General features: G+C 40.5%; 1 protein-coding gene across 1 annotated transcript; it reads left to right on the top strand.

Moving 5' to 3' along the window:
* Positions 1-56,301: 56,301 nt before the first annotated feature.
* ttc34 (tetratricopeptide repeat domain 34) lies at positions 56,302-132,068 on the top strand. The gene is made up of 8 exons (XM_072244853.1): positions 56,302-56,473; positions 70,998-72,660; positions 77,451-77,676; positions 89,255-89,447; positions 103,580-103,746; positions 106,661-106,931; positions 112,055-112,269; positions 130,548-132,068. The coding sequence occupies exons 2-8, from the start codon at positions 71,048-71,050 to the stop codon at positions 131,067-131,069; spliced, it is 3,207 nt and encodes a 1,068-aa protein (XP_072100954.1). The 5' UTR covers positions 56,302-56,473; positions 70,998-71,047; the 3' UTR covers positions 131,070-132,068.
* Positions 132,069-144,179: the final 12,111 nt, after the last annotated feature.

Genomic DNA, 144,179 nt, shown 5'->3' with positions numbered 1-144,179 from the left:
AATTAAGAATAACTAAGTGAATACAATATCAAGAGGATTAATGTGTCTTGGGGAAAGAACTTATACTGTGAGATTTATCTTTGGCGGCAGCATTGACAGCAATGAGAATGAAAATTAAGCCAAGTGTAGGATGTGCATCTTATGTCCCAGTTCAAATTAAGTATATTATCAAGTACTTATACATCATGAAATACTCAGAATCAGAATCAGAATCAAGTTTATTATCACCGGTATGTGACGTGAAATTTATTAACTTAGCAGCAGCAGTTCAATGCAATACAAAATCTAGTAGAGAGAAAATTAATAATAATAATAATAAATAATCAAGTAAATCAATTACATTTATTGAATAGATTTTTAAAAATGTGCAAAAACAGAAATACTGTATATTAAAAAAAAGTGAGAAGGTGTTCAAAGCTTCAATGTCCATTTAGGAATCAGATGGTAGAGGGGAAGAAGCTGTTCCTGAATCGCTGAGTGTGTGCCTTCAGGCTTCTGTACCTCCTAACTGATGGTAACAGTGAGAAAAGGGCATGCCCTGGGTGCTGGAGGTCCTTAATAATGGACGCTGCCTTTCTGAGACACCGCTCCCTAAAGATGTCCCGGGTACTTTGTAGGCCAGTGCCCAAGATGGAGCCGACTAGATTTACAACCTTCTGCAGCTTCTTTCGGTTCATTTTGCAGGCATTCATAGTTGAACAAAGAAATACAATAACAGTTCCCGAATGAGTGACACAATAGCATAGCAACTGGCATAATGCTTTAAAGCACCAGCGATCAGAGTTCAATTCCTGCGCAGTCTGTAAAAACTATGTGTACTTTCACTGTGACTGCGTGGGTTTCCTCCCATATTCCAAAGACGTTTGGGTTTGTTGGGTAGTTGATCACTAGGGTGTACTTGGGCAGTGCAGACTCGTGGGGCTGAAAGGGTCTGTTACCAAGCTGTAACCCTAAATAAATACACTAATGAAAATGACATACAAACAAACACTGACAAGCAACCAATGTGCCAAAAAAGAGAAACTGCAAATACAAAATGACACAAACCATAGTAATAAATAAGTAAATAAATAATACTGAGAACATGAGTTGTAGAGTCCTTGAAAGTGAGCCCATAGGTTGTGCTTAGTGATCAGTTCAGAGTTGTGATGAGTGAAGCTGTCCACACTGGTTCAAGAGCCTGATGGTCAAAGGGTAGCAATTGTTCCTGAACCTGGTGGTATGCAACCTTAGGCCCAGAAATTAGTTTTAATGTATTAGACTAGTCCCACCATCATCTTTACAAAGCTACATAGAAAAGTAATAAAGATGGAAAAAAAAATTGAAACATCATCTTCTCTTGTTCAGAGGAACTTACAAGCTACTAATGATAGGGTCTGCTGAGCAGCAAGCTGTTCCACAATCCTGCTTGTCATTCTCGATACGAATCAGACTAGAAAATACAGGCCACTTTGGCATTGTAGTCAGCATATAGTTTCTTTTGCTCAGTTCATTAAAAAGCATTCAATTGTGGGCCCTGCTGTTTGAGTTAAACATCGCTCAGTCTCTTGTATTGTATCGGACGACATGCCAGCCTTTTGCTCTTCAATCCAGTGAGTATCAACAAAATAGGCAGGCATTGTCCGCCTGTCAGCTCTCTATTCAGATTGCAGTGGATGGAGATATGCACAAGTCATGACCGATGCACTTTCAATCTGTCACTGGAGCCACAGGGATTCACCTCGGCCTCTGCACTACACTACATCTTTAACATTCAACACTCACCAGCACAATCATCCGATGTCTTGCAAGCACACACCTGGTAATTTATCCTCATTATGTATTAGGCCTAACCTTTCAATGCCCAATCTTTGTTACTGTGCAAATGAACTGTTAATATTGAGCCACGATTTGGCTTAATGGGCAGACAGCGGGCTGAGGAGAGAAGGCAAATGCTATTAATTCTATCACTCCCATTCCTCACTGGTAAACACCATTTAACAGCATCATAATAGACAATAGACAATAGACAATAGGTGCAGAAGTAGACCATTCGGCCCTTCGAGCCTGCACCACCATTCTGAGATCATGGCTGATCATCTACTATCAATACCCGGTTCCTGCCTTATCCCCATAACCCTTGATTTCCCCTATCCATAAGATACCTATCTAGCTCCTTCTTGAAAGCATCCAGAGAATTGGCCTCCACCGCCTTCTGAGGCAGCGCGTTCCACACCTCCACAACTCTCTGGGAGAAGAAGTTCCTCCTCAACTCTGTCCTAAATGACCTACCCCTTATCCTTAAACCATGCCCTCTAGTACTGGACTCTCCCAGCATCTGGAACATATTTCCTGCCTCTATCTTGTCCAATCCCTTAATAATCTTGTATGTCTCAATCAGATCCCCCCTCAATCTCCTTAATTCCAGCGTGTATAAGCCCAGTCTCTCTAACCTCTCTGAGTAAGACAGTCCGGACATCCCAGGAATTAACCTAGTGAACCTACGCTGCACCTCCTCCACAGCCAGGATGTCCTTCCTTAATCCTGGAGACCAAAACCATAAGTTCAGGGTTTGGTGAATGCTGCACTCCCTGCAGTCAAACAGGGGAGTATATCAAGAAGGCTGAGAGATGCCAGAGAGATTCACCTTCATAACTAAAGGAGGAAAATTAAAATGAAGTCCTTATGGTGAGTGGAGACAATGGGCTGATGTTTAACTTTTTGAAATTCTTGTAAAGCCTCGTTTTGGGGTGGGTAGTTTCACTGCCCAGTTAATGTCAATGCTTTTATTAATGTCATTTCTAAATGGGATTTGGCTGAGACAGCTAGCTTCGTGCAAACTTCAGTGTACTGATTTTACTTTGCGAACGTTGCCATACTAGGATTATACAGCAGCGTCTCTCCCACCATTTCTGGTATTGGAACCTGCTCATTGTATGTTTGCACAACAGGCAAGGCACAATTTACATTGCTTACTCTAGCTTACCTTCTGGTAAGGTCACCCGTGGCAGTAAGGTTAAGAGGGAGGATCCAGACAAAGAGCGATCCAACCAAGATTTCAGCAGTGGAGCTGGCAGAAGATGACGCCAAATCACAATGATAGTGAAAGTGGAGGAAGGTTGCAGTCCCCAGTCACCTTGTATTCTATGCTACTGGACCCTGACCCCGATATGTCAAGGACCATGTGGTGATTCCTGTGCATCAGCATCCCCATGTTAAACAAAGAAACGCATAGGCATTCTCCATTAAGGGAATCCACCTGAACATTCTGAATTAAGACATCCACCAATAGACACCCCTTCGGAGTACATCATACTCAGCTCGAGTGGTCACACCACCTTGCACTACGACTTACAGATGTTCAATAAGTAATTGAAGTCAACTAGAAAACGTGGGACCAGAGTGACATAGATCCAAACCCTTTTGATTTGGGAACATATCTTTTTTGCTGATTCAGCATCTTGAAACTCACCTTCCAATACCCTGTTTCACAAGTCTGTAGCAACTCAAGGTAGCTCACCATTAACTCCTCCTGGACAATAAATTGTCAACTGACAATTTGTGTTCCGTTCAGGTCGCCTCATTGTAGGTGAGATCCGAAAGCTTTGGAGAGGGTGTGAAGGAGATTTACCAGGATGCTGCCTGGATTAGAGAGCATGTCTTGTGGGGTAGGCTGAGCGAGCTAGGGCTTTTCTCTTTGGAGTGAAGGAGGATGAGAGGTGACAATGGAGGTATACAAGATGATAAGAGATGTAGATCAAATGGACAACCAGAGACTGTTACCCAGGGCAGAAATGGCTAACGCCAGGGGACATATATTTTAGGGTGATTGGAGGAAGGTATAGGGAAGATGTTAGAGCTGTGTATTTTACACTGGGAGTCACTGGTGTGTGGAGCGCCCTGTCGGGAATGGTGGTGGGAGCAGAAGTATTAAGGATATTTGAGAAACTCTGGGATACGCACATGGATGATGGTGTTATGGTGGGTGGGAAGAAGTGCTGTGAAGGAGGAAAGGGTTGGATCAATCTTGGAATGGGTTGAATGGGCGGTTTAGCACAACTTTATTACCGAAAGGCCTGGACTGTGCTGTAGTGTACTATGTTCTACATAATTATTCCTGGCCTTTCCAATGAAGGTTATATGTCATGAATATATACTAGAAAGATAGAAGCAAATTTGAAATTGATCATAAATGGTCTGATGCCAACACAATGGTTCTTCCTCATTTCCTCAATTTATTGACGTACCCTTTTTTCATCTATCATACTTTATATATCATATCCCAGTTAATTCTCTTTCATACATCCCTTTCTCGTGTTTTGTTGTTGTCAGTAGAGAGAAAGAAATATATATTGATTCTCAATCACCTACTTTGCTCCAGTCCCAGACCCCGCTGTAAATATGCAAGAGAGGTGAAGCTGCAGCGTTGCTTTGACTTATTGCAACATTGTCATGTTATCATGGTAAAGGAAACCACAACATAAGTTCATGTGATTAAAGGGCAAAGCCACTACCTTCCCTGGAGGAGCAAACACAGGAATCACCAAACCTGAAAAGGGGAAATAAAGATTGTTATTTGTGACTGAATCTTAAATATCACCCACAGTGCTGGACTGTGCACCGAGTGCAGAACTACATGTGGCATTAATAAGTTTCATTGAAGCTTCATGCAACTCCATTTTATCAGTCCACTTACTCCCATCCTTTCCAGAACTCCCAACTGATATTAAGACCAAAAGACCGTAAGACATGGGAGCAGAATTAGGCCATTCAGCCCAATGAGATTGCTCCATCAGTTGATTTATAATCCCTCTCTACCCCATTCTCCTGCCTTCTTGCCATAATCTTTGTTTCCTTTACTAATCAAGAACCTATCAACTTCCACCTTAGATATACCCAATCTCTTAGCCTCCGCAGCCGGCTGTGGAAATGAATGCCACAGATTCACCACACTCTGGCTAAAGAAATTCTTTCTCATCTCTTTCCTAAAGGGCTGCCCTTCTGTTCTGAGGAAGTGCCCTCTACTCATAGACTTTCCCACTATGGCAAACATCCTCTCCATGTCCACTCTAACTAGGACCTTTGATATCCGCTAGGTTTAGCGTGAGATGTGTAAGGGTTTCTTCTTTTATGTTACTGCTAGGGTGAATAAAATGGCTTCTCTGTACTGTTAACTGCAGAGACAGTGGTTCTCTATAGCAGTATGTTTGGATTATAATTAGTGATAATGGGACTTGTATTCATTTGTTAACCAATTGAGATAGATGTTATTCTCTCTGTCTGTGTGAAAGCTGTTAGTTTGCGCAGGCTTCGGGGAAGAAGGCGCGAAGAGGATGAAGAGAGAAGGTGTAGCTTGAGGAGATGGTTGCCGGACCCACTGGGCCTGGGCTCGGGGCGGGAGCCCAGGGGTCGACGGCGGGCGTAGGAGGATCAGCGGAAGGGAATCCATGAGCTCCAACGTTTGTGCACTGGACATGTTTATGAGATTATTGGCGCCGTTTATTTGTTTTCCTTTTCTTTTGTTTCTCTACTAACCCCATACTTAAATATAAAATCTTAATCGTTCAACTGCACATTGTAGACTGAATGTTATTTCGGGGTACTGATGTTACACAGGGAACACAACACACAGCATCCACACAAACTTGATTACCCAGTTTGGCGGGGCCAAAGGCTCTCCCCCTAGACAGAAGTGAGCTGAGCGAGCCTGAGGCTTACCAGGGGGCTACAGATGCATAGATTGAGTAAATGCACACAGTACTTTTCCCCAGAGGAAAGGAATCAAAAACTAAAAGGCATAGGTTTAATGTGGGATGGGGGAGTGGTCAGGGCACAATTGGAAATATCCTCTACCCATACACTTAATCTAAGCTTTCAATATTCAGTAGCTTTCAATAAGATCCCCATCATTCTTCTAAATATTTTGCCTTTCACCCTTAACCTATGACCTCTAGTTCGAGTCTCACCCAGCCTCTTTGGGAAAAGCCTGCTTGCATTTACCCTATATATAGCCCTCATAATTTTATATACCGCTATCAATTCCCCCTCATTCACTTCAGGGAAAAAAGTCCGAGCCTATTCAACCTTTCCCTCTAACTCAGGTCCTCAAGTCCAGGCTACAGCCTTGGAAATTTTCTCTGCACTTTTCCAAGCTTTTTGGTATCTTTCCTATCGGTAGGTGACCAGAACTTCACAGAATACTCCAAATTTGGACTAACCAATGTTTTTGATACCATACAGCTTCAACATAATGTTCTATCTCCTGTGCTCAATACTTTAATTAATAAAGTCCAATGTACCAAAAGCTCTCTATCTACCCGTAATGCCACTTTTATGGAATTATGAATCTGCATTTCCAGATCCCTTTGTTCCACCACACTCTTCAGTGATCTACCATTCATTGTGTAGTCACTCTAGTTGGTCCTCCCAACATGCAACACCTCACACTTGACTTGCATTAAATCTCACCTGCCATTTTTCAGCCCAGTTTTCAAGTTGGTCCGGATCCTACTGCAAGATTTGATAGCCTTCGCCACTGTCTGCACCCAACCCAATCTTGGTGTCATCTGCAAACTTCCTGATTCAGTTTACCATATTAATGTCCAAATCATGAACATAAATGACAAACAACAATGCAGTTAGCTCAAATAATGGCACATCATTAGACACAAGCCTTCAGGTAGAAAAGCAACCATCTATTATCACTCTCTAGCTTCTCCTAAGCCAATACTGAATCTAATTCATTGAATTTCCACTGAAATACAGCACTTGTGGAGCATTTCCTCAAAATTGTACATAATTGGCTAATATTTGGAGTAGTACTTTAGTCCACAGCTTTCTGCTTCTGAGTTGAGACCGCTAATGCAGAGCTAGGAGGTCTCCTAATGAAAGGCCATCAGATTCCATTTCTTTGTCTAAAGGCTGACACCTGATTTGGAGTGTGGAAGATGCTAGCCCAATAAGAGCCAGAGCACCAAGGAATTGGACAGAAAGATGATTTTTTTTTTAAGAGTGAACACCATAAAGGGGACCAAAATCTTTCCCTGTCTGCTGTCCCATTTGCTATTCAGATACTTTCATCCCAAAAAAAGGTTTCAGGACCATTTTAATCCTTTCACTGTACGTTTTCTGCCAAGCTGACGGTAATTCATAACTACGGAAGTAAATTAAGACAAAATGGTTTCCTTTCAATTAAGTGTGCAGTAGCCTCAAGTAACCAGCTGTAATTCTATTTAATGAAAAAATTAAATTATTCTCTCCACTTCATTGCCTTTTGTGACACACACAGAGCGTGTGTTCATTAAATGAAGTGGATTTATTTAATCCCCCCAAAAAAAACGCCTTATTTTGTATGATAAAAGTAAAGCACTGGTAATGAATTAAATGTACAGTTGATTACTCCTGGAGGATAATCAAATGCGTTCTTAAAAGTATCGATCCGACAAGTTGGCAGGCAGATTTATGAAACAAATCGATAGCATTAAAATTCTTGTCAGTGTAACAAATCTTTCATAAGGTAATTACATATTGGGAGAAAACACTGTGTAAATGCGTGGATGAGTAAATATAAGTCTCAGTCACAGCTGTGAGTCGACTTCTCAACAAGGCAGGGGATAACTATTGTTGAAAGTGTTAGTCCACCTTTTGGCGGCACTGAGGGATAGCTTTTCAACCATTTGCCCATGTAGGTATTCCATCCAAACATGAAGAGTTTAGGTTCAGACTGTAAAAAAAACAGGTTAGGATGTACCAAAGTTTCCTTTTTGTAGATATAAACTCATACTGAATGTATGTTTGTGGTCCTCCGCTGCTGCAGTGCATCCATTTCAAGGTTCAACGTGTTGTGCATTTGGAGATGCTCTTCTGCACACCCCTGTTGTAACGTATTGTTATTTCAGTTACTGTTGCCTTCCTGTCAGCTTAAACCAGTCTGACCTCTTCCATTAACAAGGCATTTTTGCCCACAGAACAGATGCTTACTGGATGCCTTTTCTTGTTTTTGCATCATTCTCTGTAAACTCTGTTGTGTGTGAAACTATCATTAGATTAGCAATATCTGAGGTATTCAAACTACCCCATCTGGCACCAACAATCATTCCACAGTCAAAGTCACTTACATCACATTTCTTCCCCATTCTGATGTTTGGTTTGAACAACAATGGAATCTCTTGATCATGCCTGTATGCTTTTATGCATTGATTTCCTGCTACATGATTGGCTTATTAGAAATTTACATTAATGAGCAGGTGTATAGTTGTACCTAATAAAGTAACCACTGAGTCTGGTGTCTTCCAGTAAATTTGAATAGACTTTCTCCAGCCTCATTCAAATGAGAAAAGCAGATTTTAGATGTCAAGGTTTATATTTGTCTATTATATAGAAAATACCTAACAGATGTATTGGTATCTCTATATAAAGTGCCTAATTTAAAGGTATTATTTTCTGTGTTGTCTGTATTAATTGTTTACAATGTGTTCAGATGAAGGATGTTGGCCTGAAATGACAACCATTCAGCTCCCTGACCGACTGAGTTCCTCCGAAAGTTTGTTTTTCGCTGTCAGCATCTTCTATTTACCTGTATGACATGATGTCCAAAGTTCAAAGTTCAAAGCAAATTTATTATCAAATACATATATGTCACCATATACAATATTGAGATTCAGTTTCTTGCAGGCATATTCAATAAATCCATAAGAGAATAATAACAATAATAGAATCAATGAAGGACCACTCCAACTTGGGCATTCAACCGGTGTGCAAAAGACTACAAACTATGCAAATACAAACAGAAAGAAATAATAATAATAATAATAAATAGCAATAAATATCAAGACCATGAGGTGGAGAGTCCTTGAAAATGAGTCCATAGATTGTGGGAACATTTCAATGATGGGGCAAAAGAAGTTGAGAGAAGTTACCCCCATTAGTGCAGGAACCTGATGGTTGAGGGGTAATAACTATTCCTGAACCTAGTTGTGTGAGTCCTGAAGCTCCTGCATCTTCTTTCTGAGGTAGCAGTGAAAAGAGAGCACGTCCTGGGTGGTTGGGGTCCTAATGATAGATGCTGCTTTTCTGCAACAGTATTTCCTGTAGATGTGGTCAATGATGGGAGGGCTTTACCTGTGATGGACTGGGCCATATCCACTACTTTTTATAGGATTTTCCGTTCAAGGGCATTGATGCTTCCACACCAGGCTGTGATGCAGACAGTCAATATACTCTCCACCACACATCTATAGAAGTTTGATGTCATAATTTCAGGACATCCTTAAAGGAACAAAAATAATACATTGTGCTCATTGGATTAAACAACATAAGTAGTGCATAGCAGACCTTATTCATAGAAAATCGCTTCGGAAAGCCTTATTTATTGCAGAAGTTTTAACATGTTGGGGAATAGAAGTCAAGAGGGAATTTGTGATGATAACTTTGCACATAATTGCCTGTCACGTATCATATTGGACTAAAGGCTGTTCTTAGCTGGAGATGGGATGTAGAGACTTAGTATTAAAACTCAGCAATGTCTCCAATGATCTCATGGATAAGTGTCTAATGCTTATTTTGACATTGGTGTATTTCAGACAAGATCTGAAGGATCCCCATAATAGCAAATACTGACTAAATCACTGGGGAACACTAGCTGGATGAGTCTGGCTGTCTGGATAGCTAGATAGTCTTTCTGTTTGCAGTAAAGTATAAAAGCTGGTTTAAGTTGATGGACCTATTCCATACATAGCTCTCTGTGTTTCACTCGTACCCAGGAGAGAAACCCATGTTTCACTACAATTTTCCACAGCTTTTTGCTGACCTTCAGAGAAAATGGGGGACTATATTCTTTGGCATCTAGTGTAGTTCCTGTCATGTAACAGCTAATTCATTCAAACTGTCTTGCCTAATTCCACATGGACCTCAGAGACAAGGCTCAGTGTACGCATATTGTTGAATGTGATTCCTACAGTACATATGCTCTCATTCTGCTGACTGCCAGACCGTTACATTATAACAAACCATCTTTGTTTCATTCACTATCCAGCACTTCAACCAAACTTTCTAAATGGGAGGAAAGTCAAACTTTACCCTGAGAGTTGCTTATGAAATCACAAACGCACTTTTATGCTATTGGCTGAATTTTGTCCACAGTTCTTGTTCTCATTGTCCATTTCCCAAGGGTCATTTGTATTTTTTAAATAAATTGTTTCTTTGGCACAATGGGACAATTGAGGTAAAATAACAATTGATCGAAAAACCCAGGAGCCTTAAATATGCAATGGGTTAATTAACCATCCATGTGCTACTAAACCATGCAAATTGAAGGAATCCCCGGATCTAGACTGCTGATCATTGCCAAGTTACAGAACAGCTATGGACAGGCATCTGAGATGCAAGGCTGGTAAATGGGAAAAAATGTCCCTTGGGCTTTACAGAAGTGGGGCTATGGGGGTCATCAGCTGGGAAATAATTATATTAATTCCTTGACTACAACTCATACACGCAAAGGCCATTTTATTGGGTGCCTCCTTGGACAGGTACTTCGATAATAAGGGTATGGAGGGCTATGGTCCCAGTACAAGTTGTTAGGAATAGGCAGTTTAAATGGTTTAGGCATGGACTAGATGGGCCAAAGGGCCTGTTTCTGTGCTGTACTTTTCTATGACTCTGAATGTATGTCCATGGTCTTCTGCTGCAATAGCTCATCTACTTCAAGGTTCGACATGTTGTAATTTAGCATTATGAGGACATGTCGTCCTCTTTAAATGTATCATTTCTTAATGCACGCATTAAGAAATGATACATTATTTCCTCCGGTGTGATATCACAAAACACAGGACAGACCAAGACTGAAAAAACTGACAAAACCACGTAATTATAACATATAGTTACAACAGTGTACAATACCATAACTTGATGAAGAAGTCCGTGAGCACAATAAAGTTCAAAGTTTTTCAAATGTCCCACATCTCACGCAGACGGGAAAAGGAAGAAAAACTCTCCCTGCCATGCCAACCACAATCCGACTCTGAGTCATCGGAAAACTTCGAGCTCTGATCAGCCCTCCGACACCGAGTACTGAGCACCATCTCTGTCCGAACAATTCGACCTCCTTCTCGGTCACCAAAAGCAGGGAAGGCCAGGGATTTTGAGGCCTACCCTCCGAAAGATTCCCAACCACACAGTAACGACAGCAGCGGACGGGCGTTTCAGAAATTTCTCCAGATGTTTCTCTGTGCTTTCACGTCCATTCTCCATTAAACAGAATTGTCCACGGCCCCTATTTAACAGATACGATATCATTTCACCGGAGGGTTGCGCACGTGCAAGCGTGCCGCCATCTTCTCCTCCCGCCTATTAAAGATTTAAAGATGCACTTCTGCACACCACCGTTGTAACATGAGACTGAGTTACTGTCACCTTCCTGTCAGCTTGAATCACTCCCTGACCGCTCTCATTAACAAAGCATTTTCACCAACAGAACTGCCAGTCACTGTATGGTTTTATGTTTGTCATACCATTCTCTGTAAACTCTAGAAACTGTTGTGCATGAAAACCACAGGAGATCAGCAGTTTTTGAGATACTCAACCACTCCATCCAGCACCCAACAATCGTTCCACGCTCAAAGTCACTTAGATCACATTTCTTTCCCATTGTGATATTTGGTCTGAACAGCAGCTGAACCTCTTGACCATGTCTGCATGCTTTAATGCATTGAGTTGCTGCCATATGACTGGCTGATTAGATTTTGCATTAACAAACATGTATACCGAATGAACTGGCCACTGAGTGTTGGCTTTTCAATGATTTTTCCTCATTCTGATCTTAGCATCCTAGCAGATTCATTCAGTTCACTGGCGTTGTTTTCTTTCAGTGCCGTGGCAGATTGGCTACTTGAATCTTTGGAATTGTGGTGCAAACGAAATGAGACAAAGTACTGAAACCTTAGTTTGCAGCTGGTGATTATGTACTGAACAGTGATTTTTTTTTTACACTCAGTAGAGAAAAGTCTGTTAATTCCCTGCTCTGAAATTGTCTGTTTTATGAATGTTGTGGGTTGCACTAAAGTTTGAAGAAACTTGGCTCCTCCCAACAAACTGGAGATGACGTGAAGTCAGACTTCTGAACATTGGAACAGTTCTGTGCCCATCCCCAGTCTTTGTGGTTGTTCTGCCTGTAAAGTTAGCTTCATTTCAAGTGTGTAATCCATTTTGCATCACTTTTATGCACTTATAAGGAACACGTGTATAAACACTTCCTACTGAAATATTAAAAGGCATTATATACCATTAGAGTCTGTGTATCAAAATATATGGGGAACCTCACGACAGTGACACATTGTTTGACACCAGATAAAGACCTTCAGGGTCTGAATCCATACATTTTGCATTAAAGTTTAAGAACACTTTCTAACACTATGGCCTTGAAATTGAGCCCATTTGCACGCATTTTCCATCTCCTGGTCCTGCATATAAATGATTTTATTTATATGCTTTCTGTTTGTATTTGCACAGCATTCTTTAGTCCAAGTTGGTGCAGTCATTCGTTCATTCTATTACGATTATTATACTATTACAGATTTATTGAGTAAGCCCACAAGAAAATGAATCTCATGCTTGATATAAGGTGGCATATATGTACTTTGATAATAAATTTACTTTGAACTTTGAACTTTGATTTTATTTGAGGTAGATGATGCTAGCAATCATTTCCGAGTGAAATCATGACCATTAGGAAATCAGTTTGGGTACTTTCAGAATAATTACCTTTAGTCCCGGTAATGTTTTCACTAAGGTTAGTTGCTCATTTGATAACACCATCAATTGTACACAGCATACTTCACCTATTGCCAGTGGTAATTGGAACTTGTAGGCATGGCCTACGTTTAAACTCTCAAAAAGTCCAGTGCAGATCAAGCAGGTGAAAGGGCCTACACACTGACACTGATGATTTGCACCCTGCAACTGCTGGCCTCCCTTTTCATAGTTGGCATTATGGCAACTGTACCTAGACAGGCTAAAAGCCAAGACAGGGACATGCCAGTCCTAGCAGCAAAATCAGCTCTGGCGGTCTGGATGGATGAGATCAACAGAGAGATCCGACTGGCAGGAAGGTGGCTGGTGGAGAGCGAAGGGAATTACAAGGCACAGAGGAGGTCATTGTAGTTCACTGCCACCAAGAAAGACCCCAGTTGTGACAACTATGCTTACCACTGGACCTGGACTTCTGGGATTGAGAAAGTGGAACTGCCCCATTGTTATGGTTTTTCCACTTTAAATAGTCTGCCGCACAGGTTTCTTTGTGCAGAGCACATCCGAAGAACTGCACACATCTAATTGTCATCGGTGTGTGGACACCCAATTAATCAATCATTAGAGATGGCTCCCTCACTGCTTGATGTCTCCTCTGCCCTCCTGACTATCTACACCTCACAGGTAGCAAAGATTATTGTGCGTGGGACATCCAGATTATTCTGTCCCACTTTTATTGCAGTTTCCTTCACTGCCACGGCAGCCTTTGGAATAATTTTCTTCTGTTGCCACAGGAAGAGTTGCTTTAATGATGACATTCTTCTGAGGACACTGTATCCAACTTTAACACATGGTTCTGCTATATAACACTGATGTGATATTGTTCCTGTCATACTTTTGCCTATCTTGCCAAATTTTTTGCTGAGTGTTGAGTTGGGTATTAGCATCATGTACAGCAAATTTCAGTGCAATAAAAGAGCGTAAATTTGAAGCAAAGGATTTCTTAGGATTTTTTGTGAAAGTATTATTTTTCTGTCATGTTGAATTCTAAAAATCTGCAACTTCTTTCCAAAGGAGTGGCACGATAGCGTAACGGTTAGCACAACACTTTAGATCAGCCATCCATAAGATCGGGGTTTTGATTCCTACCGCTGTTTGTAAGGAATTTGTACATTCTTTCTGTGACCGTGGGGGTTTCCACAGGTTGCTCTGGTTGCCTCCACATTCCAAAGATGTAGATTAGGGTTAATAAAATAAAGCTAATAGGTCAAGTTGGATTGGCATCAGTTGGAGTCCTGATGTGTGCTGATGAAGGATCTTGGCCCAAAACATTGACTGTTAATCCTATCCATAGATTCTGCCTGACCTGCTGAGCTGCTCCAGTACATTGCTCTAGATCTCCAGCACCTGCAGTACCTCGTGTTTATCAATTGGAGTGTTTCAAACAAAAGGGTACGTGAGCCATCTTAAAGGCATCTAGCCTATTACATCAGGAGTTCACAATGTGACGTCCTTTATACTGGAGATATCAAACACAGAGACCAAATACAAAAACCAAACACACTTTGCAGAACACTGGCACTCCAAGAGCAAGGGTGATTCTGCATTTCTTGGTGTATGCCACTTTCATTCTCAATCCCACTGCGATTCTGACCTATTCTGACCTATGCAGCCTCCTCCATTGCTGTGGTGAAAGCAAATGTAAATTAGAAGAATAACATACCTTCTGAAAAGACACTTAGCAACTTTTGGAATGAACAATGAATTCTCCATCTTCAGTTGAACTACCCTCTCATTGTTTCCCATTATCATTATCACATACTTTTCCTATCCTGTTTTTTTAAAAATTCCTTGCTACATCGATTCCCTCGGAGGGGCCGCTGGTTCAAGTTATTTCCCTCAAAGGGGACATTGGATGTCAGTGCTCTTGGAGATGCTATCAAAATTCTGAGACGTGGATTGGACTGTAGTTCATATTAGTCTCTTTCAGTTCCATGTCTTTTTTCATGTTTTTGTCCATTCTTTCTTGTTGCTGATTGGCGGGCTGGGGGTTGGGTGATCTGTTAGTTTTTGTGCGAGGGAGGGGTGGGGGGGTTGAAGTTTGTGAGTTTTTGCTTATTTTTCATTGCGTGCAAGGGTGGATTGATGTCTTTCTTTCAACTACTTCTATGGTTCTGTATTTTGTTTCTATGTGGAGAAGACAAGTCTCAGTATTATGTTCTGCATATATACTTTGTTAATAAAAAGGACTATTGAACTTTTGAACCCTAACAGTTGATATTCCGACTCCTTATCACTTAATCTGTTTTAATCTGGCTTCCACCCTTTCTTCCAGCTCTGCTTTGAAAACTGTGAACCCTCCTTCCTGAAGAAGGGTCACTGAGCAGGAACATTAACATATTTCTCCTTCCACAGATGCTGCTTGACTGGCTGAGTTCTCCCTGCACTTGTGTTTTTGTTAAGCAAAAATAGAAATGAGCAATCAGCGTTGTCCTTTCCAGCAAGTCCACATCCATAGAAATAGATAAAACAATAGGTACGCCTTCACTCAAGCTGAATAATTTGGTTTCTATTTCCTGTAGTCAAGTGTCAATGGTATCAGAGAATGTAGTTCTTACAAACAAGGGTTTACAGATTTTACCCATGGAAATTATTTGTTCTACTACAAACTGTAGAACTCCCTAAATTGTGAACTTTTTGTCTCTCCAAACATTTAACTCACTTGTCAACATCACAGAATGGCATAAAGCAATGTCATTTCGTGAGTACACACACTTGTTTTTCACTTTAGATCATCCTGTCATCGTAATAGAGTTATTCCACACAGGTAAGTTGTTGGGCAGTTTCTTAGTGGACACCTGAGAGCACTATTAAAGGAATTATGGTCTTGTGGTCGGTCACAGAGCATGCCATTGATGTGTTGATGCAGTACTAACAGATACTTAGTTAAATCTGAATTATTAGTCCAGAACGACAATAACCACAAGACTAACAAGATCTTATCAGTGGTACAGGTTCACAGAAAAGGCAAGTTGGCCCATTGTACCTGCACAACCTGGCAATACTAATCCTACTCATTTGGTTGATAACCACATCCTATTATTTAAGGAACTATTTAATTCCCCTTTGAAAAGTATTGTTTGGGACATGGATATCAACATTCAACCCACATGTGTCAAGGTATTTTTAATTATTTTTAATTCTGGTGCTTTTTAATTCTTTTTGTTGTGTTCCGAAAAAAAAGTGCTCTCTTGTCTCAGACCGATGATCCAAAAGAAATAATCTCACTTTTTAACTCATCAGGACACTTCCTAACCTTGAAGACATCTATCAGAGCTTCTTTTGGTCGACTGAGACCCTACAGTTAAGAGTTCTGATACCCCCATCATGCCCAATTGCTCTCCCCCATGCTTCATTCCTCTAGCCTCCAAGTGAATCTCCACTGCTTACAACCTTCCAATCAAAGGACAGCAAAATATTGCACCCATAATATTTTCCAGTCCTGATGACAGGTTACTGACCTGAAACTTTAACTTATTTCCTCCTCCTGCCACTCACTGACATGTCAGGATTTTCAGCAGGTTCTGGTTATCTATCAGATTATGTGTGTGGCATTTCAAAGCAGCAACACTGTCAGTTCCTCCAAGACTATAAGGGACGACCACACCCTCTGGATTTTTACCCTTGTCAAAATCTATCGTTCCTTTATAGAAGATTCCCAAGTAATTTTAATCAATAATTTCAGTAACACCTCACCGGTTAAAGAATCCTTTTCTGCAGCTGATAACACAATGCAATCTATACAGCCAGGAAAAATAACCAAAATATAAAAGCCTGAAACATTTCTCCTCCTTTTCCTGACAACTTCAATGCACCAGTGCCCTCTGCAGGAGAGCCTAAATCACATTATTTAAAAATTCAGACCCACAGCTCACTTCAATATGTCCATGAGGTCCTACTTAGTATGTTGGCTACCAGAAAACTGGCAGTATCAAGCCGGCTGCTCCTTTATACACCCTAGCTCAACTTTTTTTGTGTTTTATTGAAGCCAATGAAAAGACAGATCAAACAGGTGACATCTGGCTGCTCTAATGTTGCCAGATTTCACTCAACTGACAACTGAAGGGAAAGATCCCTGGGGATTCAGCCCATTTTACTGTAGCAAAATGGGGAAATCACAATCAGAATCAGGCTTAATATCACTGGCATATGTCATGAAATTTGTTGGTTTGCAGCAGCAGTACATTGCAATTTGTTATCATCAAAACTATAAATTACAATAAGAAGTATATATAAAAATAAATTAGATTAAGTGGTGAAAAAAAGGGGGAAAATACTGAGGAAGTGTTCATGGTTTCATTGTCCATTCAGAAATTTGACGGTGGAGGGGAAGAACCTGTTCTGAAATGTTCAGGCTCCTATACCACCTCCCTGGTGGTGGCAATAAGAAGAGGGCATAGAACCATAGAAACTACAGCACAGAAACAGGCCTTTTGGCCCTTCTTGGCTGTGCCCTGAATGATAGGGATCCTGACTGATGGGGGTTGCCTTTTTGAGGCATTGTCTTTTGAAGGTGTCCTGGAAGCTGCAGAGGCTAGTGCTGCTGACGGAGCTGGCTGAGTTTACAATTTTCTGCCGCTTTTCCCCTCCGTACCAGATGATGATGAAGCAAATTAGAATGTGCTTCACGCTTCATGAGTAGAAATTTGTGCGTGTATTTGGTGACATACCAGTTCTCCTCAAACTCCTAATGAAACATAGCTGCTGTTGTGCCCTTCCTTGTAATTGAATCAATATGCTGGGCCGAGGATAGATCCTGGGAGACAAAGTCACTGGATATATTTAAAGCAGAGGTCAATAGGTTCTTGATTAGTCAGGGCATCAAAGGAGAAAGCAGGAGAATGGGTTTGAGGTGTATAATAAGTCAGCCATGATGGAATGGCAGAGCAGACCTGATGGGCTGAATGGCCTAATTTTGTTCATATCTCTTATGGTCTTATGGTCAGTACCAGGATGTTAACCTCCAAAGTATGGAAGTTATTAATTAATAAAACAACAAAAATCTTGACTTAGGCTGATGTTAACACTTCTAGATGAGGATCTACAAGAACAGATTAGAATCAGAACTTCACAATCTCACCCAGGTGTCAAAGTTCAGCATCACCACTAGCAGCCACATTCCTTTGTTACCATGCCTGAACTACACTGAACTGAGTCAAGGATACTTTGTCAAGGATGTCAGCATGACTTTGGACACAGAACATTTATGTGATTACCGTTTGCTCAGAACTTCCTGCCAGCAGCAGGCCAATTAGACGAACATCCGACCTGCTTGGAAAGGGTGAAATATCACTGCCAACTTGCTGCCCAAACAGGGCTGGTGGCAAAACCCACGCAGTAACAGGGCCAAGTGCAGTGTAGTATGGTGGGGAGGTGTAAAACAAGGGCCCACCAAACGGCTGGGAAAAAGGTCTATCAGAGTTGACTAAAAATCGTGAAATTATTCCCAATTTTCTAAGAAGGCTAAAGTGCCACAAGAACATTAAAGAACACATTTACCTAAATTAAACACTTAATCAAATTCAATTAATTCAAACAAGTTATTGGGGAAGGGGAATTAAAAACTAGAGAGTTTAAGGTTAGAGGGCAAAGATTTAAAAATGACCGGACAGCACCTTCTTCATAAAGAGGGTGGTGCGTACATGGAATGAGCTGCAGGGAAAGTAATTGATGCAAGTACTATATCGACATTTAAAAGATATTTGGATAAGTATATGGATAGGAAAGATTTAAAGCAGGGGTTCTCAACTTGGGGTCCATGGCATAGAAAAGGTTGGGACTCACTGTTTTAGAGGGATACAGGCCAAACACAGGCAAGTAGTACTAGCTTAGGTGGGTACCTTGGTTGGTATGGACAAAGAAACTGTTTCCATGCAGTACTATTCTGTCATTGTGCAAGATGTCCTTATACTCACCTTGTTCCCTCATCCTTTTTCCTTCCTGTTCAAATGAGTGGAGATGCCAGACTTGCACCTGATCTAGCCAGGCACAGGTTGAACAGGAAGATTCCTAGTGTAAGTACTGAGGGATTGCCTTTGCTCTCTACCATTGGATTCCAGGTGGAATTGAGTTAGGAAATTGTCCACAGATTTAGGATTTCTGTTTTCATATGGAAATGCTGAACTTGATGACACTTATGTGGAGATGTTCCAGCAGTTCCTCGCAAAACTGCTGTTCTCTTTTCATTTGTGATCCAAACTATTATTTCTCCTTTATTGTTTATCTTGGATTCCTTGAAGTTTCCTTTCACTTTCTAGGAAAGGGCAGCTGTGGAAATGGAACAGTTGGATTCTGGCTATCTTATTTAGTATGGCCAGCTTTGTACATTGGCTGCCAGGATTTAAAAAACAGCTCTCTTCAGCTGAGCTGTTCCTTTTTCATCTGCTTCTGAATTGCAGTATAAATTAAAATTGTTTTTTATTCTAACATTATTTCACATAAAATAATCATTCCAGTCATTAGCAATGTCCAGAGGGTAAAGCCAAAAGTCCAAGTCAAGAGTCCAGAGGTGGTAGCCTGAAGATTGTAGAGGCTCAAATGAGCCACATGGGCCTGGAACACCAGGATCAGACAGCCATGCGAGTCTGGAATACAAGGCCCAAAGGTCTAACCTGTGATCAGCAGGTGCTGGGATGAAGCCTGATGTTGGTGGGCAGATGTCTGCTACCCTAAGAGTACATAGCCAAGGACTGGAGGCCCAGAGGTGGTCTGTCCTGGGGCTGGAGGCTTCTCTGAAGGTGTCTAGGGGGGGAGATGGGAAAGAGGTTGTTTTGATGTTGTCACCTTGTTTTATTAGTTGTTGCTTGCATTGTTCTACAGCAAGTTGTAGGCATGCTATTTTGGCATCAGAATATGTGGCGAATCTTGCCTTTTATTTAAATTCCAGAATCATTTAATTGATTGAATTTAAGTTCCCAGTTACCTTGGTGAGCTTGATTTCTGGCTGCTATATCAACTACAGATCTTATCTCTTCCCGGTTATGAACTCCTGACTTAAGTACGGCCCATACATTAAACAAGGGATTGGGAGCCAGGAGGTTGGATTTGCCAGCTGCTGTGGGGCTGCAGACACCTTCTGCTGCCAGAAAATTCAGCTCACAGCTGCATTTCCAACTTGCAGACTGTTGAAGTTATAAACAATTCACACAAGTTGAACCCTGTAGTGACTTAGGGAGGTCCTGTCTTAGGCACTCACACTTTGGCTTTCACACTATGAGAATCCATCTTGGCATCCCAGAATCTACATTCTACAGATTTAGGATAGATTTCCCATATTGTATATCAATCTCTTCAAAACCAACTGTACCAGTGTGACTTTCTATTTCCCACACTCAACATCATTTCAGAGTAAGAACAGTATCAAACTGTGTCAAATTTAAGAGGGTTTCATGTTACACTATTGAGCTTAACAAAAACCAGACAAACTGCTTCAAATCATTTAACAATCTAACAATGGAGCAGAGTTAGCGCTGAGGGTCGAACTGAAGCTTGGTACCACCACCTCAAGGGCTCAGTGGGGGAGAAATACCGTATAAGGTTCTTCTGCTACAGGGGAGAGAGGAGCCGGGTTGGGTGTGGATAACTCTCAATTATTGTTACATCTCAATAATGCCACTTCAGGGGGGCACATCAGTGGCAAAAGTGCTATGGGCTTTAAGAACTGTAAGTGGACACTATGTATAGGAATATTCTTATAGAATAGGGTTGAGAGAGATAATAAATCGGCCAAAATAGATTGGCAGAGCAGACTCAATGGGCCAAATGACCTAACTTTGCTCATATATCCTAGTGTTATTTATTTATTATTATTGTTTCTTTCTTTTTGTATTTACAGAGTTTGTTGTCTTTTGCAAACTGAACACCCAAGATGGTGCGGTCTTTCATTAATTCTGTTATTGTTATTATTCTATGGATTTATTGAGTATGGCACAAGAAAATGAATCTCAGGGTTGTATATAGTGACAAATAGCATATAGTACTTTGATAATAAATTTATTTTGAACTTTGTCTATAGTAACACATTGTCTATGAAAGTAAGAATGAAAAAGGCATTGTACAGTTTATTCTTGTAAATAACTTCCAAGTTCAAGTTTATTGTCATCTGACTGTAGATATATACAATTAAATGAAGCAACATTCTTCCAGACCATGGTGCACCCACAAAGCATATCACACACAGCAGATAAACCAAAATATTATCATAAATAAGTTAATCAAATATAATTTAAAATGAATGTAGTGTGCGGAATAGGTAAACTGATTTGTTTATTATGAATAAAATTTATTTTGGTAAAAAAAATGCTTTCAACTCTCAAATATCCAGACTGTAACTAAACCACAGGTAAAAAGCACATAGACCAACTGTGCCCTGGAAATTAATTTAACATATCAGATACTGAACCAATCTGTTCATCCATATCCATACCTATCCTTACTATAAATTATCCATATGCTTTCCCATCTCTGTACTAAATCATCAATGTACTAAGCTACAATATGTATATGTTTGTTCAAATGATCTGTCCTATTCTATGCAATTTTATCCATATTAGCCTCCTATGGATGCGTAAACTGCATATTTTAAAATATTAAAATAATTTCATTTCTGTTTAAATGTTTTATTGAAAAATAAACATTAAACAACTGCCATTAGTCCCATTCTTTTCCATCATAATGACTTGCTTTTTAAGTCAACCTAGAAGTTAAAGCACACAGGCAGTGATTATCTTATTTCAAACTCAATTCCAGAGAGCTATAATTATAATTTTTCTGATGACATTTTGTGATAATATGGGAGGGAGGGAGGGGGCAACAACTGTCTTTGCCAAGTGCCGCTAACCCCGCATCCTAGCTATCAGATCTATTATCTGATTGTGATTTAGCCTGGAATTTGCTCTTGGGCAGAATGGGAATTTGCCCTAGAATTTATTCCCTTTTCAAAGCTTATTGATATTGGAGATTTGAGCAATCAATTATGAAAAGGCTTCATTATGGCCAATTGCATGGAGCTGGCAGAGAAATGAACTTACTTTGCATGATCCACTCGTGGCCTGACATGTAATGGAGCAGCGAGTTTTCAACAAATAAAACCATTGTTTTTGCATCTACCTTGTGCTGTATCAGAGAGGCTGGCTCCTTTAATTAGGCTGAACGATATCCCTTTGATTGCTGCCAAGATTGCCTCGTTCAAACCTGAAAGACAGCCTATTCATTTATTACCCAGAACTGGAGGCATCCTGTTCCTTCTGTTATTCATTATGATTAATACTTACTGATTCAGGCTGCCATTTGGTGCAGAGAGGAAGGGTTAATCTTAACTAGAGCTGCATTTAAATTAACTAGCTTACTGCAAAAAAAAACAAACTATCACAAGTAAGATCTCTACACAGTACAGGAGAGGCTAGTGCAGTCAGTTTAAAACTCTATATTGGCTTCAACAGAATGATATTGGGAGTGTAGATATCCAGCCATGACCAAGGCACTTTGACTAAATGACAGAGCTTATGGAGTGGGAATTGGACAGTGCCAGCCTACAAGTGCAGGCCTGGGCTCAAGCCAAGACTCCTGCATCAGCACAAGCAGGCTTGATCGAAATTGGGTCTCAGATCAGATTTAAGTTCAAGTGGTGAGTTGTGATATCTGCACCTGAGCAAAGCATCACACTTGATCTAGCGGCAATTGCAGGTAAGTCTTGGAAGAAGGATTACCATGGACAAGAGATAATGAGTAAATGGGGTGATTGCATCGAAGCTTACTTTTAGCTGGCTGGCATTGACTAAACCCTCGCCTAGTGTTTACCAATAACAAACATATGGTCCCTTCAATTAGTATTAGCCTCCAAGTAAGATACAAATAAGGCTAAATACTTGTTATAATCACCTGTATGGGACCTGTAAAGATTTAGAACTTGTATACTTTGCAATGGGATCAAAACCTGCAGAGATTAGATGTGGGTTATCCCGCTGCCAAATTCATAGACTTTTTAATTCATACCATCCTGCCCTCCAGATTCTCCAGAAGTCCTTCAAATTGCTTTGATTAGGAATAACAAAACCATTCTCACATGTAAGAGGGGCTCACAGACCTCTTAATTCATGCCAAACAGCCCTCCCAAGTCCTGATGAAGGGTCTCAGCCTGAAACGTCGACTGTTTACTCTTTTCCAAGAATGCTGCCTGTCTTGTTGTGTTCCACAAACATTTTGTGTGTGTAAGCATTTTAGTAGATAGGTTGAAAGAATTCTCCATAAAGAAGTCACCAAGGTGCTTGGACGGAGATGCCTGTGGCAACACACTAGTTATTGATTGCATTCCAAAATTGACCCATTAATCCCAACCCGGTTTTTCTTTTATGTATTCAATCCTTGCCAATGTATTACATCCATTTCCCTGCATTCTTAGCAGAGCAAGGGACTGGTTGATGCTCTTTCTTGGTAGAAATACACAGACTTGTGCGTCCTAGTGCTCACCAGGTCCTGTTAAACTATCATTCCAATGTACGCTGTCCTACATAAAGTTCAAAGTTCAAAGTCAATTATTATTATCAAAGTACATATATGTTGCCATATACAACCCTGAGATTCATTTTCTTGCGGATTTAAAAATTCTGAACCACATGCTCAAATCCTTCCACGGTTTCTACCATTATAACCATTTTTAGCACTATAAAGTTAAAAGAACTCGATATTCTTCCAAATATATCTTCTTTTCCAGCCCCCACTGTTGGCAGATGTGCTTTTGGTTATTTAATCTTTCAGCTCTTAAATTTTCCAATTCTCCATTACTCTCTTTATTTAATTTAGTTCTTAAAATATGTCTTTTACTTGTTTATAATGGTTAAAACTGAAGGTCAATTAGAAATTAAGTTCACAATTCAACTACCAACTATGGAAGGTATCCCACTGTGGTTATTGTCAACTGATCTACAGAGGTTTAATGAGCTGGGTGTGAAACCTCAGAAAGATTGAGAAATAAAATTAGAACCATTGAGGTTATGCATTTCTAACCATCTTGTCCAACTGGCAAAAGATAGCAGTAATTACTTCACAAGCAAGTAGCATTTGTGGTTTATATTAAGTACAGTTTATTAATTATACATGGACAATCATTTGGTGGACGTTATTTGGCAGACACTGCTCCAGGTTATTCTTTAGAATAGGGACTTTTCCTTAGTTTAGAGTAGGGATAATATATGAGGTTTGAAGTGTATTACAAACTGCTTTGCAGTAATTTTTTTTTAAAAAAGCTTTTGAAATTCAATCACTACTAATCAGTCAGAAAGTATAGTAGAGACGAGTTTATTAGGTACATCTATAGCCCATCCATTTCAAGGTTTGATGTGTTGTGCATTCAGAGATCCTCTTTTGCACACCACTGTTGTAACACATGGTTACTGTCACCATCCTATCAATTTCTGGCCATTCTCCTCTGACCTCACTCAATAACAAGTCAATTTCACCCACAGAACTGCTGCTTGTAGTGTATGTAATATTACAGTAATATTTGAGTAATATGGTAAATATATTGTTTGATTCAGCATTCTTTGCTTAAATAATTCATTACAGGTTATATGTAAAAGTATGTGAATGGCATACATAATTATTCCACCACACCATAAGTGCGTGCCTCACTAAAAGTAAAATCGAAGTAGACACATTTATCCCTGGTCCCATGTTCTTCTTTTGATTAGTTTTGGAGTCATAATACATAACACCTCTCACTGGATGTTTGTTTTTGGCTTGCACACCATTCTCTGTAAACTCTGAAGACTTCTGTGCATGAAAATCCCAGGAGATCAACAGTTTCTGAGATACTCAAACCACCCCATCTGGCACCAACAATCATTCCACAGTCAAAATTCCTTAGATCATATTTCTTCCCCATTCTGATGTTTGGTCAGAACCACAACACAACCTATTTACAATGTCTGCATGCTTTTATGCATTGAGTTGCTGCCACATTATTGGTTGGTAAGATATTTGCATTAATGAACAGGTGTACTGGTGTACCTGATAAAGAGGACACTAACTGTATATCCGTCAATAGCACAATTCGGTTTGGAATATTGGATAAGGATCACAAGTATTCCAAGTAGAGTTACGAGGTGAGCTATAATCCGTTAAACATGCAGGCAGAGTCTTGTTAGGCAGCTCTGTTTTCAACAAGATAATTTAATCTTTAGTTCAAAGTAATTTTATTATCAAAGTACAAATATGTCACCATATACAACCCTGAAATTCATTTTCTTGTGGGCATTCACAATAAACACAAGAAACACAACAGAATCAATGAAAGACCACACCCAAAAGGATGGACAACCAATGTGCAAAAGGCAACAGACTGTGTGAATGCAAAATACTAATAATTAAGTAATAAATATTGATAATATGAGATGAAGAGTCCTTGAAAGTGAGTCTATAGGTTGTGGGAACAGTTCAGTGAAGGGGTGAGTAAGTTTGTGGTTTCCTCCTTCTGAAATCAATAATGAACACATTGGTCTTGCTGATACTGAGTGAGAGATTGACCTAGTAGCACCATCAGCCAGATTTTCAATCTCCCTCCTATATGCTGATTTGTCACCACCCTTGATTTGGCCAATGACATTGGTGTCATCAGCAAACTTATCAGACTGGAGCTGTGTTTAGCCACACAGTCATAAGTGTAAAGTGAGCAGAGCACGAGGCTAAGCACACAGCCTTGTGGTGCACCTGTGTTGATGGAGACTGTAGAGGAGATGTTATTGCCAGACTGAACTGACTGTGGTCTGCAAGTGAGGAAATCGAGGATCTAGTTGCATAAGGAGGTATTGAGGCTTGGATCTTGAAACTTATTGATTAGTTTTGAGGGGAAGATACTATTGAATGCTGAGCTGTAATTGATAAAGAGCATGCTGATGTATGCACTTTTGCTGTCCAGATGTTCAGGGTTAAGTGAAGAGCAAATGAAATGGCATCTGCTATTGTCCTGATGAGACAGTAGGCAAATTGGAGTGTATCCAAGTCACTTCTCAGGCAGGAGATGATATGCTTCATCATCAACCTCTCAAAGCACTTCATCACAGTGGATGTAAGTGCTACTGGATGATAGTCATTGAGGCAGGTTACCATATTCCTCTTTGGCACTGATACAATTGAAGCCTATTGAAGCAAGTGGGTACCTCAGACTGCCAACGTGAGAGGTTATCGACATCAGTGAACATTCCAGCCAATTGATCAGCACAGGTCTTTAGTACAGGGCTGGATGCTTTCCATGGGTCCACCTTCCTGACGGATGCTCTCTCGTTTGCCTCAGAGACTGAAATCACAGAATCATTGGGGGCTTTGAGAGGTCATGAAGGTGCCTCCATATTTTGATGGTCAAAGTCAGCATAAAAGGCATTAAGCTGATCTGGGAGCAAAGCTTATGTCGCTTGGTTTCACTTGGTAGCATTCAAACTGTTGAGCATCCTGCAGTGATTCAAGTTTTGTCTGGAAGTGCTTCTTTGCATGTGAGATGGCTTTCCAGACATCATACCTGGACCTGTTGTGTCTTATTTGGTCACCAGACCTGAATGCCACTAATCTGACCTTCAGCAGATTGCAAATCTTGGGGTTCTTCCAGGGCATCTGGTTGGAGAAGACTCTGAATAATATTGTGGGGACACCCTTGTCTGTGACTGTTTTTACAAAGTCTGTGACAAACGTGGTGTATTCATTTAGATCCTCTGAGTCCTCGATCACGGTCCAGTGTACCGACTTGAACCAATCCTGTAGCTGCTCCTCTGCGTCCCACAACCGCAACCACTTTGTTGTTGTCCTTATCTTTAGAGCCATGTTCTTTAGCCTCCTCCTCTATGCAGGTAGGAGTTAGACAGCCAAGTGATCAGGTTTCCCAAAATGCAGTCTGGGCATGGAATGGTAGACATTCCTTACCATAATATACCTGTGATCTTGTGTGTTGGGACCCCTGATGCTGCAGGTGTTAAGTTGTTGATAATTGGACAGAGATTTCTTCAAACAAGCCTGATTGAGGTCCCCAGCAATGATTTGAAAGGGTAGTCTGTTTCTTGGTTGCTGATGATGGCACTCAGTACATCGAGCACCTACGTGATGTAGCCTTTGGTGGTATGTAAACTGCGGTCAGGATCACAGAGGAGAACTCTCTTGGTAATTGTCTGTGTTAATCATTAGAAGTTCCAGGTCAGGGGAACAAGAGTGTAGCAAGACTGTTGTGTCCAAGTACCACAAAGCGTTTACCATGAAACACAGCTGCCACCTTTTGCCTTCTCCGAATCAGCAGTCTAGTCCATTCAGTGCAGTGAGAAGCCTCAAGTCGTACAGATATATAAAGTATGTCAAGCATAAGCCATGTCTTCACGAAACACAGAACACAGCAATTCCTCATTTCCCTCTGATACAGCAAACTTGCCATTAGGTCCTCAACCTTGTTCTCCAATGGTTGTGCATTGGCTAACAAGATGCTGAATAGAGAGAGCTTCATCCTCCAATCTTTCAATCTAGCTTGGAGTCATCCCTTCCTCTCTCTCTTTTAGCCATGGCGATGTACATTGTTCTGCTTATAGGTGCCGTACATGCATTCTTGAGAGTTAAGTCCGCCAAGTCCTTCAGAAGATTGTGAAATTGTTTGTTCATGAAGACTGTTCAAAAGAATGTTACTTAAAGGAAAATCACAGGCTGCAGATTGCAGTGAGAATATTTCAAAAGTAGATTTGAAAATTTTGTGACTTGCCTGTAACATGTCACAGAGTTTCACTAGCGCCATATTTTACAATTTTTTGGCCAACTCTCGACAGCTACGGTAGGTGACTGGAAATTCAGATAATGCTGGATATACTCTGCAGATCTGTCAGCATCTGTGGTGAGGGAAACAGAGGTAATGTTGTAAATCAACAACTTTCATTCCTGAGCTGTTCATTTTGAATTATAATTGGTGAAGAGCACAGAGTTTATAATATAATTCAGCATTGATATTTGATATTTTTCTTTGAACAGGTTGGTTCCATGTTTGTTCTTTTTTCATGACTGTCTGTGGGGAAGATATATCTTAGGGTTGTATAATACATACATACTTTGATAATAAATGTACTTTGAAATCTTTTGTGCTAATCATTAAGGATTAAGGATTAGCGATATAAGATTTAATATATAAAATATGAAATTATTAGATTTTATCGAATTATTTGAACAAAGAGGAGTTAGCTGTAACAGAATAGCTGTAGTTAATATGTATTCTATGTAATAAATGATTGATTTATCTTTGGATTCAGTGACCTCTAAGCATTTCTCTCAATTGCTCAACATGCCAGGATGATATATATGCCCTGTGTCTATAGCCCATACATAAAACTTCTAATTATCTGCTAAAATACAGGATTCTGCAATTATTATTTAAATGATGTTGCAGTGAAAGCTTTGTGGGTTGAGGCTTAGTCAGCCATCTTGTCACCTCAGCTCTATGCTGAGGATTTAACATGAGCAGCCATGCTGATCTGCTTAATTTTATGCATGCTAATGTATCACTGTGCTTTGCAATTTCTTGTAAAAATGATTAAGCTGCTAATTAAAGCTGTTTATAACTTGTTTCTCCCGATCTAAGCCATCAGCCTCCATGATAATTAACATGCAAATTACCTCGGGGGAAAAAGTCACAGGGGTCCTCCGCTCTCAAGGATCGGCAAACTGATTTAATTATTGCCTGAATACCAAAACATCACAATTATGAATGGTGGCATTTATTTTAATGGGCAATCAGATTATTATCCAAATGACATTTTGGGAAAGAAAACTTTTTTTTAATTTTAATTTTTATAGCTAGTGGCTATGATGATGAAGTTACATCAAACATTGTGATGTGCAATTTGCTTTATCCAATGATGATAAAATTGGTAGTACTAATAATTGAGCCTTAGATAACATCCAAAGGGCAGACCTTGATTGAGATTAAAGACAACACAGCTACATTTGGAATGAAAGGCACTTAACACTCCTCAGGCAGAAAAAAAACTATCCAAAGGTTGAAAATGATATCAAGCCCTATCAACGAAACTGATAAACTCTGGAAGTAATTGTGGCCTGTGATAATGTTTGAGTATTTTTGTTTAAGTTTCTTGCTGTTTATGAATCCCAGTACTGAATAAAATAAAAACATGACTGATTATTTTTGAACTTTGCAAAGTCTGTTTTCTCTGGTCTTCATTTACATATTACATGTTGAAATTAAAATCTAAAGAATTCAACTTTAATCAGCCTTCAATCTGTGTGTGATTCCTAAATATGCGGGAGGAGAAGATGGCGGTGTGATGCAGCGTGCGCAGCTCTCCAGTGAAATGATATCGTATTTGTTAAATAGGGTACCGTGCACAATTCTGATTTGATGGAGACAGCCATGAGAAGCACAAAGAAACATCTGGAGAAACTTCTGAAATGCCCGGTTCGCTGCTGCTGCTACTGTGCGATCAAGAATCTCCGGAGGGAAGGCCCCAAAATCCTCGGCTTTGCCTGCTGCTGGCAGCCGGGGCTGGGGTCGAAGCGCTTGGCAGAGATGGTGCTCAGTGCTCAGTGTCAGAGGGCTGGCCGGAGGCTCGAAGTTTTTGGACAACTCAGAGTCGGACTGTGGTCAGGCATGGCAGGGAGAGTTTTCTTCCTTTTCCCGTCTGAGTGAGATGTGGGACTTCCGAGAGACTTTGAACTTTTTTTTACCGTGCCCATGGCCTGTTCTTCATCAAGTTATGGTATTGCTTGATCTGTTGTAACTATATGTTATAATTATGTGGTTTTTGTCAGTTTTTCAGTCTTGGTCTGTCCTGTGTTTCTGTGATATCACACCGGAGGAATATTGTATCATTTCTTAATACATGCATTACTAAATGACAGTAAAAGAGGACTGCATGTCCTCATAATTTAATCTAATATGCATCAGAGAAGGATACTGTAATGTAGCTTCAGTGCTTGTAAAAAGCAGTAGAGATGTAGCCAAGTCATAAATCAGAAACAGACTCAACACAAATTCAGTAAAGCCAGGGATTGATACCAAACTCAAGAGACAAATACTTTTGAGATTCCCAAGCACATTGAAACAAATGTATCCCTATAAAAAACTGTATAAAAATCCATCAGCTAACTTCTTTAATGTCTTTTTACAGCACATTACGGCAAAAGCCAGATCTAATCTACAATGCTAAAAATGCAAAAACTGACTTCAACTTATAAGAGTCCAACCCAATCTCATCACAATGCTCTTTAAGTGGCTGAGAAACATACACCGAGGCACTGGAAATACAGGATTACTGAACATTTGGGAAATGAGTGTATAGAATAATTAGACTCAGCAGCATAAAAACAAGCCTCTTGGCTTGACCAGTCTATGTTTATGTGCCAAACACAAGTCTCCTCCCACCATTTCTCGTCAACTACAAACTTCATCTCATCCTACCTGGCTGGCCTTTCACTTTTATCTTTCTCAAATACTTATCTAGATTTTCTTTAATTTAATCATTGTGTTTGCATCAGATATTTCCTTTGGCACTCTCTCCTTCAGAACTTTCTCCAGAATTCTTAAATGGGTTTATTGTATCTTTCATATGTTCTAGGTTCATACTTTCAGTCCCTCACATTACTGGAGCCATCTTATGAAACTCTATTTTTGGTTTATCATACCGTATGATGCCTTTAAATACCGCCATTGGATCACATCTCAGCCATCCCTTTCCTAGGGGAAAGAGCCCCAGTCTGTTCCTCAGTTCCTGTTGTTTTCTGGTACCATCAAAAGCCCAGGTTAAAACAAAACCTTCTGCCTTACAGAATCAGATAAAGTTCACCTTAGGCTGCATCTCTTTATAGCACATTATTTATTTTTCTCAAACAAATAACTTGAGCAGAACTTAATACTGACCTTGAATAAGATGAAGGTTAATACATTTGAATAAAAATATAAGGATGAATGAAAGTAATGGTAACTTCCAGATTAACTGTTTTTGTTTAATGGTCACTGGGGACCCAAGTCACCCCAACCGCAAATTGTTCTAACTGCTACCCATCCGGGAAATGGTACCAAGGCATAAAAGCCAGGACCAACAGGCTCCAGGACAGCTTCTTCCACCAGGCCATCAGACTGATTAATTCATGCTTGATACAAATATAGTTCTATGTTATATTGACTGTCCTGTTGTACATACTATTTATTATAAATTACTATAAATTTCACATTCCACATTTAGATGGAGACGTAACATAAAGATGTTCACTCCTCCTGTATATGAAGGATGTAAGTAATAAAGTCAATTCAAATTCAAATTCAACTTGATTGAAGGGCAGTGTCATTTGTATTCTTCTACTTCAGTCAAAAGGTCATTCTTCATGTGAATCTACATTGTATTAGGTGGTTTTGATAGGAAGAGACAGAACATGAATGTTATATCTAATGTTATGCTCACCTGATGTCCACATTTTCTAGCAATGAAGATGAATCCCAGTGAGACTTCCCTCCTTAGGAAAGTCTGGGGCCTGAGGTCAATGGTCAATTCTTCACTGGTTGAGATCAACTGATTCTAGCTCCTTGGCATTTAGTGTCTCGGCAACTAGAAGAATTTTCATTAATATGTTTAATAAGACGATAGTATTTTCACCTCTGATTAAAAAAAGAGGGCGGTTTTGCAAATGCAATGTAGGTAATGATGAATGGGAGGGGTACCTCCAAATCAGAATCAGGGTTAATATCACCGACATATGTCATGAAATTAGTTGTTATATGGCAGCAGTACATGGCAATAAATAATAATAAAAATGAATTCCGGTAAGAAAGGGTGTGTGTGTGTGTGTGTGTGTGTGTGTGTGTGTGTGTGTGTGTGTTATATAAAAATTTTAAAAGTAGTGAGGTAGTTTTGTGGATTCAAAGTCCATTTAGAAGGCAGAAGCTGCTCCTGAATCTTTGACTGAAGGAATCTCTGATTTTGTGATGCCACATAAAGAAGCCTATGATGTCATCAAGCAAATGGATATGGTTCCAATGATGAAACAATCTTACTCAGTGAACATGCATTAATTCAGATTTCTATGTTGTAAGTCTCTGTAAACATCCTTGTTGGACTATCTCAATGGGATTGGCATTGGATTTTGGATCATGTAGATCCTCTCAGCAGGTGAGATAAATCCCTAATACAGACAGCAGTATATTTAAAGGTTATAAGAGTTAATTAGCATTAGCAAAGCTAGGCAAGTATTTTTACCTGAAGGGTGAAATTATAGTAAATTGAAGAAAAAATAGAAGAACATATCTTCAATGTGCAAATTAAATAGCTATTATGGAAACTATATAGATTACATAACTTCTCCAAAAACTTCAATGGATGGTATGAAGTGGATCTTAAATCCCTCATCTTTGTGACATATGTTCCATTCAGGGTTTTTGTTCATGTGCTCTGAGCTTGAAGTGTGAAATGGTAACATTTACCTGAGGAAAAATGGCAAGACATGGCAATTGGGTTCAAACTGGTAAGAAGCATAATCAGTTGGTATATATGGAAATTATGGTGCAAGCTTTATAACACCTGTTCTGAACAGAAGATTTACATGGAATAATTAAACTAGTGATGATGATTAAGAAGAAAGTCCACAAAGAAACTTATGCTCCTCTTCCACCTGTTCACGTGTATTCTTGCAGATGTCTCCTCCAGGATGTTCTTCTGCCCCATTCTCCTTCGCAGTTCACCTTACAGAGTTTACTTCTTTGATCAGATGAATCTAGTTGGATATCCGGAGTGAATTATGCTGTATTTAACTTCGGCATAGCACCAGGGGATTCACCGATGAGGTTCAGATGTTCCCATTTGCCAAAGGAGCCTAGGCTTCACTCATTTATCATAAGGACTTTTGTAAAAATAGGTTTCTCACATCAGTGGTTGTGTTTTCAGCTGTCAAGTCCTCAACTCCAGAAATCCTTCCCTAAATCCTACTTTTCCAATTGGATTCCCTATAGAGCAACATATTTAATTGAGCTTTTGGTCACCTCTCAAAATACATCTTCATGCATATTTTCATGCAGCTTAAATATGTTTGATTACATTCCTGTGAATGCCTGGGATATCTTTACCAGGTACTATATATAATGGAGGATAAAATCTACAGATGCTAGAAATCCAGGCAACACACACAAGATGCTGGAGGAACTCAGCAGGACAGGCAACATCTAGGGATAAAAGTACAGTCGACATTTTGGGCCGAGACCCTTCATCAGAACCAGTCCTGACTAGATATAAGGAATTTGCCTGTGTTGATCTTTGTAGCTATATTCTGAGGGCAGTTTCTGAGGAAAGACAAATTGAGTATAAAATAATGCTGGAGAAGTTGTGTTTACAAAGGAAATGTTGGTGGAAAATGCAGCAGATGTCAAATTTGAGAAATGTTCTTTGGCCTTCACAGAAGCATCTGACAGAATGCAAATCTGGTGGTAGCATGGAATAGAATATTCACCAACATTATTGGCGTGTAAAATAAGGCCCTCCTTTATGAATTTTGTTTTGAGATACAGGCATCATGTTGTTGGTCAATAGAAACACAGATTTTGTGTCCAATGAAACGATGCCAGATACAGTCCACTGTCTGGCTGCAGCTGACTGCTAAGAGCAAGATCTCAGGAGTCTGATACCCCTTTGAGAAAATTAAGTGAAGCCTCAAGTATGGGATTTCTTCAGGAATATGCAAAATTAGTAACAATATTATTTGTTAGAGTTCCCTTTGGATGCTCCTGTTTTAAGTAGAAGGAACGCTAATTGCGTGCAGGATAGTGAGATTCAAAGAGGAAATGGTTTAAGTAATGGTGTCGGTTTACTTAAAGGTTATGCTTGCTCATGGAGTGATACAGAGCACTACATTGTGGACATACTCTGATTAAAAACAAGAATGAAGAGTTTATCCTCTATGAGGAATTGAGGTAGAAAGATGTACTAAACACAAAAGCAGACTACATTAAGTGGAAGAAAACACTTCAACAAGAGGCATTCAAAATTTCTTTGCAACATTCACTGAGGAGGGCCTTCTGAATAAAAGGTCATCATCAACTTCTTCCCAGTTGGATGTTTGAAAGCTTTGCCTGTGTAAGAACTTCAGTGTTGGAACCTTTACTTTTCGATCTTATAATGGCACAGCAGGAGTCCATTTGCCCATAGGATCCATGCTGTGTCCCTAGGGAGGAATTTTATCAGTCCTATTCCCCTCCCTCCTTATTTCCATGTAACCCATGCTAGTTACTCCTTCTCACACATGTCTGTCAATTTCTCTTTGATTCTTTTTGCTGCTAATCTACACTAAGGGATATACAGCAACCAATTAACCTACCAACGCATCTTTGGCACGTAACAGGAAAATTGAACCTACCACCAAAATCCCATCATTCCAAAAGGGCCATTCTCTACAAGATCCTTTGGTCTATACTTACAGAATCATACAATTGTGGAATATTGACAATACAGAAGTTTGGGGTTAAATTTTGGCCCCTGGAGCTCAAATTTAATCCCGACTTTCTGTACTGTAGAAGGAACCATACTGACTGCTGGCATTTTAAGCAACACACACAAAATGCTGGAGGAACTCAGCAGGCCAGGCAGCATCTATGGAAAAGAGTAAACACTCAACGTTTTGGGCCAAGGCCCTTCATCAGGACTGGAGGAAACAGATGAACCTCATTCCATTTTTGATATGCATGGCACCTAATGCATGCCGAGGAGGATGTTTTCTCCCACTTCTCAAAGCTTTGGCCATTTGCTGTGATAGTAGATTCCACATGAGACTTCCCTGTTTGAGCTCAATTAGTGAAAATGTAAATGCAAATCAGATATTTGGAAGAATTTAGTTATTAAAGAGTGATGGATGGTTGCTAAAATTTGCCAGAGAAGATGAAAGGAGAAGAAAACAAAAAGAATATTGAAAATATGTTGGCAAATGAACAGGAAAATCCTAAAGAGTTCCCCAAAATTCATTTTATTAAACTTGCCACTTAAAAGTCTGATGACTGTGTGAATATAATGCAGCCAAAAATATAGGACATTATGTGACAATCTCAAAATGTCACTCATTTGAAACTTTACAGTACGTTTCCAAACTTCTATGCTGATGGAGCAACAGGACATAAAATCAATCCACAATTAATATAAATTTAATGAATTGAGTAACAAGTTTGATATGAAAATGAAATTATGTTGATTATGAGGAGACCAATGTTGTCACAGGTTGAGGAAAAATGTAAACACAAAAAAGTGTGTAGGTGCTAGAAATCCAAAGCAACACAGACAAAATTCGGGAGGAACTCAGCAGGTCAGGCACGATCTATGGATATGAATATACAATTAGTGTTTCGGGCCGAGACCCTTCTTCAGGACTGGAAAGAAAGGAGTAAGGGGATAGATGCTGCCTGACCTGCTGACTCCTCCAGCATTTTGTGTGTTGTTGAGGAGAAATATTTTGCAGCTTCTGTTAGACTCAGATATAGCACTCAAAGAACAATAATCAATAAAAAATAACATAATACTATACTGCAAATGAGAGAAACTTCGGTACATATAGATGTTAGTTAAGCTCAAAAAGATCCAGTCCTCATCAAATCAGAAAATTTATGATGCACATAAGGTCAATGCATTCTCTGCCCATCCAAAAAGGGGGCTCCTGCCTTGCAACACTAGTTCTACAGCACATCATAGCTCTCTGTATCCAAATATTATTGAGAATATCATCCTCTCCCACTCTTCCAAACAACTATCACCCAGTGGGTGAGAGAGTACTGCCTCTCCTACATTACTTAAAATCATGCTGTTGGATTTGATCTTCCAGTTCAAAGAAATACAATATGGCCTTGGTTACTCCACTCGTCCCATCATAATTTTATGGATATGATTTAAGATTTCCCTTGGCCTTCTCCGAAAAATACTTTCCTTATAGTTTTAGTTTTATAGTGCCAAAAATATCTTCATGAACATCCACTGCAACCTTTTCCATAATGTAATGACCATAATCGTGTGTGGCACTCAAGCTGCAGCCTAACTAGTGTTACATGCATTTCCAGCATAGCTCTCCTGTTCTTGCATTCTGTAACACAGATCAAAAAGAATAGTATCACACATGCCATGATTAAGCTGTTATCTATGGTGCCTATAAAAAGTATTCACCCCCCTCCCACCGGAAGTTTTCATGTTTTATTGTTTTACAATATTGAATCACAGTGGATTTCAAATAGGCTTTTTTTGACACTCATCAACAGAAAAAGACTCTTGTGTGAAAGTGAAAACAGATCTCTACAAATCTCTAAATTAATTACAAATATAAAACACAAAATAATTGATTGCATAAGTACTCACTGTCTTTAATATGACACACCAAATCATCACTGGTGCATCAAATTGGTATAAATGTCACATACTTAGTTAATGTATTCTAGCTATATATAAACCTGTGTGCAGTCAAGGTGTTTCAATTGATCGTAGTAAAAATATACTTGAAGTTCCAACTGGTGGTGAGTCAGTATCTTGGCAAACACTACACCATGAAGACAAAAGAACACTTCAAGCAACTCCATGAAAAGGTTATTGAAAAGCACAAGTCAGGAGCTGGATACAAGAAAATTTCCAAGTCACTGAGTATGCCGTGGAGTACAGTTAAGTTAATCATCAAGAAATGGAAAAAATATGGCAGAGCTGTAAATCTGCTGAGAGCAGGCCGTCCTCAAAAACTGAGTGACTGTGCAAGAAGGGACTAGTGAGGGAGGCCACCAAGAGACCTTTGACAACTCTAAAGGAGTTACAAACTTCAGTAGCTGAGATGGGGGAGACTGTGCATGCAACAGCTGTTGCTTGGGTACTTCACCAGTTGCAGCTTTATGGGAGAGTGGCAAGAAGAAAGCAACTGTTGAAAAGAACTCACATGAAATTTCAGCTAGAGTTTGGCAGTAGGCATGCAGGAGACCTTGAAGTCAGCTGTTACAAGGTTCCATGGTCTAATGAAACCAAAATTGAGCTTTGTGGCCAACAAACGGAATGCTATGTTTGGCATAAGCCAAACACTGCACATCATCAAAAACAAACCATCCCTACCATGAAGCATGGTGGTGGCTGCATCACGCTGTGAGAATGCTTCACTGCAGCAGGTCCTGGAAGGCTTGTGAAGATAGAGGGTAAAGTGAATGAAGCAAAATACAGGGAAATCCTGGAGAAACACCTGATGCAGTCTGTAAGAGAACTGTGACTTGGGAGAAGATTTGTTTTGCAGCAAGACAATAACCCCAAGCATAAAGCCAAGGCTGCACAGGAATGGCTTAACACAACAAAGTTAATATCCTGGAGTGGCAAAGTCAGAATCCAGACCTCAATCCAATTGAGAATTTGTGGCTGGACTTAAAGGGCTGTTCATTCACGATCCCCATGCAATCTGACAAAGCTCAAGCACCCTTGTAAGAATGGGGAAAAATTGAGTGTCCAGATGTGCAAAGCTGATAGAGACCTATCTACACAGACTCAAGACTGCAATTGCTGCCAAAGGTTCATCTACTAAATACTGACTTGAAGGCAGTGAATACAGAGGCAATTAATTATTTTATTTTATATCTGTAATTAATTTAGATCACTTTTTAGAGATCACTTTGACACAAAAAGACTCTTTATCTGTTGATCAGTGTCAAAAGTGCCAAATTAAATCCTCTGTGATTCAATGTTGTAAAACAATAAAATATGAAAACTTCTAACAGGGGTGAATCCTTCTTATAGGCACTGTACATTTAATACACTCAGGAATTCCCCTTTTGCTCCATATCACTCATTATCCTACCGATTATTGTATTTGTCTTTGCTTTGTGTTCCTTTCTCCGGTAAGATGGTGGCGCATTCAGTTACAGCAGCTTCTACGGGGTCAATCAAAGGTGCTACTGTCATATTTAAACGTATTCAGCAAGATCCTGCTGAATATTGACAACTTAAAGTACAGCGGCTGTACTCTTATCAGCGAGCAGCTTGCTGGTGGAGAAAATGAAGGAGCTGCATAACGTGCTACTGCCTGAGTCAAAAGAGGCATACAGTTTAATAGCAAGTGACTATCTTGGTCGCTTTTCTTGTGACCACGGCACACTTTTGGCCATTGTTAATGTGGAATGCCGCAAGTTCGATTCACTGATTTATTGGCTGAGAGCAGGAGTGGATGATGGGGGAGCTGCATGTCCTTGGTCATGGTGAGGGCTAGGCCTCAAGCCATGGTATTGCTTGTCTACAGCCACCAGGAGAGAGGCCTTGGAGCTGGCACGCTCCACCGGGCGGTTTGGCACAGCATCCGGACTGGAATTGGTTCTGCACCCCCTCCTCCAGTGTTCACTCAGCAAAAGGCAAGCTATACCGTGGTTGACTGTAAATTTCGGCCAGCATTCAGATGGTCTCCATAAGACCATGCGACACAGGAACAGAGTTAAGCCATTCAGCCTATCAAGTCTGCTTCACCATTCTTTCATGGCTGATCCGGGATTCCACTCAATCCCATACACCTGACTTCTCGCCATATCCTTTGATGCCCTGACCGATCAGAAAACGATAAACTTCCACCTTAAGTACACCCATAGACTTGGCCTCCACCACAGTCTGTGACAGAGCATTCCACAGATTCATCACTCTCTGGCTAAAAAACGTCCTCCTTACCTCTGTCCTAAAAGGGTCGCCTCTCAATTTTAAGGCTGTGTCCTTTAGTTCTAGATACCCCCACCATAGGAAACATCCTCTCCACATCCACCCTATCTAATCCTTTCAACATTCAGTAGATTTTGATGAGATCCCCCAGCATTCTTCTAAATGCAATGAATACAGGCCCAAAGCTGCCAAATGCTCCTCATACATTAACCCCTTTATTCCCAGAATCATCCTTGTGAACCTCCTCTGGATTCTCTCCAATGACAACACATCCTTTCTGAAATATGGGGCCCAAAACTGTTGACAATACTCCAAGTGCAGCTTGACTAGTGTCTTATAAAGGTACAGCATTATCTCCTTGCTTTTTATATTCTATTCCACTTGAAATAAATGCCAACATTGCAATTGCCTTCTTTACCACCGACTCAACCTGTAAATTAACCTTCTGGGAGTCTTGCACGAGGACTCCTAAGTCCCTCTGCACCTCTGATGTTTGAACTTTCTCCCCATTTAGATAATAGTTTGCACTATTGTTCATTTTATCAAAATGTATTATCATACATTCCCAACACTGTATTCCATATGCCACTTTTTGCCCATTCTTCCGATTTGTCTAAGTCCTGACACTACCTACCTCTCCAGCTATCTTCGTATTCATCGGCAAACTTTGCCACAAAGCCATCAATTCCATTATCCAAATCATTGACAAACAATGTGAAAAGTAGCGGTTCCAATACTGACTCCTGAGGAACACCACTAACTGCTGGCAGCCAACCAGAAAAGGCCCATTTTATTCCCACTCACTTCTTCCTGTCTGTCAGCCATTCCTTTATCCATGCCAGTATCTTTCCTGTAATGCCTCAAGCCTGACTCAGGGCCTCAAGCCGTGGTGTTGTCTGTTTACCACCACCGGGAGAGAGGCATTCCACCAGTGGCAGTGTAGTGCAGCATTCGGGCTGGAGTTGGTGCTGCCCCCCCCCCTCCTCAGTGTTCACTCAGCAGAACAATGGACTCAGTGTCTGGACTATATACATATATATTTTGTGTGATTGTGTTTTACTGATAGACGATCTGTGCTTGCTATCGTGTATGTGTGAGGAATAGGCCTGAAGCCGCAGTGTTCCTGTTTCCATCTGCCAGAGATAGTCATCAGTGTGCTCCACTGGGGTTGCTGTGGTGTGCTGTCCAGGCTGGAGTCAGTGCTGCCTTCCCCCTCCCCCACCCAGTGACGGAAGACAAGCTTTCTTGTGTTCGGTCTGCAGATTTTGGCAATTTTGGATGGCTTGAGTTTGGATTCTTTCTTTGAGTGGCTGTATCTTTCTATCTTACATGTGCTATGTGTGCTTTGTGCTGTGTGTGACTGTTGGTACTGTGTTTTGCAGCTTGACTCTAGAGTAAAGCTGACTTGTTTGGCTGTATTCATGTATGGTTGAATGACAATTAAAATTGAATTGAATTGTATTTCTTCACTGTCAATCTCAAGGCCAAGTTTTGTATCTTTGCAAATATTCATCCTGTAATTTGTTCAGAATTCATTTGATTGTGAAAATACAATATAAAAGTGTTACATGCTGTACATGCTCGTGTCATTACATGTAGATGTTTTATGAATTTTACCAAAGAAATGATAAATAAAATCACCATTAGCTGAATAAAGTACTGGCCAAAATCTAAACAGAAGCAGTGTGTTGCTGTCTGCTGCCTTTGCAGTGACTGACAGCAGATGTAGCTGATTGTTAGGAGTGTGAAAGGCTGTTGCCTGCTTATAGTGCTGGAAATGGTGGCCAGTCTCACTTCATGTGGATACGGTTTGACACTGCTAGCTGCTGCTGCGGCTTGGTATGGCGTGGTGTTAGTGTGGTATCCTATAGGTGGAAGTATTTTGCAGGACATCTGTTGCAGAGTTACACGATGGAGAATCAATAAGAGATTGGAATCCAGAGCAACCAAATGCTCAACCCGCTGAGTTCCTCCAGCAGATTGTTTATTGCTGCATAATGGAGAGGTGGGGTGAGGCGAGCACCCAGGAGGCTCCAGAAAAGGTAAACATGACTTTAGACTTGAATCATATCTTCAAGCAATGAGAGTTTGAAGTTATTGCAGAGAGAAACATAGTCATTACCAGATGCATTCACTGGGCCAGTTATCGCTACCTCAACATAAGACCATACATTGGAGCAGAATTAGTCCACGCAGCCCGTCAAGTCTGCTCTGCCATTCCATCGGGGCTGATTTATTATCCCTCTCAACCCTATTCTCCTGCCTTCTCCCCATATCCTTTGATGCCCTGACTAACCAAGAACCTATAAAGTCAAAGTCTGTCCCGAGCCTTTGTGACCCATCAGGCCGGTGCTTATGCTGGTTTCTGTGGCATGAAATGACTGAGAGTACGAGACTCCCCGCCCCCCCAACCCCAGATAGGGTGCCAGTCTATCGCGAGGTTAACCCCCAACATTTGCCAGTACCCATTTTCAGCTGGGTGGACTAGAGCAGTGAGTGGTTAAGTGCTCAAAGACACAACACACTGCCTTGGCTGAGACTCGAACCCACAACCTTCAGATCGTGAGCCCAATGCCATAACCACTTGGCCACACGCCACACTAAGAACCTATTAACCTCTGCTTTAAATATACTAAATGACTTGGCTTCCATAGCTCTCCTTGGCAATTAATTCCACAGATTCACCGCCCTCTGAGTGTCACAATGGGGGCGCTGGTAGTGGACCCAAATGCAAGACGCAGACATTGAAGTACTAGGAACACTAGGAATAGGACAAGGATGCAGGACCTGGGCTAGGACATGGACAAGAAACAGGGAAACCAGACAAGGAACTATGAACTAGGAGCCTGGGCTTGAACACCGAGCCAGAGACTGGACAAGGACCCAGAACCTGGGTCTTGCCTCAGGCTCGGGCCCCAGAACCAGGCAAGGACATAACATGACTGCAGGACTGGAAGCTGGGGTCTAGAGGCTTGAGGCTTGGAGATAGGCTTGGGGTCTTGAGGCTTGAGGCTTGGGGTCTTGGCTTGAAGACAGGCTTGGGGTCTTGAGGCTTCAGGCTTGGAGACAGGCTCAGGGTCTTGAGGCTTGAGGCTTGGAGACAGGCTTGAGGTCTTGAGGCTTGAGGCTTGAAGACCGGCTTGGGGTCTTGGGTCTTGGGTCTAGAGTACTTCGAGCTTGGGTATGGACTCCGAGCCAGAGACTGGGCAAGGACCCAGAACCTGGGACTTGACTCGGGCTCAGACTTCAGAACTAGGCGAGGACAAGACAAGGCTACAGGACTGGATATGGCTTGGGCGAGGAACTCCTGGGTAGGATGAGACATGAGGATAGGTAAAGGCACATGGACAGGACTTGGATAGAACTAGACTAGGCACGGACTGGACGAGGGCCTTCAGGAGCACGGAACACAGAGCCGGGACCCCTCCTTGGGAACAGGACATAGGGCCGGGACTCATACACAGAATGCTGAACATGAAGAGATGGATCCCAACACAAGGTGGCAGCAAACAACCGGACCCACCTAGCGAAGGCGAGGACACAGAGACAGTTCCCAACACTAGGTAGCGGCAAACAGCCGGACCTACCTAGCGAAGGCATGGACACAGAGAGACAATTCCACACAACGAAAGACAGTTCCTTATGTTGACCTAACAAGGCTCCGGTCTAGGCAGAGAGTCAGGTGAGGTATCCAGGCAGAGAGTCAGGCGAGGGGGGAAAGACAAGGAGGGGAACAGAACAGTCTAGCCGGGAATCCCTGGTTTGCAGAGGTATTTATGTTTCAGCCCCAAAACAAGAATCATGTCCCTACAACAGAAACTGGGGAAAACTGGAATAAGGAACTATGGACCGGACCGTGAACCAGAATACAGACTTCACGGACCGGACCATGACACTGACAGGAAGAAATTCCTTCTCATCTCTGTTTTGAATGTGTGCCCCTCTATTCTAAGGCTGTGCCCTCTGATGCTAGACTCACATATTGTAGGAAATATCCTCTCCACATCCACTCTATCTAGACCTTTCAATAGTTGGTAGATTCCAATGAGATTCCACCCCCCTCCCCATTCTTCTAAACTCCAGCACGTACAGGACCACAGCCACCAATGCTCTTCATATGTTAACCCTTACATTCCCAGAATAATTCTTATGAACCTCTTCCGGGCCGTCTCCAAAGCCAGCACATCCTTTCTGAGATAAAGGGCCCAAAACTGCTCACAGTCATCGAAGTGCATTCTGACCAAAACCTTATAAAGTCTCAGCATCACATCCTTACCCTTATATTCTAGTCCTCTTGAAATGAATGCTGACATCACATTTCCCTTCCTTACCACGAGCTCAAACTGCAAGTTAACCTTCAAGGAATCCTTCACATGTGCTGCCACCTCTTCTTCCTATGGTGATAATGCTTCATGATTGTATGAGACAGGAGTCAAGATAGTTATCCATGTCTTCCTTTCACTATTATTAAAACATAGTGACATACTCTTGGGTCAGCTATCACAATGTTGTTCTGTAACATTGTAAAGGGTTATAAGTGTAAAAAGATAAATGTTGATTGGAGGAAAGTACACCAAGATTATTTTAGCATGTGAGGATGGGTGAATGTTGTTGATTTTGGTTAATTAGCTTTGAGATTATTTGGGAAGAAAAATCAAACGGTATCTTAAATCAATGGGGTTGAATTTGTAATTGTGTACTTTGTTATGGGGAGCGGAAGTAGATTAATCATTTCAACAACTTTTTCTTCCTACAGCTTTTTAATATTTTTAAAATAGGTTGGTATGTGTAGTCCTTTTAATTAAATTAATGACAAGGACAAGAATCCACTAACAGCCATGTTTATTTACAGGTGGAAAAGATGGGAAGTTAAAATTACAGTGGTGGACAGCATCATCGGTGCCACGAATACCAAAAGGATCATGAGTCCCCTTCCAATTTTCTACCTTTATGCTTTGTATCAGTTGCCATACCTCAGAGCCATAAGAGTTAAAATGTTAAATTCTCCCAAGTTTAAACACCAAGCAGTCGTAGGAGTGCGTGAAGGTCAACCATTCACAGCAATGTGCAATCTCAGCAAGGTTAAATCTGAATCAGGCTCCTTTGATGTTGAGTGGGAGCGAAACACAGATGGCTACACCTTGGAGAGGGTCCTGCATCACTTCTTCAGTCCTAATGAGGAAGTAGTCCAATATCTAACTGAGAAAGTCAAATCAAGAGTACGTGGCAGCTATCTCAATGCAAGTTTCTCCGTTTTGAAGATTGATCCAGTATTGCTTGAGGACAGCGGGAAATACTTCTGCTCCATCAATGGAGTAAAGAGCCTCACTACTATTCTCATTGTTTGTATACCATTCAAAGATATTTTCATAGACTATGAACCCAAAGAAGTTGAAGAAGGATCTAATATGTCAATAAATTGTGCAGCTAAGGAAGGGTACCCTGAACCTTACGTTCAGTGGATTGCTGCAGGTAATGACATTTCACAAAAGGCAGTCACTGTGATGGAGGAACTACCCAACAAAACATTTGACGTGAAAAGTTCTGTTGTAGTCAGTGTCCAGAAGGGTGTAAGATATGTCTGCAGCATTTGGAATAAGTACATTGAAAATTTATTGGTAGACTGGGTTTTACCTTTGCCAAGTATTAAGGTATCCACACCATATAAGGATATAATGGGAATTGCTGGAAAAAGTGTAGAACTAATTTGTGATGTTTCCATTCCAGAAAGAGATCATGTTTCCATTGCTAGGTTGAGTTTCTATTGGTTCAATAAGGATATAAGAAGGAAAGAACATCTGGTCTATTCTTTTGTAAACAAGGAAGAGAATTTAGTTGACCAAGATCCAAGATATGTAAACAGGGCTTTCCTGTACTGGGAGGACTTTCTGCATGGATCACTACACCTGAAGATAAAGAATGTCTCAATTGATGATATGGGAGAGTATATCTGTCGAGTTAAAGACAAAGAAAAATTAATTGGGGAAGATGTTTTAGAACTTCGAGTGGCAGCACCCTACAGTAATCCAGTAATCACATACAGAAAACAGAATGCTACCAATGTGTACAACATATTTCTCATCTGTCATTCTGAAGGAGGCTTTCCTTTAGGAAGCATCAGTTGGCTAGCAAGAAATGGCAAAGATCTCACCTCTCGCTCAAAAACAGTCATGAATTTGTCAAATGGATACTTCAGTTTCAAGAGTGGGTTCCATGTTTCAATAGCCGAGGGAACTCAGTTCACTTGTGTCATATCAAACCCTTGGCTTGCAAACAACGTAAGCTCAACAGTAACATTTATTGATGATAAAACCTAAATTTAATGGCCTGTGAAATACGTGTCTGGAGAAATATTGCATGATGTTATTAAATAATTGAAAATGCTGTCTTTATATAAAATAAGCCAATAAGCTTCTATGGTTCATCAATGCTCCACATTGCAAGCTTTCAGAAGCTTCATGGCACAGACTTGTTGACAATGAACCAGTGCACTGGCTGCATCACCACACTTACCTTCCTCATGGTCTTTGAAGGAAAATCTCCTCGATTTCCCATACATCCATGCTTATCTCATCTTCGCACTGTCTTAGTAGTGGTAGAATCCCCCTTGTCCTTACCTACCACCTCATCAGCCTCTGCATCCAATGTTACTCTCCACAACTTCTCTCACCTCAAAAGGGATCCTACTACTAAGCATACATCCCCAATCACTGTCTGCAGGGATTGCTCCCTCCATGATTCCCTTGTCCATTCATCCCTCCCCACTAATCTCCCTCCCAGCACTTATCCCTGCAAGTAGCCTAAGTACTGCACCTGCCCATACACCTCCTCCGTCACATCCATTCAGGGCCCCAGACAGTCTTTCCATGTGAGGCAACACTTCACCTGCAAATCTGCTGGGGTTATCTATTGTGACCGATGCTCCTGATGCGGCCTCCTCTGCGATAGTGAGACCGGTTGTAAACTGCAGGACTGCTTCGTCAAGAACTTCCACACCATCTGCCACAAGCGGGACTTCCTGGTGACCAAACATTTTAATTCCAATTCCCATTCCTGTTCCAATGTGTCGATCCATGGCCTCCTTTTGTGCCAAGATGAGATCACACTCAGGGTGGAGTAACAAAACCTTGTATTCTTTCCTGGTACCCTCCAACCTGATGGCATGAACATTGATTTCTTCTTCACTCTCCTCTCTTGTCAGATTCTTTCTTCTCCAGCCCTTGACCTTTTCCACCCATGTGGCTTCACCTGTCACCTTTCAGCTAGCCTCCTTATCCCCTCCCCCACCTTTTTATTCTGGCATCTTCTCCATTCCTTCTCTGTCCTGAAGAAGGGTCTCGACCCAAAACGCTGACTATTTATTCTTTCCATAGATGCTGCCTGATCTGCTGAGTTCCTCCATTATTTTGTGTGTGTTGCTTTGGATTTCCAGCATCTGCAGACTTTCTCGTGTTAAGGAAAACTTGTTTCAGATTTCCACAGAAAGGATGGTATATATTGAAATTGCCATCCAGATGCAAAACCAGTATCAGTTCCTATTCAATGAAAATGAAAAGCTTGATGGTTACTAAAGAAAAAAATAGGCAATCTGTAGTTCACAGTCATTAAGAGTTAAAAATCTAGACCCATTCCTTTTCATTATAAAGGCTATTAAACCCATATTTTAGTTATGATGAATCATTTTTCATTCTTCTTCAGATATTACTATTTTTTGCTCTCACAAGATTACAAGTAAGAAGCTTACTTCTTTTTCCTTCACAACACCTCTCAACTCTACATCAAAGAGAGAACAACAGCAAGGAATAACAGGGGGTAGTTCATGAAAAAAATGATAGCAATGGCTTAGAGAACGCAGTGGTAGCTGAAGTTGCCAGCTGAGTGTTTGATGTGAGAGCAGGAGAAATTGTAGATGATTGTAAAATATATAAATGATAAGGAAGTGTTGGAAAATAAAGGATGACCCCACTTATTGAAAGGAAATAACATTTGACCATTCTGAGAATTTAAACGCAAACAACATATTATTCTCCGTAACTTCCGCCACCTCCAACGGGATCCCACCACTAGGCACATCTTTCCCTCCCCCTCTCTCTCTGCATTCTGCAGGGATCGCTCCCTACACAACTCCCTTGTCCATTCGTCCCCCCCATCCCTCCCCACTGATCTCCCCCCAGCACTTATCCGTGTAAGCGGAACAAGTGCTACACATGCCCTTACACTTCCTCCCTTACCACCATTCAGGGCCCCAAACAGTCCTTCCAGGTGAGGCAACACTTCACCTGTGAGTGGACTGGGGTGATATACTGCGTCCGGTGCTTCCGATGTGGCCTTTTATATATTGGCGAGACCCGACGCAGACTGGGAGACCGCTTTGCTGAACATCTACGCTCTGTCCGCCAGAGAAAGCAGGATCTCCCAGTGGCCACACATTTTAATTCCACATCCCATTCCCATTCTGACATGTCTATCCACGCCTCCTCTACTGTAAAGATGAAGCCACACTCAGGTTGGAGGAACAACACCTTATATTCCGTCTGGGTAGCCTCCAACCTGATGGCATGAACATCGACTTCTCTAACTTCCGCTAAGACCCCACCTCCCCCTCGTACCCCATCTGTTACTCATTTTTATGCACACATTCTTTCTCTCACTCTCCTTTTTCTCCCTCTGTCCCTCTGAATATACCTCTTGCCCATCCTCTGGGTCCCCCCCCCCTTGTCTTTCTTCCCAGACCTCCTGTCCCATGATCCTCTCGTATCCCCTTTTGCCTATCACCTGTCCAGCTCTTGGCTCCATCCCTCCCCCTCCTGTCTTCTCCTATCATTTTGGATCTCCCCCTCCCCCTCCAACTTTCAAATCCCTTACTCACTCTTCCTTCAGTTAGACCTGACGAAGGGTCTCGGCCTGAAACGTCGACTGCACCTCTTCCTACAGATGCTGCTTGGCCTGCTGCATTCACCAGCAACTTTGACGTGTGTATTCTGAGAATTTATTGACTTCTCAGAAGTCTAATTAATATATACTACTTAATGGAATAATTTATTTGCAGATTCTTCATGACTATAGTACTGTGCAAAAGTCTTTGGCACATATATATACTGTATATATAGCCAGGGTGCCTAAGACTTTTGCCCAGTACTGTTGAAATCTTACTGTATATTTGCATAAAATAAACAAATTTCATGACGTATGTGAGTGATGATAAACCTGATTCTGATACGAGTCTCTGTTACGGACTGAGAGTATGAAGGGGGTAGGGAGAGAGGGAAGCACCAGAGAGACATTCTGTAATGATCAATAAACCAATTATTTGGATCAAAGGACCTTGCCTGGTGTCTCGGGGCTGGGTGTGTCTGTACCGGTGCCACCCACCAGTCCTGGCACTCTTTCCCTATCACTTGTCCCACAGCCCTCCCACAGTGCTCTGCCATTGCCATTCCCAACATCCTTTTCTCCCATCAGGGTACAAATATAATACTGTACAAAAGTCTCAGGCACTCTAGTTATATTCTGTATAGGTGCCTTAAACTTTTGCACAGTACTGTATCTCCACCTCAGTAACCAACAAATCCTGTTCCCTAATTCTTATTCGTATGTTTTCTGACTGCTTCTCTCCCCTACCATTTTATTATTACTGACAAGAACGTTCACCCACCAAGCTCTGCATTCTGGAAATCAATTCTTAACGTTCAGTTTTGCCACAATATTTTCAAGCATTGCACATCTCTATCCATCTCAGTAATCTATCCTTGAATTACTTTTTCTAACTACTACTCACTATTGGTTCTCCTTATCATTTTATGATGCATTTTGGATATGTTGTCAGATTAACTTTTGCAAGTTTTCAAAATGTGATGCTTGACTAGGAACCAGAATTAAAGGTGGAGAATCTAGAATTCTCATGAAGGTATTACTCTAGGGACCACACTTATGTGTTTATTTTTAATGATTAGTTCTGCCTTTGTGTTGAAAGCAATGATTCCACAGACTGCTGCTTTTAGGATGTAATAGATTATGTAAATTTTTCTGTGCTGGAACATTCATTTTATTTCATGAATGCATTTTGTTTTAGCAGAATAGGTAATAGCAGACTGACCATAAAAGTAATGGCCGAACAAGTAGATTTGTTGATACAAAATTCAAAGTAAATTATTACTAAAGTACATATATGTCATCATATACAACCCTGAGATTCATTTTCCTGCAGATCCATAATAGAATGATAATGATGGATAGAATCAATGAAAGACCCCACCGATTTGGGCATCCAATCACTGTGCAAAAGACAACAAACTGCAAGAACAAAAAGAAAGAAATAATAATAATAAATAACTAAGCAATAAGTATCAAGAACCTGAGATGAAAAATCTCTGAAAGTGAGCCTATAGATTGTGGAAACATCTGAATGTTGGGGCAAGAGAAGCTGAGGAAAGTTATCACCTTTAGTTCAAGAGCCTGATGGTTGAGGGTTAATAACTGTTCCTGAACCAGGCGGTGTGAGTCTTAAAGTCTCCTGTACCTTCTTCCGGATGGCAGCAGTGAGAAGGAAGCATGACCTGGGTGGTGGGAGCTGCTTAAAATACAACTGAGTATCTTTAACACTTTAGCAAGTGGGGGGTGGGGGGCCTCAGGTGCCATATTTGTAGAGTTTCACAGCCAAATAAAGGAAATTAATATTTTTTATATTGCTAAAGTATGGGAATACAATTGGACATTGAAAATGAGCAGAAAGATAAGGTAAGGTCAGTCGTTCTTGCCTCTGGAGAAAGAAGACTGAGAAATAAATACATTATGAAGGGTATAGATTTTGGACTACCTTGTTTTAAATTTTGGAAGGCTTTCAATTCTGAAAGTCCTAGGAACTCATTCTTTATAACTAGTTTGTAGACATTACAGGTAAGAGTTTACATGAACAACACCTGCATGCTTTCAGCTACATTGGAACATGCAGGAGTACTTGTTCTAGGGCACCGATACTCAAACCAGTTATTGAACATGCAGACAGTAATTCTTCAGGACCTCTAATTCCTGCATTAAAATATATTTATTATGATACTGTATTTTAATTATACATTTTTCATTTTGTACTGTTAACACTAAGACACCAATTTTAAACAAAGCAATCTGAATTCTCTGAATTGCTGTAATAGGTCTTGTAGTTTGTATTGCACTTAAAATGTACTCAGTGAAAATTCACTGGGTCATTTACCAAAAGAGCCACACAGTTGTCATGTGGCTCTTCTGGTAAATGATGTTCATGAAAGTCATTCCAAAGTTACGTAGATATGAATACAACAACTCTAACGTTTGTTCCTATTCCATCCACGTGTCCAAAATGGACATGGCCAATTGGTAGACACTCTGGTTGCCCATCTCTGCTTTTTGGCCTTGTCCCACCAAATTTCCCAGGACAATAATCATGTGGTTTTTAAAGCTTTCTACATCTGGTGAATTCTTAAGGATATTCTAGAAAATTAAACATAACTTCCATATTTTAATTTCTTATGAGAAGGAAGGTAAATTTGTTTATTTTTTTTACTTGATGACACTAATGACACAAAATATCTCCTTGAAAACTTATGAAGAAAATGAATTTTAATACAGTTCACAGTGACAATGTCTGGTTATTTTTTCCTATTTCACCATTAATTTTAAGTCAAATATAATCAATATTTGGTTTTATCAAATGAGAAATTGATTCATGCAAGTCAAAGCTAAAGATTTTATCTCAAGGCAGACAAAATTGTTGAAATTATTTCTTTGAAGGTCAGGATATGCAAAGCAACAATACATGATCCAGCTTGTTTTGTCACCAACTGGGAGAAAACTGATTTTAAACAAGAGAAAATCTGCAGATACTGGAAATCCAAGCAACACACACAAAATGCTGGAGGAATTCAGCAGGCCAGGCAGCATTTATGGAAAAGAATACAGTCGATGTTTCGGGCCGAGACGCTTCATCAGGATTGCAAAACTCATTTTGCCTGCTCTCTCCCAGTTAAAGAAAATTCCACGTGTTTTTGGCTCTGCCTCCAATTCTATTTCAATCTTCTGCATTGAAAATTGCTACGAGAGTTAGTTTAAAGCGACAGAACAACAGGGAGTCAATGAAATCCTCCTAGGAGACCTTCCATGGTTATGGAAGGATCTTATTGCACTGTAAACATGAGAAAGTGCTGCTGACTAATACAGAAACTTACTGCTGCTCAGGCTTTATTTAATCTGCATCATCTCAGTGAGAATCTATTCAAATTAGAAAGTGGCTTTCTATTCCAACCTTTACCTTATGGTGCTGACCAGAATATTAAGCAATCTTAAAGGGATGCCTTCCTTCATTCCGAAAGCAGGAAATACTAAGACTATTATTGATCATCTCATATTTTCTAATAAACATTTTGCAGTTCATCAACAGCTTTTTCTCACTTTCTCCACCACCCTGTCCTGAGGCACAAGCACCTAGTGGAATATGACATTAATGACACTATGAACAATTCCTTCAGATTTCAGGAAGTGGCCATTTGTCTATTCTGTGCTCATGGGTTAAGCGTGGGTGAGCTATCTGAATGTGAATGGCATCTCAGCCAATCCTAACTCAACTGTCAGGTGCACAATCTTTAAGTTGTCCACAATGCTTTCAATTAAAATACAGTATGAACACAGAAAATCATTTTGGTAAGGCTCTTTTCTTCAAAGAGTCATAATGTGTCAATGTCACAGAGTAATACCTACAAATATTTCACTGTGTCAAAAATACACAAGTGCATTTATTGGATTTGTTCTCTTTGGAAAATTAAATTATAGACTTGAAACTCAAATTCAGATTTAGAATATGGAAACATAGTTTAAATGATTGCTGTATAATAATGAAAAATACATTTATGCAGTGCATTATGGAGAAGCATACACATGATAGTAACAAATATTAGTTTGTGTGATTGACATCTCATTCCTACTTTGACCAATCCAATACATTTTCATAAAAATCAGTATTTTTGCACATTCCTCCTCTACTCTTTCGAAGCAGCTGTGTGGCTTCATATTCCAAAAGCTGCAATCCATTTACCCCTTTCCAGAAGACAGTTCAGATAGATGAATCATTGCTGGTGTTCTGGAAATTAAACAACATTGATTTTTAATCAACTCCAACAAAAGCAAAGTGATTTCAGTTACCTTGTTTAAGGTTTCAGGATTTCACCGAGTACAATTTGCCTGCTCTTTTTGCCTAGTAATCTCAGTGATCCTTCTTCAAAAGTTTAATGCGTAGTGACCTGGAATAAGAAGTTTGATTTTCACTTCATTGGCCAGAAACCAACTACAGCAAACCTCCGTGCAATGGTTGCATGCTCAGGTAAGGGGCCTACACTCCATCACTGCTGCCTCCATTGCAATCATTGACTGGAGAGAGATGTTTTATTGTCAAATTAACAGTGCCATTGCCAATGAGAAATATTGATTAAAAGTTGATAAGAAACTTCAGAAACTAGTTTTATTGACATGCCTGGTACCCATAATTGATCATTTGTAATGATCAGAAGGGCCTGTGAAAATCTTGCCACAGCTGTTGGCAACAGTAAATTCTATTAATCAAGCTTAACCGAATGTACTGACATCAAGAAGATATGTGGTTATGAGTACATTAGATAAAAGATACATAAGACTGTAAATGATATAAATTATGATGTAACTCCCGGTACTGTGGCAGCAAACATTGCCTTCTGATGAATTTTTTTTCTGGGGAAAACAGATTCAGTGTAGAGTCAACATCTGGAACATTATATAGAACATTATAGCACAGTACAGGCTCTTTGGCCCACAATTCTGTGCCAACCTTTTAAGCTGCTCTAAGATCAGTCTATCCTTTCCTTCCTCCATTTTCCATCATTCATGTGCTTAACTTAAGAGTTTTGTAAATGTTCCAAAAATATCTGTCCCTACCTTCAACCCTGGAAGTGTGCTCCATGCACCCAATACTACCTGTGTAAAACAACTTGCCTCTGGCATCCCCCTATACTTTTCTCCAATCACCTTAAAATTCTGTCCCCTTGTATTAGCCATTTCCAACCTGGGAAAAAGTCACTGGCTGTCCACTCAGTGTATGCTCTTATCATCTTATACACATCTATCAAGTGGCCTCTTATTCTGCTTTGGATCATAGAGAGAAGCCCTCACTCGCTCAACCTATCCTCTAAGATGTGCTCTCTAATTCTAACAGCATCCTGGTTAATCTCCTCTGCACCCTCTCTAAAGCTTCCACATCCTTCCTATAATGTGGCATCCAAATTTGAACATAATATTTGAAGTGTGGTCTAACCCGGGCTTTACAGAGCTGCTACATTACCTTGCAGTTCTTGAACTCAAACCCCCAACTAATGAAGGCCAACACAACACATATCTTCTTAACCACATGTGCAAAACATTTGAGGACTCTATGGACATGGACCCCAATATCCCTCTGTTCTTCTGCTAAGAATCCTGCTATTAACCTTTTACTCCGCCTTCATAATCAACCTTCCAAAGTGAATCACTTCATACTTCTCAGGTTTGAACTCCATCTGCCACTTGTCAACCCTGCTCTGCATCCTGTCAATGCCCTGTTGTAATCTATGACAATGTTCTACACTATCCACAACACCACCAATCTTCTTGTCATCTGCAAACTTACTAACCCACTCTTCCACTTCCATTTATAATAATCCCTTGCTTAATGGTATTGGTTCGGAACCTATGGTCAAGGGTGTGGCATGGTAATGTAGCAGTTACTGCAACATTTAACAGTGTCAGTGATCATCAAATGGTGCTTAACTTGCACCACTGTCTGTAAGGAGTTTGTGGGTTCTTCCCATGATGGTGTGGATTTCCTCCCACATTCCAAAGGTGTATGGATTAGGTTTAGTAAGTGGGCATGTTATGTTGGTGCCAGAAGCATGGTGACGCTTGCACACTGCCTCCAGCACATATGTGATGGTTGTTGACACAAACAACACATTTCACTATATGGTTCAATGTACGTGTGACAAATAAAGTTAATCTTTAATCATACAATCCGTCACTGACCTGACTCATGTAAGACTAATGGGAGAAGTGTAGGCAGGCTGCATTAAAAGTTGTGTCCTATAGGAGACAGTGAGGATTGAGATCTGTTAAGATTCTGGGTGAGTCATACTTGGGAGTGGAGCAGGAAATCTGTTCTGACAACCCTGAGAACTACTGATGGAGTTCTACATGGGTGAAGATGCCAGTCTTTTGAAATGGGTGCTAATCAATGGCTCTGTTTTCCTTCATGAGTGGATTAGAAGAGCCCATGCCATTATTTCAAAGAGCAACGTGCTTTACATGTAGAAATAAAAATACTGCAGATGCTGGAAATCAGAAATAAAAACAGAAAATGGTGGAAGCACCAGCAGGTCAGGTTGCGACTGTGGAATGAATTGATATGGTTTTTTATGGAATTGTGAAAGGGGAAGAAAAAAGGGAGTTTCATGTTGGAGGAGTGGAAACGACGAATATCTCTTACAGAATGAGATCAAATGGTGACAGTTACAGGCAGATTCTGATTCTTTGTGTCATCTATTTCTACCAGCAGGGCCTGGATGCATTACATCAGGCCTGGCTCTACTATTGGTGTTCTGGTTCAACATAACAGAACAGAACTGAATGATTGGGTCATTAACATACTGTTATCTGTGAGATTTTGATGTACATAAATTAGTTGCTGTATTTTTCCTAATTAACAAGAGCACAATAACCAGAGCTGATACCATTTCATTGGCTCCTCACTCTACCCTGGAGAATCTGAAAAGCAAAGATGCATATTTCAGGGTGCTCATTATTGACTACAGCTCAGCATTCAGTACTATCATCTCTGCAAAACTAATCAGCAAGCTTCAAGACCTTGGCCACAATGCCTCCTTGAGCAACTGGATCCTCCATTTCCACATTTTCAGACTCCAGTCAGTTCAGATTGGCAATAACACCTCCACAATCTCCATCAGCACAAATGCATCATAAGGCTTTGTGCTTAGCCCCCTTACTCTACTCACTTTACGTAGAGCTCAAATGTCATGTATAAGTTTGCTGATGACACCACTGTTTTTGGCTGAATCACAGGTGGTGAATCAGCATATAGGAGGGAGCTTAAAAATCTGGCTGAGTAGTGCCATAACAACAGACATCCCACCCTGCAAAAACTTATTTCAGGGAGGTAGCACCATCAATTTGCGGGAGACTCCCAGAACTTCCAGGAGAGGTGGGATGTCTACAATAGAGTAGCTCCTTAGCAGCTAGCCAGCTAGTTTAAGTAACGTTAGCTATGCTAATGAACGAATGACACCTGTTAACCTCACCTCAACATGTCTTTTACAGTCTTAACCCACCATGGGCAATAGAAAAGTCACTGTTGCAAACAGCGCAGCGAGCAACACTGTCATTATTTTTGACCCCTATTAGGCAGGGGTACACTTTAGTGTAGTCTGGGGTGACGTACGATTTATATTTTCTTTTTTTGGAACTCTCCCATGGCGCGCGCTCTCTCTCTCTCTCGTGGTCTCTCTCACGCACACTCTCATGCTCTCTCTCTCTCGTGGTCACTCTCATGCTCGTTCTCTCTCTCTCGCTCGCTCTCAAAAAATTGATTTCTGTGATATTGTATATAATTTGCAGGCATCAGGGAGACTCCCGGAACTTCCAGGAGAGGTGGGTTGTCCGTAACAACCACCTCTCACTCAATGACATGAGGACCTAGAAGCTGATTATTTACTTCAGAAGGATGAAACCAGAGGTCCATATTGGGGGATCAAAGGTGGAGAAGGTCAGCAACTTTGAATTCCTCTGTGTTATTATTTCAGAGATCCTGTCCGAGGCCCAACATACAAGTGCAATTATGAAGATACATGGCAGCACCTAACTTTCTGAGTAGCTTGCAAAGATTTGGCATGATATGTTATACTTCGACAAACTTCTATAGATGCTGGTGGAGAACATATTGGCTAGTTGCAACATGGCTTGGTATGGAAACACCACTGTGCTTGAATGTAAACTCTTACAAAAAGCAATGGATTGGCCCAGTCCATCACAGGTAAAGCCCTCTCTTCCATTGAGTGCATCTACATGGAGCATTGTCACAAGAAAGCAGCATCCATCATCAGGGACCCCCAACACCCAGGTCATGCTGTCTTCTTGCTGTTGTCATCAGGAACAAGGTATAGGAGCCTCAGGACTGACAGTACCAGGTCCAGGAACTGTTATTACCCCTCAACCATCAGGCTCTTGAACCAAAGAGGATAACTTCATTCAACTTCACTTGCCCCATCACTGAACTGTCTCCACAACTAATGGAGTCACTTTCAAGGACTCTTATCTCATGTTCTCGATATTTATTGCTTATTTATTTATTATTATTTTCTCATTTGTATTTGCAGTTTGCTGTCTTTTGCATACTCCATTAGTTGCTTGTCTGCCCTTTCGCGTATGGTCTTTCATTGATTCAATTATGGTTCTTGGATTTATTGAGTATGCCAACAAGGAAACGAATCTCAGGCTTGTATATGGTGACATATACGCATCTTGATATTAAGTTTACTTTGAACTTTGAACAAGAGACATTTCCAAATTATTTTATTAAATGTTCTAGGAGAAGTCAAGTGTCTGTGAAATGCATTACCTTTTCCCTCGTAATTAACACTTAACAGAGCTTTCAGTGCAACAAGCGGAGGGGAACAAACATCTTGTGTTGTTTGGGATTGGCACGCTCTTAAATTGGCTCATATTGCATCGTCAGCGCTCGGTTGTGCTTGCTTGTAGCCTAGGCAACGAAAGCCACGTGGTATTGAAATAGATCAGCTGGCTGGTTACGATTTTGTATCGGAGTAAAAAGGGTAAAAGGGACAAAAGGGACAAAAGGGAAATCCCAGCAGCAAAGCACCTTTACACAGATTAGATCTGGAATCGAGCCCAGCGATTGCAATTACAAACGTGCACAGAAATTTTGTTGTCAGAATAAAGGTGGAGCTTATCAACGTCGATCAAGCCCCCAACTGATCTATTACGGAAGGGTAAGTGTTACTTCAGCAGCAAACGACAGAAAAGTTATTCTTTTCAATCGGAATTCGAGGGATTTCAAAGTAGAACCAATTAGCCAGTCAAAAAAAAAATCCTGATGATAAATTCAAGTTCTAAACGGAAATGTTACCCGGACGTAATTGGAATATAAATGGAGGAGCCGGTAGGGTAATAGATTAATTTGCATATAAGCGAGCTATAATGATATGATGACTACTCTGCTTTTTGAAGAGAGGCATTAGAATTCTAATTACATTTTATACCGTTCAGCTGGTGTAGTGTGAAACCGAAGTGATCCGTCCCTTTTAACCATTCAGGTTGGCCTGTTTTCAATTTTTTTTAAAAAAGATACGCCGTAAGATCAGCTGAGAGTTGAACTTCTCGTGAGGTTAATGGGAAGGTAATTGTGCATCTTTCCAAGCATCCCAGTGCTTTTAAATATCCAACGGTGTCCCTACAGTTTAAAAAAAATAAACAGGAATACACTTGGTGAATGAAATCATTGGAACAGTAAATATGACAGTATTACAAACTTTCTTCACAAGTAAGAGCGCGCGGTCAGAAGAGTAACTTGGTCTCGCTGGAGAGCAGTTTCCAATGCTGATTTTTCTTTTGTCACAAACAGAGAATACCGGTACATTAATTTTAAGATCTGTTAGCATTTGATAACCATCTGTTCTAAAAGGTACTTGAGTGTCATGTTCGGGTGTACACTTTCGCTTTTGTAACCACTCAATACAATGGATGAGCTGTTCAGTGTCTTTTGATTGTTACCGGATTTGGTACTTGCCCTGGCTTGATTGTGGTAAATTGGTCCAAAACTTGGGGTTTAGACAGATGGATGAAACCACAAATCCTAACGATTAAATGAGTCATTTAAATCAGTCGTTCTCAATGTGGGCCATACGGTTCCCCCAGGGGGCCATGCCAGGTTTTTTAGGGGCCACAAATATATAAAAAAAAAGAAACTGGAAGCCCAGCAGTTTCTGAAAAGGCCATGATACGATTATAGTTTTAATGAAAATTGTGAAGCAAACGAAGACCTTGAACAGCTACTAATGCATTCAGAGGTGCAATGGTTATCTAAAGTAATTGTCTTTGTGGCTTTGTTGCACTTTGGGGTAGTATTGTAGCATTTCTAAGCGATAAGCAGCTTGGAGAAAAATGTGTTATGTCTGACACATTACCTGTCTGATATTTGAAAAACTGAATTTATGAAATGGTTACGGGGTGGGGGGAGAGCACAATCTCATATCATGCAAAGAGGTTATTACCACTTGCTTTGGAAAACTCAAAATTTTCAGCAGCAACACTGGATGTAGTGAGTTTATGCAATTTCTTTCACTGGCCACTCTTACAATAGAATTGCAAGATGATCTAATTGTATAGCTTGATCATTTAAAACTACTGCAAACTGATATGAAGTTTAAGTTCAGAGACCTGTTGGTGATGCACATTCTAAATTGGTGGATTCATTTGGGGTGAATTTGAATGATGCTAACACCACATTGCAATAATGCCTTACTGGGCTGCAGTGTGATACAACAACTCAAGCAAAATTTCTGGATAACTCTTGATATTCAAAATAAGTTTGCGCAGCTCTGGGAGAAAGCAAAGTTCTTTTTAATTGGATTTCCTACCTCTAATCTAGTTTAATTATAATGGGTGCCTAAGAACACTGTGGTAATCTGCCTCAATGGCTATCATTCAGTAGTACCTGCAACCACTGTGATGAAGTGTTTTGAAAGATTGGTGATGAAACATATCAACTCTTGTCTGAGAAGCAACTTGGATACGCTCCAATTTGCCTACCAGCACAACAGGTCCAGAGCAGATGCCATTTCATAGGTTCTTAACTCAACCCTGAACATCTGAAGAGCAAAGATGCATTCGTCAGGAAGCTCTTTAATGAATACAGCTCAGCATTCAATACTATCATCCCCTCAAAACTAATCAATAAGCTTCAAGGCCTTGGCCTTAATGCCTCCTTGTGCAATTGGATCCTAAATTTCCTCACTTGCAAACCTCAGTCAGTTCGATTGGCAACATCTCCTCTAAAATTTCCATCATCACAGGTACACTACACGACTGTGTACTTAGCCTCCTGTTCTACTCGCTCTACAAATCAGCATATAGGAGGGAGATTGAAAATTTGACTGAGTAGTGCCACAACAACACCTCACTCAATGTCAGCAAGACTAAGAAGCTGATTATTGACTTCAAGAGAAGGAAACTGGAGGTCCCTGAGCCAGTCCTCATTGGGGGATTGAAGGTGTAGAGAAGGTCAGCAACTTTGAATTCCTCAGTGTTATCATTTCAGAGGTCCTGTCCTGGGCCCAGTATGTAAGAGCAATTATGAAGAAAGCACAGCAGCACCTCCACTTCCTTATAATTTGTGTATATTCAGCATGATGTCTAAAACTTTGACAAACCTCTATAGATGTGTGGTGCAGAGTATATTGATTGGTTGCATCACAGCCTGGTATGGAAGCATCATTGCCCTTGGATGGAAAATACTACAAAAATGGGATTCACTACAGTCAATCAAGGGTAAATCCCTCCCGCCTCCCCACCATGCAGGAAACCAGCATCCATCATCAGGGACCCCACCACCCAGATCATGTTCTCATCTCACTGCTGCCATCAGGAGGAAGGTACAACAGCCTCAGGACTCGCATCACCAAATTCAGGAAGTTATTATCCCTCAAACATCAGGCTTTTGAACCAGTGGGATGACTTCACCAACTTCACATGTCCCATCACTGAATTGTTCCTATAACCTATGGACTCACTTTCAAGGACTCTTCATCTCATGTTCTTGATATTTATTGCCTATTAATTTATTATTTCTACAGTTTGTAGTCTTTTGCACATTGGTTGCATGTCCATCCTGTTGGGTAGTCTTTCTTTGATTCCTTTATGGCTCTTGGATTTACTAAGTATGCCCACAAGAAAATGAATCTCTGGGTTATATATGGTGACATATATACACTTTGATAATAAATTTACTTTGAACTTTGTGGCTTTATTCAAGCTCTTCACCTGTTATCAAAAGCTCTTAACTATCTTGATATTGTGAAAAGAGGTGATCTTTGATTACCTTTAACCAAGCTACAACCAGATATTCAAAAACTTACTTGTATCAGTTGCAAAGATCTCACTAAATACCCAAAGTAACAATATTAAGCACTTTTTTTCTATTATTGGTTGACAAACCTATTCAGAGCTTTGAAATAGTTTTATTTTTCAAATACAACTGACATATTTAACATATGCCTATAACCAGTTAAATCATAAATTTTGACTGTACATTATAATAATTGTACAGTTAACCAAAAAAACACCAGCTAGTAATGGAGACTATGGAGGGTGGGGGCCACATTGGTAAATGAAAGTCACCAGTGGGCCATGAGCAGTAAAAGATTGAGAACCACTGATTTAAATCAATTGACTGATTGGAATATATCATCTCTAACATCTGTAAGTTATTAATTAAGGCATCCGTTAGTCTTGCGATACCATGGATCTGTGCCTGGAAAGTCTTCACTCTCCAGGGTGCCGGCTTGGGCAAGGTTGTATGGAAGACCAGCAGTTGCCCATGCTGCAAGTCTCCCCTCTCCACGACACTAATGTTGTCCAAGGGAAGGGCATTAGGACCCATATAGCTTGGCACCAGTGTCATCGCAGAGCAATGTGTGATTAAGTGCCTTGCTCAAGGACACAACACGTTCCCTCGGCTGGGGCTCGAACTCATGACCTTCAGGTCGCTAGTCCAATGCCTTAACCACTTGGCCATGTGCCCACACACATGTAAATTATAACAGAATACAAACTCACTTTGGAAGCACCGTTGAGCATACTTACAAAGAGCACCACCAACAGAAGACAAAATCCACCATTAAAGATCCTCTCCATCCAGCCCTCTTCTCGATACTACCATTGGACAGGAGGTACAGAAGCCTTGTGTACCACACCATTAGGTTCAGGAACAGTTATTACCCTACAACCATCAGGTTCCTGGTGACATGGATAACTTCACTTCTACAGCTGCAGACTTACTTTCAAGGATTCTTTATAACTCATGTTTTTATTTATACAGTTTGCCTTCTTCTACACCTTGATTATTTGTCTATTTATGTATAGTTTTTGTAAAATTCAATTTTTTTTTTGTAATCTGCAGAACAATCAATCTGACTGGGGAACCCAGTGGATCAAGCAGCATCTGCAGAAGTGAGTACCAAGAAAAGATTTTAAATAGTTTTACTGACCAACTTAATTGTATTTTGTAAACATACGCAAATTTAGAATTTGATGGCTGCAACACACTCAACAAAAGTTGGGACAGAGGCATGTTTACCATTGTGTTACATCACCTTTCCTTTTAATAACACTTTTTAATTGTTTTGGAACTGAGGATACTAATTGTAGTAGATTTGCAATTGGAAATTTTGTCCATTCTTGCTTGATATAAGACTTCAGCTGCTCAACAGTCCGTGGTCTCCGTTGTCTGATTCTCCTCTTCATGATGCGCCATATATTTTCAATAGGAGATAGATCTGGACTGGCAGCAGGCCAGTCATGCACACGCACTTTGTCTACAAAGCCATGCTGTTGTAGCCCGTGCAGAATGTGGTCTGGCATTGTCCTGTTGAAATAAGCATGGACGTCCCAGCAAGAGACATCGCTTTGATTACAACATATGTCTCTCTAAAATCCTAATATACGCCTCAGAGTCAATGGTACCTTCACATACATGCAACTCACCCATGCCGTGGGCACTGATGCACCCCCATACCATCACAGATGCTGGCTTTTGCACCTTTTCGCTGATAACAATCTGGATGGTCGTTTTCAACTTTGGCACAGAGAACTCGATGCCTGTTTTTTTCCAAAAACTAGCTAAAATGTGGACTCATCTGACCACAGCACACGGTTCCACAGTCTTTCGGTCCATCTGAGATGAGCTCGGGCCCAGAGAACTCACCGGCATTTCTGCATAGAGTTGATGTATGGCTTCCTCCTTGCATAATACAGTTTCAAGTTGCATTTCTGGATGCAGCGACGGGCTGTGTTGAGTGACAATGGTTTTCCGAAGTACTCCCGAGCCCAGGTGTCTATAATTGTCACAGTAGCATGACTTTTCTGTGCACTTTTCAATCTTATTTTAACTCTGTCCCAACTTCTGTTGAGTGTGTTGCAGCCATCAAATTCTAAATTTATGTATATTTACAAAATATAATTAAGTTGGTCAGTAAAACTATTGAAAATCTTTTCTTTGTACTTTTGTCAGTTAAATAAAGGTTCACGTGAATTGACATATCACAGATTTTTATTTTTATTGCATTTTGGAAAATATCCCAATTTCTCTGGAAATGGGGTTTGTATATACACACACAAGCATGTATTACCTTCTATAAAATGTGAGGTTTGCCAAAGGACAAGGCTTATCACCAACAAAGCAATGCCCCCTTTAAATCAGACCTCAAGGTTTGTTTCTAATGGTAGTATCCTCCAATGGTCTTGTTTTATCAGATCATAGGTTTGTTTCTAAAGGTATTATTGTCCCATGGTCCTGTTTTCAAGATTTCTGGTAAGTTTTTGTTTTTTTAAAAAAAAAACTGATTTCACTTTTCAATGAGTCCAGTAACTTTATGATCTTCAAAAGTGACAGGGAATATGGAAAGAAACTCATGGTGTCCATGCCAGTTGAAAAAGATGGCTCAACTAATCCAAGCTTCCAGCACTGGGTCTATGAATCTATGGATTATGATTTTTTTAATGTATACATCAAAATACTGATTAAACACGAGTTTCAGCACTTGCTTCTAGGCTAGTTGCTTGGCATTGAGGATGATTTGCTTCCACTCCAGTGTTGCTGAGGTAATTAATGAAGACATGGGAACTGCAGTCTCTTCCAGAATTGTGTCAGGTGATGCCTGGCCAGGGAAACAAGTGGGTAGCACATTACCTCTGTATTTTATAGAAGACTTCAGCGCTCTCCTGATGCATGGATTTGGGATTCAATAGTATCATGAATGCCCTGTTTGAGCAACCACATGTGAGAGATTTTCAGGAGTCAGTGAAGACAATGCATTTTTTTTCTAAGGTTTGAGCACATATTCTCCCCCTCTCCCCCCCACCCCCACCTTTTACCCTGTAATCCCTTTATATCAGACTTTGCAGTTGTATCAATTTAGGCAGTCTGTGTCAGGCTTGTGAATGACCAAATGTAGCCAACTGAGTGTAACTTGGGAGCAGTGCATGGATGTTAGCCTGGGAAATGATACTGCAAGTATTTTGTTTATCCTTCCAGTGAGAAGACAAGTGTTGTGGTACCTTTCCTCTACCTGTTGTAGGCAATCAAGGTCTCAGAAGCATATAGGAGGGCAGGGATTTTCTACTATTCTTTATGGCAATCAGTTACGGAGGTTCAATTTGGGGTGAATTTATTTCACCTCTTGCCCTATCCCATGTAATATCTGCCTACCAAAGTATTTCTACCAAATACTTTAAATTACTGATTCTAAGTTCTTACCTCTTCCCGTGAGAAATGAATTACTCCATCTAGTCCTCTAATCTTGTGCACCTCAAATAAAGTCATCATTCAGCCTTCTAAGTTTGGCGGTGGGGGGGGGGGGAGGGGGAATCCTGGCTTATCAAATCTTAACTCAGTGTGATTTTTTTGTTTCTCCCAGCCACCTCTCTCCTTTACATTTGCAAGTTCAAACACATCTTTGTAACATGGTGACCAGAACTATATGCTGTAATGAGACTAGCATAACCTCTTTACTATTCTATGGAGTTCCTCTTCATGCCTTTGGCGTATCAGGCAGCATTTGTCATTTCATTAGTGTTAGTCTGTTTTTTTTTTAAAGGCAGAGTTCCTAACTTGATGCTCAATCCAGCATGGATGGAAAGCATGTAAGGTCCTGGCCAGATTCAAAAGCAGGGCCATTCGCCTGAAAGTCCGGTGAGGATGCCATTACACCACCGGCTGGCTTTCTAGTATTCTATGCATTGACTAAAATGGGAAAATACCCCTCAGGTCTTCTGTTTCTGTTTGTAAATGTCTCTTATTTTACTGAAATCTGGTGAGCCTTCTCAAGTAAAAGGTATATTTTGAACTTTACTTCCCACATTTGAGTTATTACTGGCTTTGGGTCACTTAAATCAATTGATCAAATCGGCCTTGCCATCCCTAACAGGGTGGAAGCTTTTATATCAGGATATAAGCACTTTGGTGACATGAGATTGCAAATGCTGGAATCTGGAGCATAAATAATTTGTTGGCGGAATTAAGCAGGTTGAGCAGGATCAGTAGGAGGATGGAAGGATTCTGATGCATGGTTTCAATTCCATAACCACTTTTTCTGTTTCTACGTAGGTTTTGCTACTTCACTTCCCTCCTTACTTCCTAAAATCTGAATCCTCTTAATTCCAATAAGGTAAAATACAACTCCCACTCCAAGTTTATCTGCACACTCACTCAGCAATGGAAGTTAATCTGGTCTGGAAGTTTTTGTCATATTTGTATAAATTGGAACAAGAGGATTCAGAAGTGAATCTGTTAAAGTAAAAATCCCAAAGGCAATTAAAATCAGATGGTTTAATTTTATCACTGATTGTGTTTTCTACATGATCGGTGCTTGTGACTGAATAATTTTTTAGCAGATGAGCTGAGTTTTCACTCACCAATTTTCCTTCAAGAGAAGAACCTTCCCTCAAGCAATAAATTCAACGCAAAGTGAAGCATCCTGACAACTCCTTTCATTCACAGGAAAGAATAGATTAATTCTACCTAACTTACAAGCCATCTGTTTCTTGTAGAGCTTGTCCAGTACTGTCTCAGACAGGTCTGCTATGCTTATAGGCAATATATTTTCATTTGCCTTACAAGTTAATGTATAGAATATGTGTGAAGTCAGTGCTCTATTAAAAGTTAATTAAATCTGTCTACTGCTAAACTGTGTTCTGGCATATTGTAGAAAGTTATTGTTCAAATTTGCATTAAAAGGAATGATTGATTAAGCAGAGGTGAACTTTGTATGAAGGGCATGACATTTTCATATGGGCCTCTCACTTTATTATGGTCCATTGTGCAATTTTAAAGAAATTGTCAATATAATTGAGTGTTTGAGGAACTGACCACTTGGTTTAATGATTCAGCAACTTCCCCATAACCTTTTCTCTAGCTACCATTAGGTTTCACATTTGTTTGTAGCATTATCATTTGCAAAGGTGACAGGTTTAAACTAATCACAGGTGCAGCACTTCCATGTTTTGGCTTTCAGATTAGAATAAAGATAGGCAAACTGTACCCCTCAAGCTAAATTGGCCTAAATGACAATTTTATCTTGCCCTTTTAAAGGGGAAATAGACAATGCGTCACATACAAGACTCACCATAAACAATGGGATATACTTTAAAATTTTCAATACTGTGGAGATTGAGAAATGGTACAGATGGGTTTATCCTGACCAAGGTGAGGAGTAACTAAGGAAAATGGCATCTCATGGGTCTGAAGTCGTATGTTGGTGTGGTCAAAATCAATGTTGAAATGGAGAAGAACATCAACTTGGAGGGAACAGATGCTTCCAGATAAGGTCCGTGTGGGGCTTAACCATGTAGTAGGATTTTGTGCAAGTGATGTCAAACAAGCATCATATAGAACTGCCAGCAATAATTGCTGTTTCAATTTGAAAATGGCTCCTTAAATCCAAATGGTTTGGGCACTGCAGGATTATAAAACCATCATTACATTAGCTGATTCTGTTGGTTGTTAGATTTCTTGCTACCACTTACCTGGCAAACTAAGAACTCCAGACTGTTAGGTAAGCAATAAAAATCTTTGGTGTCCCAAAAAAACCTCATTCAGTGAATATTTGCATGTATTTTTGGTAAATTAAGTGGCGACTAAGTTCAATTAAATAGCGGGCTATGGGTAAGCTTAGGTAGTTCTGAGGTAAGGACATGTCCGGCACAGCTTTGTGGGCTGAAGGGCCTGTATTGTGCTGTAGGCTTTCTATGTTTCTAAGTATATATAAACTGCTTTTATTGCTTTCTTTTCTGTTATGTCAGCTCAAGGGCTTGTTACCAATTGATTGTGAAAACCACCCTAGTAGTATGTCTCTATCTGAACTCCACCCATGATGGAAGGCAGTTAAAGCTGCTGCTTTAAGCTCTGAGGCCTCATGTCTGATCCTGACATCAGCTATTTGGAGTTTTCACATTGTTCCCATGACCACATGGGTTTCCTCTCTGTGCTTTCATTTCCTCCCTCATTCCCAATTGGCTACAGGAAATTGCTTTGGTGAAGGCGATTGGCAACAGAACAAAAGGAGTGAATTGATGGACATGATAGACAAATTGCAGATCCACTCAGGAATGAAACAAAGGAATTTAAATGATAGTTTTTCTTCTTTAAGTCGGCATGAACTTGATGAGGCAAATAGCAGCTTCCTGTACTATAATGTGTGGAACTAGGTATGCACCATCATGTGCCTTAAATGATACAGCACAGGTATCTACTCCTGCATGAATACCATTATATCGCATTGCTGGAATAAGGCTGACTTAATATAAACCTTCAAGAAATGACATCATGGGCTCAATATATTTAATGCAACTCTATGAAGTTAACTAAAGCACTTTTTAACCTTTTCTACTCAAATTGTCTCCTGGTGTCTCATACCTCTTAAGCACATATGAAAGTGCCTAGGTTTATTTCCTGGAATCATAACTTGAAACCTCATTAGTCAGAGCTTACAAATGTCAGAGGTTGACAAAACAAGAGGTGACTGGCCTTGGAGGAATACAAGCTTGATTAGTTAAAGTGATGCCGGAGGTGACTTGATATTTATTGTTTGAAGATAGCCATGGCCAGTGGCATTTGATGGTACACTCGTCAGCTCTTCATATATGAGGCTATTACAGAAACAATTGGAAACAGGTTCCAATCATGCCTAACATACAGATGCTTGAAGATGATGTAGAACTTGATTACTGGCAAGGGCAGTTGACCTCCACAAAAGTGCACACATTTTATGTACCTCCAAGTAGTCAGTAACTATTCATGGCTCATAGGAGCTACCAATAAATTCGGTAATCTGAGAGATGTAATTTACAAAACATTTGTTTTTTTTCTTTAAATGCAGAAATGCTTGAAGGTTGATGTGCTACTTTCAGCACATAGTAACAGAATTCTCAGCGTGACAAGTATCATTTACTTGTGAGAGGAAATTGGTCCAAATTGATAACTTGTTTGACTCTTCCACCATGAACAAAGATCAGCATGAACAGGCCGTTCCATCTGCTTGCCCATTCACTGCAGTTGTGTTCAAGCTGATCTTAGCCTCAACTCCACTTTCCAGCCTGATTCCCATAATTACAGACTCCTTTACAATCTGTCCTTCCCAGCCTTTAAAGTATTTAGCCTTTATAGCATTCCGCAGTAAGAAGTTTCCAACTCTTGTGCGTATACAACTATAAGGTTTTTCCCCATTTAATCTTAAATGGCAACTGTTTGTAAGACCATAAGATACAGGAGTAGAACTAGGCCATTTGAGCCATCGAGCCTGCTCTGCCATTTCATCATGGCTGATCCAATTTCCCTCTCAGCCTCAATTTCCATCCTTTGCTCCATATCCCTTCATGCCGTGACTAAGCAAGAATTTATCACCCTTTGCCTTAAATATATCCAATGACTTGCCCTCCACAGCTGCCTATGGCAACAAATTCCATAGCTTCACCACTCTGGCTAAAAAAAAAAATTCCTCGTCATCTATGTTCTATTGAGGCTATGTCCTTTCGTTCTTGACTCCCCCACCATGGGAAACACCCTTTCCACACCCACTCTAGAAAGGCCTTTCAACATTTGATAGGTTTTAATGAGAACCCCACCCTCATTCTTCTGAATTCCAGGGAGTACAGGCCCAGAGCCATCAAACACTCCTCATATAATAAGCCTTTCAACCCCGAATCATTTTTGTGAACCTCTTTTGAATCCCCTCCAACGTCAGCATATCCTTTAACAGATACGGGTCCCAAAACTGCTCAAAGTACTCAAGTGAGGCCTCACCAGTGCTTTGAAACCTCAACATTACATCCATTCCTTTATATTCTAGTTCACTCAAAATGAATGTTAATATTGTATTTGCCTTCCTCACCACTGACCCAACCTGCAAATTAACCTTTAAGGAATCCTGTTTGAGGACTCCCAAGTCCCTTTGCACCTCAGATTTTTGAATTTTCTCTTCATTTAGGAAATAGTGTACACATACTACTTCTACAAAATTGCATGACCATACATTTCCTGACACTGTATTCCATCTGCCACTTCTTTGCCGATTCTTCTAATCTGTCAAAGTCCTTCTGTAGCCTCTCTACTTCCTCAACACTACCTGTCCCCCCTCCTATATTTGTATTATCTGCAAACTTAGCCACAAAGCCATCAATTCCGTCATCTGGATTACTGGCATATAATGTAAAAAGCAGTCCCAACACAGACCCCTGTGGAACACTAGTCACCAGCGGCCAACTAGAAAGGTTTCCTTTATTCCTACTCTTTGCTCCTGCCAATCAGCCAATGCTTCATCCATGGTAGTATCAATCCTGTGATACCACCTGCTTAGTGTTAAGCAGCCTCATGTGGCATCTTGTTAAAGACCTCCAAGTTCCCCTAAAACCACATCCTTAACAATCAACTCCAGCATCTTCCCAACCACTGAGGTCAGACAAACCTTGAAGAGTGGAGTGACATTTGCAATTTTCCAGTCCTCTGGAACCATGCCAGAATCTATTAATTCTTGAAAGACCAGTACTAATGTCTCCACAATCTCTTCACCCATCGTTTTCAGAACCCTGAGGAGTAACCCATGTAGTCCAGGTGACTTATTTGTCTTCAGGCCTTTCAGTTTCCCGAGTACCTTCTTCCTAGTATTGGCAACTTCCTCACTTCTGTCTTCTGACACCCTTGAACTTCTGGTCTACTGTTAGTGTCTTCCATGGTGAAGACTCATGCAAAATACTTAATCATTTTGTCTGCCATCTGCTTGTGCCCCAATACTACCTCTCCAGCATCATCTTCTAGAAGTCCAATATCTACTCTCTTTTACACTACATGTACCTAAAGAAACTTTGGTTTCCTTTTTAATATTATTGGCTAGCTTGCCTTTGAATTCCATCTTTTTTCTGACTTTTTTTTAGTTGCCTTCTATAGGTTTTTAAAGCTTCCCAATCCTCTAACTTCCCACTAATGTTTGCTCTATTATATGCCGTCTTCAGCTTTTATGTTGGCTTTGACTTCTCTTGTCCTTTGACAGTGCCCCTTAATTCAGTATTTCCATTGGAGGAAGCAATGCTTCTATGTTGTCTAGCCCTTTCAGAATCTTGTCCATATCAGTATAATAATCAGAAAGGTAATCTAAACCTTTCATTGCAGGTAAAGCTATCATTTTTATTGCCTATCACACCTGCCAAGGGATCAACATTTGTTTTGCTACAATTGTTAACTATTTACAAGCTCATGATGTTTTCATTTAAATCTCCATATCAATTTTTCAAGCACTCTTTCCCCAATATTAATTTGGCTACCATATGTATTATGAAACTGCCCTTTTCTAAGTTTGTTTTCTTGAATTAGCAAGGATATTAATTTAAATTTGTAGTAGAAGAGCTGGAATTCATTAAGATGCACATTCCTTTTCCCCCTCTCTTATCCCCCCTCACTGCCACTAACAATAATAAGTTAATGGAGGAAGTTTTACAAACATGCTTGCTGAAGGATTAAGACAGGTTAATTTTGTTGTTTGTATTCAAAAATTTTGGGATTCTTGTGCTAATTAAACATGTTCCTTTCTCATTGTGAAGATAATTCAGAAAAGCAGAACAAAATTAAATAGAAATGAAACAATGCATGTTAACAGGTTTCTACTTTCACCCATATAACTCAATTATTTTCCCCGTTGTGGACATTGAATAGCTTCTGAGACAAAAAAATCTTAAAAACTCCTCTACATCAGTGAAACCTGATGCAGATTGGGGGACTACTTCATAGAGCACCTCCGCTCTGTCTGCCACAACAGACAGGATCTCCCAGCAGCCACCCACTTCAACTCTGCTTCCCACTCCCATTCAGATATGTCCATACATGGCCTCCTCTACTGCCATGATGAGGCTAAACTCAGGTTGGAGGAGCAACACCTCATATACCGTCTAGGTAGTCTCCAGCCCCTTGGTATGAACATAGAATTCTCCAACTTCCGGTAATTCCCTTCCTCTCCCTTCCTCTATCCCTATGTCACTCCCCCAGCTGCCTATCACCTCCCTCATGGTTCCGCCTCCTTCTACTACCCATTGTTTTCCCCTATTCCTTCTTCACCTTTCCTGCCTATCACCTCCCTGCTTCCCCTCCCCCACCCCTTTATCTTTCCCCTTACTGGTTTTTCACCCGGAACCTACCAGCCTTCTCCTTCCCACCCTCCCCCCACCTTCTGTATAGGGCCTCTGCCCCTTCCCTCTACAGTCCTGACGAAGGGTACCAGCCCAAAACGTCGGCTGATCGTTTCCATGGATGCTGCCCGACCTGCTGAGTTCCTCCAGCGTGTTGTGAGTGTTGCTTAAATACTCATTTATTGAGATAAAAGCATGAAATAAGCCTTTTCAGCCCCTTGAACGACAATGCCCAGCAACCCTCCAATTTGACCCTAGCCAATTTACAATGACCATTTATCCTACTAACCAGTACATCTCTGGACCATGCAAGGAAACCGGAGCACCTTGAAGAATCCTACGCAGTCATAGGGAGTACGTACAAACTCCTTACAGATGGCGGTGGGAACTGAACCTGGATCGCTGGTACTCTAAAGCTTTGTGCTAACCACTAAGCTATCATGATGCCTCTCTAGGTCAGGCAGTATCTATGGAGAAAAACATTGTTTCTAGTCAATGGCCTCTATCACAACTAGGGAGAATGGGGAAAATAGTGAGGGGGAATAAACAAAGTGAATGTCTGTGCAAACTAAGAACATTCAGATGTCACAGTTTCAAGGGAGTGGTAGGAGTTAATTTTGATTGTTTTGTCTGGAAATGACTATAAAACCATGATGATTGAGAAATAAATATGGACAGATGCAATTGGGAAACTCCCAAATCCATCACACAAAACTTCACTAATGGAAGTGAATTAAGCAAATGCATTGTCTCTGCATAATGATAAACTTCTGAATCCTAATCCTTGGAGGGGCAATGGTTAACTCATTGGAGCATGTAGGAGACAAACTCTAAAACTACTCAATCAGGTGTCAAGTTAAATCCAGTATAAAACTATTTTGTCCAATGGCACTGGTAAGAAAGTGGTCAGTACAATTGGACAAAATAGTAAGTTTCTTACTTGTACCTTTAAAGTTTTGACAAAGGTAAACTTTAAAGATACAAGAAAAGAAATTTAGTTAGGTTCGCCCCGGTTGGAAGGAATTAGTTAGAGAAATGTAACCTGGAATTTCAACGTTTCTTTTCCAGATGTGGTTTATTCGCTTGGCTTTGGTAGATGACAGCTCGGAATCATTGTGATGTCTGAACAGAAGCTGTATGGCCAACCCTGCGCCGACGGCGACCGGCACCTGGCGTGCGGTGATCCAACCAGAGCCACCGCCTGTTACACTGCAGCTTTCCTTCGGGATGCCGAGTCGACAGTCCACCACGTACACTCTCTGGGGGAATCCGGCCTGGCCAGCATCATTGCCGTGTTGGAGGGCTGGTGCGCCGGCCACACATGGGTGCCGCTCCAGACCGGCACCGAGCCGGCCGGTGAGGCGCCCGTGAGCACTGAGATAGTCACCGACTTCCTCTTGTTATTGAACCCCAGCAACCTGATAGCCTCGGTGCTGAGAATGGAAACTCTGCTAAGGAACGGGCAGCACGACGAGGCGGTGAGCCGCTGCAACGCCCTGCTCAATGCGCATCCGAACCACTCGCTGGGCTTGCTGCTAACTCGGGCCCTGGCCTGGGTCCTAACCGACGAGCACTCGAGCAACGGCGTCGTGGACTACCTCCAGGCCTTCGCCAAGCGCCGGGAAGAAACCCTAGCGTTCGTGACCACCGAGCAGAAGGCTGACGTGCCGCGCGTCGTCCACGCCTTCAAACACTACCTGTCCCAACGAGAAAAGGCCGCGCACAACGACCGGTTGCTCGGCGACTGCCGCCGTTTTCTGGCGGCCGTGACAGCTGCTGACGGCGCCACGCGGCCCCGTGACGGCGGTGTCCCTTGCGCGAGCGCCACGCGCCAGATGGAGAAAGGGCGGATGGAAGACGTCGCGGGGAGCGGCGCGCCGGCAGGGTCCGGCCTCGATGGATCGAGCCCCCGATACCGAACCTCCGGCCTCATCAGCCGGGCCGCCGCCCACTTCGTCATGGGCAATCGTCTGAGGCGGGTTATTCGTGACCTGTCCTCGGCCTTCGAGAACGATCCGGTACTCGCCAGGAAACACTTCGAGCGGCTCTTCTCTCCCGCCGCCGCCGCCTCCCTCCTCGAGCAGTGCAAGTGCATCATCGATGCCCAACTCGCCGACTACCGGGAGACGGTGTGCCGCCGGCCCGACCTCCGATCGGACGCCGGTGCCGACCTCCTCGTGCCCGTCCTCGAAGCCCTGCAGCTGCAAATCAACGTCGATGCCCAGGCTAACCGGGACACACGGATCCGGCTGGCCGACTGCAGGCTTCTGACCGGGGACGTGCGCGGCTCGCTCGAACTCTGCCGGAGCCTGGCTTCGTCCGATGGGGCCGCCTACTCCAACTCCATCATGGCTCTCCGCGCCATCTGCCACCTGCACGCCGGCGATCACGGGCAAGCACTCGCTGACTTCCAGGCCATCGTGGAGCAGGAGTTGCCGCATCCGGATAGCTGTGTCCGGGCCATGTGTGGCCGCGGCTTGCTGAGGTTGCTGGACGGTCAGCCCTATCTAGCGGCTTTGGACTACATCACTGCTAGCAGACTGCGGTTGGAAGAAACCGCCTTCTTCGTTAAGGCTTACGTGCCGTGGAACCAGCGGGGCCTCTTGTATAAGGTGCTTCAGGAGGAAGGGGAGAAAATGGTGCGGAAGAAGCTGTGCTGTCCACTGTCTGGTGCTGGACCCCGTAAGAAAACAGCAGAGTCCGGAGACCAAGGCTCTTCCAACAAAGAAAAGTATGGCTCTCAGTGGAAACAAACTAATTCCATTAAATCTAGCGTAGATTAACTCAAATTCATTTAGAAATTAACTTTTGCACTTCAATTTCAAAATAACTTCAGACACGGTATGGAAGTTAATATTAGTAAATTGTTTATACACGCTAACGTCGGGCTCCCTTTCTTGTGAGGTGGCATTCTTGAGTTCTAGAGATGGATTGTAGTCTGGCATAATTCCATAAATCCTAGAGAGGTCCCAGGGAATTGGAAAACTGTAGGTGTAAAGCTATTATTCAAGAATGATGGGAATCCAAAAGAAGGAATCCATAGTTCAAGTTCTCATTGAGATACTGAGGGAATCTAATAAAAGATGTAGTAGCAGAACGGTCACAAAATTATAAAGTAGTCAAGCAGAATAGCCATATCATGGAAATTTGTAGTTTTTGGGGATGTAGTAACTAGTAACCAGTCGTTAAAGAACACATACCATATATAAGGCACTGCTCATGAGAAAGAACCTTGAGATTGAGGATCACTGATTTCCACACTAGTTTGGTGGATTCCGAGGTGACTGAAACCAACAGGAACCACAGACTCCCCACAGTTGGGGACAGGTTACAGCATCTGAGTCCGTGAGCTTGTGAGATGATCTGGAATTACTCGGGGCCCTGTGTATTCCCAGTGTAATGCCCTTAGTGTTCTTAATCCATGAGTATTTGCAGACTAGGGATTCACAAATGGGAATGTGGCAATATTTTTAAAAAGGTTTGAGAGTGTCATTGAATTATCTTCCACCTGTAATCTTTTTGTAACAGATCACAGTAGTAATTCTGTTTCAAGAAGTGGTGATGGGCATGTAAATTGCCTGACCTGCACCAGGGAACCGATTGGCTTTGTTGTTCAGTTGTTAAGTTGAGACCGAGTCTTGCTGACCTCATAGACCATAGACCTCATGGTCCATAGGTTTTTCATGGCAAGATACGGAAGTAGATTGCTGGGTCTTTTTTTTGCGCAGATACTGCTGCTGCCCAGGTTAGGACTCAGCTGATTGACTACTAGGGCATAAATCGCCAGGAATGTTAACCTGGATCAGGACACTGCCAAGTTCTTTCCCTTGTGGTAAAATTGGAAGATTTTGCAGAAGTTTCAGTGATGTTTTTGTGGTGCCTTGAGATACTTAGAATGTAGATCATAGAAATCTACAGCACATTGCAGGCCCTTTGGCCTGCCATGATGTGTCGACCATTTAACCTAGAAACTGCCTAGAATTTCCCTACTGCACAGCCCTTTATTTTACTAAGCTCCGTGTACCTATTGTATCTGCCCCTACCACCATCGCTGACAGTGTATTCCACGCACCCACCACTGTGTGTGAAAACTTACCTCTGACATTCCCCTTGTACCTACTTCCAAGCACCTTAAAACTATGCCCCCTTGTGTTAGCCATTTCAACCCTGGGAAAAAGCCTTTGGCTGTCTACATGATCAATGCCTGTCATCATCTTGTACACCTCTATCAGGTCATCTCTCAACCTCTGTTGTTCCAAGGAGAAAAGGCCTAGTTCACTCAAACTATTCTCATAAGGCATGCTCTTCAATCAGGCAACATCCTGGTGAATCACCTCTACACACTTTCAAAAGTATCCTCATCCTTCCTGTAGTGATGTGACGAAAACTGAACACAGTACTCCAAGTGGTGTCTAACTAAGGTCTTGTACAATTTTAACATTACCTCATGACTCTTGAATTCAATCCCACAGTTGATGAAGGCCATCTTAACAACACTGTCAACCTGCGCAGCAGCTTGGAGTGTCCTATGGACGTGGACCCCAAGATCTCGCTGATCCTCCACACTGCCAAGAGTCTTACCATTGATATTAAAAATCACAAAGAGGAGGGGTCCCAGAACAGATCCTAGTGGAACACCACTGGTTACTGTACTCCATGCAAAATACGAACCATCTGCAACCACCTTCTGCCTTCTGTGGGCAAGCCAATTCTGGATCCATAAAGCAAGGTCTCCGTGGACCCCATACCTGCTTACTTTCTGAATCAGCCTTGCATGGGGTACCTTATCAAATGCCTTGCTGAAATCCATATACACTAAATCCATTGCTCTAGCTTTATCATGGTGTTCTGTTACATCCTTAAAGAATTCAATTCGGTTTGAAAGACACTACCTGCCCTTGACAAAGCCATGCTGACTATCCCTAATCAGATTGTCTCCAAATTCTCATAAATTCTGCCTCTGAGGATCTTCTCCAATATCTTGCCCACCATTGAAGTAAGACTCACTGGTCACTAATTTCCTGGGTTACCTCTACTCCTTTTCTTGAAAAGGGGACAACGTTTGCAAACTTGCAATCTTCTAGTGCTTCTCACGTCCCTGATTGATGATGCAAAGATCATCACCAGAGGCTCAGCAATCTCCTCCCTCACCTCCCACAATAGCCTGGGATATATCTCGTCCAGTCCTGTCAACTTATCTAACTTGATACCTTTCAAAAGCTCCAGTACATCCTCTTCTTTAATGTCTATACGGTCAAGTGTTTCAGTCCGTTATAAGTCATCCTCACAATTGCCAAGGTCCTTTTCACTGGTGAATACTAAAGCAAAGTATTTTTTTTAAGTACCTCCGATACCTCCTCCAACTCTATGCACATGTTTCCACTATTGCTCCTGATTCGGCCTATTCTCATACGACTCATCCCCTTGCTGTTCACATACTTGTAGAATGCCTTGGGGTTTTTCTCTATCCTGCTTGCCAAGCCTTCTCATGGCCTCTTCTAGCTCTCCTAATTTCATTCTTGAGCTCCTTCCTGGCACTCTTGTAAATTTCTAGAGCTTTAACAGTAGTTAGTTTCTTGAACCTTTCGTAAGCTTTTCTTTACTTTTTAACTGGATTATTTTACATCCTTTGTACACCATGGTTCTTTTACCCTATCATCTTTTCCCTGCCTCAATAGAACATACCTATGCAGAATGCCATGCAAACCACTCCACCCTCTGAACATTTGCAACATTTCTGCTGTGCATTTCTCTGAGAACTTCTGCTCCCAATTAATGTTTCCAAGTTCCTGCCTAATAGCATCATGTTTCCCCCTACCCCAATTAAATGTTTTACCAAATTGTCTGCTCCTATCCCTCTCCTGCGCTATGGTAAAAGAAATAAAGTTGTGATCACTACGTCCAAAATGCTCTCCCACCAAGAAATCTGACACCTGACTAGGTTCATTTCCCAATATTGGAATAAGTACAGGCTCTCCTCTAGTTGGCTTATCTACATATTACACCAGGAAACCTTCCTGAACATACCTAACAAAGTCCACCCCATCCAAACCGCTTGCTCTAAGCGGATGCCAGTCAATATTAGGAAAGTTAAAATTGCCCATCACAACAACCCTATTATTATTATTGCACCATTACAGAATCTGCCTCCCTATCTGCTCCTCAATGTCTTTGTTACTATTTTGGGGGGGGGGTCTATGTACTTGCTGCAGGTGGTCCAGATTTTCAGACCACAAAGAAACTAGGAAACACCATGTATACCATGAGGTTTGTTAGCATTGTCCTATAGCATGGAAGCCAGGCTTTTTGGCCTCCTATGGCCATTCACCTTGTTGCATTAAAGCTCTCACATCTGCATCATCTGACACCCCTTCCCCCCTCCCGTAACAATTTTGCTACTCATTTATAGGTATACCGAAGGGCAATTTACAATGGTCAAATAAATAGCTAGCCAGTACATTTTTGAGGAAATTGGAGCACTCAGGATAACATAGAGAATGTGCAAGCTCCACAAAGACAGCAGTGAAAGTCAAAATTGAATCTAGATCTCCGAAGCTGTCATGCGGCATCACAAACAATTCACTGTCAGGTCAGAGGTCTTGATCTTCATATTAATTTTTCCTTTGACTAAGTATTCATTAGGTTATTCATTCAGAGATTCAACTCTGTTTACTAAAAGTACAGGTATTAGTGATTTGGGTATAGGGACTAAGTTGCTGATGATACAAAAAAAACACTTCCACCCCTCTGATTTCTTGGTACCGTAAGATTTAGCAAATTATTTTTTCAGTGTTTTTTTAATCATTCTTCAAAAGTGGATACCTCATAATTTCATCTATTGTACTCCATATCACAACTTCTTCCCTACTCAGTTTACATATATATATATATATATATATATATATATATATATATATATATAGATAGATATATATATATATATATATATATATATATATAAAATCTGTTTATAGGCTCTGTGCATTTTTCACAACTCCCCAACATACCTATCTTTGTATCATGAGCAATATATTTTGACCTTTCATCCAAATCATTAATGTAGATTAGTTTAGTGTTTTTCCCTTTTTAGGATAAGAATTTGGACAGAATGGGCATTTGACATTGGTTTTTTTTGGATTTTAAATAAAGCATGTACTGTACAAAGTCTCTGAAGGCATGTACAGAACCCTTTTTATGTGTCATTACCTCCTGGGGAGCTGCTACTTAACGTAGACAGTACTGTAGTGTTTACCAAGCGTTTAGTCTTGGCTGCTGAGAGAGCATTGAATATGTGCTGCTAATTAGTTACCACCCATTAAAAGGAAGAAAGTTACAGAATTGTTCCTGTGAAGATTTTGTTTATTCTTATGGCCAGTTAGAGTTCACACTTGAGTATTCAATCCAAATATTGTTTTTTAAAGGTAAAGGCATAGCGATACAGAAAAAAAGCACTGATATGGCATTTGAGTTTTAAAGGAGAAAAACTAAACTAAATACAAACAAATTTTCTTCTTTCTCTAGAGATGCACTGGGTGTTCATTACTTGGCCTTGCTGCTGTTAGAACTGGACCCAACAGATGAGCTTTCCCAAATTTTATACGCAGATGCTCTTTATCAACTAGGCCGAACAGAAGAGGCTCATAAAACGTTGCTGGTATCACTTGGCAAGAATTCTTGGTGTACTTCAGTCTTGGCTCGGCTAACTCTCTTTCAGTTGAAAAAAGGCTTTATATATGAATCTAACCAGGTACAATACTTGATGCTCGGGTCTCTACACGTTAGAACAATCAAAGGGTAATTCTCTTGCTCTTGCATCTTTCTCTTTATACCTATGTTGACAGATACAGAATTGTGCCTTGATCTCTGAACGTTCACTGCCTTGTTGACAAGGTGCTTTGCAGTCAGTTAGACCAGAGGTCACGTGCCTTCTTGGAAGCACTTCTTCACAGCTATAAAAACTTCTGCAATTCAGATCATCAACATAAGGTTTTAATGAGAGAAGAATGAATGGATTTGTGGAGTAGTATTTTGAACTTGGTTTAAGATCATTTGAAAATGCAAGTGATTAAATGTTTTATAGTTAAACAGGAGCTGGAGAGACAGCCTGAGCAGTAATGGGGTAACTCTTAGTGAAGAATAAGATCAGTGTACCAGTGAGAAATGATAGTAACTTGGGAAATCATAATGTAGAATCAGTTGGGTGCAGATGAAAAATAGCCAGTGAATGGAATCATTGTAGGATTGTTTTTCAGTCAAACAATAACTGTAAATTAAGAAATCTGTACATAGAGAAATAATAGGGACTTGTAAGAATGATCATGGGTGACTAACCTTTATTTGAAGTTTGAGTACTTATTTTCTTAAATATTAAAATAACATTAAAAGCAAGCTTTCCCAGATTTTCTGATGAGATGGTTAAGTATATTTTAGAGTAGAGATCATAATATGGTAGATTTTCACATTCAGTTTAAGAAGCTTTGCTCGAAAGCTGGTGCTGGTACTTAAAGGTAGGTTTGGCTGAAATGGAGTGAGCAAATGGATTACCAGGTAAGATTACAATATAAGGTTTTGGAGATCCCTTGAGAAATTAAAATTGACAAGGATAAAGCATCCATGAAAAGAAATCAAATAATGCAAAAATAAAACCAAGCAAATAACATTCAGAACTGAAGTTCACAAAAGTGAGTTCACAGCCACAAAGACAGTTGGGGCCGATCCAGGAGCCTATTATTTGCAGGCTGTAACCTCAGTTCAGTGCAAACATGAGTAAACCTTATGAGCAGTGAGTAGAACACCAGCCCATCCCTGTCCTCCAGCCCCAGCACTCTGACCTTATCAAAGTGGCCTAGTGCTTAAATCGGCCAAACAGCTCTTGTTCCTTGCTCTCAGACCCAGACCCTGCCACTTCAGTTCTGCCTTGTCTTATCTTGCATTTGCCGCTTTGAATGGCCTCAAGTTCACTCCAGCAGTGGCCAAATATTGGCTCATTCCCCACCCTTGGGCCTGGACTCCACTGCCTCAATTCATGGTACACTGCAACCGTCCTGCACCTTCAAGACTTCAATTCTCACTGCAAAAATGCCAGGTCCTAGAGGCGGTTCAAAAGCTCACCTTCTAAAGGGAAGTTGTAGGCTATTGATTGCAGTGATAGTTTTTGAGAATAAGTATTAAATGATTAATAAAGTAAATTGTAGTTTTGTTTGCTGCCAGCAAGTCGCTGCTCTGCTTCACCAGCGCCATCTTAAACTGGACTTGATGGTTTATACCTTTTTATCTGAAAAGAAGGGACATTGTAGATAATAGATGCAGTGTTTATGATTTTTTTTCAATCTATTAGGGTTTCTCTGACTAGAAAACTGGAAAAGTTGTAAGTGTGACATCGTTATTCAAGAAAAGAGAGACAGAAAGCAGGAGTATATAGACAAGATATCTGGTATCTGTTGTAGTAAATGCTGGAATTCATTATTAAGGAATTAGTAGCAGAACATTTAGAAACAGTTTTTTGAAAGGGAAATTGTGTTTGACAAGTTTATTAGCAGCGTTTGAGGATGTACCAGACAGGGTGGATAAATGGAAATGCCAAAAAGCAATTACATCTAAAAATACCGGAAGCCAAAGATGGGTGGGTGGGGGGTGGGGAGGGGAAGTGACTTATGTAGAGAGAGGAAAAATGAAAACAGTTATCTAAAATAGTAAAATTCATCATGCAGCTCCTAGTGCTGCAGTGTATTAAGAAAGTGAGATATACTGTTCTCTGAGCTGATTTTTGGGTGTAAAATCAGAGGTCAGAGAAGGAATGGACAGGAAAATAAAGTGGCAAGAGGTATTTTGCAAGCCATCACCCACACTGCTTGGTTTCAAAACTGAATGCAATATATTAAATTAGAAGTGCAAGTAATTGCCTTTTCCACCTTGAAGATTTTTCAAATCATTGGATAGTGGGGAAGGTAAAACAGCAGGGAATTTACTTCCCATTGTTGTATGAGAAAGTTCTGTGAGAAGGGCAAGGTTTGCAGAGGTGGAAGAGCAGATCAGAGAGTTGAGGGAATTATCATTTGGAATGCTGAAAGGGGCGGGGGGAGATTTTGTGGAATCCTTTGGATAGTGGTAGTAGTTATAGAGAATGATTTATTGAGTGTAGTGGGTGAGCTGGGCATCAGAGCAGAAGAGTACAAAACAGAAAAGCAATTCAGAGCACTGGCATGATGGCACAGTAGGAAACTATGGTTAGGTTTGCCTGACACCTGATGTTGGGAAAATGCAGGAATTCCTTATTAAGGAAGTAGCTGTTTCACAGCTCCAGTGATCTTGTTTTGATCCCAATGATGTTTGCTTACAGTATAAATATTTATCATACAGTATGCAAATAGGCCCATCTACCAATTTACTCTGACCAGCAAGCACCCATATTATTCAGCTCAAGTTCTTATATTTTCCCCCAAGATTCCACTGCTCATCTGTATATTGACCTGTCAGCTGGCATGTCTTTGGGATGTGACAGGAAACCAGATGGCTATTTTCTCCCTATGTAGCTGTGAGGAGATCGTGTAAAGTTTGCACAGGCAGCCTTTAAGGCCATGATTGAACCCAACTTGCTGTAGCTGCAAGAGTGATAGCTCTGTTGTCTATGTGATCATGTGAGTTTTTTTCCAATTGCTCTGGTTTTCTCTCTCAGCTCAAAGATCTGCTTGGTAGGTTAGTGGGCTACACTCTTAAATTATCTGTAGTATAAGTGGGTTGTTGGAGAATCGAGAGAGAATTGATAGGCATGTGAGAAAATAGAATTCAGGAAATAAATGGGGGGCGGGGAGCAAGGGGGTTGGTGCAATTTGTCTGAGAGCTGCCATAGACCCTGGGCCAAAGTAGCTTGTATGTCATTCTGAAATGTGGAAAGATGGAAACAATGGTAAATAATAGACAATGTAAAGCACTGATGTGGAAATACACAGAGAAATTGGCAGAATGGTATGAATACTTCATAGAAGGCAGTGTCAAAGGAGGTACTTTGAAGATGGCTGTGGAATTTGGGCCTCTACTCAATGTCAGATGAAAATAGGGAAGAGTCAGAAATGTTAGTGAAAGTGAGAGAAGGGTGGAAATTGACAGCAAAGATAATGACATTTTTGAGTTCAGTACAAGTACAGAAAGCAGTATGTATTCAGCTATCAATGCCATGGAGAAAGGGTAGAGGGAAGATGTCTGATTGGACTGAAAAACAATGTGTTTCCATATGTCAGAAAGCTGTGAAGAGGATAAAGTTTGTACTTGGATCAAGATGGGTTAAGTTTGAGGATTAAAAAATTGACACATGGAGTATTATAGAAGGAAATTGGGCTTTTCGAGAGAGATTACAGAATATTGCTGCGCATAGGTTTGGGGATTTTCACATAATGCAGCAAGTACAATTAAGAAGGCAGATGGAACATTATAATGAAAGTCAAAAAGTATGGTGTATATCTGAGGATGTCTTGCTGCAATTATTGGTGAGAATGAACCTGGAATGGGATAGTCTTGGTCTCAATTAAGGTAAGATATAAATTGTACCTCAAATCGCTTCTTTACACCAGTCCGCTTAAGTAGTATAGGGGAAAGCAATAACAGAATGCAGAGTAAAGTGGTAAGATTACAGAGAAAGTGCATGGCAGGCAGGCAATAAACCAACAGTTCAAAGCAGGGTCATTTTGTTGATTCCCGGAATGGAGGTGAATGAAATGACAACTCTCAGTATATTGGACCTATATTTGGGGAACTTAGAAGAATTTAGCCATCATCTTGAAATATTTAAGATTATCGGGTATCTTGACATGGTTGAGATTGAAGGAATGTTTCTGCTTTAGTGAAAAAGATGAGAGTAGTCTATAGCTAGGGATCATAATTTTAAAATCAGGAATTATCTGCTTAAGATGAAGCTGATGAAGACTTTGAAGATTATATTTTGAGTTTCTAATCTAGAAAGCTGTCATTGAATCAAGGTAGAAATTGGGAGCAATAGCAAAATTGAGATTTATGGTGCTAACACCAAGATCATCTTTGATGATGGGAAAAGCTCAAGGGGGCATATGGTTGACCATCTAGGGGCTGATGGAGCCATGTAGATGGGAAGTGTGTGTATTCTAACCAAAATCTGGTTGGGTTTGTGCTGTACTAGTTCTGCTTATTTCTCAATCATGAGAGCAAGATATGCTTATTAGTGAATTGATACTTGTTCCGTGTATGTGCCACATGGAAAGTCCTTTTCCCACAAATATATTTTTACCAATTCTTTGGCCACAAGGTGGCAGCAAATCTCTAGTAATTTCTTCAGGCAGTAGGAAATACTGTTTTAGACTAGTGGTCACCAACCTTTTTAAGCCCAAGATCCCCTACCTCGACCTCAGTGAAAGGCAAGATCTACCTACTAAATTGTTTAGAGAACAAACTGCTCAGATTGTACTTCCAATTTGAGGCCTTTTATTTGGGTGAATTGTATTTGAATTACACAGAATACTTTTGTCAATCTTTCAAATTAATTCAAACAAGAAAACACTAACTAGCATATCAAACAGGCCACAGCTGTCTTTCTTTAAGAAATATTACAATACTTCACACCTTTAATTTTAAGTTTCATTATTTAATTTTATTTCAACATGAAAAGTAAATGAATAAAAATTGACTGTTGCACTCAGTGTGATGACTGGGGCAGAATACTTTCTGCTAGTTCCCTGAAATTTGGTTCATAACTACAGCCAGCCAGTCTAAGATAGTCTGTGAGGTGTAGGGTTGCCAACTGTCCCATATTTCCCCCCGCTAAGGTAGAACGTTTCTATGAAACCTTCCGTGCCGAAATGCTTTACGCCGAAGAAGCAATTACCACTAATTTATATGGAAAAAAATTTTGAGCGTTCCTAGACCCAAAAAAATAACCTACCAAATCATACCAAATAACACATAAAACCTAAAATAACGCTAACATATAGTAAAAGCGGGAATGATATGATAAATACACAGCCTATATAAAGTAGAAATAATGAAAATTAAGCCAAAACCGATTTGTGGGGTAAAAAAAAATCGGCACATACGTGCATGCGCACACAGGTGCCCGCACAAGACATGGTCATGGTAGTCCTTCTCGGGGTAAACACAAATGTCCCAGGATTTGACTGCTACTTTTGTCTGTTATTTGGGAGTGAGAAAGTTGGCAACCCTAGTGAGGTGTCTGTCAGTAAGTCAGCTCCTGTACTTAGATTTAATAATTTTCATCTGTGAAAATGCAATTTCACATAGATAAGTTGACCTGAAGTAGGCACTGACTTTCAGTGGCATAAAACCAACGCGTACACTGCGCATTGCTTGGCCCCATCAGTAGTAATTGCCACCAGTTTATGAATGGGGATGTCATTTTCAGGGACATATTTTTTTAAACTCATTGTAAATATCCTCACCTCTCGTTCTTTCCTTTAATTGCAAAAGAGTGAGGAAGTCCTCCTTTGTTGTAAAATCCTGGAAAGCCATTCTGACAAATACAACAAGCTGAGTTGTTTGCATTACATCCAGGGATTCATCGAACTGTAGTGAAAAATATTCACATCCTCTGACGGTGACTCCACCTTCCTTGTCACTGTTGCAGGGCCAAGCAGTATATTATGTATTGCGGTTGTGATGCCGTTTTTTTTTAAGTCATTAGAAACAGTCTCTGCGGTAATGACCATTGCTTCGTTGAATAAATTGCCATATGTAAAAGGCTTTTTGTGTTCAGCCAAAAGGTGACTTACATGAAATGATGCTTATTTGCAGCTTTATTTTGAACAGCATGTTTTGTAAAAAAACGATTGCTGGGCCTTCAACCCTGATTTCAGCTCAACTTTCCAGGCAGAAATTGTGCTCTTTGTGGGGGTTAGGTGTCTTTAAATTCCTGGTGGTTGGTGTTGTGGTGCCGCTCCAGATTCCCTCTTTTAGTCAGTGCTTGTATTTGGTGGCACAACATACATACACACTTGACTTTCACCAAGGTAAATAAAAATTCCTCTTCCCATTCTGGATGGAATTTGTATGTTTTCGCCTTCTTTCGTGGCGCCTCCGCTATGCTATCAGGATATCACGAGTGATTGCCGATTGCGTCGTCTCTGATCTGAGCCGACATTTACGTGCTGGGCGGCACCTAATTAATTAGCTTGTTTATTTCGGCTTTTTTTCTTAAAGATGGGCTGTGTGCATCCCGACTACCGCTGCACCACTGCATGCTTCGCGGCCCGGAGGTTGGGGACCACTGCCGTATATTGATGTTTGTGACAGTCTGTACTCTTATCTAATCTGATTGGTCACTTTGATGCAGCACAGGCTAAGATGAAAATGCGGTGCATGGTGGGGGAACTACACACATGCGCACGGGGCAGAAAGAACGGAACTAAACCCCCGCAACCCGAACAATCTCTCTTTACAAACAGCTTTTTAGCAAAAATATTGCTATATTACCATTATCCTAATTAGTGTTACTTACTTTTATAATGCTCACATTACAACAGTATTTGTGTATTTATTTTTGATTTTTCTTCGGGACCTACTGGGAAAGGCTCAAAGACTGACCGGTGGATCGCGATTGACGGGTTGGTGACCCCTATTTTAGACTGTAGAGACACTGGTTATTTATTTATTTATTGAGATACTTCACGGAATAGGCACTTCAGGTAGCACCCCCCACAGCAACCCCCCAATGTAAATCACATCTGGCATCTATCTTGATACTGGTTTAAAAATGTCACATGTACCGACATTAACTATAATTGTCACATGTCAATTTGGAGCCAGCGAACAATGATTCCTCAGGCGACATCTTCCAAATAGTCAATTATTTCACCTTTTCTACGCCTTTTACTTATTCTTTTTATCTTAATTGTGTTTTGGAAACTGTTGGAGCCTGTGATTTACAGTTTGGCGTTCAATTGAGTGATCTACCGCTCTGCTGTTCCCAAGAAAATTCCAGGAGAGGAGCACGAGCCGTCCTGAACAAGAGCCCAGAGATGGGTGTGGGGCCATGATCAACTGCATTTCTCGCCGATTGAAGCGTTGAGGAAGATTGAAACATCAAGGCAAATATGGAGGCGGCTGGGTCAGCGGTCATTCTTAATGAGTCAGGCCGGGGCTTGCGAGGCCAAGTTGGGCCTCAGTTCATGTGGGAGGAGGGTCTCAACTGCTTGCACAATTTTTTTTTCAATATTTCATAGTTATCTGGAGAAGATGAACCTCAGAGTTGTATTCTGCGTACATACATCCTTATCAGTAAAAAGCTTGCCTTGCATATTGTTCCTACAGATCAAATCATTACACAGTGCATTGAGGTAAAACAAGATAGTACAATACTAGAATAAACAATGCAGAATAAAATGTGAAAACTACAAAGAAAATGCAGTGTGGGTATACAATAAAGTTCCAGATCATACAGAGGTAATTTGTAAATCAAAGGTCCACCTTAATGTCAGGAAGTCTATTGGAAAGTTTGATAATAGTGGGATATAAGCTGTCCTTGACCCCTTAACTCCCTGTGCTGTTCCCAGAACCATCCCCATGAACCCAAAAAGTAACTGAGCCACAACCTCAATGGATGTTGTAGCTTGGCACCATCTTCTCCAGAAGCATTTTCCATTTCAAGCTGGTATGCATCCAGATAGTAATTGATCCCAATGTTCTCTTCTCCATCGGGCATATTTTGTTGAACCTAGATGGCTTTAGTTTCCCCAAGTCTTGGGTTGTGTAGTGGCAAGTCGTTCAATGGAATGGACAGTTAGAACAAGGCTTGTCAAGTGAAACTCCTCATAGATGGTTAAGAGCTGACAGCCTCCACCCCATAACTCCATTTTATTGCTGTTAGAGCAGTCAAGAATTTTTCCCAAAAGTCTTGCTAATTTCTTGCCTGCCTGATAAGGGAACTTTTGAACTGGAGCCAGTGAAAGTAAAGGAATCGTGTTCTATTTCCAAGCATCTACTATGTTTAATCTTGGTAAAGGTTGCAATTTTGGGAAGTGCTAATGAAGGAGCCTTGGTGAATAACTAGTGCATTTTGTTGAACTGCAGCCTTTGTTTGGTTCACTGTAAGTGGGATGTTTTGTTCTGTATGATATCATGTTTCTTGAATGCTGGAGCAGTTTTCTTGTGTTGGAAAGTATTGTTCTGAGGTTATACACATATCAGACTGAATTGAATTGTGTTTGTGCAAGCACACAGAATTTGAGCACCTATTCCCAGATGTTTACAAGGATGGTTCTGGTTTGGGAGTGATGTCCCTACAAATTTAATGTTTAAGTTGACCAATGGATGATCACTTTTTTAAAACTTATTGTGATTTAATAAAGCATCTGTGATGCAGCTCAGTGATCTTCTACAAAATTTTTGAGTCATTTTACCATGTGCCTGGAATTCTACAATGGTCAGACAGGATAAGGATCTAATATTTCCTTTCCAGAAGGAGATTGGTGAACTAGACATTCTTATGATAATCTTGATAGCTTTGTGATATTTCAAATTCCAATTTAATTAACTGAACATAAATTCCCTGAGGAAGGATTCAGCACCGGACAAATTTGACCTATTTCTGTGTTCTTCCAGAGTGCTGCATGATGCATTGGCAACCTGTTCTTCAATCCTCTATATACCAAATCATTATTTCTGTACCAAACTGGAAATTACATTCGCTTCATCAAATTGCTGCCATCCAGCTACTCTCCACCTGTATCGATGATGTTGAGGTGAAGGTGGTTGATAGCTTCAAGTTCCTAGGTGTGAGATATAACTAACAATTCGTGCTGATTCAACCATGTGGATGCTATGGCCAAGAAAGCACACCAACACCTCTTTTTCCTCAGAAGGTTAAGGATATTCAGCATTACTTTCACCAGTTGGGTCAGAAGGATCATAGAAAGATCCTTAAATAGATGCATCACTGCTTGGCATGGCATCTGCTCTGCCCAGGACTGCAGGAAATTGCAGAGTTGTGAACAAAGCCCAGTCCATCATACAAAAACAACTCTCCATTGACATCATTTACACTTCCTCCTGCCTTGGGAAGGCAGCCAACATTTTCAAGGACCCCTCCCATCTTGTCATTTTGTCTTCTCCCCCTGCAGTCAAGCAGAGTATACAAAAGCTTCAACACATACCACCAGGCCCAAGGACAACTTCCATTCCACTAGACCCTTGATTGGACCTTTCCTATGCTAAAAGGTTAAATTTTGATCTCTCAATCTACCTTGTTATGACCTTTGCACTTTTATTTGTCTACCTGCATTGCAATTTTTCTGTATGTGCAACATATGTTCATTTTGATTTTCCTTTTTGTACCACCTTAATATACTTGTCATGGAATAATCTGGATGGTATTTAAACAAAATGTTTCCCTCTATCTTGATACATGTGACAATGATAAACTAACTGCCAATTTTGTTTGGGTCATCCTGCCATAAAAGCAGTTCCTTTAGCCCACTGTGTCAATTGCTGTGTGAAATTTGTACTACTGTCCACTGGCAGTTAGCTTTATTTGAACTTTTAATTGCAAAGGCAAATTTCTTTGACAGCTTGCGCTCTGTACTGTCATGACATGAAGTGACCAGTATCAGTGAGGCTCATAACTTCTTTTTGTTCTCTCAATCTGAGATCTAAAGTTACTCCTTACTGGAATGCTAGTCTTAGGTTCACGCTGCAATCCCAGGTTCTTGTGTCATTCCAGGGATCTGAAAGGAGTTAAATCCTGTTTCCAGTTCATGTCTGTCCTGTTTGTCCAATTTGTCCATTGCAGCTGAACTACTTATTACGCTTCCGCCTCTGTTTTCCATTTCACCAATTGTGTAGCATCCTAGCAAAGGAGGTAGAGCCATTCTGCCTCAGAAATGCTGAGTTAATTGTTCTTGATGACTTCCCAACATGGGTTTTGTGACCAAGGTACTTAATTGTCTTGATTTTGTTCTTTGTTGTTGAGGCCTTGTAAGTCAAGGGTGATACTTCAGAGTAGACCCATTGTTTCATATCTCCCTACAAACAGATGGTTGCTGTCATAACATTTCATTTTGTTAGCTCTTTGAGCATTTGAGTTCCAATAGTAAACAATTGGAGAACAGTGATAATGAGAGGATGTTGCTTTTTGGCCGGGTTCCTTTTATCCGGTTAAGGTCAATTTCAGTCTGTAGTTGGTTCGATTTTGTAATTTAACTGCCATCTATGGCTTCGCAAAACAGATCTTGATTCATAATTCTATGATCAATCAATCATTACTGGGAGTTTTAGTCTCTCAAGTATGCTGTAATTGGTCTTATATTTTCTTGACATTTTTAGAGAACTTAATGGATCATTAACCATGCTTTCATGTAACAAATGATTGTTCAAACTGAAAACACTATCCATTCCTTTGTTACAGTCTGCTGATTTTTTTTTAACCCCGCGACTGCATCATTGCAGCAATAATCAAGTACCTATCTATAATAATCCAATTTTTCAGTCCTCAGCAGGGAGTCTTTTGTGCATGATGCTTCAAATGCTAGTCTAATTTTTTTTATTAAAATGTGAATGCACTTATCCCCACTAGCAGCTCCGTGCATTCCAGATTCCAGCTTCCCTGTAGGTGAAAAGTTTCTTCCTCCAATTCTCCTCTAAGTATGCTACTTAAACCTTTACCCTTTGGTTACAGACATCTTTTTTTAAAAAAAAAAATCACCTTTGAACCTATTGATGCCCTTTATAATTTTGTGTACTTCAATCAAGTTCTTCCCCGCACCCCCCCCCCCCCCCCCGGTTCTCTTAGCTTCTCAGAGAAAACTATATTCAGCCTATCCAATATTTTGTTGTAAACAACCTGTATCTAAAACTTCAAATCAACACACATTACCTTGAACAGCCCCAGAAATTACCCATTTGAGGAGGATTTGGATGGGTATTGTTGAAAGCAAAAGGTACAAAACAGTCTACTTGTAGTGAAGGTTCAGTTTTTAGAGTAGTTGATGTCAGTCATAAACTAGGATTTTTAAATTCTATCCTTCTGCTAATTGGGATGGGATATGAACTCTTGAGGCTAAATGTGAAATTGTAAATAGCTTTATGGGTTATTTGCATGTGTATTAAGATCTTCAAGTAGATGAATAGTTCAGACAGGAAAAACAATGTCCTTTCTCTTGTTTTTCACTAATTCAATAAAGTAAAGATTTGATTAGTGGACAAGGTGTATACAGTAATGGGATAAAATAAATCCTAGACACTGGGGCTAGCCTGATACTTCAGTGATATTCTTAAAATGATCCTGTAGGTGCTGTTTTGGTGAAGTATGAATTGTTCACGATAATGTCTCAGTGTTTATTTTCTTCTTGTAGCTAATAAAGAAAATTATTGAGATTGGAGATACTTCCTGTCTTCTGCCCATAATGGACATCTTTAAAGCAGAAGATCGAGACCTACTGCAGCAGCATTGTTATTCCATTGCCATGTCAATCCTACAAAGTAAAGAAGGTGACACATATGTAAAGGAAGCAGTGGCCTATCTGTCCTTGGCTATCATAATATCAGGTTAGTGGCAGTTGCATGTTTTATTTGAAAAAGAAAAAATGTTGAGTAATAGCCAAATAACAATGCAAGAAAGGTGGGAGCCAGTGTGTGGCATTGGGGACAAAAATTCATTGATCCAAAATGAATTTTAAAGAAGAGTGGAAACTTAAGGATCTAAAATGCATGTAGTTTAACCAATCCAATAACTGTTGAGTCCTTATTGAGTAGTTTATTTGGTAGCCTACTTGAAAGGATAGCATTTGTGCTATTTATTTAATCTTGGTCATTGTAAAATGATGCATTTTGAGAATATTAGCCCTGAAGTGATCATTCATCTTCTTGATTAACCACTGTTCAGTTGGTTCAAGATTGAATTGTTTAAAGCTAACCAAGAGTTATTGATTTGAGTTCTAATTTTCATTTTTCACTGCCTCTAGCTGGTGAGTGGGATTGGAATTCTTGATTTTTATCATCCTTTTTATAGAAACTCACCCTTGTTATTGGATGCATATCAGCTATGACAGGATTTGCAAGCTATTACTTCTTTTAAAGTGAAACCTAACTTTGCAAATAGTTGTAATTCTTCATTCCCCAAATGAGCTGGACTCCTTTTCTACGTGCTTTGAAAGGGAGAATTAAACTATATCCATGCAAATCCCTCTAGCATCTGACAACCCTGAGATACCATTTTCAGAGATCGAAGTGAGAACATCTTTCACGAGGGTGAACCCTCGCCAGGTGTCAGGACCCAAAGGAGTGCCTGGCAGGCACTGACAATCTATTCCAATCAACTCATGGAGATCTTCAATCTCTCACTACTCAAGTCAGTGGTTCCCATCTGCTTCAAAAGGGCATCAGTCATACTGGTACCAAAGAGGAGCAGGATAAGCAGTTTGAATAATTATCACCCAGTTACATTTACATCTACAGTGGTGAAGTGTTTTGAGAGGTTGGTTATGTCTGGAATTAATTCCTGCCTAACCAAGGACCTGGACCTACTGCAATTTGCCTGTTGCTACAACAAGTCTACTGTGGATGCAATCTCTCTGGCTCTCCACTGACCTTGGACCAGCTGGACCAACGTATATCAAGTTGTTGTTTAACACCATCATTTTCTCAATGTTAATGAACAAGCTTTAATACTTGTTCCTGCCAATACAACTGGATCTTTGACTTCCTCATTGGGAGGCCACAGTCAGTGAAGATCAGAAATAATATCTTCTTGCTAACAATCAGCATAGGAGCACCTTAATGATGTGTCCTTAGCCGACGGCTCTAGTTACTCTGCAGTCATGACTATGTGGCTAGGCATAGCTCAAATATCATCTATAAGTTCACTGATGACACAACTGTTGTTGACCAGAATTTCAGATGGTGACATGGAGGTGTGCAGGAGTAAGATAGATCTGCTGGTTGAGAGGTGTCGCAAGAACAACCTTGCATTCAACGTAAGTAAGATGAAGGAATTGAGCGTGGGCTTCAGGAAAGGGAAATCAGAAGAACACACTGCAGTTCTGATCGAGGGGTCAGCATTGGATAGGGTAAGCTACTTCAATTCCTGTATGTCAACCTCTCTGAAGACCTACTCTGTGCCAACATATTGATGCAACTATGAAGAAAGCACTCTCAATGACTATATTTTGGGTTTACCAAAGACTGGCAGGTTTCTACAGATAGACCATGGGAAATATTCTGATTGGTTGTGTCATCATCCGGTTTGGAAGTGCCAATGCACAGGATCAGAAAAATTTGGTAAATTCAACCAGCTCCATCATGACGACTAGCCTCCCCACCATCGAAGACCTTTTCAAAAGCTGATGCCTCAAGAAGATGACCTCCATCATGAAAGACCCTCATCTTATAGGATATACCCACTTCTCATTGCTATCATTAATGAGGAGGTACAGGAGCCCGGGGACACACACTCACCCAATGTTTTCGGCACAGCTTCTCCTTCGCCATTAGATCTCTGAATGGTTCGTCAACCCATGAACAGTACATCACTATTTTGCTCTTTTTTTGCATTTATTGATTTTGTATATATTACTGTAATTTATAGCATTTTTTTGTATTACACTGTACTGTTGCCACAAAACAAATTTCGCAACATACAGTATGTCAGTGCTAATAAACTTGATTTAGATTCTGGAAGTGTACTTCCTCAGGGTTAAGAAATATGCTGCTGTTCTCTTTTTTTTTCCTCTAAGTTTGAAATTTTAAGTTCCTTTGAACACTGGCATTGACCGAATCAGAAGTGGTGATGAATCAGCATATAAGAGAGAGAGTGAAAATCTAGTTGACTTGTACCATAGCAACAACCTCTTACTTAATGTCAGTGAGACCACGGAGATAATTATGACTTTAGCAGGAGGAAACCGGAGGCCCATGAGCCAGGTGTTCATCAGGAGAATCAGGTGGAGAGGGCCAGCAACTTTAGATTCATTGGTCACAAAGGAGAAAGTCTGCAGATGCTGGAAATCCAAGCAAGATACACAAAATGTCAGCATGGCTTTGTCAAGGACATGTCATGCCTTACAAACCTGATTGAGTTCTTTGAGGATTTAACAAAACACTTTGAAGGTAGAACAGTAGATTAGAGTATATGGATTTCAGTAAGGCATTTGTTAAAGTTCCCCATGAGAGGCTTATTCAGAAAGTGATTAGACATGGGATCCAAGGAGACTCATGTGGCAGGGAAATTCTAGGCAGTTTCTAGAGTAGGTTACATGGTCGGCACAACATTGTGGGCCAAAGGGCCTGTAATGTTCTGTAGATTTCTGCTTCTCTGCTAATTCAGTGTTCCTTTTGACTCAGAATATTTTATTCACTGCAAATGAAGAGAATAGTATTCTGCCATTATGCTGTTTGGAAATTAAAATAAACCAAATAAGTCTTGTCTGCAGAAGTGTTCCAGGCAATGTCTAGGCTGAGATAGTTTCTTTTATAGGAACTATTTAGTCAGCATCTCTAAACCCTTGATCCTGTAGCACCAAGAGCAGCAAGGGTATGGAAGCTCTGCCACCTGATTTCCAACCCAAAACATAGACTGATATGAAATTGTATTGTTATCTTCCTGTCTCTGGAATTCCCTGTCCAACAATGATGTGGGAATGTAATATGCAAGAATGTTGGTAAGAATTTGAAATATTTTGCAAGTTATAAGGAATGGGTAAATGTTGATTTACAGGGGGATCTGTGTTTCCAGGTTAATGGAATACAGAAGGTTAACATGGTACAGTGAAGAGTTATGGAAGAAAATTGTATGTTGGCCTTCATGGAAGAGTTCTGGATTACAAAATGAAGGAAGTCTTACTGCAGTTGACAGTATGTCTGCACTGGAGCATTATGTTCAATTTGGCTCTCTATTAACCTATACTCATTAATGATTGTCAATATAGTTTGACTAGATTTATTCCATGGATCAAAGAGTTGTGCAATAAAGAGAAATTAAGTAAGATTAGCTTATTTTTGTGGCATTTAGAGAATAAAAAAATAGTCTCATTGAAACAGAAGGATTGATAGGACAGATGTTGAGAATTGATTTCTCTGAAATGGGAAGTAGAGAACTAGAACACAGTGTCACAGAATGATTGACACGCCATCCAGGACCATGAAGAGGAGAAATTTCAGTGGTTTAAATTTTCATAATTTTGTTCCTCAGAGAACTGTTAACGTTTAGACATTGAATACATTCAAACCCTTAGAAAATTATAAGAGGGGTTATTGAGAGGGCGTGGGATCTTCAAGGGCCCCTGCAGCTGCTCTCTTTCTTGCTCTCTGACTTTTTGTATTAAACACATATTAACATGTTCGAGCTGAAATTTGTAGGTATTAAGTAATATGCACATTTAGCAGAGCCTTCTAGTTGTCTTGCATGGTTAGAAGTACAAAATATGTTCTGAGCAAAATGAATACAAATTACATAAGAGCTCTAAAGTGGGTGGTTGAATGCAGCTGGTTGAACTACAATTAGTGAATTACAGACTGTTCCATTGGGCTGTGGATAAGCAATTCGACATTATCAGCAATAGCAGACTGGATTTTAAACAGCTAAGATGTACATTAATGGGCAGTAGTGGCATCAAAATAAAGTTCAAAGTAAAATTATTATCTAGATGCATGTATGTCACTATATACAACCCTGAGATTCATTTTCTTGTGGGTAGTCACAGTAAATACAAGAAACTCAATAGAATTAATGAAGAACCGCACCCAACAGGGCAGGCAACAACAAAAGTGCTTTAAAAAAAGGGGGGAGAAAACCTAATAATAATAAATAAATAAGTAACCAATAAATACCAAAAGCAGGAGATGGAGAGTCCGTGAAGTGAGTCCATACATTGTGGGAACAGTTCAGTGATGAGCTAAGTGAATTTGTCCCCTCTGGTTCAAGAGCCTGATGATTGAGGGGTAATACCTTGAACCTGGCGGTGTGGATCCTGAGGCTCCTGTACCTTTTGGATGGCATCAATGAGAAGAGAGCATGACTTGGAATGTGAGGGTCCTTGATGATAGATGCTGATTTCCCATGATAGCATGCTGTGTAGATGTGCTCAGTGGTGGGGATGGCTTCACCTGTGATGGACTGGGCTATATCCACTAATTTTTATTACCAGGCCATGATGCAGCCAGTCAATATATTCTCCACCACACATCTGTAGATGTTTGCCAAAGTTTTAGATCACGTACCAAATCTTCACAAACTTATAAGAAAGTAGAGATACTGACATGCTTTTTTTCAAGACAGACCCTCTGAAATGATGATCAGAATCAGGTTTATTATCACTAGCATATGTCGTGAAATTTGTTAACTCAGCAGCAGTTCAATACAATACATAATATAGAAGAAAAAATGTAAAAGTAAGTAAATCAGTTACAGTATATGTATATTGAATAGATTTAAAAATCGTGCAAAAACAAATAATATAAAAGTGAGGTAGTGTTCATGGGTTCAATGTCCATTTAGGGATCAGGTGGCAGAGGAGAAGAAGCTGTTCCTGAATCGCTGAGTGTTCCTTCAGGCTTCTGTACCCGCTTCCTGATGGTAACAGTGAGAAAAAGGCATGCCCTGGGTGCTGGGGGTCCTTAATAATGGACGCTACCTTTCTGAGACACCGCTCCTTGAAGATGCCCTGGGTACTTTATAGGCTAGTACCCAAGATGGAGCCGACTAAATTTCGACCCTCTGCAGTTTCTTTCGGTCCTGTGCAGCCACTCCCATACCAGACAATGATGCAGCCTGTCAGAGTGCATCTATAGAAGTTTTTGAGTGTTTTTGTTGACATACTAAATCTGTTCAAACTCCTAATGAAGTATAGTCGCTGTCTTGCCTTCTTTATAGTTGCATTGATGTGTTGGGACCAGGTTAGGTCTTCAGAGATCTTGACACCCAGGAACTTGAAACTACTCATTCTCTCAACTTCTGATCCTACTATGAGGATTAGTATGTGTTCCTTCTCCTTGCCCTTCCCAAAGTCCACGATCAGCTCTTTTGTCTTATTGACATTAAGTGCAAGGTTGTTGCTGTGACACCACTCTACTAGTTGGTATATCTCACTCCTGTGCACCCTCTCATCTCCATCTGAGATTCTACCCAACAATGGTTGTATCATAAGCAAATCTATAAGATGGTATTTGAGCTATGCCTAGCCATACAGTCATGGGTATGGAGAGGAGAGCAGTGGGCCAAACACACACACCTGAGGTGCACCAGTGTTGATCATCAGCGAGAAGAAATATCACTAATCCTCACAGATTATGGTCTTCCGGTTAGGAAATCGAGGATCCAATTGTAGAGGAAGATATAGAGGCCCAGATTCTGTAATTTATCAATCAGGATAACACCAATGAATTCAAAGCTACTGACCCTCTCACCTCTCATCTCTTGATTAGGACAAGGCTCATGGACCTCCAGATTTATCCTCCTTGAAGTCAAGAATCAGCTCTTTAGTCTTGCTGACATTGAGTGAAATGTTGTTGTGGCACCACTCTGCCAGATTTTCAATCTTAAGCACAAAATAATCTGCAGATGCTGTGATCAAAGCAACACTTTCAGTACGCTGGATGAACTCAGCAGGTCGGGCAACATCAGTTAGAAATGATGAGTGGACGTTTCGGGCCAGAACCCTTCGTCAGGACTGAAGAATGAAAGATGGTGAAGGATTTGAAGAATGCTTGTAGCTTCAGTTGAAAGACCAGTAATTTGAAAGACAAAGGGGTGGGGGAGGGGAAGCATTGATGTCATAGCCCTGAAAACAATGGGTAGTAGAAGAAGGAGGCAGAACCATGAGGGAGCTGGGGGAGGGGGTAGAGTGAAATAGGGATAGAGGAAGGGAGGGGGAGGGAATTACCTGAAGTTGGAGAATTCTATGTTCACACCAAGGGGCTGGAGACTACCTAGATGCTATATGAGGTGTTGCTCCTCCAACCTGAGTAGCCTCATCATGGCAGTAGAGGAGACCATGTATGGACATATCTGAATGGGAAGCAGAGTTGAAGTGGGTGGCTACTGGGAGATCCTGTCTGTTGTGGTGGACGGAGTGGAGGTGCTTGACGAAGCAGTCCCCCAATCTGTGTCGGGTTTCACCGATGTAGAGGAGGCGGCACTGGGAGCACCGGATACAATAGATGACCCCAACAGACTCACAAGTGAAGTGTTGTCTCACCTGGAAGGACTGTTTGGGGCCCTGAATGGTTGCAAGGGATGAGGAGTAGGGACAAGTGTAGCACTTACGCTTACAAGGATAAGTGCCGGTTGGGAGATCAGTGGGGATGGACATGCAGATAAGGGAGTCACAGAGGGATTTTCAATCTCCCTCCTACAGTGCCTATATAAAGTATTCAACCCCTTGTAAGTTTGTTTTAGAACACTGAATCTCAGTGGATTTAATTTGGCTTTTTTTACACTGATCAATAGAAAAAGACTCTTTTGTGTCAAAGTGAAAATTGATCACTACAAAGTGATCTAAATTAATTACAAATATAAAACACAAAATAATTGATTGCATAAATATTCACCCCCTTTAGTGTGATACACCAAATCATCACAGGTTCAGCCAATTGGTTTTAGAAGTCACATAATTAGTTAAATGGAGATCTGTTTTTGGAGACCTGAGTGCAGTCAAAGTGTTTCAATTGATTGTAGTAAAAATACACCTGCATTCCTGTAAGGTCCAACTGTTGGTGAGTCAGTATCCTGGCAAAAACTAAACCAGGAAGACAAAAGAACACTCCAAACAACTCTGTGAAAAGGTTATTGAAAAGCACAAGTCACGAGATGGATACAAGAAAAATTTCAAGTCACTGAATACCCCTTGGAGTACAGTTAAGTCAGTCATAAGCAGTGGAAAGAATATGGCAGAGCTATAAATTTGCCTAGAGCAGGCAGTCCTCAAAAACTGAGTGACTGTGCAATAAGGGCACTAGTGAGGGAGGCCACCAAAAGACCTATGATGAATCTGGAGGAATTACAAGCTTCAGTGGCTGAGATGGGAGAGATGGCGCATTCAACAGTCTCTGCTTTATGGGGGAGTGGGAAAGAAAAAGCACTGTTGGGGGAAAAAAAATCTCATGAGTTCTTGGCTAGAATTTACCAGAAGACATGTGGGGAACTCTGATCAATTGGAAGAAAATTCAATGGTCTGATGAAACCAAAATTGAGATATTTGGCTATCAGGCTAAACGCTATGTTTGGCACAAGCCAAACACCGCACATTATCAAAAACACACCATCCCTATGGTGAAGTATGGTAGCAGCTGCATCATGCTATAGGGATGCTTCACTGCAGCAGGCCCTGGAGGGCTTGTGAAGGTAGAGGGTAAAATGAATGCAGCAAAATGCCGGGAAATCCTGAAAGAAAACTTGACACAGTCTGCAAGAGAACTGTGACTTGGGAGAAGATTTGTTTTCCAGCAAGACAGTGACCCTAAGCATAAAGCCAGAGTTACACAGGAATGGCTTAAAAGCAACAAATTTAATATCCTGGTGTGGCCAATCCAGTTGAGAATTTGTGGCTGGACTTGAAAAGGGCTGTTCATTCATGATCTCCATGCAGTCGGACAGAGCTTGAGCAGTTTGTAAAGAAGAATGGGGGAAAAATTGCAGTGTGCAGATGTGCAAAGCTGGTAGAGACCTATCCACACAGACTAAAGGCTGTAATTGCTGCCAAAGGTGCATCTACTAAATACTGACTTGAAGGCGGTGAATATTTATGCAATTATTTTGTGTTTAATAACTGTAATAAATTTAGACTAACTTGTAGAAATTTGTTTTCATTTTGACTTGAGCCTTTTCTGTTGATCAATGTCAAAAAAGCCAAATTAAAACCATTGTGATTCAGTGTTGTAAAACAATAAAACATAGAAACTGTTCTCAGGGTTCCATGACTGGCCATTATTCGACATGCCAAAGGTTTGGCCTGAGAATCTCGATCATGTTCGGAAGCCTAAGATCTCGGGGCTCTGGAGACAGGCGGAATGAGGGTCGGTGTCATGGCAGGAGACTCGTGTGTCATCGAGGCCGGAAAATCTTTAGCTGTGTGCCCTAAGACCCAAGGTCTTTGCGATCTTCGCACACAGAGCTTGAAAAAAGCAACGAAATGGACTTTTAACATCCTAAATCAGTGGGTTGTTGTTATGTCTCCCGCTCGCTGTGAAAATGTGGGACACCTCACTCTCCCTTGCCAGGGAGAGAGAGAACCTGTGGTTTGTCGAATGTTAGATGAAATACGAAGCCTTTGGGGTAACTTTGGTCTGTGCCTTTGCTATTGCTTAGCACACGCTTGGGCTCGGTGACGGTATCGATGCGGTTTTTTTTTGCTGGTGGGGGAAGGGGCATCGTTGCTTGCTGCCGCTTACGCACCGGAGGGGGGAGCTGGGGGGAACTTTGGGGTTCTCACATTTACTGTCTTTTATTCTTTGGGGCACACATGTTTTCGTGGATGTTTGCGAAGCAAAAGCATTTCAGGATGTGTATTGTATACATCTCTCTGATATTAAATTCGACCTTTAAAACTTACAGGGGGGGAGTGAATACTTTTTATAGGCACTGTATATACTGATTTGTCACCACCTGTGATTCAGCCAACGATAGTGGTGTCATCAGCAAACTTAAATTTGAGTTCTGAGCTGCACTTAGCCTCAGTCACAAGTATGAAGCGACTACAGCAGAGGCATAGCACTTGTGCTGTTGGAGGTTGTAAAGGAGATATTGTTGCCAATCCAAACTGACTGGGGTCTGCAAATGAGGAAATTGAGGATCCAGTTGCACGAGGAGGTAGTGAGGCTAAGGTCTTCAAGCTTATTGATTAGTTTTGAGGGGATGAAGGTATTGAATGCTAACCTTGTTATGCTGTTTGATCAATCATTTATGTTGTAAAATGAGGTGTCCCATGGGGGCTGGGACACTTCCCATATTGGATAACAATTTGATATTGAATTTTAGCTGGAAATAGATCTAGTAAATTGAGTTTTAATCTATTCTAATCAGTATGAAGAAGAGAGTAGGGAACCAGAAGTCTGAGAACAGTTGGTGAGGGTGGACTAAAGGAGGTAGGAATGCATTAGAGGCTGGACATAAGAGTGTTAAAGGGCTTGGGGATAAGTTTGAGAGGTTTGGATTGGGGAAGGTTGAGTCAGGCTGTGGAGAGTTTTGAACATGAGAATAATTACATAAAGATTAAGGCATTGACAGATGGGGAGTGTTTCTGGTCACTGAACACAGGGATCATGGGTGAATATGTCAGGACATGGAGAGCAAAATTTGGATGAGTTCACATTTATGGAAGGTGAGGGACTAGCCTGGGAAGTGTGAGAATAATTGGGTCACTATCCTTATTGTTTCAATCAGAGCAATAAATCACAGATTTTTTTTTGTGACTGGGTCACAGTCTAATTGCTAGCTGTACATAGCATTTGAATTGAAAGCATTTAATCAAAACAAAACGGAAGCCAATATTATGGAAATGGAATTGTTCTCCTATCTGCCAATGCCAGTGATTATGGCTTTGTTTAAATTTGAGTAATTTTTAACAGCTGGCTAATGAGAGAAATGTGTTTGGTTTTCTGAAATGCATCTCAGCTGTCCTGTATGTGTTTAAACACTAATAAATTAGGCACATTTGATTATGGAAATACAAGATTCTAAATTTTGTATAGCTGTAGGCTTGAACATAATGTTAGTTTAAGTATATGATTATTTATATTATATTTATGATAGATTCTGAGTGGCTAAAATGAAGATTTATATGTTGCCATTCAGGAATATGCTAAATGTATTTGGTCATAAAAGCGTGGTCATGAGGCATTCTGGGTATCCTATCTCATAGTGGTTGTTTTTTGATAATTAACAATAGAAGTTGCATTTAGAATGCTACATCACCTTAAAAGCTTTACCAGGTAACATGGGTTCAAAATTTACTGCTAATTAGTTATCCAATATAACATTAGAAGTGAAAACCTTAGTGTCTTGTTTTATACTGTACCTCTCTTTTGAACTTTTGAATTAACTCCATATACTTTTATGAACAGCAATAAATAGGGAAAAAAATTGAGAGAAAACAAAATGGAACTGAAGATTCAATTACTACATCCTGTTTACAGATTGAATTGAATTGACTTTACTACATCCTTCACATGAGTAAAAATCTTTACGTTACATCTCCTCTAAATGTGCAATGTGCAATTTATAGTAATTTGTAATAAATACTATATACAACAGGACAAACAGTTGTATCAGCGTGAATAAATCAGTCTGATGGCCTGGTAGAAGAACCTGTCCTGTAGTCTGTTGGTCCTGGCTTTTATGTTGCGGTACCATTTCCCAGATGGTAGCAGCTGGAACAGTTTGTGGTTGGGGTGACTCGGGTCCCCACTGATCCTTCGGGCCTTTTTTACGCACCTGTCTCTGTAACATCCTGGATAGTGGGAAGATCACATCTACAGATATGCTGGGCTGTCCACATCCCTCTATGCAGAGTCCTGCGATTGAGAGAAGTACAGTTCCCATATCAAGCAGTGATGCAGCCAGTCAGGGGATGCTCTCAATTGTGCCCATGTAGAAAGTCCTTAGGATTTGGGGACTCGTACTAAACTTCTTCAACTGTCTGAGGCTAAAGAGGCGCTGTTGTGTTTTTCTTGCCGCACAGCTGGTATGTCCAGATCACATGCGATCCTCGGTGATGTGTATGCCAAGGAATTTAAAGCTGTTCACCCTCTCAACCCCAGATCCATTGGTCAATAGGGGTTAGCCTGCCTCCATTCCTCCTGTAGTCCACAACCAGCTCACTTTTTCTTGCGGCATTAAGGGAGAGTTTGTTTTCTTAACACCACTGTGTCAGGGTGATGACCTCTTCTCTGCCAGCTGCCTCGTTATTATTTGAGATGAGACCAATCAATGTAGTATTGTCAACAAATTTAATTAGCAAATTGGAGCTGTGGGTGGCGACCATCATGGGTATACAGAGAGTAAAGGAGGGGGCTTAGGACACAGCCTTGAGGGGCACCTGTGTTGAGGGTCAGAGAGACGAAGGTGAGGGAACCCACTCTTACCACCTGCTGGCGATCTGACAGGAAGTCCAGAATCCAGCTGCACAAGGCAGGGTGAAGGCTGAGGTCTCTGAGCTTCTTGTCAAGCCTGGAGAGAATTATGGTGTTGAATGCTGAACTGTATTCCAAGAACAGCATTCTCACATAAGCATCCTTCTTCTCTGGATGTGTAATGACGCTGTGGCTATTGTGTCAACTGTCGATCGGTTGTGTCAGTAGGCGAATTGTAAGGGGTCCAGTGTGGGTGGCAGCATGCTGCAGATGTAGTTCTTGACCAGCCTCTCAAAGCATTTGCTTATTATTGAGGTGAGTGTGACAGGATGCCAGTTGTTCAGACATGTTACCTTGGTCTTTTTAGGTACAGGGTCAATGGTGGGTATTTTGAAGCAGGAGGCCACCCTGCACCGGTTGAGGGAGAGATTAAAAATGTCTGTAAACACACCTGCCAGTTGTGCCGCACAGATCTTGAGTACCCGCCCTGGGGTGCTGTACGGTCCCATAGCCTTGCGACTGTCCACTTGTTGGAAATGCCTGCGTACTTCAGCATCAGAGATGACCAAGTTGCAGGTCGTTTCGGCAGCTCTCGTTGGGGGCTCATTGTCGGCAATATCGAACCAAGCGTTAAAATGATTTAGCTCATCGGGGAGAGAAGCAGTGTTGTTGGAAGCACCACTGCACTTAGTTTTGAAGTCTGCAATGGTGTGCAGACCTTGCCATAAACTGCGTGTGTTGTTGGTGGAAAGTTGTGTCTGGATTGTCCTTGTATTGTCATTTCACTGTCTTGATGACTTTGTGTAGATCATAGCTGCATTTCTTGAGTTCCTGTTGGTTACCAGCAGTGCAAGCTCTTTCTTACATGGTAAGTGCTTACATGGTTTGGATAGACCCTGACCTATTTTGGGGGGACAAATCCTCAATGCACTTCCGGATTAAGCTCATGACCCCATCGATGAGCTTGGAGACATCCTCATCATGAAAGAGATTCCAGTTGATGTCATCAAAGCAGCCCTATAGCATGGAGACTGATTGGTCGGACCAACAGTGGATGGTTTTACCTTTGGCTGAGTCTTGTTTCAGCTTCTGCCTGGACATCAGCAGAACTTTGCAAACGGCGGATGGAGGAGCGCTTTGTAAGCATTGCAGAAGGGAGAGTAGCAATGGTCGAGTATGCTTTCTCCCTATGTGCTCACCTGGATGTGTTAACAAAATGTTGGCGAGACTCTATCAATGCTCTCTTAAAGTCTCTGGCAGCCTCTGGGTGTACAGTCTCCAGAGTGCTGATGGTCTCGTACAGTTCCTTAAGAGCCAGGTCAGTATGAGCCTTTGGCAGAAAATGCATAGCTGTGATAATAACAGCCATGAACTCCTTGGGCAGCCAGAAAGATCTACACAGCAGAACAAGATACTCCAGATCTGGGGAACAAAAGGATTTGAGGTCGTGCACATTCCAGGGGTCATTATTGACCATGAAGCATACCTCACCTCCTTTATTCTTCCCAGAGAGGTTCTTAGACCTGTCCACCTGGAACAGGGAGAACCCAGAGGGCTCGATGGCATGATCCGGTATCTCCTCTGTCAGCCAGGTCTCCACGAAGCACAAACCGTTACATTCTTTTGTTTCCTGTAGTTAGGAGATTCTGGCTCTCAGTTTGTACAACTCATTGTCCAGGGACTGAATATTAGCCAGGAGTATGCTGGGGAGTGGTGGCTGATTAGCACGCTGTCTCAACCTCACCAGGACGCTGGCCCTTCTCCCTTGCCTCTGGCGCCGCTTCTGAGGTAGTGGCAGTGTAATAATAGAGCCTTCCATGGATTGCATAAGCAGGGCTTCCCAGTGTAGAAAAGATGGCACATTGCGGGTAAATGCCATCTTCCCGATTTTAGAAGAGTCAGTCTATCATAGCTGATGTGACTATCAGCTTCTTGAACAGGAAGTGCAAAGACAGTTCCAGAAATTAGCAGTACACTGTAAAGTTGGTACAGAGCTCACAACATGGCTGCTATACACGGCGCCATCTTGGATAAAACCTCTAAATTATTGCCATTGCAAAAGGAATGTTTGAAAGGTCCTTTGGCCTGCACTCTCTGAAATCTATAGAAAATGCAATGTATTCATTATTTATATTATAAATAAATAATGATTACATTATTTGTAATATATATTGTAATCAAATCATTATATCTTATACATTGTAATCAAGTCATTTCATACATACCCATAAGTGAAATAGACACAAGGTGCAAAAAAAATGAATGGGCTTTGGTGATTTCCCTTCCAAGATTTAGCGATCATTTTGGTAGATGTTTAAAAATTGCAAGGTGGTGCAGAAAGAATATTCTTCTGGCAACTTACTGCACTTTTAAAAATCACATTTTTCTATTTCTTTAAATATCCATGTTCCCACAATTGCACTGTAAAAGCAACATACTCTATCTACAGGTTGCTTGGCACCAAAATCTTTTTGATGATATCTTCTAAGCTGAACCACGACAGCAACAAATTTTGGCCTTGATTGTAATGTCTGTATTCTAACATTTTTTATAAAAAGTACTGTTCTTTAAAATTTGGTCTTGTGAAGCTCTGAATTATTCTAAATTTATTATTCTAGGGGGTGTTGATGAAGCCTCATTACTCACTAGAGCTCGGTGTTATGCACATCTTAATCAGAAGAAAACAGCAATATTTGACTTTGCTACCATTTTAAAGGCAAACCCAGCTCATGTGCGTGCACGATGTGGACGTGCTTTCATATATGTAGTCCTGAATAAGCAAAAGGTAAGCTGCATTTTTTATTGGCTGTAATTATTGAATATAATCCTGATCAATTACAACAGCTTTTGTTTCCTGAGATCTATACAGCAAATACAATACTTTTCTTGACATGTGGATATAGCATTTTATATCTGATGGGAAGGATTACTTTTGTACCATATTTTTGAGAGTATTCTTTGGGGCAAATTAATTAATTAGTGCTTGTTCTGACTAACCCACTACCCTGTACTGTCTTGTTTGCACTTTCATTTGCTATTTAATATATCTAAATCGTGTCTACTATATTACATACTCCAGCAAAAATAATTTTAATTATGTAATCTGTTATCATAACTGAACATTTTCAGAATCTACAAGCATTCAGTTTGAGCCATTGCTATTATAATCACAACATTTTTTGACCGAAGAGGAAGATAACTGTATGCTATCCTTTGTCTAGTTACTCTCTTGCTCCTAATATATTCATAAAACAGTTTGGGATTCATAAATGACTATTCATAAAATACTTTGAGATTCTCCTAATTCTTAGCTGCCAATTATACGTCTTGTCATTTTTAGCTTCTTTAATTCCTTGTTTAGGTTCTTCCTGCTTCCTTTGTACAATTTTAGCATTCTAAACCTTAGATGTGCTTTGTTTTTCTTTCTGACTAAGCTTGTAATATCTCTTGGTATCCAAGGTTCCTGAATTTTCGCATATCAAATGTGGATTTACACCCCCTCCCCCCCACCAACAGCTGCTTCCAATCTATTTTTGCCAGTTCCAGTTTAATACTTTTACTATTAGCCTTACCCCAATTTAACAATCCTATTTATAAACTTAATGAAAGCTTTTGGAATTAGATTTAAGTTTAGTTGAAATCAGTTCCCAAAATGCTCCCCTACTCTTATTTGGCCGGGTTCATTCCAATGTGCAAGGTCTAGTGCAATGCAGTGCCTCTTCTGGAATATTTAAATATATTTTCAAGAAACTCTCGTGGCTGCACCAAAAAATTCTGCCCCTTCTAAGCTCCTTGCACTGGGGGAGTGTTATGGAAAATTGTAATGCAAACTATTTTAGAAATGCAAAATTTGTAATGCGGGGTCTTCTGTTGAGAGAAGATAGAAATGTTTTTATTGTTTTTGTTTCTGTTTCATATGGTTCCAGATGCTGCTTTATTTGTAATGTTACCTTGACAACTTTGGTTAGCACCCTGTCACAGCCATTCTCTCGATCATCCTCCACCCTCTGCAATTTAAAGCACCCATATCTTCTCATTTTCCATTTTTGATAAAGAGTGCTTGAGCCAAAATAAATCATGTTTCCCTCTCCGCTGGTGCTGCTTGACCTGATTGCTGCTTGCATTCCCTGGTTTTGTTGTATAACACAAAAAAAGCACTGTGTTTATTAAAACAAATCGCTGCTTTAACACAATTTTTAGGGAGAGTAAAAATTTCAGTCTTTATTCTCTAAGACTGTTTGAAATTGATACAGCATGCACTCTATAATTCAGTATTATTGTTTGATCTTCAAATGTCAGTATATTGGCTTCATTTTCTTTTACTATAAAGAAGAGGTCATTCAGACCATTTAATCTGTGCTTGCTTTTGCAGCAATTCCATCAATTCATTCCTCAGTTATTCCCTATTATCTACTCTCATACATAACATTAATGGCCCCTTTCCTCTGATTTTTTTTTTTCCTTATTGCTTTCCTTTACTTGCCAATTTGCAGTAGCCAATTTAACTAACAACCTGCAAGTCTTTGATAAACAGTATGGGATGCAGTCACGGGGAATATGCATGCACACACACAAAATATTGAAACTGTGTCACTGGAGCTCTGACAGTTCTACTACATACAATGTCACTGTGACACCTGTTGTAGTTTGGACATGATTACTCTGAATTCATTTCTCCTTTATTCATTAATTATTCCTTGATAATTTAAACCTTTTGTGAGGTGAAAATAGCTGATTTGCTATGAAAAATGTTTTGAAACCCAGAATATAATATAGATAGAATAAGAAGAACATATCCCTGTTAAAGATGTTGATTGAACGCCGAGGCACTGTAGTAGAGTGACATTTTGGCAGTTGCTTTAAATCTTTGTTTGAGTTCTTTCACTTGTCAAAAATAACTGAGGAGGACATAATTTAGTTTTGAACATTTTTTAAATGAATGCTTAATTGCTCTCACTTTCTTCCTACATTGTGGCAGTACATTCTCAATGTACTATAATAGCTAATAATGAATTAGTACACCAGGTACTGACACAAGGCTTGGTCATTGCTTTTTATTTTACAGGATAAGTTATGTGGATGAAAGACAGTGTATGTTTTACATCTGCTGTTTTTAAAAAGTCCCCATAATGTTTTTAAAACTACTCAATATACGAGTCTCTGAGGTAGATGAATTTCTGTCCTATTCATCAATCTGCATTGTGCATGCTGACTTTACTTTGTTCCTAATTTAACGATGCCTGTTTTCATTCTTGTTTTTCAAATAGGTTCATGGTCGTGTTCCATCCTCTCCTACAACAACTTCCTCCCCTTCACCCCTCTAAGCTGTTACCACTTTTCCATTCACGGCCTTTTGCACAATATCAGTTTTAGTTATCTCTTTTAGTGGCCATAGTTTCAACTATTTAGGCCCTATGTTCTGTAATTCCTTCTGCAAACTTCACATTGATTCCTGGCCTCCTTTAGTATCATCAAGCCAATCTCTAACAAAGCTTTAGATCCCAATATCTCTGTATGGTTTAATATCAAATTTTCTTCGAACGTGAGGAAAATTTGCTTCTATAAATCTAATGTACTAATGTTAGTTGCAACAACATTTAACACTGATATATAAATTATGTGAACTGTTATAATTTTAATTTCCTAAGCTTTTGAATATAGTAGATCCACCACCTGTCCGCTTTTCTTTAAACTAATAGGAAGCCGTAGAAGACATTGCAGCAGCCCTACAGACAAGTCAAGAGTTGGCATTGCAAGAAATTTCATCTCTGAAGCATGAAGCTCAAAATCTGATTTGTAGCTGGCTGTATGATCATTGTGTTAATGCCTTAACTGGAATAGTAGATGCCAAAGAAAAGATCTTCACTGAAGAACATGTTAATCTTCCTACAATTGGTCAATCACTGCTGTTGATCAATGGGAAAAATTCAACCTGGCACATCATGTACATTGACATATTGATTGCAAAAGGTAATAAGTTCTTTTCTCTGTTTTTGGCACTGATAATAGGGATTGTTTATTCTTTTCCATAGATGCTGCCTGACCTGCTGAGTTCCTCCAACATGTTAGGCCTTAAGACATAGGAGCAAAATTAGGCCATTTGGCCCATTGTGTTTGTTCTGCCATTCAACCATGGCTGATCCTTTTTTCTCTTCCTCAACCCCATTTCCCGGCTTTCTCCCTGTAACCTCCAATAAAAAACCTAGCAATCTCTGCCTTAAACATACCCAATGACCTAGCCTCCACAACTGCACGTGGCAACAATTTCCACAAATTCATCACCCTCTGGCTAAAGAAATTTCTTTGCATCTCTATTTTGAATCTCTATCCTAAGGCTGTGCCCTCTTGTCCTAGACTTTCCCATCATGGGAAACATCCTTTCCACATCTAGTCTGTCTAGTCCTTTCAACATTCGAAAGGTTTCAATGAGACCCCGCCCCCCCCCCCCCCAATCCTTCTAAATTCTAGCGAATACAGACCCAGAGCTATCAAATGTTCCTCGTATGATAACCCTTTTATTCCTGGAAACATCCTTGTGAACCTCCTCTGGACCCTCTCCAATGCTAGCACATCTCTTCTAAGATGTAAAGCCCAAAACTGTACACAAAAGGTGAGGCCTCACTAGTGCCTTATAAAGCCTCAGCCAATGCTCTAACCATCTTAGTAACTTTCCCGTAATACCACGGGCTCTTAACTTGGTAAGCAGCCTCATGTGTGGCACTTTGTCAAAGGCCTTCTGAAAGTCCAAATACAGTGGCATGTAAAGGTTTGGGCACCCTGGTCAAAACTTCTGTTACCGTGAATAGTTAAGTGAGTAGAAGATGAACTGATCTCCAGAAGTCATAAAGTTAAAGATGAAACATTCTTTTCAACATTTTAAGCAAGATTAGTGTATTATTTTTGTTTTGTACAATTTTAGAGTGGAAAAAAAAGGAAAGGAGCACCATGCAAAACTTTGGGCACCCCAAGAGATTTGAGCTCTCAGATAACTTTTACCAAGGTGTCAGACCAAGGTGTCAGACCTTAATTAGCTTGTCAGGGTTATGGTTTGTTCATAGTCATCGTTAGGAAAGGCTAGGTGATGCAAATTTCAAAGCTTTATAAACACCCTGACTCCTCAAACCTTGTCCCAACAATCAGCAGCCATGGGCTCTTCTAAACAGCTGCCTAGCACTCTGAAAATTAAAATAAATGATGCCCACAAAGCAGCAGAAGGCTATAAGAAGATAGCAAAGCATTTTCAGGTAGCTGTTTTCTCAGTTAGTAATGTAATTAAGAAATGACAGTTAACAGGAATGGTGGAGGTCAAGTTGAGGTCTGGAAGACCAAGAAAACTTTCCGAGAGAACTGCTCGTAGGATTGCTAGAAAGGCAAATCAAAACCCCTGTTTGACTGCAAAAGACCTTCAGGAAGATTTAGCAGATTCTGGAGTGGTGGTGCACTGTTCTACTGTGCAGCAACACCTGCACAAATATGACCTTCATGGAAGGGTCATCAGAAGAAAACCTTCCCTGCGTCCTCACCACAAAATTCAGCGTCAGAAGTTTGCAAAGGAACATCTAAACAAGCCTGATGCATTTTGGAAACAAGTCCTGTGGATTGATGAAGTTAAAATAGAACTTTTTGGCCGCAATGAGCAAAGGTATGTTTGGAGAAAAAAGGGTGCAGAATTTGATGAAAAGAACACATCTCTGACTGTTAAGCACGGGGGTGGATCGATCATGCTTTGGGCTTGTGTTGCAGCCAGTGGCATGGGGAACATTTCACTGGGAGAGGGAAGAATGAATTCAATTAAATACCAACAAATTCTGGAAGCAAACATCACATTGTATGCAAAAAAAAAAAGCTGAAGATGAAAAGAGGATGGCTTCTACGACAGGATACTGATCCTAAACACACCTCAAAATCCACAATGGACTATCTAAAGAGGCGCAAGCTGAAGGTTTTCCCATGGCCCTCACAGTCCCTCGATCTAAACATCATTGAGAATCTGTGGATAGACTTCAAAGGAGCAGTGCGTGCAAGACAGCCCAAGAATCTCTCAGAACTAGAATCCTTTTGCAAGGAAGAATGGGTGAAAATCCCCCAAACAAGAATTGAAAGACTCAAGCTGTGATACTTGCCAAAGGGGGTTTACTAAGTACTGACCATGCAGGAGGGTGCCCAAACTTTTGCTTCGGGCCCTTTTCCTTTTTTGTTATTTTGAAACTGTAAAAGATGGAAATAACAAACTAATCTTGCTTAAAATATTAAAGAAATGTTTCATCTTTAACTTTATGCCTTTTGGAAATCAGGTCATCTTTTAACACGAGGAAATCTGCAGATGCTGGAATTTCAAGCAACACACGTAAAAGTTGCTGGTGGACGCATCTTTTACTCGCTTAGCTATTCACAGTAACAGAAATTTTGACCAGGGGTGCCCGAACTTTTGCATGCCACTGTATGCAACATCCACTGCATCCCCTTTATCCTACTTGTAATCTCCTGAAATAATTCCAACAGGTTAGTCAGGCAGGATTTTCCCTTGAGGAAATCCTGCTCATTTTGTCTTACCTTGCCCTTTGTCACCAAGTACTCCATCACCTTGTCCTTAACAATTGACTCTGTATGTTAAACATATAACCATGTAACAATTACAGCACGGAAACAGGCCACCTCAGCCCTTCTAGTCCATGCTAAACTCTTACTCTCACTTAATCCCACCGACCTGCACTCAGCCCATAACCCTCCATTCCTTTCCTGTCCATATAGCTGTCCAATTTAACTTTAAACGACAACATCGAACCTGCCTCAACCACTTCTGCTGGAAGCTTGTTCCACACAGCTACCACTCTCTGAGTAAAGAAGTTCCCTCTCAAGTTACTCCTAAACTTTTGCCCTTTAACTCTCAACTCATGTCCTCTTGTTTGAATCTCCTCCACTCTCAATGGAAAAAAACTATCCACGTAAACTCTATCTATCCCCCTCATAGTTTTAAATACCTCTATCAAGCACCCCCCACCCAACCTTCTACGTTCCAAAGAATAAAGACCCAACTTGTTCAACCTTTCTCTGTAACTTAGGTGTTGAAACCCAGGTATCATTCTAGGAAATCTCCGCTGTACTCTCTCTATTTTGTTAACATCTTTCCTATAATTCGGTGACCAAAACTGTACACAATACTCCAAATTTGGCCTCACCAATGCCTTGTACAATTTCAACATTACATCCCAACTCCTATACTCAGTGCTCTGATTTATAAAGGCCAACATACCAAAAGCTTTCTTCACCACCCTATCCACATGAGATTCCACCTTCAGGGAACTATGCACCATTATTCCTAGATCCCTCTGTTCTACTGCACTCTTCAATGCCCTACCATTTACCATGTATGTCCTATTTTGACTAGTCCTACCAAAATGTAGCACCTCACATTTATCAGCATTCAACTCCATCTGCCATCTTTTAGCCCACTCTTCTAACTGGCCTAAATCTCTCTGCAAGCTTTGAAAACCTACTTCATTATCCACAACTCCACCTATCTTAGTATCATCTGTATACTTACTTATCCAATTTACCACCCCATCATCCAGATCATTAATGTATTTGGCAAATAACATTGGACCCACTACAGATCCCTGAGGCACACCACTAGTCACCGGCCTCCAATCTGACACAGTTATCGACCACTACTCTCTGGCGTCGCCCATCCAGCCACTGCTGAATCCATTTTACTATTTCAATATTAATACCTAACGATTGAACCTTCCTAACCAACCTTCCGTGTGGGACCTTGTCAGAGGCCTAACTGAAGTCCATATAGACAGCATCCACCGCTTTACCCTCAACATTCCTGGTAACGTCTTCAAAAAATTCAATAAGATTTGTCAAACATAACCTTCCCCGCACAAACCCATGTTGACTGTTTCTAATCAGACCCTGTCTGTCCAGATAATTATATATACCATCTCTAAGAATACTTTCCAGCAATTTACCCACCACTGACGTCAAACTCACAGGCCGATAATTGCTAGGTTTACTCTTAGACCCCTTTTTAAACAATGGAACAACATAAGCGATACGCCAATCCTCTGGCACCATCCCCGTTTCTAATGACGTTTGAAATATGTCTGTCAGAGCCCCTGCTACTTCCACACTAACTTCCCTCAAAGTCCGAAGGAATATCCTGTCAGGACCCAGAGACTGATCCACTTTTATATTCCTTAAAAGCTCCAGTACTTCCTCCTCTTTAATCATCATAGTTTCCATAACTTCCCTACCTGTTTCCCTTGTCTTACACAATTCAATATCCTTCTCCTTAGTGAATACCAAAGAAAAGAAATTGTTCAAAATCTCCCCCCATCTCTTTTGGCTCCACACATAGCTGTCCACTCTGATTCTCTAAGGGACCAATTTTATCCCTCACTATCCTTTTGCTATTAATATAACCATAGAAACCCTTGTGATTTATTTTCACCTTACTTGCCAAAGCAAACTCGTATCTTTTAGCTTTTCTAATTTCTTTCTTAAGATTCTTTTTACATTCTTTATATTCCTCGAGCACCTCCCCTCCTCCATTATTAAGGACCTCCAGCACCCAGGGCATGCCTGTTGAGTTCTTCCAGCATTTTGTTGGTTAGATAATCTTCTTTGCTATTTATGACTACACCAATTTTCATATTGTCTGCAAATTTACTAATCATGAGAGAAGAACTTTGGACTTCCATGAACTTTGCTCATTCTTAAGAAACCCTTGCTCAAGAATCCAATTTTTATTCCATAAAATTATCACAAAATAACTTAAACTGTATGAGTAACAGTATTTTCAGGTCAGTCTAAATTAGGCCTCCAAGTAGTGGAGTAGGGTTTGAGAATAAAGTGCAAGTGATCAAAAAATTAAAGCAAGCTAATACAGTGGTATACAAATTGCAGCTAATTGATCACAAAAGCTTAATTAGAACTTCCAGTATTTGTGTAGGTTTTTTTAAAAGCTATTTTATCAGATTTAAAACTTTCAAGATAATCTTTGATTAGATTGGTGATTTTAAATGTACTGGCGTGATATAAATTATTATCACTGATGCTGGAACCACAGGAATATTTCCTTCCTGCAGAAATGTATGAAGATGCCTCAAAACATCTGCAGGAGAATTTTGGGCAACCTCCTAGTGACATTGCTGCCATGTCCAGGTATGCGCTCATTCAGATGAAGATGAAGAATGCACACCATGCTGTTGAAAATTTGAGCATCCTTGCTGAAAAGCGTAACAAAGATTTGGAATTTTTGATAAAATTTCTGGATAATAAACAACTTCAGACTGTGGTTCAGGTAATGTTTTTACTTCAGCAAAAACAAATGTTTTTTCTTGAAGAGTTGCAATATCTATATACAAAACAACATAAGCAAAGTTTAGCAGCTATTAAACTAATATCATTTTGTTTGGACTTAACATTATTAATAAATCATCATTGTTCAAATTGTCAGTGAGAAATTTGGAATGCAGTTCCCAATTGATCAATTGTTACTTAAATTGATTAACTCTACTCGGCTAGTTGAGAATCATTTCACTGGAAAGGTCTTTTGCCCTCCTTTTTCCAACATGATGGACTGCACAGTATGAGGTTCGCATTTTGATTGGATTTCTAACTTTGAATAATATCTAGTTTTAAATTTTAAGTTTTAAATTTCATGGTTCATGTCCATCCATGCGCATTCTAGTAATAATTAGGCAGCAAAATATTTTGGTATTTTTGTTACAGAATTTTTCATTCTATCTTTTTAGCCTGTCCTGGGTTCTGATTCAGCATATTCCAATTAATTTAGGTTACGGGTAGTCTCTATCTATTTAATTATACAGAATGATGTATTAGAACTGATGGACTGAAATGCTTAGCCTTGCTGTGGTTTCAAGATTATAAAAAATTTAGATTAGATTAGATTATGAGGACACACAGTCCTCTTTTATTGTCATTTAGTAATGCATGCATTAAGAAAATATACAGTTCCTCCAGAATGATAACACAGAAAACAAGACAAACCAAGGCTGAAAAACTGACAAAAAACACATAATTATAATATATAGTTACAACAGTGCAAAGCAATATCGTAATTTGATAAAGAACAGACCATGGGCACGGTTAAAAAAAAGTCTCAAGGTCTCTCGAAAGTCCTATCATCTCACACAGACGGTAGAAGGAAGAAAAACTCTCCCTGCCATGAGCTTCCAGCGCCACAAACTTGCCGATGCAGCACCCTGGAAGCACCCGACCACAGCCGACTCTTGAGTCCGTCCAAAAACTTCGAGCCTCCGACCCCAAGCACCATGTCTGCTGAGCGCTTTGACCCCGGCCCCAGCAACAGGCAAAGCTGAGGATTTGGGGCCTTCCTCTCCAAAGATTCTCGATCACACAGTAGCAGCGGCAGCGAAGCGGGCATTTCAGAAGTTTCTCCAGATGTTCCTCCGTGCTTCTCACGTCTGTCTCCATCAAATCATGATTGTGCACGGTACCTACTTACAAATACAATATCATTTCGGAGCGGCCGCGTGCGTTGCGTTGCACTGCCATCTTCTCCTCCCCTCCTCCATTATTAAGGACCTCCAGCACCCAGGGCATGCCCTTTTCTCACTGTTACCATCAGGTAGGAGATACAGAAGCCTGAAGGCACACACTCAGCGATTCAGGAACAGCTTCTTCCCCTCTGCCATCCGATTCCTAAATGGACATTGAAGCTTTGGACACTACCTCACTTTTTTTTATATACAGTATTTCTGTTTTTGCACATTTTTTAAAAAATCTATTCAATATATGTAATTGATTTACTTGTTATTTATTATTGTTTTATCTTACTTATTATTGTTATTATTATCATTTTTTTTCTTCCTCTGCTAGATTATGTATTGCACTGAACTGCTGTTGCTAAGTTAACAAATTTCACGTCACATGCTGGTGATAATAAACCTGATTCTGATTCTGATAATCTGTATATTAAGAGGTACTGAAGGCTGGTATTTTAGCAAAAGCAATTGAAGTCATGCCCTTCATGCCCTGATCAATTAAGACCCTATCAATCTCTGTATTAAATATACTTGAAGATTTGGCCTCCTCAGCTGCATGTGGTAAAGAATTCCACAGATTCACTATTCTGACTAAAGAAATTCCTCCTCTTCTCTGTTCTATGTGGATGTCCCTCTATTCTGAGGCTGTGTCCTCTGGTCTTGGATTCTCACCGTGAGAAACATCCTCTCCACTTCCACCCAAGGCCTTTCACAATTTGATAAGTTTCAATGAGGTCACCCCTCAGAGCTATCAAACACTCTTCATATGACATGCCATGCAATCCTGGAATCATTTTGTGAACCTCTCCAGTTTCAGCACATCCTTTCTAAGATAAGGGACCCCAAACCTGCTCATAATACTCCATGAGGCCTCACCAGTGCTTTATAAAGTCTCAACACTACATCCTTTCTTTCATACTCTAGACCTCTTGAAATGAATGCTACCATTGCATTTGCCTTGCTCACCACAGACTCAACCTGCAAATTAACCTTTAGGGAATCCTGCACAAGGACTCCCAAGTCCCTTTGCGCCTCAGTTTTCTGTATTTTCTCTCCATTTTGAAAATAGTCAGCCCTTTCATTTCTTGTACTTAAGTGCATGACCCTGCCCTTCCCAACACAGTATTCCATCTGCCATTTCTTTGCCCGTTCTCCTAATCTGTCCAAGTCCTTCTGCAGCCTCTCTACTTCCTCAAATTACCGGCCTCTCCACTTATCTTCATATCATCTGTAAACTGCAACAAAGCCATCAATTCCATCATCCAAATCATTGATATATAATGACTGTTTTAGTTGCCTACTGTTTGTTTTTAAAAGCTTCCCACTCCTCTACCTTCCCACTATTTTTGCCCCATTATATGCCCTCTCTTCAGCTTTTATGTTGATTTTGACTCCTCTTGAAAGCTACGGTTGTAATACCAAGTAAATCAATTTCTCATGCCAAAAATGAAAACACATTGTATATTAAAGAGAAGTAGGGGAAAGAAGCGGGGTTGGTACTTTCAGAGGAGGCTTGGGGGAAAATATGCAGCTTCCAGTGGTCTTCAACTAACTCTTTGATTTGAAGAGAACATTGTTGGAAAAATATTATAAGATACTTCAAGACCTCATACCAGGAAAAATACAAAGACACAAACGCGGCATGTTGGAGAAGGTGTGGCTCCAAGGAGGGAAATCATTTCCATATTTTTTGGGATTGCCCTAAATTAAGTTTATATTGGGAAGGTATTCACAGAACATTAGTTAAGGTATTTAAGACTCAGATACCTCTGAACTTTGAGACTCTCTACTTGGGGCATGTATTGTTTTTGGAACAGAAGAAAGATATAAAGCTGCTGCAGGCCCATTTAGTGGCAAGTAAGAAATCAATCACCAGAAAGTGGTTAAATCCAACATCACCTACATTAGGGGATTGGCATGAAATCATTTTGGAAATATTTAAAATGGAAAAGATGACCTACTCTCTGAGAATTCAAAAGGAAACATTTTATCAAATTTGGAATAAATGGATTGAATTTATAACCCCAGAGCGAGCAGACTTTAGATGACTCTCCTAATGGTTTATACCGTTTGTCTCACCAACATAGTAATAGTGTTAAACATAAGCACTCTTGGCTCGAACGTTTACTGTTTTTTTTTTGAAAAATGTTGAAATAGCACAAGTAAAGAAAAGAACTGGGGAAATTTTGGACCAGAAAGAAATGGACCAGAAGAGATAGATGGAAATTAGTATTCAACCACTATTGTTAATATTTTTATAATAACTATTATCATTATTTAGTTTAATCGAGTGGAATTACAATTGCACATAAACATCTATTTGAGTGCCTAATTATTTTTCTATATTATCTCAATGTGCACTTGTGAATGTACAAATTAATATAGATTTACTCACATAAAAATGGAAAAGGTTATATATGTAAAGAAAAGTTTGTGTATTACTTGTGAATACCTTATCGAAATAAAAATAATTTTTTTTTAAAGAGAGGAAGGAAAGCCGCGGTTGTGTCCTCTTTCCTACAGAATACTTCTTCCTCTTTGGGAGATATATATATCCTTTGCCTTCCGAATTGCTTCCAGAAATTCCAGCCATTGTTGCCCTGTCATCGTCCTGCCATTGTTCTTTTTCAAGCAACCACTTCGGCGAGTCCTGCTGAAGGGTCTCAGCCCAAAACGTCAACTGTATTCTTTTTCCATCGATGTTGCCTGGCCTGCTGAGTTCCTCCAGCATTTTTTGTGTATTGCCTGGATTTTCAACATCTGCAGATTTTCTCTAGTTCGTGTCCTTTCCAATCAATTCTGGCCAACATCTCTCTCATGCCTCTGTAATTTCCTTTATCACTGTAATACTGATACAACCTTAAATTTGAGATTCCTCGGATGAAGTTATTCATTTTTGAAGATAGATTTTTGCACATTGGCCATACACTTAATAGGAAAATAAGAGATCTATTATTATTTTGAAATGTGAGTTTGAGAAAAATTGACAAGTTGGGTGCTGAGAATGTTTTTTTTCTAACCAGGATAGTTGTAGAATAAAGGGATTAGCCATATGTTGTAAGTCTAAGATGAGAAGTTAGTTCTTCTGTTGAAGGGTTGTAAGGGACTAATTGACTGGCTCGTGCTCTGCTTTTTTTGTTTTTTTTTTTGAGGGGCTAAGCTTAAGGCTTTTGAAACTAAACAAACTGCTTGAGCTAATTACCAGTAACCAATTAAATAGTCTCCATGGGCAAGACTGATGGCATTGAATGATAATCTTTGAAGAATATTGATAATTTGACATATTAAATCAAGCAGAGCAATGTTCTACTTTCTGCACATTACAGAACAAGGAAAATGGAGACGGGCAAAAGACGTTTTTTTTACATTTAATCATGTCAGTCAAATGACTTGTTTTCCATTGTGCCACTAGGGTAACCATATCCTTTTGCTTTTAGAATTTTTTTCCTACACTAAATGGGAATCCTACAAGCCATTCCAAAATTAAGATTATATAATGGAAATATTGCCATATTGCCAATCATATATATCTCTGAGCTCTTTCTGAAAACATTTTCTTCTTTTTCACGAAATCCAGTCTTCGAATTAGATTGACTAAGTAACAGCTTCAAGTAATGTTTAATCCAGTAACTAACAGAAAACTCTTCCAGACTATATTGTCAAGAAACTCATCTTGCATGTTGTTTTATCATGACATTGAGCACAAATACAAAAAAAAACATGAGGCCAGCTTTATAAAGTCTGAAGCTGGTGCTTTAACCTTAAAATGAATTGCTTTTATTTTTGCACTCATTGCAATGCTTTCTGTTAACAACTTGTAATGAACAGAAATAATGAAAAGTGCATTATCTAGCATAGTAGCTCGGTGCCTTAATGGAAATGCTGGCATAGATTTGTTTTCCATAGTTGGTAACTCTTTAAGAGCTATATTCTATTATTAGATTGCATCAATTGTTTTTGCTTTTCCACCTCTGAAGCTGTGTTAAAATATATTCAAGGCTTCCTTTCCCTTTACAGCTGGGGTGGTAGCTTAAAAGTAGTTGTCTCAGTGATGGTATTGATTACTTTGCACTTCGTTGAAGGAATGTTAGTCATTAGGTAAAAATGAACAGGGTGTTTATCAAAGGGAGCTGCTGGGCCCTCAATGTGTTGAAAGTCAAGAATGTTATGTTTGAGCCAGTTGTGTATATAGTAAATTAAATTTGTTTTTCTTTTTTTTTGTCATTAAATGTTTCTCAAGTTGGTGGGAAGGGTAGATGGAAAGAAAGTAGGGAAAATTTATTTAATTCCTTGTCCTTAATACTTGAACAGTAGATGGCAGATGTCAGAGGTGCCTGGTGTGCTGTTCTCTCCACTACTATTTATCAATTGACACTTGTTAATCTGGAGTTAAGCCATTACCTAAAACAACTAGATATTTATCTTAGCAATAAAATAAAACTAGAACACTCTTCAGCCATAATTGCATAAATATGATTTCTGTTTCTTATATAATGTAAGATGTTTATCTGGAGAACTATTCCATATCTTAAGGGAATGGTAATCTTGTAGATGTTAAACATTGCTGAGATTGAAGGAAGATTGGATTTTTAAGGCAACTCAAGTTTATTTCAATGTTTTGTATCAATAAGGAACAGAAATATTACCCTTAAAGTATTTCTAATGGCTTAAAATACTGATGTGAAACAGTTTAATAAAGATTAACACATGAGAGCTAACTTTTGACACCACAGGAACATCTGCCACTGATTTTGGTATCTGTGTTTTTGTGCTTTCCCCATGGACCATTGATCATGAAATATGTAGTAAACTCACAAGTTCTTGTTCTCAGTAGGAAGCTTAGCTAGCTTGAGAATAGACTTGAGAATTGTGACTCCAATATTGAAACCTTACTGCAGACTTGTCAACAGCTCAGTTGTTGCAAGTCATCTATGTGCAATATTGGCTCAGTTTTTCCCTCTCCATAAACATAATCCAAACTACTGAGCTTGTCCTACAGCCATGCATTTCACAATGTTTAAGTCTCTTTGGTAGTATTCAAAATCTTTAACCGTTTCATAGAACAGTAGATTCCAGTTAATTGGGACAATTGCATTTTGGCCCAATTGACAGATTGCCCCAGTTGGCCAGAGTTTCATGGAAATAGTTAAAAGGTATAAAAAAGGCAAGCTACCACTTAATTGTGTATTAAATAAAACAAAAATAAATTAGAACACAATCAATGCTACCACAGTACTGTAAAACTATGTTTTAGTTCTTAATAGTTATTTACGGAGGAATTCATCTACAGTTTCCTATTAAGCGGTCTAGTGTCCCAAATGAACAAAGGGAATCCTGGCTATTTTCTCGATTAGATTTTGTTTTTTAAAAGTTGCCCCAGATAAGTGGCTGTCCCCATTAACCATTAGCCAATTAACCAGAATCCACTGTATTTGCTAATTTTCTCCCTTCCTAACTCCCACCATTAATCCCGTGGCTGGATTTCCGTACAGCAACCTTGCCCTTACTCCGTCAGGGATATTTCCTTTGTCCTATGCATTTCACCTGCCATATTTGCTACAACTTAAAACCAGCCTGTTTTATCAGTTTCCCAATTCTAACAAAGGATCTTTACCCTAAAACATTAACTGCATTTCTTTTTCTACAACAGCATTTTCTATTTTTATTTCTAATTTTTAATCTCTACAGTTTTTATTTTCCAAATTGTCAGCTCAATTTTTTCACTGCAAATATGCAGTTATATAGAATTGTTACTGCAGAACTCCAGTTCAGTTGTAATATTTGGGGTATAACCATGAATTATAATTATGTTTATAAACAGTCTTATTTCACAGAGAACAGGAATTCTGCAGATGCTGGAAATTCAAGCAACACACATCAAAGTTGCTGGTGAACGCAGCAGGCCAAGCAGCATCTGTAGGAAGAGGTGCAGTCGACGTTTCAGGCCGAGACCCTTCGTCAGGACTAACTGAAGGAAGAGTGAGTAAGGGATTTGAAAGTTGGAGGGGAAGGGGGAGATCTAAAATGATAGGAGAAGACAGGAGGGGGAGGGATAGAGCCAAGAGCTGGACAGGTGATAGGCAAAAGGGGATACGAGAGGATCATGGGACAGGAGGTCTGGGAAGAAAGACAAGGGGGGTGGGGGACCCAGAGGATGGGCAAGAGGTATATTCAGAGGGACAGAGGGAGAAAAAAGAGAGTGAGAGAAAGAATGTGTGCATAAAAATAAGTAACAGATGGGGTACGAGGGGGAGGTGGGGCCTTAGCGGAAGTTAGAGAAGTCGATGTTCGTGCCACCAGGTTGGAGGCTACCCAGATGGAATATAAGGTGTTGTTCCTCCAACCTGAGTGTGGCTTCATCTTTACAGTAGAGGAGGCCGTGGATAGACATGTCAGAATGGGAATGGGATGTGGAATTAAAATGTGTGGCCACTGGGAGATCCTGCTTTCTCTGGCGGACAGAGCGTAGATGTTCAGCAAAGCGGTCTCCCAGTCTGCGTCGGGTCTCGCCAATATATAAAAGGCCACATCGGGAGCACCGGATGCAGTATATCACCCCAGTCGACTCACAGGTGAAGTGTTGCCTCACCTGGAAGGACTGTTTGGGGCCCTGAATGGTGGTAAGGGAGGAAGTGTAAGGGCATGTGTAGCACTTATTTCGCTTACACGGATAAGTGCCAGGAGGGAGATCAGTGGGGAGGGATGGGGGGGGACGAATGGACAAGGGAGTTGTGTAGGGAGCGATCCCTGCGGAATGCAGAGAGAGGGGGGGAGGGAAAGATGTGCTTAGTGGCGGGATCCCGTTGGAGGTGGCGGAAGTTACGGAGAATAATATGTTGGACCCGGAGGCTGGTGGGGTGGTAGGTGAGGACCAGGGGAACCCTATTCCTAGTGGGGTGGCGGGAGGATGGAGTGAGAGCAGATGTACGTGAAATGGGGAAGATGCATTTAAGAGCAGAGTTGATAGTGGAGGAAGGGAAGCCCCTTTCTTTAAAAAAGGAAGACATCTCCCTCGTCCTAGAATGAAAAGCCTCATCCTGAGAGCAGATGCGGCGGAGACGGAGGAATTGCGAGAAGGGAATGGCGTTTTTGCAAGAGACAGGGTGAGAAGAGGAATAGTCCAGATAGCTGTGAGAGTCAGTAGGCTTATAGTAGACATCAGTGGATAAGCTGTCTCCAGAGACAGAGACAGAAAGATCTAGAAAGGGGAGGGAGGTGTCGGAAATGGACCAGGTAAACTTGAGGGCAGGGTGAAAGTTGGAGGCAAAGTTAATAAAGTCAACGAGTTCTGCATGCGTGCAGGAAGCAGCGCCAATGCAGTCGTCGATGTAGAGAAGGAAAAGTGGGGGACAGATACCAGAATAGGCACGGAACATAGATTGTTCCACAAATCCAACAAAAAGGCAGGCATAGCTAGGACCCATACAGGTGCCCATAGCTACACCTTTAGTTTGGAGGAAGTGGGAGGAGCCAAAGGAGAAATTATTAAGAGTAAGGACTAATTCCGCTAGACGGAGCAGAGTGGTGGTAGAGGGGAACTGATTAGGTCTGGAATCCAAAAAGAAGCGTAGAGCTTTGAGACCTTCCTGATGGGGGATGGAAGTATATAAGGACTGGACATCCATGGTGAAAATAAAGCAGTGGGGGCCAGGGAACTTAAAATCATTGAAAAGTTTAAGAGCGTGAGAAGTGTCACGAACATAGGTCGGAAGGGATTGAACAAGGGGTGATAAAATAGTGTTGAGGTATGCAGAAATGAGTTCGGTGGGGCAGGAGCAAGCTGAGACAACAGGTTGGCCAGGACAGGCAGGTTTGTGGATCTTGGGTAGGAGGTAGAAACGGGAAGTGCGGAGTGTGGGAACTATAAGGTTGGTAGCAGTGGATGGGAGATCCCTGAGTGGATAAAGTCGGTGATGGTGTGGGAGACAATGACCTGGTGCTCCTTAGTGGGGTCACCATCGAGGGGTAAATAAGAGGAGGTATCCGCGAGTTGTCGCTGTGCCTCGGCAAGGTAGAGGTCAGTACGCCAGACTACAACAGCACCCCCCTTATCAGCGGGTTTAGTAATAAGGTTAGGATTAGTGCGGAGGGAGTGGAGAGCAGAGCGTTCCGAAGGAGTGAGGTTGGAATGGGGACAAAGTGCGGTAAAGTCGAGACGGTTGATGTCCCGTCGGCAGTTAGCAATAAAGAGATCCAGAGCAGGCAGAAGACCAGAGCGGGGTGTCCATGAAGAAGAGGAGGGTTGAAGACGGGAGAAGGGGTCATCGGTGGGGGTGGAAGAGTCCTTGCCGAAGAAGTAGGCTCGGAGACGGAGACAGCGGAAAAAAAGTTCCGCATCGTGGCGAACACGGAACTCGCTGAGGTGTGGGCGAAGGGGGACAAAGCTGAGGCCCTTACTGAGAACGGAGCGTTCTGCCTCCGACAGTTGAAGGTCGGAGGGGATGGTAAAGACCCGGCACGGATGAGAGCTGGGATCAGAGGGGGGAGGGGGGAGGCTGGGGATGTCAATGGAGAGGGGAGGGTTGGGGTGAGAGGAAGGTGGAGCCTCCGAGGGCCCAGGAGCTGACGGTGGGATCTGAGGGAGACGGGATTGCAGAGTATTGGTGGGGGAAGGGGAGACGGGAGTCACAACAGCAGCACATAAAGACCCGGCCTGGAGTTCAAGGCTGGAATCTTGAGAGCTGGGATCAGAGGGGGGAGGGGGCAGGCTGGGGGTGTCAGTGGAGAGGGGAGGGTTGGGGTGAGAGGAAGATGGAGCCTCTGAGTACCCAGGAGCTGACGATGGAATCTGAGGGAGACGGGATTGCAGAGTATTGGTGGGGGAAGGGGAGACGGGAGTCACAACAGCAGCACTTGAAGACCCGGCCTGGAGTTCAAGGCTGGCGTCACAGTTGGTGGTTGTGCAATCGCTGTGAAGGTGTCCATGGTCGTTAGGATCTCCCCCTCCCCCTCCAACTTTCAAATCCCTTACTCACTCTTCCTTCAGTTAGTCCTGACGAAGGGTCTCGGCCTGAAACGTCGACTGCACCTCTTCCTACAGATGCTGCTTGGCCTGCTGCGTTCACCAGCAACTTTGATGTGTGTTGCTTATTTCACAGAGAATGAATTTGACCTCCATCGCTTTCAGTATCATGTAGGTGTGTGTTGAGTACTGGCACCCAGCATGGAACAGTAAGCTTCAAAATTTTTCCTGCCCAGAAGCCCCCCCCCCGAATCATCCCTTCAGGATTTCTCAATACTGACTGACTGCAGAGGCTGGAATCTGGAGCAACAGTCAGCTGGAGAAACTCAGAGTTGAGTAGCACCTCAATGAAATGTTTTGACATGAAACATTGACACAGTTTCCATCAGCACAGGTGCACCATAAGGCTGTGTGCCTAGGTTTTCATTGTACTCGCTTTATACTTATGACTGTGAAGCTAAGCACATCTCCAATGCCATACTTAGGTTTGCTGACAACACCACTGTCATTGGCCGAAATAAAGGTGGTTTTGTATCAGCATATAGAAGGAAGATTGAAAATCTGGCTGAGTGGTGTCATAATAACAACCTCTTAATGTTAACAAGACCAAGGAGCTGATTATTGACTTCAAGAGGAGGAAGCCTGAGGTCCATGAGCCAGTTCTACTCAGGAAATCAGGCAGAGAGGTCAGCAATTTTAAGTTTCTCGATGTTATCATTTCAGAGGATCTGCCCTGGGCCCAGCATGTGAGTACAACTATAAAGAAAGCATGGCAGCATCTCCACTTCCTTAGAAGTTTGCAAGGACATCCAAATATTCGGCATGACATCTGAAACTTTGACAAACTTTTATAATTGTGTGCTGGAGAGTTTATTGACAGTTTGCATCACAGCCTGGTATGGAAACACCAGTGTCCTTGAATGGAAAATCCTACAAAAGGTAGTGGATATGGCCCAGTCCATCTTGAGTAAAGCCCTCCCCATCATTGAGTACAGTATATCTACTTGGAATGTTGCTGTGGGAAAGCAGCATCCATCATCAAGGACCCTCACCTCCCAGCTCATGCTTTCTTTTAGCTGTTGCCATCAGGAATAAGGTATAGGGACTCGCACCACCAAGTTCTGGAACAATTATTACCCCTGAACAATCAGGCTGTTGAACCAGAGGGATCAGCTTTACTCACCCCGTCACTGAACTGATTTCTCCTTAACCCCCTCTGCTGTAAGGAAAATGTACATTTTTTTGAAACTGGAAATGTATCCCAAACCATGCTGAATGCAAGGAAAATGAGGGCATCAAGCCAAAAGAAAGGTAATCAAAGATTTTGTCATAGGTGGCTGTACTGTGAAAACTTTTTTTTATTAGTAGATGGGAATGAGCTTAAAACCAGGTTAAAGTTGATGGTAAGCAGTTTATGATTGAGGGGGAAGGAGAATGATGATCAAAGGACATGGCTTGAACTATTGCCAATTTTCAACTGGAAGAAATTATTTGAGCTTTCAAACTGGAAGTTCGTCGAGCAGTCTGATGGCACACAATTAATGGAAGGTTTCAAAATGATAGACTGGGTGCAATTAAAGTAAATATAACAATTTGATCCCTTCATTATGGATGATATGAAGGCAATGTGCATTGTTGAAGGGGTGTTGAAAGTTGTATCTGGGAGGACTATGAAAGTGCAAAAATGAGAATAAAAACTATTGACGCCAACTATAACACTAATGAAACCTAAAGAAAGCAACCAAGTGATGCATGTGTAATTAGAGAAGGTTGGTGTGATCCTTTCTTTTGAATGTTATAAAGGAATGTAGAAATAACAGATCATGATCCTAGCTATTGAATTTTAATTTGTAACTTGGGTAAGGATTGTTTTGAAGTAGGTTGAATGACGCACTGCAAGGAATCAAATTGGGAATTTGCCTTTTTTTTTAAACAGCAAACATACTTGATGATTTGTGTAGGTTGTGATTTTTACTTTCCATAAACATATCAAATCATTATTTGAGTCAATTTATAAAAGTAACATATTGCGATGAAGGCAAAGATGCTACCAAGTATTTTCACAGCTGGTAGGGAATGGAGTAAACTAAGTAGAGCTATCCTAGAGAATGGACAATGAGCATTTCTGGACCAAACTGTAACAGCCCAAGAATGGGTTCTCAAGTCTATGCTGTCAATAACAGGCAGAATAAGAAAATGTCAGAATTTCAATTGTTGTGAAGGTAGATGAAGGCTGCAGTACAATTTTGTTGGTCTTTTTGTCACTGGACTAAAGCCCTTTAATCTTGAGAATCATATGAAAGTACACAGCAGCATCTCCATGTAAACTCAAGCACCAACATTTTCAAAGGATTGACATTTCTAAACATTTCTTCATACCTTCATTGATCTGCTGTGATTGGAGCAGGTTTGAGAGTACAGACGTTGCTGATTACAAAATGCCACAATGGAAGCTTGCTTAACATTTGGGGTGAGTTAGTAGCTGTATTTGCAACTGAGCTGGTCTCCTCAGGATCCTTTCTGAAGACTGCAAGGAAATATGGTAGTAAATAACTACCCCTAACTATAGTCTCAATTTTTTTTTCCGGCTGGTTAGCTACGCCAAATGAGATTAATTCTACTGTCATCATATGTGGGGCTTTGAAAATCAGGACCCTCGTGGGCATATATCCAGAGTGCTGTACAGCAATAATGCCGAGAGCTAGGAAGATAAAGCACTGATGATGTTGCCTTGAATAAGACCTGCAAGCATGGCAGAAAGAAAATGACAGATTTACCTTTGGAAACTGAGGAAATTTGTTTTTTGCAATCTAGAATTGACTCAGATTGGCAAGTGAGTTTCTGGTGTAATTAATGCCTCGCGGTTTACCATCTCAGGCTGGTGAGCATCTGATATGTCTTTTGCCACTACATGTGCTCTTGCTCTTGATTTCTATGCAATTAAGAAGAAACTTTATTCTAACTTTGATGTTGTGCCCTATATTTCAGAGGAAGATAGACTGATAATTTTTGAAAGCTTCATAGTCTAAATTGAAAGATGCTAATCCTTCTGGAATAGAATCATTGGTAAGGATAAAGCAAAAAACTTGACTCTAGTGTGGCACCCTATTCTTTGCCAAATATGTAGAACAAGAACTTTATCAACATTCATGTTCCACAAAAAAAATAAAAACAACGCATCAGGCCAGCAACCTGAATTCTGGCACTCGATTAATAATGTAGTTATTCAGGCCTGGGGTCACTTGAGGTGTTACACCAGCTATTGCTCTGACAGTTCAAATTATTTGGGAAACACTTAAGAAAGTTCTGCATTGTTTATATTACAGAAATCTTTTCTTACATGGTTGTCCTAGACAGAAGACAAGTGTTTCTGCAAATCTACCAGTACAGTCAACAGCCACCTGGGGAAATGGGATTTGATTTTTATAGCATCAGAACCAAATGCAAGCTCATTGACTTATTAGATAATGATGACTTCTTTCATTGCACAGTACTAAGACACACAGAAAGGAAGCATCTCAAGATCCTGGAGAAACATCAAGAGACCTTCCTGCTAAAGGTTTTTCTTACATATACTTGGGTCCTTTGTTGCTTATCCTGTGTGTTCATGATTTGGAAGAGAATGTTGATGGTATGATAAGTAAATTTGCAGATGACATCAAAATTGGAAGTGTAGTGGACAGTTAAGAAGATTGACCAAGTTTACACACGATCAAGATCAGCTGAGAAAGTGGGCAATGGAGTGACAGATGGAATTTAATTCAGACAAATGTGAAGTGATGGGTTTTGGGAAGTTAAACCAGGGCAGGATATACATAGACCCTTAGAGTGTTGAACAGAGAGAATTTCCTCAGGTACATGCGCACCTGTCAAGGGGAACACAGACATGATAGTGAGGAAGATATACGGTGTGCTTCCCATATTTACGTAATGCATTGAGCATGAGAGTTGGTATATCATGCTACTGTTCTACAAAATGTTAGTTAATCTGCATTAGAATAGTGTGTGTAGTTCTGGTCATCACTCTGGAGGTAGGATCTGATTTAGCTAGAGAGGGTACAGTAAAGACCTGCTGGTTTAGAGTGTTTAAATTATGAGGAAAGAGTGGATAAACTGGAACTGTTTTCCCAGGGGCAAAGGAGATTGAGAAGTATATTAAATGATGAGAGCATGCATAGGACACTTAGCCATTGTCTATTTCCTATTTTCTAGTGTCTAAAACTAGAATGCATTGGTTGGTTTAAAGTGAGAGGGAGGAGGTTCAAAGGAGATCTGAAAAGTAAAAATTTTACAGAAAGAGTAATTGGCATTTGGAGTAATCTGCCAATGGAGGCAGGATCAGTGCAAATTTAACAGGTAGCCTGATAGGTACTTGAATGAGCAGGGTGTAGAAGTTCATGGAACTAATGCAGGCAAGTGGGATTAGTATAGATAAGCATAATGGTCTGGGTTTAGATATAATGGTCTGAAGGGCCTGTTTCTATCTTTTACAGTTCTATGGCTCAAGCAGAGGTATAAACAACATTAACGCCCCCTTCCAATTAAGTACGAACATTGAAACAATGATCATCCTTCATTAATTTTTTTAATCAGCTATTCTCCAGACCAGTGAATCTTGTCTTTTTTTGCAGGTCATAGACATAGAGTAAATTTGAAAAGAGTGTACTTTGATAAGGATCCCAACGTATACATAGGAGATTATTACCCATGACCTTCCTGGGCAGACAGCAAGTGCTGAGACAAGTGCAACATCTTGAAACATATATGACAGAAATAGTGTGGATTAAATTCTAGGCTAACCTGCTCACTTAAAGAACAAAATAGTTCAAGTCACATCAAAAGCTGGAAACCTCAGATCAGCCTTTGCAGCTGCAGATGAAATATTCCTTGAGAGTTCACAAGGAATTTCTGTTGAAAATTTGTGATCTGGAGTGCACAGCCTGAATGGCCCTTGGGAACAAAATTGGTAGTAACTTTTAAAAGAGAAACATAAATGCAGGAAAAGACTGTGAGAATGAGCCTCCTTGCAGTGCATTTTATCAAGAGTGTCAATCTAGCCTATGCTATTTAAATAAAGATTTATTATAATTCTAATTTTACACTTAATTCTTTTTTGGTCATTTCATTATTATCGTCTTGTCCTCACCTACCAGCTCACCAGCCTGAATGTCCAGCACATAATTCTCCGAAACCGCCGCCACCTCCAACTGGATCCCACCACCAAACACATCTTTCCCTCTCGCTCCTCACCCCCACTTTCTGCTTTCCCCCCACTTTCTGCTTTCCACAGGGTTCGCTCCCTACGTGACTCCCTCTCAATTTGTCCCTCCCCACTGATCTCCCTGCTGGCACTTATCCTTGCAAGTGGAACAAGTGCTACACCTGCCACTACACCTCCTCCCTCACTACCAGTCAGGACCCTAAACAGTCCTTCCAGGTGAGACAGCATTTCACCTGTGAGTCTGTTGGGGGTCATATACTGCATTCGGCACTCCCGGTGTGGCCTCTTGTATATCAGTGAGACCCAATACAGATTGGGAGAACACTTCGCCGAGCATCTGCACTCCATCCACCAGTACAAGCGGGATCTCCCAGTGGCCACCTATTTTAATTCCACTTCCCATTCCAATATGTCCATCCGTGGCCTCCTCCGCTGTCGGGATAAGGCCATACTTAGGATGGAGGAACAACACCACCTTATATTCTGTTTGGGTAGCCTCCAACCTGATGGCATGAGCATCGATTTCTCAAACCTCCAGTAATGCCTCCTCCCCCCCCCCCCATTCACCATTTCCCATCCCCTTGTCCCTCTCTTATGTTATCTCCTTGCCCACCCATTGCCTTCCTTTGGTGCTCTTCCACCCCTCCCCCCTTTTTTCTTTCCTCCATGGCCTTCTGTCTCTTTCACCAATCAATTTCCTAGCTCTTTGCTTCATCCCTCTTCCCCCTCCCCCCAAGTTTCACCTATCGCCTGGCATTTTCCCCTCCCCCTCCTCCTTTCAAATCTACTCCTCCTCAGCTTTTTTTCTCCAGTCCTGCCGAGGGGTTTCAACCTGAAGCGTCGACTACTTTTTCCCATACTGCTGCCTGGCTTGCTGAGTTCCTCCAGCATTTTGTGTGGGATGCTGGGATTTCCAGCATCTGCAGATTTTCTCTTGTTTGTGTCATTATTATTGGTGATGCTGTTATATATTTTAAATTTTGAGGCACCAATTGTTTACATATTGCTGACCTATTTGGTGAATAGGTACCTGGCTTGTTACCTATTCACCAAATTGCCAAAAGGGAGACGCTACGAGTACATCACCAGGACTACAAGCCATCTCCAAAGCTTCTTTCCTGTAGCTGTCCAGCTTCTCAACAAAACTCATTCAGGGATAATATTCTAACTCTTCATGTTCTCCTTGTTCCATTGATAATTATTGAGTCTGTTCATATGTTCACATTTATTTAAGTTTGATCATTATTTGTGCATGTGACCATTCTGCTAATGGTTGATTGCTCATGGCTCTTTGCACTATTGTTTTGTAAGCTGTTGGTTTCTATTGTTGTCTGTTATGGTATTATCCTGTGTTTTATGCTTGGCACCAAACCACAGTCAATTTTGGTATGTTTCACATGCTAGCAATAAAGTGATTCTGATTTTGCTGAAAGACTCGAAGACAGATTGCTACCCAGCATTAAAAACGAGCGACAAAGAGAATTATAAAGTCAGCCTTGTTTGGAGAAATGTAATCTTTATTCTCTTCAATTTTTAAACATGATGGTATCCTTTGGCAGGAAGATGCAAATTTGTAGAATTGATTAGCCCCTGGACAGTAATTACTTGATGCAGTAATAGACTGTGGTTAACTAACTTAATATAAATATTGTACTAGAGCTGCAGCTGGTTACTTTGTGATTTATAAAGTGTATAAAAGACCTCTATGTGATGGTGCTGATAGGCATGTTCCTATATATTCAGTCTGTGCTCTGTAGGATAATGGATAACAGATGCACCTATGGTTCCCTGCTGTTCAGTTGTCCTAGGGGAACAAGTAGATAGACCTCAAGAAGACTGCTGCCGTAGTGCTGCCCTCTGAATATTTTGTGTTCCATTGATCATTATCAGCATACCTTTAGTTAAATTTCTAGATTGTTAATGGAGCAACATCTAGCTGTTCTAATTACCCAGGAACTTTGGGACTTAGAGTCATAGTTTTCTGTAGAAACAAACCAGTTTCTTTACTGAGACTGAAACAGAATTCTAATGTGGGAAGAATGTAAAATCACAATCTTCATATTGCTTCAGTTTAAAGTCTGCTTGAATTTAATAGTGCTATGTTGTAGCAGACTGTATTGTCATGATGAGTGAAAACTACATTCCTACAACCTCCCTTTTCTATGCTACAGTGAGACGATCACAACCTCTCCACTGTTAACATTTTATACAGGATTATGCCAGTGGAGAAGTTGACATTGTGATCATCCCACAGCAGGATGGAAAAGGGAGGGTGTAGGAAAGTGTAGGATTCCAAGGAAGGGCTGCATGAATGAATAATTTTGTCCTGTTTGGAGGAAAGTTTCCATCAAAAAGGCAAGATAATTGCAGATCTTTGGAAAAGATCCTTACTGGCACAGCATATCTCCTCCAAACACAGATAAACTTAACTATTTGTTGCATTGTTGTCTGGTGTTACTGAGAATGAATGCTTGCTGCCAAGATCATGCTCTACTATATTTCAAAGTGGCTTACTGCACAGAAATGATTTTGACTTATCTAAACAGTGCTAAATAAATACCTTTTTTTAAATTATTTCTCTTTGTACCAAGATCTGTAATAAAAAGATCACACCAAATATATCAGGTTGAAAATTCTATTTACAAACAACGTTGTGGTCTCTTCAGGAAACAATGCATTTTCTGATTATTAAATGGTCACCTAGGCTTCAAATGCGGCAGGCAAAATAACCACCAGATCTTTTCATCCATTACCTCAGCTAACTTGGTACCTCTTCAGAGTAAAAGGATTTTTTCCCTCTTTTACCTGTCAATAAATTCTCTTTTGTGAGAAAGTAATAGTGCTTTGTTTGCCGTTTTCTTTTATAGATAGCTTCACAGGAGGCCATTGCCTTGGCTAAAGGGAACCAGGAGGAGAAAGCACTGAAATACTACACGCTCGCTGTTCTTGCAAGTAAAAATAAAGCTAAGTATATTCGTCTTCGTGCAATATGTCTGACCAAACTGAAGCAGTATGAGAGGGCACTAGAGGACCTACAAGAGGTCATCAAACGAAGCATTAACAAAAACTCTGCAGACCTGGTTGAAGATTATTGCTTTATGGGACATATCCAGCTTCTTGCACTGAAAAATGACGAGGCTTGTAAAAACTACATAAAGGCCTTACAGTTGGACAAGTCTTTGGCATTAACTAGTATCTCCAGTAAGCCAGGACAGGCTAGTTTGTCTCAACACTTCCAGCAAAGCGCTCTCCGCTACTTTGAACAACAGCTTTATGAAGAAGCTTGGAATTTAGCAGAATATGGACTAATAATTGATGAAAGTAGCACCGAATTAAAGAAACTGAGAACTAGGATCAAGCGTGAGGCATCGAGGTGTATAGTTCATTAGTTTTGTATACTTAAGAAAATAATGTGGACTAAGTGCCTTTATGGTGGCAGGCTTGCAACACTATGATAGAGGCAGAGGCCAACACGTGATTTACAAAAATATTTCAGGCATAGAGTGCAGATTGAACTGGAACTTGACAGTATTAAGAATCAGTCCTATGAACATGGTCTAAGAAAACAAGAATATTTAAAAGGACTGCACCTTTCTGTAAAGTGCCAGCTCAGAATGTTCTTTCAGCAAACTCACTAAATGAAATTTTCCTTCGAACTGCTTCAGATAGTATGTCTAAATATTGGTTGGTGCTGTACCTTTGGTGAGATTATGAGAATAGAATGTCAAGGAAATTACCCATGTTTTGATGCATTTCAATTCTTAAGATATTTTAATCTTGGTTCATAGGAAATGGGGTGTGAGTTGAAGTCAATATTTATAGAAATGTATATCCAAATAGTTAATGGACAAGAGAAATCTGTTTCTGCACCCCCCCCCCTCCCCCCCCCCCCGGCCAAGCAGGCTAGTTTCTCGCTCTTTAGGGATGCCATCCAACGTCTATTGCCTTGTCAGAATTTTGATACCATTGTTTGTAAAAATATTACTTAAGGCTTTTTTAATTTGATAATTTTATTTGTTCTATGTTAAAATGCTTGATGTAATGAAAAGAGGGGTTTAATGGCACTCAAGCATGTTGATGAAAAAATAGAGACAGGAGAATAATTGGTGAGCAACAATGGTGTTTGGAGATGGACCCTTCATTAAAATTATTCCTTCTGGCATGTGTTCACAGGCTTCTTTTTGACATTGTTTGACAGTCCTCTTTTATCAGTTCTATTGGAATTCTTTGTAAGGAAGAAGGCTGCTTGTAAGGAAGGAGACAAATCCCAATGTTGTATATAGTATATATACTTTGATAATAAATGTACTTTGAACTCTGAACTTTTGTTTTAACATGGGGAATAAATTGTGAATATTGCTAATACTCATGTATAAACTTTTATCATAAGTACCACAAACTGAAAATTTAATTTATTTTAGTTTAAATTATAACTTTACAGGATTTGTAATTTGATTTGGAAATCCAGCAAAAGCATTAAGAATTAATATGTACCAAATTAACTGCTGGGAAATAAATTTCTAGTACAAAATTTATATGCTAACATGGCTGTTGATTAATCTCATTTCTGGTTTAGATTAGATTATGAGGACACTCAGTCCTCATTTATTGTCATTTAGAAATGCATGCATTAAAAAATGATACAATGTTCCTCCAGAATGATATCACAAGAAACACAAGGCAACCCAAGACTAAAACTGACAAAACTACATAATTATATAGCGACAACAGTGCAAAGCAATACCGTAATTTGATAAAGAGCAGCACGGTAAAAAAAAAAGTCTCAAAGTTCCGATAGCCTCATCATTTCATGCAGACAGTAGAAGGGAGAAACTCTCCCTGCCATGAACCTCCAAGCGCCACAAACTTGCCGATGCTGCACCATTGGAAGCACCCGACCGCAGTGGACTTTGAGTCCGACCGAAAACTTCGAGCCTCCGACACCGAGCGCCATCCTCGGCCGAGCGTTTTGACCCCTCCCCGGCTGCCAGGCAACAAGCAAAGCCAAGGACTCGGGGCCTTCCCCTCCGGAGATTCCGGATCACACAGTAGCAACAGCAGCGAAGCTGGCATTTTAGAGGTTTCACCAGATGTTCCTCCATGCTCTCACGTCTGTCTCCATCTAATCAGGATTGTGCACAGCACCCTACTTGACAGATAACAGACATCACCACCGGAGTGGCCACTGCGAGCTGCGTCACGCCGCCATCTCCCACTCAATAAAACAACTCTTTATCATAAAATGTACAAATTTGTTTCCATGTTTCTCTTCATAGGTTCCTTCTTTCCTTTCATTAGCCTTCTACCACGTTGCTGTTCTTGATTTTTGTTGTGTGAGATCAAGTTTTAGTAGGCTGTCCAGTGGTCGGAAATATTTCAACAGGCTAGATCCCAGCCTTGCTGGGATGTTCCTGGAGTGGTCACTGGTCTACAATCAGTTATTCCGTTGGTTCTAGGAGAGAAATTTCAAAGTAACTTGCCTTGAAAATTTTACCCTGAATTGTTTTATTCCAACCTTGGCAATAATAAACAAAAAAGTCAATGATAAAATCCAGAGTGTATTGTAAGTGGTCAGTGAAAGAGTCTTAAGGACCTATCAGTTTTTCATACATTGATGAGACCAGTGGCAGGTTTTGTTGATTATGGTTTCCATTTTTTTGCCACCATTCCCTGATTATATTGCCACTAAAATTTCCTGACACACAGAATCTGATGGCACTATTTGTTATAGATAGGGATATAAATCATTTTTATTTAAGATAAAAATGTATCTAACTTTAATAATAACCCTAGTGAGTCTAACACTACCATCTGCATTTAATTTTTTTAAATGGACATAACATAATCCCATATCCATTGATTCCCTGAAAGAGATTGGTCATGTATTCCAAAAGACTAAATACATAACAAATCTTAATTTATTTTAAACTTCTGGGATAGAAATGATCCATATTAGGAAATGCTAGAGGATTTTATTCTGTCTATCCAGAATGTATTTTTAATTTCTAAGAGCTGTTAGTTCCATTAAAAAGCATTGTTTCTTCTGCTTGTCTTCTTATGTAAAAACAATTAGTTAGAATATATAATTATTATAAGGCAATTATTTTGATTATTATCTGTTTAATTGTCTTATTTCTTATGTTTATAAATTCTCTGACATTTTAATTTGTTTCTGGTCTGTTGTGGCCCTTAATCTCATCCACCACTGTTCTATATCCATATGGCAAACTCTTCCATTTTTGCCTCTGCAGAATTTGTAAAGAGCTTTTCACACCTAAACAGGATTACATTCCTTTGTTATATGCATGGAGATTTTATGTATTTTGTCCATATTCAGCATTTTACCTTTTAATTTTTTCCCCCATCTCTACTGGTGTTGAATAAAAGTGTCTGCAAAATTCTTTATGAGTGCATGGTCAGAATACATTTGTGTGTGCTTTATTTTCCCTGTCAACCCTATTCTCCTACCTTTGCCTCCACAACTTTTAACGTCCTTACTAATCAAGAACCTATTAACCTTTTCTTCAGGACTACAAACACTTAAGTAGGTAGTTCACTACCATCTTCTCAAGGAAGTAAGGGATGAATGATCAACGCTGGCCTAGTCACTTAAACTGCTGTCTTGGAAAAAAAAGTTAGGTACAGAAAAACAAATAAATGAAAGTCGCAAGGTAGATTAGTAATACAATTGTAAAACAAACAAAACCTTTGAATTACTTATGGCAAGATGGAAAGTAAAGGATTTGTACTGAATTCTGGGTTTGACTGCACAAGTGCTATGCATTGTTCTAGTTTGCATGTGTTATAAATTGAGTCAATTAAGGGGATGATAGCAGACTGGAAGGTTTGCATATCAGGGAAAGGTTCAACAGGCTAGGCTCGTAACCCTTGAAATAAGAAAGGTGAAGGTAGCCTAAGGAGGAACTTGAAATGCTGTTCCCTCTAAGCTGCACAGGTATGCAGGCGCAGAGTACCTGAAATGCTCCCGTGCACGTAGCCTTTGTTGCCATTCAGCTAATATTTTGTTTTATATAATAATATAATTTTGAAATGCTAATATAATTTAGCATGAAGTTAAGACTGGTTCAATTAAGACACTGATATGTGAATTGCATGCTTGGAAACAAAGAATTTCAAGAATGGTCAATTCTTGTTGATATTGTTGGAACATTTCAAGCTTCTAGTGCTGTCTGCAAACGTGGATTCAGTCTTATGAATTCAATCAAATGTAAATCCAGAGACAGACTGAAAGAGGAACATTTAAGTGATCTAATGAGGATTAAGACTTAACTTTCACCTGAATGCAAAATTAATCTGGACAGTGTTTACAGACAATGGATTTTTAATAAACACAGATGAGAAAAAGTTTACAAAATTTGGAAGATTTTCTTTTGTGTGCTGTATTTCATGATGCCCTTCAATTAAAAATAAAATCAAAAGTATATGATTTTTCAATTTTCATTCTAAATATTCATAGAATGCATATACTGAAGAGAAAACATTTAATATGCTGTGCAGTTTTTAGGCCATATAAAAATTTCCTGCAATGGTTGGTCTGTGCAGTTGTAAAAAGATAGAGGGAATGTTGACTTTAACATGTCTGTGATGAAGGAGCTATTGGGAATATATTTTCTTAAATGGGGCATCAGTACTATAGCTTAGCCAAATTCAATCAGAACCTTGGGAGAAAGTTCTTCAAATAAAGAGAATTAATCTCACTACCACAATGAGGAGATGAAACAAATACAGATGTGGTTAAAGAGGAAGTTAAATAAACACAGGAGGGTAAAAAGTAATACTATTGCTCTCTATGCCATATGGCACATCGGGTGGCATTCCTGTTTTTTTAGCATTTTGTCCAGTTTTTTTTTATGAGGCCAGGTTGCTTGCTCAATGCTCAACTCAGCACAGATGGAAAGTGTGCAAGGAGCTGGTTGGATTCAAACCTGCGACCACTCAGCTCAAAATCTGGTGCTGATGCCACTAACCACAGCTGGCAAGGTAAAAAGTAAGTTCTGCCTTTATATGATTAGACACGGAGGGGCAAGTGATGGCTTCAGAACATACAGTAGGTTGGCACAGAAGATAAATGGTAAGTAATGATATTTATTTTATTCAACAGCTCTTTTGTATAATTGTTTATGTTAAAATGTATCTACATATATGTCATGTTGCTCAAATTTATTGAGTCCTGATCCTTAATTGATTGCCTTAATCACAGGCAGCTGTGGTGCCTCTGTAATGCAATCTAATTACAATGTGTGGTAAATGGGGCTAATGAATTCCATAGCCTCACCATAGCAGAAGAAAGGGTAAATCAGTCACAGTATAGACAGCAAACACGCTGATACCCAGTTTTTTTTTTGTTTGTTTGTTAGGGGTGGGAAAACAGACAGAATGATCTTTATCCAAAATGACTTTATCTAGATGAAACATGCAAAGATACAAAACAGTTCAGATGAGCCTTGAGTTATTTTGATTATTTTGGGTTGTATCAAAGCCATGCATGTTAGACATCAACAGCTTTACAATTTTACAATATTTGAGTGTGATCCCAAGAAATGTAAGACCAAAGTTTATAAGCAAGCAGGACTTCAATGTAGCACCACTCTCAAACTTGAGTTTAACTTCAACTTCAATAGCTTAAAGCAGTAACAGTTTGTTTCATGTTTACAACAAATTAGGCTATCCTATCCACCTGTTCTCTCTGACCAAATGAAGATAGCTATGAGTTTTCAATAGATGAATATACATTTCCTTGCAAGGTCATGATGAGTAAATACAATTTTCTGTCCTCTACAAATAAATCCCATTATTTGGGTCATTCACAGACAGCGGTCCACATTTGACAAATGGTTCTAGTTTATTGCTGTACGGTAAATTATGTAGATACCTTATTACATATTAAAGCATTAGCTATTTTGAGCTGTTAGTTAAATTCTTAAGCTAGTCTTGAGGAATAACAAATGATTCACTTAGCAAGAACAACTTAAAGTTTTTTAAAGGATTGCAAGAGGCAAAATTGGCCCTCTGGAAGGTCAGAATCATAATCGTGTGTGGAGCCATAAGAGATACGGGAGAGCTTCAATAATTTTTTTGCATCTGTATTTGCTCAGGAGACCGGCATAGGGTCTACAGAAGTGAGACAAGGCGGCATTAACTTCATGGACATTATACAAATTACAGAGGAGGAGGTGTTTGCTGTCCTGAGGCAAATTGGGGTGGATAAATCCCCAGAGCCTGATGAGATGTTCCCTCAGACCCTGTAAAAGGCAAGTGTAGACATTGCCGGCGCTCTAAAAGAGATATTTAAATCATCCTTAATGACAGGTAAAGTTCTAGAGGATTGGAGGATATTCAAAGTTGTTTTGCTGTTCAAGAAAGGTGCTAACAATAAACCAGAAAAATATAGGCTGGTGAGTCTGACATCATCAGTGGGGAAGTTATTGGAAGATATTCTGAAGAACTGGATTTATAAGTATTTTGATAGACATAGACTGATTAAGAATAGTCAGCATGGCCTCGTGCATGGTAGATCCTGTCTAGCCAACCTTAAGAGTTTTTTTCCTTGGAAGTTACCAGGAAAGTTGAAGGAGGCAGGACAGTGGATGCTGTGTACATGGATTTTAGTAAGGCATTTAACAAGATCCCACATGGGTGGTTAGTTAACAAGATTTAGTTGCTCAGCATTTAAGATGAGGTGGTAACCTAGATTAGACGTTGGCTTTGTGGGAGAAGCCAGAGAGAGGTAGTAAATGGTTGCCTCTCTGACTAAAGGCCTGTGACTAGTGGAGCACTGCAGGGATAGGTGCTGGGTCTGTTGTTCTTTGTCATCTATATCAATGATCTGGATGATAATGTGATTAACTGGATTATCAAATTTGAGGATGACACCAAGACTGGGGGAGTAGTGGACAGCAAGGAAGGCTATCGTGGCATGCAGTGGGATCTGATCCAGCTGGGAAAATAGACTGAAAAATGGCAGATGGAATTTAATGCAGACAAGTACAAGATGTTGCACTTCAGTAGGACCAACCAAGGTAGGTCTTGCACAGTGAATGGTAGGATACTGAGTAATGTGGTAGGACAAAAGGATCTGGGAATACATGTCCATAATTAATTGAAAGTGGTATCACAGGTAAATAGGGTCGTAAAGAAGGCTTTTGGCACATTGGCCTTCATAAACCAAAGTAAGAGTACAGGAGATGGGATGTTTTGTTGAAGTTGTATAAGATATTAGTGAGGCCTAATTTGGAGTATTGTGTGCAGTTTTGTCCACCTACCTACAGAAAAGATGTGAATAAGGTTGAAAGAGTACAGAGAAAATTTATGAGGATGTTGCCAGGTCTGGAGGACCTGAGTTATAAATAAAGATTGGATAGGTTGAGACTTTATTCCTTAGAACATAGAAGATTGAGAGGAGATTTGACAGAGGTATACAAAATTGAGGGGTATAGATAGGGTAAATGCAAGCAGGCTTTTTCCACTGAGGTTGGGTGGGACTCTTACCAGTGGTCATGGGTTAAGGGTGAAAGGTGCAACGTTTAAGAGGAATATGAGGGGAAACTTCTTCACTCAGGAGCATGAAAGTGTGGAATGTGCTACCAGCACAAGTGGTGCCTGCAAGCTTGATTTCAACTTTCAAGAGAAGGTTAGGTAAGTACATGTATGGTAGGGGTGTGGAAGGCTATGGTCTCCATGTAGGTCGATGGAAGTAGGCAGTTTAAATGGTTCAGCATGGACAAAATGGGCTGAATGGCCTCTTTTTGTGCTGTACTTTTCTATGACTATTGCACCTTTACTGAGGTACTTTAGTGGTTTAACTTGGGGCACACTCGGTAGCGTAGCTGCACAATGCCCTTACAGCTTCGGTGCTGGAGTTCGGCATTCATTTCTGTAAGCAGATTTGCGTGTTCCTTGTGTGTGCATGGGTTTCCGCTGAGTGCTCCAGTTTCCTCCCACAGTCCAGTTAGTAGGTTAAATTGGTCATTATCCACTGATTAGACTTGGGTTGCTAGGCAATGCAGATTGAGGGGCCAGAAGGGCCTGTTTGCACTGTATCTTTAAATAAATAAACTTTGGGCCATGTACAAAGATAATGGGATAAATTAAGAAGGTGGTTTATAAGAGCATTTGGAAAAGAAGAAAGAGACACAGAGAGTAATCCATTGGAGAAAGGAAATTAATTAATTAATTAATTTGATTATCACATGTATATTGAAACATATAGCAAAAAGCATCATTTGTGTGGACAGCCAACACACACCAAGAATGTGCTGGAGACAGCCCACAAGTGTCACGACACATTCCAGTGCCAGCATAGCATGCCCATAACGTTCAGCAGTACAACAGATCAAATCAGCAACAGCAAAACAGCAATTGACAAAGGTACATACTCTGAGATAAGAGATCGGGATAGAAATTATTCATGCTTATCTAATGGATATGTGAACCATCATTTATGTTCGGGGTTATATATGGCTCTGAGCTTGCGAACACCCTGATTCAGTTCCAGGGAGAGAATGAAGTCAGACAGAAGGGAACAGCTTGCGGCAAGAGTAAAAGACAATAGGCTTGGACCCACTGAAAGATCGTGAACATTCATCGATAGAGACTGAGGAAATTGCATCATCATTTCAAACTTGTCCAGACAGGTGGGTGGCACAATCAAAACTTAATTGTTTTCTATGAATGAAGAGCAATAATTTGGAAAATATGTTAATTTTTAAAATACTTTGCTTTACTTGGGTACAAATGTTTTAGTGTAATTTCGGATAACATTTTATTTTTATTTTTCTAATATTTATGATGTGGGCCAAGTCATGCTTTATTTAAGTGGATGGCTTCAATAGTATCAAAAGCTGCAGAAGAGCAAGGACATTTTGTGCAAAGCAAAGAGGAAACCTACAGTTGCAAGTAAACATGCACTCAGTTGCCACTTTATTAGGTACAGGAGTGGAACCTGGCGTGGTCTTCTGCCGCTATAGCCCATCCACTGCAAGGTTTGATATGTTGTGCTTTCAGAGATGCTCTTCTGCGCACCACTGTTGTAACATGGTTACTTGAGTTATTGTCAGCTTCCTGTTAACTTGAACCAGTCTGGTTCTCCTCTCCTCTTCGTTAACAAAGTTTTTCTGCCCACATGACTGCCACTCACTGTACGTTTTTTTCGCAACTGTTGTGTGTAAAAATCGAAGGAGGTCAATTTCTCAGATGCTCAAGGTACACGGTCTGGCACCAATTACACTGGACAACAAAGATTTTACTTTCTGAATACTTCTGTGTGTATCTTGGATTTTGGGCTACTGATTGTGAAAATCACTGTGAAATTTCCTTATCATGCACCATTTTGTTGAAATGACCTATATTTGTTATTTCAGTTCATGATTCAAGTCAAAATGACTGCTGCCAAGATTAAAGAAGACATTTTTGTTGGTCCACAAATCAAGTGACAGGCAAATCAAAGAACTGCTAGTGGAACCAGAGAAAATCACATGGAAGACATTCAAGGATGTTGTTGAAAGTTTTCTTGGTAACTACAGAGCACCAAACTAGATGTGCAGCTGGTTGACAACATGCATCAAGTATAGAAAGCCATGAAGTGTAACATGTCACTCAAGATTCATTTTCTGCATTACCATTTAGAATTCTTTTATGCAAATCTTAGCACCTTAAGTGACGAGCATGGTGAAGGGTTTCACCAGGACATTGTGGTCATGGGGAAATGGTATCAGAGCAACTGGAGTCCATCAATGCTGGCGATTATTGTTGGACACAAGTGAGAAGCCTCAGACATAACGTACAAATGGAAATTATCAACAAAACATTTTTGGCTTAGTTGAACTATTGCAAAGCATCAGCACCGTTATGCAATGAAATACATTATATTCAATAAAAGTTAATTTCTTGTTTCTCAAAATTCCTATGTGATACAAGTAGTCTGAAATTATATTTGTGTTCAGATTCATGTTGTTTATCTTAAACAAAATAAATTTCCAAAGAAGCAACACTTCCCAAAAGTTTGTTGTCCAGTGCAATCATTCCACAGTCAAAGTCATTTAGATCACATTTCTTCCCCATTCTGATGTTTAGTCTGAACACCAACTGAATCTTTTTACCATGCCTATATACTTTTATGCTTTGAGTTGCTGCCAGATGATTGGCTAATTAGATAATATTAACAAGTAGGTGTATAGGTGTAAAGAGCCACTGAGTCTATATTTCATCTGGGTGTTCATTTACCTTTTCTTATCCTGAAACTTCCTAGGACACTATCTTATGAACATCAGCCTAGTCTGCTTCAACATCCATTGTATAAAACACCATCATATCCTTGGCTTTAATTAGTTTGCTTTTTTGTAATGAAAATTATGCATCTGTATTAATATTGCAATGTAGAGATGAAGCACTCAACTTCCAAAGTATCTGTTCAGCTGTACAATGAAGTTATAGTACTCATGACACAGGGGATGTGAAACTAGGAAATAAACTAGAAATGAACCAGAACTCTTAACTGCTGACCATTATCCACAACTCTTGGAATGAATGGATACATACTCCATCATCATCATCTGCTGTGTCGTACGATGTTGGCAATTATGGTCTCTTGACCATGATTGTTCTTGGAAAATTTTTGTATGGAAGTGGTTTGCCAGTTCCTTCTGGGCAGTGCTGTTACAAAACGGGTGACCCCTGCCATTATCAACACTCTTCAGGGATTGTCTGCCTAGCATCAGTGGTTGCATAACCAGGACTTGTGATGTGCACCAGCTGCTCATAAAACCATCCACCACCTGCTCCCATGGCTTCACATGACCCTGATCAGGGTGAGGAGGGGGCTAAGCAGGTGCTTCACCTTGCCCAAGGGGGTTCTACAAGCTAACAGGGAAGGAGTGCCTTACGCCTCCTTTGGTAGAAACATATCTCCACCCCGCCACCCTATATTAGGATGCTAATATTGAGTAGAAATAGAATTGGGCTTGACTGTAGTCAAGTACAGTCAAATAATCAGCTAAATCTCATTTTTCAATATCGCCCCTTAATAATGGCCACAGATAAAGATTACTTAGTCTTGTTAAATAAAATTACGGTTTGCATCAGCCACTTCAGGAGTTAAAATTGAAATAAACAACATTAAAAACTCCAAACAATTCACAACATAATGTTGTTTTATATTAGTAAATGTGTTTGGCACTTTAATAATAAGGCTCTAAATATGTGCAGGCAAGTGTGACAGACACAAAGCCACTGTACTCATTACCATATGTGTGTATCATTTCAACCCATCAGCTGAGCCCACAGTCATTACACCCGGAGTTCACTCTGCATTCTGAGCCACCTGAACTGAGTAGCAAATTCCCTCTCCCTCAGTATAACTTGCTCAGGCAAGGTTGTTAGGGAAATTTACATTTCAAGGCTTCTGCCTAATTCATCACCATTTGTGAACAACATCAAAGAGTACTGGACAGATGAATTAAACACTCTGAGAGCATTGCATTGGAACATATCTCCATCCCTATCTGCAGATCCCTTCTACAGGCAACACAAAGGCAGTCCATGTGAGTACAGAGATTTTTTTCATTGTAGTTTTTATCTTCCTCCCCCATCCCATTTTTCCTTTTTTCTAATCCACTGCTGCAGAACTGTAGAGCTCTTTATGCCTTGTTTTGCACATCGCATTAAACAGTATGCCTGTTAAATTTTTTACAATATTGCACAAGTTAAAAAATGAATTGTTGCAAACTGTGTAGAAAAAATATTGCTATTACTGTATATTAGTGACTTTAGAGAGGTACTTAATCATAAAAATTTTCATACACAATGAAACTAGAGGAAAATATGTTTGAAATGTACAATAGTAAAAATACAGCATTTGATGGCTCCGATCATTGTGCAGCAGAGTTTCTCTGACAGGTGCATTAATAAGCTAAAGTATATTATAGCAAGCAGAACTATATTTAGCATGAATGATGTGACTTAAGATGGTCCATTAAATTGTATAATTCAATATCTTTTAGTTGGGTTGGTTCTCAGCTTTGGAAATATGCTGTCAGTTTAACTCTGCACAGGGGATAAAAATGTTCTATTCATATAGGGCTCAACAAACGGAGGGGAAGTATCCTTAGGCAATGGCTTATTTTTGGTGTAAAATGTTTAGTCCACGCAGCTGCAGTTACTGAAAACATCGATGTCAAGAAAAAAGTTTTCAATAACACAACAAAGAAGGAGACCATTTGGCCCATTCTCCCTCCTTATTTCTCTGTATCCCTACAATTGGTTCTCTCTATTCGACTAGCTCTTGATTCTTTTTGATGGTAACCTACAAGAAAGGGTCATTTACAGTAGCCAGTTACACTAGCAACACGTCTTTGGGAATGTGGAAAGACACCAGGGCATCTGATGGAAACTTGTATGCTCCAAGCAAACAGCACCCCAGTCATGATTAAACCTGGGACTCTGGCAGCAGCTTTCATGATCTGAGTAATTGTAGCACTTTGAGTGAAAAAGTTGTGGGTTCAAGTCCCAGACAAAGTATAAATTTCAATCTGTCATTGGTGCAGTCCTATCAAAAGTCCAGGATGATTCCTATTTGGTGGGAGAGCCTAAGACCAGAGGACACAGTCTCAGAATAGAGGAATGCCATTTTAGAATAGTAATGAGAAACAATTTCTTTAGCCAGGGAGTGGTGAATCTGTGGAATTTGTTGCCACAGACAGTTGTGGAGGCCAAGTCATTGGGTATATTTAAAGCAGAGGTTGATAGATTCTTGATTATTCAGGGCATTAAGGGATATAGGAAGAAGGCAGGAGACTGGGGCTGAGAGGGAAAATACAAGCCAAAATGAAATGGTGGAGCAGACTCGACGGGCCAGATGGCATAATTCTGCTCCTATATTTTATGGTCTTATGGTCTGAGAAGGTAAACTGAAGCACATCAATATTTATTCCTCAACCAATATCAACATAAATAGGTAATCTGTTGATCATATTACTATTAGTGAAATCTTGAAAGTGGTTGTTGGTGACTTCAAAAATATCTAATTACTTCTGTCATTTTCAGATGTCCTGAGGTTCTGAAAGACACTAAATAAATTGAATTCTTTCTTTCAGCCATATTCTTCATTTCACAATCAGCACTCCCTACAAAGATCGAAGTAGGTAACATGGTACACAACCTTTAATAATCCAGAAAGTGTTTCTGCCTGTATGTTCTTGCTCATTGTGGCAAGATTAATTGACTCAAATGGTTTTACACTGAACAGTGGCTTTACTGTGCTTTCAGACAATATATGCCTTGATATTTAATTGAATAAAAGGTATGCTTAATAACTAAGGCTATTCAATCACAATATTCAAGGTAGCCAGAATAATGCTTTTTCTTGGCTTTTTCTTTTATGTTGTTTGTTACAATGTCTGCACTTGAAAACATTTTAAGCAAGCTTTTTAGTCCATTACCTTGATGAACCGATCAGGAGCAAATTTAAAAATATATGTATAAAA

This window comes from Mobula birostris, chromosome 27 (assembly GCF_030028105.1).
Source record: "Mobula birostris isolate sMobBir1 chromosome 27, sMobBir1.hap1, whole genome shotgun sequence".
Taxonomy (NCBI): domain Eukaryota; kingdom Metazoa; phylum Chordata; class Chondrichthyes; order Myliobatiformes; family Myliobatidae; genus Mobula; species Mobula birostris.
The sequence above is the reverse complement of the archived record's forward strand: the minus strand, read 5'-3'. Positions and strand labels throughout refer to the sequence as shown.

Bases quoted from the DNA above. Each gene is read 5' to 3' on its own strand.
- ttc34 (XM_072244853.1), top strand. From the start codon at position 71,048: ATGTCTGAACAGAAGCTGTATGGCCAACCCTGCGCCGACGGCGACCGG. The intron at 72,661-77,450 runs GTATGGCTCTCA...TTCTTTCTCTAG, and splicing joins GGCTCTTCCAACAAAGAAAA to AGATGCACTGGGTGTTCATT. The intron at 103,747-106,660 runs GTAAGCTGCATT...TTAAACTAATAG, and splicing joins TAGTCCTGAATAAGCAAAAG to GAAGCCGTAGAAGACATTGC.